Genomic DNA, 144179 nt, shown 5'->3' on the forward strand with positions numbered 1-144179 from the left:
ATATTGGGTAAACAAGATTGGTCAACAATTTGAGTAAATTTTGATTTAAACATCTGAAGTTATTTACTCTTCAATTTGGACTGATCAGATTGTCCAAAAATGGTTACCTTCTCCACTATATTTAGGTGAGTTACTCGTTACCCTTACCAGAGTAAACTCTGTGGGGTCCACTGTTATTTATTTATTTTATCCACTACATTCACTAACAGATAATTTAAGGTCTAAAGAACAAAAAGGAAGCATATCCAAAGCTCAAGTGGACCACACCACAGGAAATAGTGTGATTGAACCTCTACCATTTAAAATTTCTTGGAGGCCATAGTAGTTTTGGATCAAGCTGATGTTTGTGTTTTCTATTCATTCATGTATTTTTGATATTATGAACAACATTTAACCATTTTTTGATAATCTAATCAATTCAAATTGAAGAGTAAATAACTTCAGATGTTTAAATCAAATTTCACTGAAATTGTTGATCAATCTTAGTATGCCTAATATCTTTTCTCATATGTAACCTAATTGAGGCAAGTAACTAGTCAAATTGAGGGTATTGATCAGTAAAATAGAGTGAATGGACCAGACATGTAAAATGGGCAAAATATTCTCGTCAAAATTATGACCCAACTTACTAACCTCGTGAGAACCTAAGAGTTAATGTTAGTAAGTTTTGTGAGCCTCATCATCATATATGTCGAACATCAACACTGTGGATTTGATGTGTCCCCTTTAAGTTATGAGATATCTCAAAAATCATCTGTATACGAAACTCAAGTGGGCCATACCATCTAAAACTATGTGAAGACATCCTAAAAAATTATAAAAGCACTTGGTCGGGCCCACATGAGTTTTTGATGTGGCTGAAAATTGATCTGACCCCTCATCTAAGTGGGACACACATAATGAGTAGGTTGGATATGTGAATCACATTTAGGCAGACCCAATATATGATTTTTGTTTTTCCCCTTCATCTGGCCCTGCATGACATAACTAACTTATTGGATGTCAAATAAACAGTACAGTGGGCCTCAGGAGGATTTTAAGATTTTAACGATGGATATATAATAATTTTATAATTTATTATATATATGTATGTATGGGAAAAGGTTTCATATGGTCGAGCTGTGTGGGCCCCACCGTGATAGGTGTCAAACATCTACCCCATCAGTCAGATGCACCATTCGATGAGGGGCCTAGGGCTTAAAAATCAAGTCAATCCGTGACTTTTTTGGGCCACACCACACACAAAAGTTGAGAGGGGTTACCCTCCATTAAAATATTCATAATCATTTGTTGGACCCACCGAGATGTGGTTCACAAATCCAGCCCATCCATTATGTGTGTCCCACTTGGATGAGGAGTCAGACCAAGTTTCATATGCATCAAAATTACAGGTGGGCCCCACCAAGTGCTTTTATATGCTTTAGGCATTTCTTCACATGATTTTAGATGGTATGGCGCACCTAAGTTTAGTATACAGCTGATTTTTGGGATATCCCATAATTTAAAGGGGGCCCATCAAATGCATGGTGTTGATGGTCGACATGCATCACAGTGGGGCCCATTTAACTTTGATATCATTTAAACCATTCATACAACTCGGAGCTCGAGAAGCGTCAGCGCTCTCTCGACCCTGTCTCTCTCTCTCTAATCCTCTTCATCCCCCCTCTCTCTCTCATGCCCTAATCCTCTCCATCCTCTCTCTCTCTCTCTAATCCTCTCCATCCCCTCTCTCTCTCTCGCGTGCCCTAATCCTCTCCATCATCTCTCTCTCTCTCTCTCTCTCTCTCTCTCTCTCTCTCTCTCTTTGATCCAAAAAAGGGAGGGAACCGAAACGACGCCCTCCCCGCTCACGCTCGCCCTTCTCTCTCTCTCTGAGCTCGGTTGAAGACTCAATCACGAACGTGAGGTATCTCTCTCTTTCAATCTCTCTCAATCTTAATGTTGATTTAGGAATTTAGTAATTTGTGGATTCCCAATTTGATGTGGACCCCCATTTAGGGATTTGGGGATTTTATGGCTTACAGATTTGAATATGGACCCCAAATTGGAAAATTTTGGCAAACCCGTAACCTAAGGTTTTCTTTGTTCTAGCTCACGCGTTACAGGGGAGTCTCCACAAGAACTCAGTTTGATTGAGGTAAGTCCTTCCCCTCAGAACCGTAAACATTATCTCGATTGTTTTTGTTCTTGCTTTCATTTGAAAGCACATAGATCTTGTGCTTTCAATAGCTTCTAGCTACAAATGTTACTTGAATCTTGTTCAGTTTTGAGGTGGGGAGATGATTTTTTCTTTCTTTTTGATGTTGCTAGTCAGAATCCCTTTTGGAAATCGTTTTTTACTGTGTTCTATGTTGGAAGATGTTGTTGATGCATGTAAAATGTGGGATAATGATTGATGCCCACCAGTTGTTCGATGAAATGCATGAAAGGAACTTAGTTTCTTAGAACATCATTATAGGAGGGATGGTTTGAGTTATTTCATCTGATTTATGTCATTTTCTTTGGTTCTGAGTAGTTGTAATACTCCATATCTAATTAACAAGTTAGCTGAGTTTCTAAGCCTAGTTTATCCAGTGCAAACTGAATCAACCTTCACGGCAAGTTTCAAATAGACTTGGTAATTTTGTCGGCCATAAATCTGAGGTAAGTATTTTTAAGATATTTTGTGCATGATCATGTTGCCATGCACACACATGCAATGTGAATCTATCTGTGTGTGGCTTGCACATATATGTAAGTGTTTTAAAGATATTTGGTGCATGATCATGTTGTCAGGCCATCAACTTGTTCTTGACATTTTGTTTGCTTGAAGAATAAAACAACCTAATTTTTGGGACAGATCATCTACATGGTTAGATCCATCTGATGTATTTCTTGGATATTTCTCCAGATCCATTTGATGGATGTCTTGGATATTTCTTTAGCTCTGATAAAATGGCAAGGAATTAATGATTATCGATCTAAAGTGGTAATATAGATGAACAATGTGAAGGCAAACCCTAGGTCTGTGTGAGCTTATGAATAAGTTAAATAAGAGATGACATTAGCACACAGAAATATTAAAACAAGTTTCAACCATATGGAACTATTAATCATGCATTATGATACATTCCAAGTGATTTCTTCTTCTTCTTTGAATTTTGTATTCTAAGTTGTAATTTTTTATTTTATATATGTTAAATTCCTGTAGAATGGGGATTGTTTCTTGTGTGGATGGTCTGATGAATAGTCTGGAAGATTGGATCTCATTTGTTGGTCAATAGATTTATAGATGGAATATTCCATTGTAGGGAGTGCCTGATGAATAGTCTGGGAGATTGGTTCTCATCCATTAAAAAAAAAATTAGATGCCTAGCTTGTTTTTAAATGTATTAGCTTGAAATTGATGGAGCGGACCCGGATGTGCGTCGAAGCTATCCGGAAGTTGAGTGGGGGTCCCTGGAAGGTGGAAATCGCTGTTATGACCATGATGAAGCTGTCCATTTCCTATGGACAACATTGGAGTGGCCTGACCATTTAGACAGGCTGTGTCTATGTATTTGCCTGAAATTGACGAAGTAGACCCGGATATGCGTCAGAGCTATTCGAATGTTAAGCGGGGGTCCGTGGAAGGTGGGAACCGTTGTTATGACCATGATGAAGCTGTCCATTTCCTATGGAAAATATTGGAGTGGCCTGGCCATTTGGACATGTCGTGTTTATGTATTAGCTTGAAATTATTGGAGCAGACCCTAGTATAACCCTAAACCTAAACCTATACCTAAAACTAAACATCATGGTGGGGACAGTGCCCTCGACCGTTGATTCCTTCCTGGGACCTACCATGGTGGTTATTTGAGATCCAATCTATTGGTAAGTTCACACAGACTTAGCTTAAACTCAAACCTATAACATAAACCTAAACCTAAACCTAAACCTCTAACCTACACTTATAACCTAAACCTAAAACCTATAACCTTAACCTAAATGTAAAACCTAAACCTGTAAACCTATAACCAACAACATTAATATAAACTCACAACTTACAACATTAACCTAAACCTATTCTCTAATTCCAAAACCTATAACCTAAACCTAAACCTAAACCTTAACCTAAACCTAAACCGTAACCTATAACCTAAACTCAATTCCCTAAACCTTAACCTATAAACTAACCTAAATCTAAACCTATAACCTACGCTTATAACCTAAACCTAAACCTATAACATAAACCTAAACCTAAACTTAAAACCTAAATGTATTCTCAAATCCCTAAACTTAAACCTACACCTAATCCTAATCTCAACTCCCTATAGCTATAACCTGAACCTAAACCCAAAACCTAAACCTAAACCTAAAACCTAAATGTATTCTTAAATCCCTAAGCCTAAACCTACACCTAATCCTAATCTCAACTCCCTATAGCTATAACCTAAACCTAAACCTAAAACCTAAACCTAAACCTAAAAACTAAATGTATTCTCAAATCCCTAAACCTAAACCTACACCAAATCCTAATCTCAACTCCCTATAGCTATAACCTATTACCTATAACCTAAACCTATTACCTTAACCTAAACCTAAATCCTAAACCTAAACCTAAACCTAAAACCTAAATGTATTCTCAAACCCCTAAACCTAAACCTACACCTAATCCTAATCTCAACTCTTTAACCTAAACGTAAACTTGAAAACCCAAACCTAAACCCGATCCTGAACACGAACCCGATTTCCTAAACATAAACCTTAACTTATTCTCAATTCCCTATAGCTATAACCTAAACCTAAACCTAAACCTAAAACCTAAATGTATTCTCAAATCCCTAAACCTAAACCTACACCTAATCCTAATCTTAACTCCTTAACTTAAACCTAAACTTGAAAACCCAAACCTAAACCCGACCCTGAACCCGATTTCCTAAACCTATAACCTACACTTATAACCTAAACCTAAACCTAAAACCTAAAGCTGTAACCTTAACCTAAACATAAAACCTAAACCTAACCCTAAAACCTAAATGTATTCTCAAAATCCCTTAACCTAAACCTAAACCTAAACCTAAACCTACAACATTAAAATAAACTTATAACCTAAACCTACAACCTACAACCTACAACATTAAAATAAACTTATAACCTAAACCTACAACCTACAACCTACAACATTAACCTAAACCTATACTTATAACCTAAACCTATTCTCAAATCCCAAAACCTATAACCTAAATCTAAACCTATAACCTAAACCTTAACCTATAACATATAACTTATAACCTAAACCTACAAGCTATAACCTAAACTCAATTCCCTAAACCTTAACCTATAACCTAACTTAAACCTAAACCTATGACCTACAACCTAAACCTAAACCTAAAACCTAAACCTAAAACCTAAATGTATTCTCAAATCCGTAAACCTAAACCTACACCTAATCCTAATATTAACTCCCTAACCTAAACCTGAAAACCCAAACCTAAACCCGATCCCGAACCTGAATCTGAATCCCTAAACCCTTAGCCTAAACTTAAACCTATAACATAAACCTAAACCTATAACCTAAAACCTAAAACCTAAACCCAAACCTAAACTCGATCCTGAACTCGAACATGATTTTCTAAACCTAAACCTTAACCTATTCTCAATTCTCTAAAGCTATAACTTGTAACCTAAACCTAAACCTTAACCTAAACCTATAACCTAAACCTAAACCTAAACCTAACCCTTAACCTAAACCTAAACCTATAACCTTAACCTAAACCAAAACCTATGACCTAAACCTTAACCTATAACCTATAACCTAAACTTATAACCTATAACCTAACCTTAATCTTAATCGAAACCTAAAACATAAACCTTAACCTAAAACCTAAATTTAAACCTAAAACCTAAATGTATTCTCAAATCCCTAAACCTAAATCTACACCTAATCCTAATCTCAACACCCTAACCTAAACCTAAACCTAAACTTAAAAACCTAAACCTAAACCCGAACCCGATTTCCTAAACCTAAACCTTAACCTATTCTCAATTCCCTAAAGCTATAACCTATAACCTATAACCTAAACCTATAACCTAAACCTAAACCTTAACCTAAACCTAAACCTATAACCTTAACCTAAACCAAAACCTATAACCTAAACCTTAACCTATAACCTATAACCTATAACCTATAACCTGAACCTATAACCTATAACCTAACTTTAACCTAAACATAAAACCTATAACCTAAACCTATAACCTAAAACCTAAACCTAAATCTAAAACCTAAATGTATTCTCAAATCCCTAAACCTAAACCTACACCTAATCCTAATCTCAACTCCCTAACCTAAACTTGAAAACCCAAACCTAAACCCGATCCCGAACCCGAACCTGATTGATATAATAATGTAGCCCAATCACATGGCAACAAACCATAAAATCTTACTTTGTTGGCAAGCATACTCGAACTCAAGCATCACAATGCATCTATTTCCATCTTCACTATATATCTCTTATAGCATAAATTATTTGAGATTTGGATTTATCTCATTTTTAGAGTCATGTCCTAACACTATGATAATATTAATAGACAAGGTGGATTTGTCACCAATATTATTCCAAGACCCATATAACTTCTCCTTATAGAAAGTTGGGTAGGGCACATGCAGCTTGAATCCATCAAAGGAGATAAGGATTACCTCTCATATGTTCTCTCTCTTTTCATTTATTTTTTTCCATCGAATTATTTATTTTGTGGTGTCTGCTCAAATATACGTACAACATTTTATCATGTTAAAATAATTATAAGTGGCCTAATCTTACCTTTCTAAAAACAACTAACAGTAATTTCTACATGATGAGAAATCACCAAGTACCATTAGGCTCAACCCAAAAGATAAATCAGCATTTTCTTTCTTTTCTTTTCTTTTAACACACACTCATACACCAGAATCGCTTACGGCCATAATGGGTACTTGAACTCGTGACCTTGTATTGAAATTATTTTGAATCTACCATGAAGGCATGAGTAAGGACCTAGTTGTGTGTGCACAGTCGGCGATGTGTTCACCACACTGAATTTTGTTAGCCCCACGCTACAAAAAAATATACGTATTAGTGGCGTTTTTATCACAGGCGGCCATAACAAACCGCCACTCTAGATAGAATTCAGTGGCGCTTTCATGTGGCCGCCAGTGTACAGTGAAGCCACCACCCCTGATTCTAAATTAAAAAAAATCAAAAGTCTTTTTTACCCCACTTTCCCAAATCCCAATCGCAAATCAGGCCCTATCCCCAAATCCCAAATCACGCGCCCTATCCCCAAATCACCCCTCTTCTCTCCCGCCTCTTTAAAATGAGTTGCAAAAATAGATAGATGGGATGGATTTCTCAAAAACATTATCATATGCCAGTGACTATTTCAACAGTCACTACAAAAAATATAGTTATTAGGGGCGTTTTTATCACAGGCGGCCACAACAAATCGCCACTGTAGATGAAACCAGGGGCGTTTTTACGTGGACGCCCGTGTACAAAACGGGCCACCGCCGCTGATTTGAAATTAAAAAAAAAAACCCCAAAACGCGCGCCCAAATCCCAATCGCAAATCAGGCCCTATCCCCAAATCCCAAATCACGCGCCCTATCCCCAAATCACCCCTCTTCTCTCCCGCCTCTTCTCTCCCCAAACCGTTCTCCCCTCCTCTCCCGCCTATTCTCTCCCAAAACCCTTCTCCTCTCTTCTCTCTTCCGTACAATAACTGACCGAAAGTCTTTCTCTCTCTCTCTCTCCCCCTCTCTCTTTCCCTCTCCAACGTCTCTCGATCTCCATTTTCCACTTCGGCGTCTCTTGATCTGGCTTCCATTTCGGTTGCTGGTTGAAGATGCTGATCTCGCGGCCGTCGCCCTCCTTCTCGCTGGAACAACACGTCAAAGTCCGAGAAGGCCTGCAAGAGGAAGTACGCTAATCTCTCGGCCGTGCCCTCCTCGCCATAACACGCCCCTCTCTCTCTCTCTCTCTCTCTCTCTCTCTCTCTCTCTCAGGTCCAACTCATCCGATTCTGGAGCACCTAATCCACGGAAGGGTGTATGGAAGATTTCTAGAAGCCATAGCTGCTGCTGTCTAAACCATTGGAGCTGTCAACAGAGTACCGGTACATTGCTCTTTTTTTTTTTCCCCGCCATTTGATCTGTATCTATGCTTTGGAATGTATGGATAGGATTTCTTCTTTTTGTTCTTCTTGTTCTTCTTTTATTTATTAATTTATTTATTTGATGGGTCCTTTGAATTTTCTGTCTTGAGAAATGGGTTCTTGGCATTTTTGTTTTTGGGTCTGTTTTTTTGCTTGATTTTTTAAGAAGATCCAGTCCATTCCTTTCATTTTACTGCATATATGGCATGTGTTTGATGATTCGAACCGTTGGTTTATCGTGGACAAATGTGAATGGATCATAGGCTGAAAATTACACTGACCACACAATTCTAACCATGTGAAAAAGTAGTGTACAAAATTACTAAACTCTTGTTAGTGGTTAGGATTTTCTGATCAGGATGATGTTTGGTTAATGGTCCATTGGTGGACTTTAAGATGAATGAATGGCTTGGATTATCAATACATGTGCCAAATGTATGTAGGTGGATTGGGTCTTTTCCCTTCATTGAATATGCTATCTATTACTACTGTGACACAAGCACTACTGTGATGATAGAAAATCAGAAATCCAGAAAACAAGAATGCTCTGTCAGATGTTAATCCTCTGTGCTACTGGACATAGTTGTGATCCAAACCATTAAAATAATGATAGAAACTGTGGATGGCCCATCATATCAATGTCTAAAATATGTCTATCCTTACAAAAATTGAGACAGTCTAGATGGTGTGGCGTGCATGTGTTCTACAAAGTGTAAAGGAGCTCCATACAACGAACAAATGCCCATCATACAGAGGCCAGATAGGTCCAACAGATCTAATTTTACCTATTACTCCTCATCTAAGTTAGTGTCCAGAATAGGATGAGTTACTTCAACAGATTTGATTTTACCTAATTCTCCTCATCTGCTATTAAAGTCTTCATCAGCTCGCATATCTGATGAAGTAGAAGAGAAGGGTGAAGACCCTCCTGTCCCAGTCTCTTTCCGTTCCCATAGGGTCTTCAAGATTAAGGTCTTGAGCAGATTCATTACTTGAATGGTGTGCATCAAAGCTATCAGTGGATCGACCATCTGAGTCATGTTGGGAGCAAAGACCATGGCAATGTTTCTTGCATTCATCTTGTAAGCTTCTTCCCCTTTGATGACATCTGCCATAAGATCAACGGCCCAGTTGAGGAGTGCAACTTGAGTTGGGAGGAGCAGTTTCACAAGTTCCACACTCTCTTCCTCTGTTTTGCATTGCAGAACTTGTTTGGGGGAAAGGCCATCAAGTACTCGTGCAGGAAGCTGTCTGAACCAGGCCTTAATTAGACCTGCTAGGCAATGAACATCAATGTCATCAAGTACAATGCCCTTGTTCAGCTGGTCCCTCACATTTTCTTCCTTACTGTTCTCGGGATTAATCATGTAACAATGCTTTGTATACGGATTGGCAAGTTATTGCATTGTGACTTTGTTTTTGGTTGAGATAGTTTATGTTATTTTTTGTGCGTGTTGATATCATTGAGTTGGTAATAATACCATAGTGTATCCTGCAAGACCTTCATGAATTGTCTTGCAAATGTTGTTCATATGTTATTCTAATGTTAATGTGCATGCAGAGTCACAGACAACATATCTCCATTTATTTACTGCAATAGTTTGTAAATCCCTCATAACGATGCCATAAAAAGTAAAAAAGAAAAAGAAAAAAAATCCTTACACTTCATATAGGGGTGTAAATCCCTGATTGCAATAGTTTGACTCGTGGCTTGATTTTTACTTGCCTATGTTGCAAAAGTTGAATCCATTGAAGTGGGGAATGTGCTCTGTTACACTTAATATAGGGATGTTGTTGTGTGAAAAGTAGGTATATGATTCCATTCTATGAAATTTGGTGGCATATTTTATTTACTGTTGGATTTGACCGTGAGCAAGCAATCTCTTTCGGATTATTTTAATGTTCGTCGGGTGAAATAGCTTTCCATCATTTGACAAAGAATGCAAAAGGTTCCGAAGTCATTCATGGAAGTACATGTAAAACTATTAGCATTATGAGGATTAAATTGATTGCTCGGAAGGTGTGTGCTTTCTATGTGGAATCTCAGAATAGATGATCTTCAGTTTTTCATTTTTCCAATTCATAGTGTCGATTTCTTTGCATTCTCTGCAATTGCCAATGTATAATTTTACATCACAAGTGTTGAATGAACATTTCTCTATGGGGAAGGTGGATGAGTTGCATCCTGACTTGACAGTAGACCCTCTTGGAATCTTGCGTCCTGCAAAAAAATTAACTCATCAACTTCCATTGGTAAAACTTCAGCCTGCTGCCACTTCCCTTAAACCACCCAATTATTTTGCACAGGTCGTGACAATGTGTTTTTTACAGTTCAGTGCATACTCATCCTTTGCAAGGATGGTAGGAGTTGGAATTGGTTTGGAGCAACAAAGAAGGAGAATGGACCCCATGACTAATGAGCCGTAGTTCACAAACTGCACTGGAGATTTCATTGGCACAGTTGATTACATATTTTACACAGGTAAATTTCCTTGTTGCAAGATGACTTTGCCTGAGCTTTCTTTCCCTTTCTCTTGCCTTTAATATCTGTATTCTGTCATTTGTTATTTATATATATGGTTCAGATATTGATAAAAACTTCTACTAGTTGGAGCTTTGTGATCCAACACATATGGTGAGCACTGAAAGTTCAGCAAAGCCAGCAAGTTTACCGTGAATGATGGTCACAATTCAATTAAAATTTAGCACATGTGTAGAGAGCAATTCAATGGAAAAAAAATATGATCTTGGATGATTCAAAGTCAAAATGGTTTTATCTATGGATTAGTAGGAAAAAGAAATTAGGTTTCAAAAAAATTCATACAAATCCACATATAGAATTAGGTTGGGAAAGACACAAAAATCAACACCATTCGGGAGAAGAAATCTGATCACCTAGAAGAAGAATCTGGTTTTTGGTGACAGATTTAGCAACTTATACACAAGAAAATTAAACAACTTAGGATCTAGGTTGGGAAAATTTCACCAAGCTCTAATTTGAATTTGGAGATAAATTTTACATATAAGACAAATTCATCCAGCAACTCAGAATTTGATTCTGAAAGACCCGCACTAAGAAAAATCCAGCAGTATAGAAATCTTTTTTGAAAAATTGATGAAAAAACATCAATTTATAAACATAAAAAAGGCATGTTGCTGGCCAAAAATGGAATAAGTTGAATTATATAGGGAGACAAATTCACCAAACAGCTGGCCAAAGCCTAGTTTAAAAAATTAGGTTTAGGATGTCCATAAAGGGCCATAAAATATCATATTCTAATAACCTGAAATTCAAGTTGCTGTTGAGAACATAGAATGAACCAGTGTGCAACATGGTAGGTTCGTTGGGTCAGTATTATGGTGAAATTAGTGGAATTCTATGGTGGCCATTTGCAAATCAGGTGTGAGGAGACATCAAGAATCTTCAAGCAAGATGGTAGATGGATTCGAGTTTTTAAGTTTTTGAACCATGGATGAGCTGCTGCTGAAATTTCTTGGAGTGCGTTTGGATGGGCCGCAAACTAAAACTTACATTGAAATGATGTCCTAACTACCCGACTGGTGGGCATCTAATGGGCAACTAGAATGAAAAATAGTCAATTGTCCGAATCAAATAAATCCATCTAATGGGCAACACTATTGCTGAAGCTAGGGCCATGCTGGATGGTATCTTAATCTGTAGCGAGATGGGTTCACTACAAAAAATACATGTATTAGTGGCGCATTATAATATTTAGTTTTGTTGGGGCCTCTGTAAATGCCAACTTCTCATATTGCAGGTTTTCTCAAAATTTTCTGCAGCAACAGAACAACTGTTACCAACATCAACTGATAAACTCAGTACACATGAGGTTTTTTTTTTTTTCTTCTTCTTTTTAGTTCTCCTTTTGCTAAGCATAAGATTATCTCTTCTTATTAAAGAAGAGATAAGGCTTCTTAGATCATGAACATAGGATATGGAGGCATGTTTGTACCAGCATTTGTTCACTATGTACATCTCTAGCTACTTGCAAGTCTTGAAAAGTGTCTCATGCAATGTTTCTTCGTTGTTTTTCACAACTCACTTGAAAATTGTTCTTGTATGTAGATTGGCATACTGAAGGATCTCTCAATCTTAGATATGGGCACTAATGAACTTGGATTTGGGAAAGCTCATGACTTGAGTTTTCTTGACTCTTTGACTAATTGCAGTAGCTTACAAGAATGCCTTAATAAATAGTGCGTGGCATTTCAACTGTTTTACTTCTGTAATCACTTCCACTTCAAGAACTAATTATTTCAGTTTACTTCATTAGTACATACTGTGCCAGTTGTTAATCATATAGCCTCTATTGTTGACATCTGCTGTTAAATTTTAGTAATGGAAGTTCATTTTTTAATGTTCCAGAATATTACAAAAAGAACATTATTTAGCAGCTGAATCTAATATTATGCTTGTAATTGTTGCTCCTCATCATTGCAGGTTCTTATATGCAGAGATTGGATGTCTTCAGAACATTCACAATAGCCATAGATGCAGTGGATACGAACAATTGCAAGTTGATGATTCTACAAGCTTGTTTTTTCTCTCAGGGACAGATTTTCCTGGCCAAGGAAAATGCAAAATGAGACCGGGCTGGAAATTGCATCTATATATTACACAGATGCCATGCAACTCTTACCATTTTTTTCTTTAAATTATTATTGTGGTGGTCCTGTTAAATATATGAAGTTTTCAATTGTTTTCACCACTATGTCAAGGAGATTTTACTATTGTTTCTTATTAAAGTTGCTTATTTGTTGATACTGTTCTATACTTTTTCTTTTTCCTGCAATAGGTGGGGACGCATCAATGACTTCACCATTATCGTCGTTGAGTGATGAGCCCCAACCAAAAGAGAATTTTCTGTCCATGTTCTATGCGTGAGTGTCCAAAGTGTCTTTAAAGAATGTAGGCAATTGGAGTTAGTTTTTTTTACTATCGTAGTGAATTTCATTAGTTATAGGAAGCTCTTTTTTTAATGCCTCTATTTTTCTCTTTCACATCCTAAAAGAATTACTTTCTTGCTCCCTATTTCTTGGGTTAGATTAGAGGACTACTGGAAAGCCAGTTTCCTCTGCCTTGGAAGTACCTACCTTCATGCCTCCGATGAAAGCACATCATCTCAAAATTACAAAAGATTACAGTTCTATTTTTTTTTTTTTTTCCTCCGATGAATCTGTTTTGGAGCAGTTCCATACTTTGTTTCATTCTTTTTTTCAAAAATAAAAAATGCAGTTCATCTAAAAAAATCATGGTTCATAGTTCCATGTTCTGTTTCTTGGAAGAGAACAGTTCCATAGTTCATAATAGTCACTTCTTGGGCTGCAACGATCACATTTTGATTTTTGGAGCTTAGAGTTTGTTAAATCTTGCAAACACATGAAACATAAATGACTTTAGACAAAGTGCTATTGATGTCACTTTTCTTGAGGAAATGGAAAGAACTCCCAAACATTCCATTTCCTTTTCCACTAATTTCTGTGTGAACGCATTTCAATGAAATGATTCTTTTCTCAAAAGTCAAACTATGCTCCCAAATGGGGCCTTAACAAAAATTCAATCCACTTTGAAAACAAATCTGGATGCCTATACTCATAATAGCAACCTCATTATTGGTATTATAGTTGCATGATATTTTAAGTTCCAAATGAGTCTCATTACTAAACTTTTGTTGCAGTTGAACTAGCTTTGATTTTTTCACACACTGAAAAATATCCAGGTGAACCCACCACATCTGAATGTGAAAAGGTTGGTAACATCATCCTTTTTTTTTTTTTTTTGAGAGAGAGAGAGAGATAGAGATGGTTTCGTCATCCTTTCTATGTACTTTATTTCGCAAAAGTATGTTATTTCTATTTGTTGAACCGTGACAGTTTGATTGAGATAAAATATTTGTTTTCTTTGTTATGGCTCAAACAGTTACCATACAATTATAACATGGGTTTGCTGATCTTGTCCATTCTCGCTTTCTTTACATTCAAGTTTTTCATGTCAATTTGCTAATGTGCATGTAATGTTGGCATGATATGACTGTACGACATGCCATCTTTCTTGGGACTATTGCTAAGGTAAGTTTTAAGAGCTAGAAATGTTGAACAATATTCTCATGAATAGGATTGAGTGTTTTTTTAGCATTTAGCCAAAGTCTTTGCACCTTAAATATTTCGGTATTGTTATTGTTGTAAAAAAGATGGAATGAGGAGCAGATATGAAAGAGACAAGCCTATGTAACTTGGAAACATCGATGTTGGACATGCATACACACACATATCGAATGGTTATCATCATCAAACCAAAATGCTTCTTTGAAATCATAAGCGAGTCATAGTAGGGAAATTTCTATTGTGGATTTACAAGAAGGGAAATTTTACAACGATCAGAGGGTGAGAGCTCTTTTGGTCTTGCTTAAAGCCTTGAGCAACACCATCAGGTGGCTCACAGGAGAAATAACTTCCACTTTTTAGCTCTTTTTAGGATTTATGGAGATTTGGAAGGACCTCTTACATTCATTAGGAAGCCAATAGTCTAGTCATCAAATCAGCATTGGTTGCAGCCTTTCTACTCTCCAAAAACTTTGCTGTGTATGCCTGTTTTGTAATTTTTGTATGCAATATTTCCAGCTTGGTCTTTTGAGTTGCTATTTTGCATTAAATTCTAATAAAGTTTCACATGCTTAAATGGAAAAATACTACTCCATAGTGACAGTATACAACTCATTGATGTTTTTGGTATCTTTGATTCAGTTTCTTCAAAGGGAGATAATATTTAGCTTGTCCTCAATCTGTCTGTTGAGTTCATGATGTGAATTAATGTACTTTGGTCATGTACAATTCTTTACATTTGTATTCTTGTTGCGTTTTTTGATGCAGGAAATCCCATGTAAATGTTGGGACTAATGGACATGTCGATCATGGGAAAACTACACTCACAGCAGCCATTACAAAGGTTGATTCTAGTTGATGTATTTTATGCTTCCATATATTGATCTTAGCTAGCAGACCCCAATTAGCTGGGATAAGCTGTAGATGTTGTTGATGATGACATTGATCTTATTTGTCTCTCCCTAGATCTAGAGTTGATTTGTGTTTTCTAAGTTTATGATTGCGTTATCCCTGCAAGGAGCTTGTGCGACATTCTAATTTCTATGGGCTTTTTATAGGTATTGGCAAAAGAAGGTAAAGCTAAGGCTGTTGCCTTTGATGAGATTGATAAGACACCAGGGGAGAAAGCTCGAGGAATTACCATTGCAACGGTTAGGATGCCATTTTCTTTCTTGCATCATGCACATTATGTGTTGGGATATGTTTCTACCATAAGTGCATAGCATGTTTTAATGCTGTCTTTTATTGGCATTTTTTATGCTCAATAAATACTTATTTTAGAGATATTGGAAGCTTATTTTAGGTGACATGATTTGTAGGCCCATGTGGAATATGAGCCTGCTAAGCGGCACTATGCACATGTGGATTGCCCAGGACATGCGGACTATGTTGAAATTTTTGGAAGCGGTCTACATCTTAGTGTTAGTTGTTAATACTTGTAAAACCATGTTTTTTTTTTTTTTTTTTTTCTTGTAGAATTATATGTACGAATTTTGGCATGAAATTGCTTCGGCATATGCATTTTCTGGTGTTTTGATCAAAAATACTTTTACTGGCGTTGTGGCAACCTTTTGTAGCGCTTTTTCTATTTTTTTACTGGCGCTTTTTATAACTTTTAGCAGCGTTTATTACAAAATTTATCGGCATTTCTCATAACGTTTACCGCTGTTTTTACAGTTTTTAGCAGCGTTTCATATTAGCTTTTACCCAGCGTTCCTAATATCTTTTAGCAGCGTTTCTCTAGCTTTTAGCGGCGCTTTTATACTTTAAACTGACAGTCACCAGAAGCGCGGTAAAGGATAATAAACGCTGCTAAATTCCTATTTAGCGGTGGCCTTCAAAAACACCGTTAAAAAGGTTCAACCGCCGGTAAAACATACAGCAACGCCCCCCTTTAGTGGCACGTGTCCAACTGCTGGTAATTCTTATACCGGCGGTTTTAGGGACTTCTAGGGGCGGTTTTGGCTGCTGGTAAAGCCTGTTTTTCTTGTAGTACCACCAGGAAATAGGCTATGAATAATTTTTTGTATTTTATTTATGATGTTAAACTTATATATATTTATGTGTGGATAAATGTGACGTGGATAAGATTGTTTGTGTTTGGATGGATTTACGTAGTTTGGGTTTAGATGGATGTGAATGTGAATATGATGAAATATATTATATAACAGGTGTATATCAGGAAGAATATATTGTAACAGGTGTACATTGGAAAAAAAACACAAAAGAGACTTTTACCTACGAAATATTTTGTTGGTTAAAGTCCCATCTACGTTTTTTACCTACAAATATTTTCGTAGGTAAAGGTCATATAACAATTTTACTAATGGCTTCTTTCGTCGGGAAAAGTCCGAACCACATTTTTTACCTATGAATATTTATGTAGGTAAAAGTCTCCTCTATGTTTGACTCAAAATTGTTAAACTGTTTGCCTACGAATATTTCCGTAGGTAAAAGTCTCCGAATATTTTCATCGGTAAAAGTCACCTCTACGTTTTTTGAAAAGTGAAAAATATAACACTTTTATCAATGAAAAGTTTCGACGGTAAAAGTCCCATCCATGTTTTTTACCTACGAAGGTAAAAGTCTTCTCTATGTTTTTGCAAAAATTTACTAAGTGAAATATATAATACTTTTACCGATAAAACTTTTCGTTGGTAAAAGTGGTTTTCTGCTTTTTACCGACGAAAAGATTCGTTGGTAAAACTCTTACCGCCAAAATTTAATAATAGCATGAAAATTTTCTATCTTAAAAATTAAAATACTTTTACCGATGAAAATTTTCGTCAGTAAAAATATAATTACCGACAAAAAAATATTTCGTTGGTAAAAGTGCAGTTTTACCGACGAAAAAAAATTTTGTTGGTAAAAACATACTTTTACCGACAAAATTTTTTTCGTCCGTAAAAGTGCTATTTCTTGTAGTGACATGTTGATTGACATCCAGTCTGAGAACTACCTTGAGAATCCAACCAATGTATTTGACATTGTTCACATGCTGATTGGCATCCAAAACATTCCATCAAGGCTATGGGTTTAAAAGAGTAATATAGGTCATTGCTATAAACATAAACTATTGTGAATCGGAATGAATGCCAACTTTAACAAGCCAACCACAGACTTACAGTTAAGCCTGTTCAGATGTAATCCGCAGAGTTATCGTTGAGCTTTGGCAGTTTTTGGCTGTCCTCATCCAAGATAGCAGCATGCTCGATAAAATAAGGTTCTATTTTCCCTCTAACTTCTTCCGGCATTTGGGACAATCTTCTAGTCCGTTTATTTATCATCACCCAAACACTCCATTGTTACCATCAAACAAAAAAAAAAAACCCACAAAACACAACAAACTCCAATTAGCTACTGGCCATAAAACTGCAATTTGGATTTAAGCCAGGAAAAAAAAAAACAACTACAAAAATTAAAGAGTCATGGGAAGATCCAACAAATTATAAAAATCCAATAAGAAATTAGTGTTGTAGCATTGGAAATAGATCAATTGCTAAGAGAGAGAGAGAGAGAGAGAGAGAGAGAGAGAGAGAGAGAGCAAAGCATATAAGTATAAGACAGTAAAATGTGACTATGAAAACAAGTCATGAAAGTATCACAAGCTGATAACTATCAGATATTGACCCGCTATAGATTGACTTTGGTCAGCTAATGTAGATCTTGTCTAACAAATCACTTCAATCCCTTGAGCCAAAATCCGTTTATCTATATACTCCTAGTAGAAAGGGTATAGAAGCTAACTATCATATTGACAATAAGTAGGGTTTGCTGCCCACTCTTCAGCGGGAAAGGTTTGAGTTTGAAGACTGGATAAAATCAAATTTATGGTTGTCCAAAATCAACACTGAAACTCGTATTTGAGAAATCGTAGGTGTTTTTGCCAACTCTAATACTAGGAGGAAATAGAGGATAAAACCCTATCAAGAGATGAAGAAGAAGAGGAGAGGAGGAGAAGAAAAAGTAAAAAAAAGACAGAGAAAAAAAAGAGAAGTTTTGGGAAAAAAACTAAAGATGTTTCTACCCCCTTTCTAAAAGAAACTTTAGAAAATTACCAATAAGTCTCTAATTGTACCCATATTATAGCAAAACCCTTCTAACCACATATCTCAACATATATCAAGGAAGATTCACATCTATGCACAAACAGAAAACAAAACAAATGTTAGACAAATTATAGAAATGCTTTATACAGGTTTAGGTCAAACAATTTGAGAATAGGGCAGCAACATAACTATAGGTTCCTGAACACAATAAATATCCTCATGAGGCTAAACCTTTGTAACAATATTACAAATGACGCCAACTACTGCATTCATTAAAAAAAAAGAAAAATCATATAAAAAATCAAATGATGAAAGATAGACCATTCTTTTTGGAAAATCTAAATAAAGGCTGGCTAATATAAATGCTGGTCTAGAGGCATTTTGGGAAATAAATGATATTTTATGGTGTAGTGCCCTTTTTTTTTTCTTTTTTTTTTTTTTGAAATATATGTGTGAAATGCAGAATGGCAGTTTGAAATGCTAAATGAATATAAGGATCCAATCACTTGTGACGTAATTGCTACAAAGAAGATTTATATAGTCTAATGATCTTTGGTTTGTAAAAATCTATGGTCACTCGTCCACCTCACACATGGCACTCATGTAATGCCATCCGTACCATCCATAATTTAGGCACATGGTAGATGGAGCATGGTATGTTTAAGGAAATCTTAGCCATCCATTTAATGTCTATCAATTGGATGGTTAAAATAGTGAGTGGTCCATTTAAAATATAGTTCACATTGCCATACATGTATGTCATTTGTACTGTCAAAGTAATCAACATTTCAGAAGAGGCTGGTTCTACAACAGGTCTTTGTTTTATAAGCTTATTCTGTGACTTATTCTCCTCTCTGTAAACACAATAGGGAACAATGCAAAATCATGCCTAAAAAAAATCCTAAAAACACGTGATGTTGCCCACCTGAGTTTTGAAATAGTTGATTTTTGGGTGTTCCTTCATCTTGGTGGGGCAAGTTTGAAGAATGGATTGGATGGCATATACACACCACTACCACGCCATGCCCCTCAGCCCCACCTCCAACATCCTCCTCATATGCAGATGCAGCAGCCCCAACTTTATCCACATCCTCAGGCTCAGCTGCAAGCCCAGCCCCAGCCTCATAGCTAGTTGCCTCCACATTTACAGCCCCTGCTCGTGGGCTTGTACAAGCCCTTCTTTACCTGCAACCCATTTACAAAATCAACAACATACGTAGCCATCCTTGCCGAAGCATTTTATCAAACAGTTTTAACCACATAAACAAAACCCTAAATGGAGAAACGAGAGCAAAAATGGAGGAAATGCAACAAATAAGGTGATAAATTCCAAAATCATGACAGAAATATCCCATTTCTTCACTGATAATCAAGATCCTCGGTCTAGAATCGGAGAAGATTCGCAAAACATAAGGAAATCAATAAAAAGAAAAAGAGAAATCGCTCACCTTTCCAAGTCCGTTGAGAGAGAGAGAGAGAGAGAGAGAGAGAGAGAGAGGACCAATATTGATTTGGGCGCTCGGCTCTGTTTTGAGCGCGCGCCCAATTATTTTGGGCGTGGATTGGGTACCTACGTGGGGCCCACCATGATGTATATGGTTTATCCATGCCGTCCATTCATTTTTAGAAATATATTTAGGGAATGATCCCAAAAATGAGGTATATTAAAGGCCCAGGTGGACCACACCATTGGAATCATGTGTGATTTAATCTTAATTTTTCCTACCGTGTGGTCCACTTGAGCCTTCGATATACCTCAATTTATGGGATGATATACTAAAATTATATTTCAAAACAAATGGATGGATTAGATAGAACACATATATTGTGGTGGGCCTCAAAAAGTCCCTTACAGGACTGTCAATTTCTAGTGGTGTAGCTATCTTTTTGCTACGGATTTAATCCGTAGCAATATAGCTACGGTTTATATTCATAGCTAAAAACCTACATAGTCTGTATCCTTTGCTCATTTTTTTGATAGTGTGATGGTTCCCTAAGAGGCAGATTACGACTGACCGAAGCTTGTGAAGAGCGTGGATGGGATGATGTGGCTTGCGAAGGACACTTGACCTTGGCTAGATGGATCGGGGAATGTATACGATTGTTTAGGCCACCTAACAAAGGGTTTTTATATTTTACTAAGTTGTCTAGGTTTTGCCACATGCATAAACCTTCAAGTCTTCACTTCGTATGCTTTAGATCTTTGGGTCTTGATATCTTCAACTTGATTGGGGCTCATCTGAATTGAAGAAACTGACTTCACGCTAATTAATAAAGTAGTGCATTTACCAAAAGTACACATGACCTCTTGGAAAATTGCTCAAATTTCATCGATAGGTACAAACTCGTAGATAACGAGTGGTTGCGATCTCTATACAGGATACATGCTAAGTGGATCCCTATATTTGCGAGAGGCATTTTCCTTGCGAACATGACAACAAATCAGAGGAGTGACTGTGAAAAATCATATTTCAATGAGTATTTGGGACAAAAGACTGCACTCATTGATTTCATTAAACAATTTGATAATGGTCTATTAAAACGCCATGAAGCAAAGATAATGTCTGACTTCACTACAAAAAATTACCAACTAAACACGTTAATTAATGTCCATGCACATGGAGAAGTCCCTACAAAAAGTTTATATTAAAAAACATTTTAAGGCTTTGCAAAAATAATTGTTCCATAGTTCTACTTACCTGGTGTTGTTTTTCAGTGAAACCAATGATTTATTATTTACTATTTTTTTTTTTATTTTTTATTATTATTATTATTATTATTATTTATTTATTTATTTTGTACGAGATAAAAAACCTTGAGGTTCAAAACGACGCTCTAGTCGTGAAATATTTCAAGGATGATATTTATGCAAGATGTTCGATTTCAGGGGATACGTTTGTCGGCACTTAATTATAGTTTTTAGAACAATGGATATATTTCATTTACCTCCTCTGTATATTTTAAAGAGGATGATACGTGAACCAAGGTTGGGCATAAAATTCGTTGTCTCACCATCTGGCGAAGGCAATGGTGCGGAGGAAGACTCAAACATGCAACTTGACCAATTGATGGATCTATTGTTTCGTATACCACCGATGACACGTAGTAATAGGGAAGCAACACAAGCTGCTACGGAAGGGTTGAAAGAGTTGTTTGTGGTAGTGAAGCACGTTGTTGGTCGTCACAGTTGAGATGGCGTGCATCGACCAGTGGAAGGAGAAGAGTCTTGCCATGACGACGATGATGTTCTTAATCGTTTTAAATGTGCGATTAAGGATGAATTTCAGGACCCATAACTTGTAAAGACAAAGTTTCATGCTAGCAGTAAGAGATTAAAGCTGTGGAAGGAAAAAGTTAAAAGGAAATGGAAAGCGCAAACAGCATGGAAAAGGGTTATGCACTTAAGTAACTTGCCTTTCATTTTCATATATTAAAATGCTCTGAATGAATTTTTCTCTTAATATATACAAATCTCTATATCTATTAATCTTAATTAGTCTACTGGTTGGGACATTGTGGTGCGATCCATTGAATCTATTGTGCTTACTCTTTTTTTATTTTTTATTTTTTAAAATTTTAAAATTTTATTTTTTATAACACATTTTATTTATTTATTTTATTTTATTATTATTTTTTATTTTTTTTTGCAGTTAGCTGGTTAGTACACACATGCCAGTACACGCACTCCATGTTAGCCACCCCCACTAGGGATCGATACCAAGACCTCAAGTGTTGAAACGAGGTATGTCCACTCAGTCTGCCAGTTGAGCTATGGATCTGGGTGTAAGAGTTGCTTGTGGTAGTGAAGCAAGCACGTTGTTGGTCGTCGCAGTCGAGATGGTGTGCATCGGCCAGTGGAAGGAGAATTACCATAAGGAAAGTATTGATTTCATAACTTATTTTGTGATGAATGTGCAGAAAATCTAATGGACAAAATCAAAGCTCGTAAAGTTAGGGAGATAAATTGCATATGTAATGGAGCCAAATGCATGGTCCTCACATCCAAGACATGTGCCAATCCAGGGAGGTAATTTTATAAATGTCCTCTACATGTAAATTTGCGAAATTTTTATGAATTTTTATTAAGTTGAAAACATTCATACTACTCTTTTGATAATCATTGTAATATTTATTTGCATTGATAATAGAGTTGTTACTGGTTTTGTTGGTGTGATGAGTACGTTGCATACCAAGTACTTAAAGGGTCGAGAAATATAGATTTAGGCGTTGTTGGTGTGATGAGCACGCTGTTAATGCATGTTGATGAGAACCCATGGTCGGCTATCTCAAGCTGTCTCGTGAGGAAGATTGTCGTTCGCTCCCTCTCGTGATAGGTGTCACATTCAGAGCCTGGTCCCAAAGCGTGCATCGCATATCGATGGACCTGTATACCCTATAGTTACTGAATTTGTATATGTGCACCAACGGCCTACACGCCTCCCAAGAGTCATATATGCTAGGCCTCCTACCGCGAAAAACCACATAATATTGTCTTGTCATTGAAATCTGTTGGAAACATGAAACATGCATTTGGTTACATGGCATGCACCTGCAAATCAGTACATGGATTTTATTTTTATTTTGTGCATGAAATCTGGTGCGTTCATAAGTTGACTCCAACAGCTAGGAGTGGAATAGGCATATAGCTGAACCACTATATATCATAGTGCAATAGGCTGAATGATTCTTGTTTGTCATTTTTTCATTTTGCTAAAAAAATGTGGATGCCTATCTCTATTGTGGCTAACATGTTTAACAAAATGCACACATGATTTTTCGCTATAATTTTATTTTCGTCTTGAGCTGATACATTCATATCTTCATTAATTGTTTTACTTGCATAATTGGAGGTGTCTGAGTGCGATTAAAATTGAAATTTTAAAAAAGGTCCTATTCACCCCTCTCTAAGACTTAATCTTACTTTCTAGCTCCTATGTAACGACCTATGCTTCAGATTGGGATGAAATTGCCCAACTAAAGACTCGTACCTGCCCCATACTATAGGAGAGACCCTAATATGAACACACAAGACAAATAGATGGAGTAGATTTCTCAAAAACACCACAGTGGACCCCACACTAACTGTGCGTGTACACTAGCCGTGTGTGGCCATAGTGCACCAAACGTTAAGGTTCGGTCAAACCATGTTTGACCCGACCACGCTCGATAAAACCAACCTCCTTTCACCTTCCCACCAGCGAGCATTTTCAAAACATTGGCTATTCATACAGAACGGGACCCACTAACGAATAACGATGGGAGAATTGGAGTTGTCCACTAGGGCAATTACCCACTTCCGACAGGAAGTTTCCACACACTAACACTTCTTTGGCCAAAACACAAGATCGTACACCATCCCTCCTTCGTCTAAATCAAAAGGAACTCACACGGCTGATCATGTGGAAGCAAGGAGTTTCATGCACGATGAGGCCTCTGGAGATTCCGGATTTTCCCAACTAAGAAAAGAAATAAGGAACGAGGGAACATCGCTAACCAAGGCGCCAGATTGCATCCAGACCGTTAACCCCATAGCCTGGAGAGAAGAAAGCGACTGATCTACACCGTTTAAAGGATCCAATCAAACAAAAAATGGTTGGAACAAGATTCGCCATTAAAATAGGGCCTATCTTCTTGACCGCGCGTAAGGTCTGCATCCTAGACCGTACCATTCCATATGCTTTTGTTGTCCTTCCGGTTGAATTCCGGTAACCCTTAACTTATATCCAATGTTTGCGTGCGATCCTAAGCGAGTCCTGCATACCAAAGTCGGCTCGACTTGAAACTTGTACTCTAGTGACTGCGCCGTCGCCGCGGTACCAACGTCGCAATTCGCACACCGATTCGATACCCAGGCTAGAAGATGTGGGCCCGCGTTCATTCCGAAGAAACGCCGTGTGTTACGAATTTCGAGGGAATCTCTACAACATGTCCCATCAATCAATCAATCAAATCAAGTACACTCCATACCTCAAGTACAAGCAACCCATCCCTTCCCATTCCCAAAGTCAACTCTCTCTCTCTCTCTCTCTCTCTCTCTCTCCACCCATCCCTTTCTTACAATCCCATCACCCATCACCCATCATCACATCCCTTTTCACCCATCACTTCCACCCTCTCTCATTCCATCTCTTCACTCCCAAGCAACAAACATCCCACGTCCAAGCCTCCCTAAGCTCTCTTCCCAAAAAAATAACAAGTGTGGCCCACCCTCTCATCTCTCATCCCCACCATCAAAACTCCATCAACCACCATCAAAAGTGAAGGCAAGGAGCATAGGAGTCCAAGGGATCAAGGAGGAGTGCAATAGGTGGGTGATCCACCGTTAATTTCAAATTTTAAGGGCCCACTTGTTGTGGGACCCACTTGATGTATGTGTTGTAATCATGAGGGGCCCCTCCATCACTGTCTCTCTTGTCTCTCTCTCTCTCTCTCTCTCTCTCCTTATTTTTCTTTTTTTGATGATGTGGCCAAGTGGCCCACCTGGATGTACCCCACATGATGTATGTCTTATTCACACCATCTAGCCATGAGGTGGCCCACCTGAGAAGGGCCCACCTTAAGTATGCATTGCGCCCCAAACCGTCCAGCGTCCAGGGACGCTAGATGTGAAATGAAGACAAAAATATCATCTTGGTTCAAGCCTTGGGGTGGATAACTCATGTAGGCCCCACCTTAATGTATGTATTTAATCCAAACCATCCATTTTATTCCTCAGCTCATTTTAGGTGTTGGGCCAAAAAATGAAGCCAATCCGACTATTCGGTGGGCCATACCATAGAAAACAGTATTGTTACCATTGAAAGCCCACCTTGATGTTCTACTCACCAAAACATACTGGAATTGGGCTCTTTTGGATAGTATCGAGCTATGGAATCCAATGGGTGGAGTAGATCCTCTTGATGCGGGTCCCACATGGGAAAAACAGAGGAAAATGGGTTCCAATATATATATATATATATATATATATATATATATATTTATATATTTATATTTATATAAAACACACCTTGCAGTGCAGGGATAGAGGGTCCCAGCCATGGGCCCCACCATGTTGTGTTTTGAACATTAACACCGTGCATTTGATGGGTCCCCTTTACATATGGGGCGGCCCCAAAAATCAGCTGTATACATAACTCAAGTGGCCCACACGGCAGGAAACAGTGGCGATTGAGTGACTGCTAATGGAAACCTTTTTGGGTGTCCTAGAAGTTTGGATCATTATGAAATTTGTTTTCCTCTTCATCCAGGGTCTGTGTGACCTTATCAACAGTTTGGATGGCAGATAAAGATTATGGTGGGCCTCGCATGGGATCCACTGATGTAAGTGTTGTACCCACACCGTCCATGGGAGTGGGATGGCTGGTGTACCTCACTCCAGTTGCATAGCAGCTGCTGTAGTGGCGCCACTAAGTTCTATGGGTCCCATCTACTTCATCTATGCCCTCCATCTATGGGACCCAGCATGATGCATGTGTTGCATCCAAGCCATCCAACCATTATGAAAGCTCATTTTATGACATGAGCTAAAGAATGAGTCAGATCAATAGTTCAAGTGGAAGCGCCCCCCCCCCCATTGAAAAATGTGGACAGTGACATCCACCGTTCAAACTTCTAAGGGCAACATCAGTTTCCAATTAAGCTTATATTTTTGTTTTCACTGTAGCTTTCACTATGTTAACTTATGAATAGGTTGGATTTCAAATACATCATAGCGGGCCACATCGTGATGTGACCAGCCCTTTGATCAGGTGGACCACACCACAGAAATAGTGGAGGATTGAATTGCTATCATTGAAACCCATTTGGGTCATAGAAGTTCTGGATCAATGGGGAATTGTTCCCCCTCTTAATCCAGGTCTTTCGGATCTTATGATTAGATTGGTTGGAAAATAAACTTTATAGTGGGCCTTGTGAATTGTTTTAACAATGAAAATTATCTCCACTATTACTTGGGGTATGATCCAAATGATCCTTCAGTTTAACTCTTTTTGGGTATGTGATGAGGCCCATCTTGGTATATTTATGGCCCATTGTTGAGGCCCACCTTGATGTGTATAAGGCCTGTTGTTAAGGCCCACTTTGATATAAATGAGGCCCACATGATGCAGCCCATTTGATGTATTTGAGGCCCATAGGTCGAGGCCCAATGGGATGTACATTGATAAACCCATTGCAACGTGTGATTTCACCATGGGTTGTGTAATGATGTTTATGGTGGGTCATACCATGGGAGCAATGATGGTTTGGTGTCCACATTGTAAGAACAATGATGGTTAAATGTCCACATTATAACTCTCCCTAGGGCCCATTGATAGGCCCATAATTGTAGTGTGTAGGCTGTCTAAGCCCCTCTTCGTTATGAACAAGATCTATCACCACATAACATATTTAGTATAGTTCCATGATTCATGCCCATACACATCATATGTATGCTTGATATGAGGAATGACTGCTCATAGCATATGCCTTCGGGCAAATTGTTTATGGGCTCCCTAATAGGTGGAGTTGCCCTTCATGAGCGCGGTACACGCAGGATTGTTGCATGCCTAGTAGTATGATTCATACACTTCACATTTGTATGACTGATTTCTATATGCCCTAGCGACATCAGGGATATGACCTCCATAGGCACATCGTGGATGGCAGGTTTAGACACCGAAAATATTGTTACTAAGCATCGGGGTGCCATAGATGTCCATGGGTAAAAATTGCTAAACCCGATGGTACCAGAGGATGATCCAACTTCGAGACCGAGTGGATATATGAGCACACGAGGGCTGAATGCCAGGAGGCCGCGTCTCTCACTGTGTTGTTGTCGGTTGGAAAGGGGTGTGGTATTACTCGCCAGAGGGTAGGGGGCATTACTAGGCTGAGTTTGACCAGCTCATTAATGGGTCTGCTATCGACGTGCCAGATAGATATTGGCAGATTATTGGTAAGGCCGATAGTGAGGTTTCTTATGCTCACTTGGACTGCGCACCTGAGAAAGGGGCAGTGCTATTTGGAGTGTACCAAACCTCGGTGATTATCCAGAATGAGGACTATACTGATATTTGATGATCTAGTGATAAACTGCTTTGATATGTGGATTTAGATGAGGATTGGCATCCTTGAGTTGCATCTCACATCGCATGTTCTTGATATGGCCGATAGCATTGATATCTTACACCGTATAACCTTGGTACGGCTGATTGCATTCATGTACCCATCAGCATGATTCCGCATTACTTGGCATTGCATTCTGAGCACGTTCATACTACACATACACTTACACCACCCTTTAAGCTTTCTATAAACTTGTACACGATTGTTGCATGCAGGTGATGCCAGGACGCAGCCATAGCCTCACCGCAGTTGGAGTGTGTAGCCGAGCTTCTGAAGTTTCTGTTAGTCTCATTATCTTGTATTTTCCTTTCATACATATTGTACTCAAAGTTTTTTTTTTATCATAGTGGATTTTGTGATGGTGTTCTTGTGGTTATTGTTCATGGGTTATACTTATGGTTAAGCTCATTATGAATTAAATCATGTTTGAAATCCTTCTTATAGGATCCCAGGATCGGAACCTGGTGTATGAGTGCCAGGAGCCGTGAATGAGGTACTATGGAGGCTGTCAGTGCCGGATTTGGCGATTGGGAATTTTGTGAGCCCAGTTTTCGAGTTTGGGGCATGACATAAGTTGGTATTAGAGCATAACTTGCGGATAACCGAGAACAACATCACATGTTTAGTATGAGTTTAGGACGATTAGGTTCCAAGTGTGTAACCTTCTGATTAAGTTTTCTAACATGCATTTCTCAAGGTTGATTAGTGTCCTTATTCTTCTTATAGGACATGCTGCGAGAACAACATCCTGAGGATGTCGTTCCTCCATATGAGATCGGTGTGGATCCGACCGTACTTGTGAGTGCCTCCCAGTTACAGTAGATGTTACAGATTATGACGACTGCGCTTCAGGGACAGGGCAGGCGTGCGGTTATTTTTTCAGCCCAGGCAGAGTAGGAGCGAGCGAGCGCCCTTCTTCAAGAGTTCCGACAGCTCGATCCCCCGTGATTTCAAGGCGAGCCAGATCCGACTACAGCCGAGAGATGACACTCCGATGTGGAAAATTTTTTTGATACTATGGCTTGTACGACCCAGCAACGAGTCTGATTGGCTGTATTTCTTCTTAGGGAGAGGCCGAGCATTGGTGGACCTCGATTACCCATGTTGTAGGGCTTGATTATGTCTGGACATGGGAGGATTTTATTGATCGATTCGAGCAGTAGTATTTCCTCGACCACATTCGTCGTTAGAGAGCGCTAGAGTTCGAGACCTTGGTGGAGGAAGACATGTTTGTGGCATAGTACGTGACCCGTTCTGTGGCGCTATCGAGGTTTGCACCATATTTGGTTGATGATGAGGGGCGGAAGGCTTGTCGCTTCGAGAATGGCTTACATTATGCTCTTCGAGGATGTGTTATTGGGCATGAGCTCCCAACCTTTGAGGCGGTAGTACGGAGGGCCTAGATTTATGAGACTGAATGGGTTGGCTCATAGAGCGATCGAGATCAGAGGAGAGGCCAGAAGATGTAGGCCCCCTTTAGTAGCTCCCGACAGCATCGACGACCACAGAGGTATAAGAGCCATGTACCTATCAAAGCGCCAGTAGTACCAGTGGCACCTCCAGCGCCACCCTAGCAGTCATTTATAAGGACTTATTTTGGATATGGTGCGACAGGGCACCGTGTGTATGAGTGTCCCCACCCTCATCTACAGTAGTCAGGAGGACCACAGTAGCCTCCAACACAACAGTGACCATAGGAGCTTCCAGCACAGCAGCATCACAGCAGCAGCGACCCCATTAGTAGGGACAGCCGTTGAGGCCCCAGCAATAGCAAAGACAACAGTACTAGCTGTCGCAAAGGCAAAAGTAGCTCCACGGAACTTAGAAGGGACAGACACCTCCCCAGCCAGATCAGGCTAGGTTCTACGCGGCTCAATAGGACCCGTAGTCCTCCAGAGGAGTCATTGAGGGTATACTTCCAGTCTTTTCATGCATCACTGGGTATTATTTGATTCCGATGCTTCGCACTCATTCATGTCTCATGATTTTTACCGATCATTTGGATTGTTGACAGAGTCTGCTCCCGAGGGGTTGACTGTATCGATGATCTTGGGAAAAACTATAGTGTTGGGTTGTTTCTGTTCATCTTTCCCTATTCTGGTCGGTGATATCTTCCTGCCCATTAATTTATTTGTGCTGCCGATATTAGATTTCGACGTTATCTTGGGCATGGATTGGCTTGCCGAGTATCACGCCATCTTAGACTGTTTTGGGAGGACAGTCAGGTTCTGCATACTAGGCTTACCATAGTTTCATTTTGTTGCCGAGCCCAGAGGAGAGCTATTGTCTTGCTTGATGTCCTGCACAGTTAAGGAGCCCATTGCCTTGTATATCGATCAGTTGCCGGTTGTCTGTGACTTCCCCGACGTATTCTAGGAGATTTCGGGGTTGCCGCCTCGTCGGCATATTGAGTTCCAGATTGATCTTATGCCAGGTACCGCGCCTATCTTGAAGGCCTCATACCGTATGGCATTGATGGAGTTGCGTGAGCTGTAGGACAGTTGAAAGAGTTGCGTAAGTTGAGATTCATCCATCCGAGTAGTTCTCCATGGGGAGCGCGGGTACTCTTCATCAGGAAGAAGGATGGCTCGTTGAGGCTCTGTGTGGATTACTGCGAGCTTAACTAGGTCGCGATTCAGAACAAGTACCCACTCCTGAGGATAGATAATTTGTTTGATCAGCTGCAGGGTGCACAGTTCTTTTTAAAGACTGACCTGCGTTCCAGTTATCATCAGATTCAGGTCCGAGAGGAGGACATCTCGAAAAAGGCTTTCATGATGCGTTATGGTCATTTTGAGTTCTAGGTCATGTCCTTCAGACTGATCAATGCACCCGCGGTCTTTATGCAGTTAATGAACGAGGTCTTCTATCCATATCTCGATCAGTTTGTTGTGGTCTTCATTGACGACATTCTGATATATTCAAAGACCCGTGAGGATCATATGCAGCATCTGGAGATCGCATTGCAAACCCTCCATGCCGACCAGCTATATGCGAAGTTGGAGAAGTGCGAATTCTAGCAGGAGGAGGTGAGATTCCTCGGTTACGTGGTGACGAGGGAGGGTGTTGTTGTGGACCCCTCGAAGGTTGAGGCAGTGCGTTAGTGGGGCTAGCCCACTATTGTGTCCGAGATTCGCAGTTTTCTCGGTTTAGCTGGATATTATCGGCGTTTCATTGAGGGTTTCTCTCGTATTGTAGTCCCGTTGACCAGGTTAACTTGAAAGGTGCAGATTTTGTTTGGACTGACGCATGTGAGCAGGCATTTATGGACCTGAAGGACCATCTGACATTCGCCCATGTCCTCACCCTTCCCTCTGGGAGTGATGGATTTGTCGTATTTACCGATGCCTCACGTATTAGCTTAGGTGCTGTCTTGATGTAGCACGACAGGCCTATAACCTTCGCGTCTCGTCAACTCAAGGTCCATGAGCTGAACTACCGCACGCATGATTTAGAGCTGGCAGCAGTCGTCTTCATACTTAAGTTGTAGAGGCACTACCTTTATGGGGTTAGGATCAAGCTCTTTTCTGACCACATGAGCTTGAAGTACCTATTCTCTCAGTCCGAGCTGAACATGAGGCAGAAACACTGGATGGAGCTCCTGAAGGATTATGATTTTGATCTTCAGTACCACCCAGGCAAGGCGAATGTGGTGGCGGATGCCCTCAGCCGTCGGCCATGAGGTCTAGTGGCACATATAATGATTTAGGAGTGGAGGATGCTCGAGGATATAGCAGAGTACGACTTCGATTTTGGTCTGCAGTCTTCTATCGTTCAGCTATCGAGCCTGTCGATTCAACCCTCTCTTGTCGTAAGGGTGATCGAGGCTTAGCAGATAGACGAGTCGTTACAGGATTACCGAGTAGAGGCAGTATCTGAGAGTTAGATAGGTTGACAGATTAGTTCTGATGGTGGACTTCACTTCAGAGGCTGATTGTGTGTCCTGAATATTCTTGAGTTGTGCAGAGATCTTATGACCAAAGCACATCGATCGCGGTTTTCTATCCACCCTGGCTTGATGAAGATGTAACGTGATATGAGGAGACAGTATTTTTGGGCGGGGATGAAGCGCCAGATTGCTAGTTTTATGGCCGAGTGTGACACATGCCAGCGTGTCAAGGCTAATCATTAGAGACCCCTTGGTCCATTGCAGCCGTTGAGCGTCCTTATGTGGAAGTGCGAGCATGTATCTACTGATTTTATCATGAGATTACTAAGGACTCAGCGCGGTCATAACGCCATCTGGGTCATCATTGATCGTCTGACGAAGTCAGTATATTTTCTTATGATTTGTGCTACTTGGCCTTTAGACCAGCTTGTGAGATTATTTATCGAGGAGATTGTGAGGCTGCACGGCGTTCCAGTCTCGATCATTTCTGACCGGGACCTGAGGTTCACGTCTCAGTTTTGTGGGAGCTTTCAGAGAGCGATGGGTACTGATTTGCAGCTCAGCACCGCGTATCACCCATAGACCAATGGTCAGACCGAGAGGGTCAACCAGATCCTTGAGGATATGCTTCGGGCCTGTGCGATTAATTTTGGGGGTAGCTGAGATGAGCATCCGCAATTGGCTGAGTTCGCATACAATAACAACTACCAAGTGACCATTGGAATGACTCCTTTTGAGGTATTTTATGGCAGACCGTGCAAATCTCCGAGTAGTTGGACCGAGGTTAGAGAGAAGTGTCTCTTAGGTCCCGAGCTTGTGCAGTAGACGTCAAAGTCTATCGATATCATCAGGTAGAGGATGCGCACAACTCAGAGCCAGAAGAAGAGTTTTTCTGATCTTCGGTGTCATCTCTTGGAGTTTGCTATTGGGGACAGATTGTATCTTAAGGTCTCTCCCATGAAGGGCGTAGTTTGATTTAGAGCAAAGGGCAAGCTTGCCCCAAGATTTATAGGACCTTTCGAGATCATTAAGCGCATTAGTGCCGTGGCCTATCGGCTTGCCTTGCCATCTCAATTGTTTGGCGTCTACAACGTTTTTCATGTCTCTATGCTTAGGAAGTGTGTGTCAGACATCGTTCCTGTTATTAATTGACAGCCATTGGAGGTTCGTGAGAACACCTCCTTCATTGAGCAGCTAGTTTGTATCCTTAATCGGAAGGAGCAGGTCCTCCGGACCAAGGTCATTCCCTTAGTAAAAGTTCAGTGGGGTCACCATTCTATTGATGAGGCGTCTTGGGAGTATGAGGTCGAGATTTAAGAGCGCTATCTCCATCTCTTCGATGATTGATTATATGTTGTATCATGTATGTTATTTTTTATTTTATAAGGCGATGCCTTGTTTCCTCTTCTATTATGAGTTATATTTTCTTACAATGATTGTATAAATTTCGAGGATAAAATTTTTATTTAGAGGGGAGTGTTATAAGACCTGTATCCTATACTGTACCATTCCATATGCTTCCACGGTCCTTCTGGTTGAATTTCGGCAACCCCTGTATCCGATGTTTACGCACGATCTTAAGACGAGTCCTGCATACTAAAGTCAGCTCGAATCGAAACTTGTACCCTAACGACCATGCCGTTTTGCGCACCGATCCGATACCCGGACTAGAAGATGTGGGCCGGCGTTCATTCCGAAAAAACCCCGTGCATTGCGAATTTTGAGGGAATCTCTACAACATGTCCCATTAATCAATCAAGTTAAGTATACTTCATACCTTAAGCACAAGCAACCCATCCCTTCCCATTCCCAAAGTCAACTCTCTCTCTCTCTCTCTCTCTCTCTCTCCACTCATCCCTTTCTTACAACCCCATCACCTATCACCCATCACTTCCCACTCTCTCTCATTCCATCTCTTCACTCCCAAGCAACAAACATCCCATGTCCAAGCCTCCCCAAGCTCTCTTCCAAAAAAAACAACAAGTGTGGCCCACCCTCTCATCTCTCATCCCCACCATCAAAACTCCATCAACCACCATCAAAAGTGAAGGCAAGGAGCATAGGAGTCCAAGGGATCAAGGAGGAGTGCAATAGGTGGGTGATCCACCGTTAATTTTAAATTTTAAGGGCCCACTTGTTATGGGACCCACTTGATGTATGTGTTGTAATCATGAGGGGCCCATAGTGCAGGGCCCCTCCATCACCGTCTCTTCTCTCTCTCTCTCTCTCTCTCTCTCTCTCTCTCTCTTTCCTTGTTTTTCTTTTTTTGATGATAGGGCCGTGTGGCCCACCTGGATGTTCCCCACATGATGTATGTCTTATCCACACCATCTAGCCATAGGGTGGCCCACCTGAGCAGGGCTCACCTTAAGTATGCATTGCGCCCTAAACCGTCCAATTTCCAGGGACGCTAGACGTGAAATGAAGACAAAAATATCAGCTTGGTTCAAGCCTTGGGGTGGACCGCTCATGTAGGCCCCACCTTGATGTATGTATTTAATCCAAACTGTCCATTTTATTCCTCAGCTCATTTTAGGTGTTGAGCCGAAAAACGAAGCCAATCCAACTATCTGGTGGGCCATACCATAGAAAATAGTATTGTTACCGTTGAAAGCCCACCTTGATGTTCTACTCACCAAAACATACTGGATATTGGGCTCTTTTGGATGGTTTCGAGCCATGGAATCCAATGGGTGGAGTGGATCCTCCCGATGTGGGCCCTACATGTAGGAAAATGAGTTCCAACATATATATATATATATATATATATATATATATATATATATATATTGGGTATCAGTGCCTGCTGCCGCCGTTGACACTAGAGGATGCATCAACGTCCTGCTGCCGTGTGTAAACTGGGTGAGCAGCGACCGTGGGTCCCAGCCGTGGGCCCCACCATGTTGTGTGTTGAACATTAACATTGTGCATTTGATGGGTCCCCTTTACATATGGGGTGCTCCCAAAAATCAGTTGTATACATAACTCAAGTGGCCCACACGGCAGGAAACAGTGGCGAATTAGCATATGCCATTGGAACCCTTTTTGAGTGTCCCAGAAGTTTGGATCATTATGAAATTTGTTTTCCTCTTCATCCAGGGTCTATGTGACCTTATTAGTGGTTTGGATGGCAGATAAAAATTATGGTGGGCCCTGCATGGGATCCACTGATGTAAGTGTTGTACCCACACCGTCCATGGGAGTGGGATGGCTGGTGTACCTCACTCTAGCTGCATAGCAGCTGCTGTAATGGCACCACCAAGTTCTGTGGGTCCCATCTACTTCATTTACGTTGTCCATCTATGGGACCCAACATGATGCATGTGTTGCATCTAAGCCATCCAACCATTGTGAAAGCTCATTTTATGGCATGACCTAAAGAATGAGTCAGATCCATAGTTCAAGTGGACCCCCCCCCCCCCCATTGAAAAATGTGGACAGTGACGTCCACCGTTCAAACTTCTAAGGGTCACATCAGTTTCTAATTAAGCTTATATTTTTGTTTTCACTTCAGCTATCACTATATTAACTTATGAATAGGTTGGATTTCAAATACCTCATCGTGATGTGACCAACCCTTTGATTAGCTGGACCACATACACCACATAAATAGCGGAGGATTGAATGTCTATCATTGAAACCCATTTGGGTCACAGAAGTTCTGGATCAATGGGGAATTGTTCCCCCTCTTAATCCAGGTCTTTAGGATCTTATAATTAGATTGGTTGGAAAATAAACTTTATAGTGGGCCTCGTGAATTATTTTAACAGTGAAAATTATCTCCATTATTACTTGGGGTATGGTCCAAATGATCCTTCAGTATGACTCTTTTTAGGTATGTGATGAGGCCCATCTGAAATATTTATGGCCCATTGTTGAGGCCCACCTTGATATAAATGTGGCCCACGTGTGTGGCCCATTTGATGTATTTGAGGCCCATGGGTCGAGGCCCAATGGGATGTACATTGATAGACTCATTGCAACGTGTGATTTCACCATGGGTTGTGTAATGATGTTTATGGTGGGCCATGCCATGGGAGCAATGATGGTTTGATGTCCACATTGTAAGAACAATAATGGTTAAATGTCCGCATTATAACTCTCCCTAGGGCCCATTGATAGGCCCATAATTGTAGTGTGTAGGCCGTCTAAGCCCCTCTTCGTTACGAACAAGATCCATCACCACTTAACATGCTTAGTATAGTTCTACGATTCATTCCCATATGCATCATATGTATGCTTGATATGAGGAATGACTGATTATAGCATATGCCTTCAGGCAGATTGTTTACGGGCTCCCTGATAGGCGGAGTTGCCCTTCATGAGTGCGCGGTACATGTAGAATTGTTGCATGATTGGTAGTGTGATTCATGCACTTCACATTTGTATAACTGATTTCTATATGCCCTAGCAACATCAGGGCTATGACCTTTACAGGCACATCATGAATGACAGGTTTGGACACCGAAAATATTGTTACTAAGCATCGGGCGCCATAGATGTCCCTGAATGAAAATCCCTAAACTCGATAGTACTAGAGGATGACTCCAATGTCGAGACCGAGTGGATATATAAGTGCACAAGGGCTAAATACTAGGAGGCCGCGTCTCCTAATATGTCGTGGTCAGTTGGAAGGGGTGTGGCCTTACTCGCTCGAGGGTAAGGGGCATTACTAGGCTGAGTTTGACCAGCTCGTGAATGGATCCGCTATTGACATGTCGGATAGATATTAGTTGATTATTGACCAGGTGGATAGTGAGGTTTCTTACGCACACTTGGACTGCGCGCCTGGGAAAGGGGCATTGTCATTTGGAGTGTACCAAACCCCGGTGATTATCCGAAATGAGAACTGTACTGATATTTGATGATCTAGTGATGAGCTACTTTGATATATGGATTTGGATAAGGATTGGCATGCTTGAGTTGTATCTCGCATCACATGGTCTTAATATGGCAGATAGCATTCATATCTTACACCGCATAGCCTTAGTATGGCTGATTGCATTCATGTACCCATCAGCATGATTCCACATTACTCTGGCATTGCATTTTGAGCACGTTCATATTACGTACACACTTACACCACCCTCTAAGCTTTTTATAAGCTTATGCATGATTGATGTGTGTAGGTTGATGAGGGTCGAATATTGCATATCAGACCCTAATTATTGCCTGATTTTACGTACATGATAACGTTTAACGGAATATTTTAATTATATTTTTGTTACAGGATGAAATCAGGAGCGTTAATGGAAAAAGAGTATTACAAGCATGGATTTGACACTCCAAAGTCACTAGAGCCAGAGACGCACTCCAGAGAACTAAGACTGAAGAATTTACATGCCAGGGACCCGAGGAAATCAAGCCGTTCACGTTAAAAAGGCCCGAAAATGGTCCAGAATGCAAGATCACATGGTTCTCACCATCCAATTGGCTCGAAACTCCATATATGGCCTGGAGGCCATAAATAAACCGTACATATTAAATTTCAACCATTGGATATCTCGAGAAGTGGGCCAACGGACAGATCAGCCCATTAATCTTCAATTTTAGGCCTACCTACAATCTCGATATACTTCAAAATTGACCCAGACGGTTTAAATAAGGTGAGAAACAGGATGGATGGATTGGATTTCTCTAAAGAATCACAGTGGACCCCATATGTATAATGTGTGTACATAGTGCACATGTGTACTACCCGAGCACCGAACGCACCTAAGTCGGTCAGCGCTGACCCGACTCCTTTTCAAAAACGAAAATTTCCGTTTCAGCGTGGACAAAAATCCATTTTTACGGACCGCTGTGGGCCGTAGCATGTACGTCCGATCCAAGCCGTTCATCGTGTAGAAGGGTTTAATATCTACAAAACCATGTTTACGATTTGTGCCCATACGTGCACACGTGTGAGCTACGAGGTCACATCGGGTTACCCGTAACGTCAAAAAGATCTCGACGATTCCTTCTTCCGGGCCGCGTCAATGGACGTCAAAACCATCCATATTTGAACGAAATCTCGTCCTCTATCCAATGTACGGGATGATTTTTCCGAAAATGCTTATGTGGGGCCCACCTGCAAAAATGTAGAATAAGCTCAGTATACAGCTGTCCGATTTTTGCAGCAGTTGTGGCCCACCTCTACGGTTCGTATGAACAATCCAAGCCGTCCATCATGAAGATGACTTGGAAACGTCCTAAGGGACGGTCTTTATTTGGAAACCGAGCAAGGAAAGATGGGATGTTATGCATCTGAACTTGGCTGCGTAAAGAAGTTCCGCACGCTGGTGCGTAAAGATCTCTCCACCGCCTACATTGCTATAAGAAAGAGGAAACAAGGGCTCGTTTGGGGGAGAAAAAAAGGCTAGAAATCGAGAGTTTTGAGAAATCAAGAGAAAGACAAGCGAAAGAGAAGAGAAAGAGAAGAAAAGAGAAGAAAAGAGAAGAAAGAGTTTAGAAGGATGTTTTCATTCCATCATTGTTATTTTTCTTACTTTTTAACTGATCACATGGATAGCTAAATCCCTTAGCTAGGGCTGAGATGAAGCCTCCAACTTGAATAGTCCTTGTTTGTTGATTTAATCCTAATTTAATTGATTTGTTTCTTTCTCTAGTATGCTTAATTGAAAGTTTTGTGCTTCTCCATTCTAAGAGCTTAACCAAAGTCTAGTTATGGATGTTGTTTGGAACATTATCTAGGTGCTTGTGTCTGACCATGAACAGGTTCCTATAGAGGAAGAAACAGGAATTTACATCTCTTCATGCCTGACCATAGATGGAAAGATGTGATCCATATGCTTTAAGGAATTATACATTCTGTGTGCCCGACCAAGGACATAGAATGCGCTTTATTTATTTTGATATCAATCTGGATTAGGGTGAATCAACAGGTAAAACAAGGTTTATGATAATTAGGGGTGGATTCGAAAGTCCTTGTCTTCTCTTTGATTGAATTTTCCTTATTGCTCTTGGCTATTTTTCCATTGATTTTTATTTAGTTTATTCAATTACTATCTCAAATATTTGTTGGATTAGGTAAGAAGAGTCTTTAATTTTGAATTGTGACAACCAGTCCTCGTGGGAACGATCTCGTAATATGTACCATATTTACATCTGATTCGTATACTTGCGAGTTTAAAATCATTTAAATCAGGTTGGTTTAAATAAAACATCAAGTTTTTGGCGTCGTTGCCGGGGACTGTTTCGGTCCAATTGGATTTAGGATTCTCTCTTATCATAATTCATAGTCTTAGGTTTTTTACTAACTTTAGGTTAAATTTTTTTAGAAACTAACCTATTTCCTGTTTTGTAGGGACTTGACATAAACTACTAATTTGGTAATCTCTTTCCAAATTTTCTATTTTTTTTCTAATTTCTATTTTTAGAATTAAGGTTTTATTTTTTTTTAGAAAGTTTCTATTTCTAGACTATTTTATTTTTTTATTTTTAGAAATTTCCTATTTTCTAATTCTAGATTCTGATTCTTCTTTCAAGTAACTTTCTATTTTCTAGTTTTAAAATTTTTTTTTTCCTTTTTAGAAACTAACTTAGCTTTTATTTCTAAGATTACAAACTTTCTTTTTTAGAAATTAACCGTTGCTTAGGATTTTTTCTAGCATTATTTTAGGAAATTTAATTTATTTTTGTTTTCTTTTTGTTTACAGGAATTGAGGAAGGAAGCTGCTAAATAACATTGTCTTCAAAAGGAGGAGCTCTCAAATCTTCAGACATTCATCATCTCCTTTTCTCGGGTTCTTCCTTCCAATTCTCGTTTACATAGCTTTCTCTTGTTTTTAGGAATTCATAACTTTTTCCTTTAGTTTTATTCATCTTAGGTTGCATCTTAGTTTAGTTTTCTTTCTTATATTGATAACATAGTTTATGCTAGGACGTAGATCTCTGAACATAGAACTAGCACATTTTGATCCTGAAATAGAAAAAACCTTTCATAGAAGATTTAGAAACATCCTGTTTGAAATGGCGGAAGAGAATGGAACTAAAGCTCTTAGAGATTATTCAGCTCCTGTCCAATTCAATGCGCCTTCATGTATAGTGTTGCCTGCCACCACAGCAGCACACTTTGAACTTAAACCTGGGGTCATACAACTGTTGCCATCCTTTTATGGTTCAGATAAGGAGGATCCATATCATCATGTGAAAGAATTCTTAGACATTTGCTCCACCTTTAAGTTCCAAAACTTTTCAGACGATTCGATCCGTTTGCACCTTTTTCCTTTTTCTTTGAAGGATAAGGCGAAAGCATGGTTGAATTCTCTAGGAGTTGGATCTATCACTACATGGGACCAACTGTCTAAGAAGTTCTTAAACAAGTTCTTCCCAGTTCACAAAACTAATGCTCTCCGTAGAGAAATTACGAATTTCACACAAAAAGAGGGTGAGCACTTTCATGAATGTTGGGAAAGATGGAAGGACTTACTTCTTAAATGCCCACACCATGGTTTTGAAAAGTGGCAACAAGTTCAATACTTTTATGACGGTCTGACACCCCAAAATCGTCGCATGGTTGACGCCACCAGTGGAGGGTCATTCATGACCAAAAGTGATGTTGAAGCGTGGAATTTCTTTGAGACCTTGTGTGAAAATTCCCAGCAATGGGACTACTCAAATAGAGGTGAAAGGAGTCCCCAACCACAGAAGAAAGGTGGTATATATGAGGTAGGAGTCACGCCAGATCTTTATGCCAAAATTGATAGCCTGACAAAGAAAGTGGATGCTTTAATGTTAAATAATGGACCTCCACAAACAACTCAAGTCGAGTCATGTGCCATATGTTCTAGTCCCGCCCATCCTACGCCGTCTTGTCCATCTAGTTCAGTATTTTCAGAATTTCTCCCTGAACAAGTACATGCTATGAACACCTTTCGGAGACTTGGGAATGATCCTTACTCAGACACCTACAACCCAGGGTGGGCTAAACATCCAAATTTCTCTTGGGCAAAAGGACCACAACAAGGAGGACCATCTGGAAATCCTCCTATGCAACCTTACTCCCAAGTTGGCAGTCAACAACCTCAGCAGTTCTCACAGTATCAACAAGTGCCTCCACAATCTAGGAAACCATCTCTTGAGGACACACTCAATCTTTTTATGCAGAGTTCACTTCAATTTCAAAAAGACACCCAACATACCTTACTAGCTAACCAGCAGAGTTTACATGCAAATGCGCAATCCATTGTCAAGCTGGAAGTACAGTTGGGTCAACTTGCCGTCACATTGAGTGAGAGAGAGAAGGGCAAGTTCCCTAGTCAACCTGTGGTAAATCCAAAAGGACAGTATGAGATTGACTCTAATTCAAACCAAGAACAATATCATGAGCAAGCCAAATCAATCATTACCCTTAGGTCCGGTAAACAGATCGAGAACAAAGTAGAGATGCCTAGGGAAGAATCAAAGTCCAATGCGGAAGATCAAAATGAAATGGAGAGACATACTAGTGCATCCAAAGTCCAACAACACTCTGACTCTCCAGGAACCACTCATGTGCCATCTTATGTGCCTAAAGCACCTTTTCCTCAACGTCTGGCACCGGTTAAGAAAGGAAACAACTTTAATGAGATATTGGACATGTTTAAGCAAGTGCAAATCAACATTCCGTTGCTTGATGCTATCAAACAAGTTCCTGCTTACGCTAAGTTTCTTAAAGATTTATGCACTCAAAAGCATAAGATGAATGTTCATAAGAAGGTCTTCCTTGCAGAGCAACTCAGCTCCATGATTCAATACAACACCCCTCCTAAATTTAGGGATCCAGGAGCTCCTACCATTTCTTGCGTCATAGGAGATCATAAGATTGAGAAGGCATTGCTTGATTTAGGGGCGAGTGTCAATTTGTTACCATATTCTGTGTATGAGCAGCTAGGACTTGGTGAGCTGAAATCAACCAAAATAACACTCCAACTAGCTGATAGATCTGTCAAGGTGTCACGTGGTATTATTAAAGATGTGCTGATCCAGGTTGATAAGTTTTATTTTCCAGTGGATTTCATTGTTCTAGATACTCAGCCTGTCCAGAATCCTACAAGTCAAATCCCAGTTATCTTAGGACGTCCATTCTTGGCCACATCCAATACAATCATAAATTGCAGGAATGGAATTATGAAGTTGTCCTTTGGTAACATGAAGATCAAGCTCAACGTTTTCAATGCTATGTCAGACTCGGATGATATATTTGAAGTGAACATGATTGAGAGTCTAGTGCATGACTCTTTCCTTGAATCTTCCGATGACGCTCTTGAGACTTGTTTAGCACATTTTGGCAGAGATTTTGACATAGAAAGTTCCATCTAAGAAGTCAATGCATTGCTTGACTCTAATCCAGAAATGAATACAACAAAATGGAAAGCTAGAGTGGAACCTCTTCCACCATCTGAGTCTAAACTGGTCCCATCTATTGAGAAACCACCCAAAGTCGACCTTAAACAATTACCTGAAACTCTCAAGTATGCATTTTTAGGACCTTCTGCAACCCTGCCTGTCATCATAGCTGCTAACCTTGATAAAGAACAGGAGGGTAAGTTGCTTAATGTTATTAGAGAACATAAGGCAGCTATTGGGTGGACAATAGCGGACATAAAGGGAATAAGCCCCACGGTGTGTATGCATCGTATTTATCTTGAAGAAAACGCAAAAACATTGCGTGAAATGCAAAGGAGGCTTAACCCAAACATGAAAGAGGTCGTTCGGGCTGAGGTGATAAAATTGTTAGATGTTGGTATCATTTACCCCATTTCTGATAGCACATGGGTCAGTCCAGTTCAAGTTGTTCCTAAAATGTCTGGGATTACGGTGAAAAAGAATGAGGATAATGAGTTAGTGCCGACTCGCATGACTACGGGTTGGCGAGTTTGTATTGATTACCGTAAACTGAACCTGGTCACAAGGAAGGATCACTTTTCTCTTCCTTTCATAGACCAGATGCTTAAGAGATTGGCAGGGCATAGCTATTATTGTTTCCTAGATGGTTATTCCGGATATAATCAGATTCCCATTGCTCCCGAAGATCAAGAGAAAACCACATTTACATGTCCTTTTGGCACATATGCCTATCGGCGTATGCCATTTGGATTGTGTAATGCGCCTGCGACCTTCCAACGATGCATGATGAGTATTTTTTCAGACATGGTTGACCGTTTCCTTGAGATTTTCATGGATGATTTTTCAATTTTTGGCTCTTCATTTGATGAATGTTTATACCATCTATCTCTTATCTTGGAAAGATGTGAAAAAACGAACCTGGTATTGAATTGGGAAAAATGTCATTTTATGGTTCAAAAAGGGATTGTACTTGGGCATGTTATTTCAAGTAAAGGCATTGAAGTTGATAAAGCCAAGATTGATTTAATTTCTAGTCTTCCTCCACTCAGAACGGTTAAGGAGATTAGATCATTCTTAGGGCATGCGGTATTCTACAGGAGATTCATTAAGGATTTTAGCAAAATTTCTCGACCCTTATGCAATTTACTAGCTAAAGATGTTGCTTTTGTCCTTAATGATGAGTGTCGGCAAGCTTTTAATAAGTTGAAGCATTTACTGACTTCTGCTCCAATCATCCAACCACCTGATTGGAGTTTACCTTTTGAGCTTATGTGTGATGCTTCTGATTATGCTGTTGGAGCCGTCCTAGGACAAAGATTGAACAAAATGCCTCATGTCATTTATTATGCCAGTAGGACTCTAAATGATGCACAGCTCAACTACTCTACCACTGAAAAAGAATTGTTGGCGGTGGTATTTGCTCTAGACAAATTCAGGTCGTATCTCATAGGATCAAAGGTTATAGTGTTCTCAGATCATGCAGCATTGAAATATCTTCTTTCTAAAAAAGACGCTAAACCTATATTGATTCGGTGGATTCTCTTGCTACAAGAATTCGATATTGAAATTCGGGATAAAAAGGGTTCCGAAAATGTGGTAGCCGACCATTTGTCTAGACTTGTCTTAGAGTCCACAGTGGATCCTTTGCCAATGAATGAGTCTTTCCCTGATGAACAACTTCTAACTATTTCTCAATTACCTTGATACGCGGACATTGTAAACTATCTTGTTACAGGTCAACTTCCTTCTCATTGGACTAAACAAGATAAATCCAAATTTCTTGCTGAGGTTAAACATTTCTTTTGGGATGACCCATACTTATTCAAAATTTATCCTGATCAGATTATTAGGAGATGTGTGCCTGAGAGTGAGTTTCATAGTATAATCTCCTTTTGTCATGATCATGCCTGTGGTGGTCATTTTGGTTCAAAGAAAACAGCTGCGAAAGTCTTACAAAGTGGATTTTATTGGCCTACACTGTTTCGAGACACCCATGCCTTTTGTTCAACATGTGATAAATGCCAACGTACGGGTAATATTTCCCACAGGAACATGATGCCACTTACCAATATTCTCATTGTTGAAATATTTGATGTTTGGGGTATTGACTTCATGGGCCCATTTCCCCCGTCATTTGGTTATGTGTATATCCTTGTGGTCGTCGACTATGTCTCTAAATGGATTGAAGCAGTGCCATGTAAAACGAATGATAAAAGAAAATATCTTTTCTCGTTTTGGCACTCCTCGAGCAATTATAAGTGATGGGGGTACTCATTTTTGCAACAAACCGTTTGAATCTTTAATGAAAAAATATTCCATCACTCATAAAGTTGCAACGCCATATCATCCACAAACAAGTGGTCAAGTTGAGGTGTCAAATCGGGAGATTAAACAAATTTTAGAGAAAACGGTTCACCCCGATCGTAAGGATTGGTCGCAACGGTTAAATGATGCTCTTTGGGCATATCGTACGGCTTTCAAAACCCCGATTGGAATGTCTCCGTACAGGCTTGTCTTTGGGAAAGCCTGTCACTTACCTGTGGAATTAGAACATCATGCTTATTGGGCCATCAAAACTTTTAATTTTGATTTAAACAAGGCTGGATTACACCGTAAACTTCAACTCAATGAGTTAAGAGGAAATTCGACATGAGGCATATGAGAATGCAAAAATTTATAAAGAGCAGACAAAAATCTTCCATGACAAGTCGATTCTTCGCAAAACATTTGAACCGAACCAGAAAGTATTATTGTACAATTCCAGGCTACGCCTCTTTCCTGGAAAATTACGTTCGCGGTGGTATGGTCTTTATCGAGTGGTAAAAGTATTTCCTCATGGAGCAGTTGAGATTCAAAATCTAACAAACGGGAATATCTTCAAAGTAAATGGTCAACAGCTGAAACCATATTTAAATGATTTGGTGAACAAAGATGTGGAGGAAATTTATTTGGCGGACCCAGGTTATCAAGATTGATTAATTCATGGTCCATTCTTGTCTGGCTGAAGACGTTAAACTTAGCGCTCCTGGGAGGCAACCCATCTTTTCATTCCATTTTATTTTCCTAGTCAGTTCAATGTTTGTGGGTACCATTACTGCAAACCCTCACGAGACTACAACTCGTCTACTAGGGGCAACCTAGGGGTTTAAAGGCTTGTTGCATACGCTAAATGCAATCGAGAGCACCTGCGAAAGTGGTATAGGTAGGATTTTCTTTTTGCATTTTTATCATTTTGTTTTTGTTGATTTCTCTCTTATGCTGACTCGCTCTTACATGGATATTTTTTAGAAAGCTTCTAGATTCTTTCATATATGTACTATTTGTCCATCACTCCTCTTTTATTTTCGTTGTCCCATGTGTATTGCATGCTTATTTCTTTTACATTGAGGACAATGTAGATTTTAGGTTGGGGGTGGGCGATTAGATTACCTCATCAGTATTTTTTTTAGTCTTGAGCACAAATTGTTAAAATTTTTAAATTTTTCTGGAATTTCTTATGCATTTGAAGTGATTGTGAAGGATAAGGGTGATTTTAACATTGCAAGGTACAGAATGTCGGTAATTTATAACTCTTGGATTCAGCCATCCGTTAGATTTCGCAGTTAAGTTTAAATTGTTAACCCATGATTAGAACTTTTAAACATTGATTAAGCCATGATCTCACATATCACATCTCGGTTGCATATTAAGGTTCCGTTTCAACATTGAATGATTAACTTGGTAATCACTAAGCATGAAAGGAACCAGCTTGAAATTTTTAGCTTCAGTCTATAACTAAGAATTGAGAGAAAGCGTAAGTCATATAATCTTCACCATAGGTTTGCTCCCTATAGGTGTAGATTCGATTCCCTATGGTTGTCATTTGAAAAAATTAGGCGACAAGTTTTCGCCATAGGTTTGCTCCCTATAGGTGAGGACTTGATTCCCCTCCTTGGCGTTACTATTCATAAAAAAAATCAAAGGCTGATAAAATGAAAAGTTAATCTGTAAGGCAAGTGTTGGTTTCAGTTGTCATGCATTCCGTTATTAATTACCAATGATATCATGAAATTGACAATTGGATCTCTTAATGATAGTAAGCCGAGATTACACTATACGCTCGTGGAACTCAATGTTTAGAATATTCTAATTAATGGATTAATATTTTGAAATTGATTATGAAGTTTATCGTGAGCTTGATTCCAGAAAGGAAAAAATTCTGTGCACCGTTCATGAATCTTAAGATTCTCGCGCCTCGACGTTCTATTCACAAGTCACTCGGGTTCTCAGGAATTGTCTTTTATTTCTAAAATTATTTTTTGCATGTTTTGCTCGGGACTAGCAAAATGCTGGTTGGGGGTTGTGATGAGGGTCGAATATTGCATATCAGACCCTAATTATTGCCTGATTTTACGTACATGATAACGTTTAACGGAATATTTTAATTATATTTTTGTTACGGGATGAAATCAGGAGCGTTAATGGAAAAAGAGTATTACAAGCATGGATTTGACACTCCAAAGTCACCAGAGCCAGAGACGCACTCCAGAGAACTAAGACTGAAGAATTTACATGCCAGGGACCCGAGGAAATCAAGCCGTTCACGTTAAAAAGGCCCGAAAATGGTCCAGAATGCAAGATCACATGGTTCTCACCATCCAATTGGCTCGAAACTCCATATATGGCCTGGAGGCCATAAATAAACCGTACATATTAAATTTCAACCATTGGATATCTCGAGAAGTGGGCCAAAGGACAGATCAGCCCATTAATCTTCAATTTTAGGCCCACCTACAATCTCGATATACTTCAAAATTGACCCAGACGGTTTAAATAAGGTGAGAAACAGGATGGATGGATTGGATTTCTCTAAAGAATCACAGTGGACCCCATATGTATAATGTGTGTACATAGTGCACATGTGTACTACCCGAGCACCGAACGCACCTAAGTCGGTCAGCAGCGCTGACCCGACTCCCTTTTCAAAAACGAAAATTTCCGTTTCAGCGCGTGTAACGGACGGAAAATCCGTTTTTACGGACCGCTGTGGGCCCCACCTGTAGCACGTTAGTCTGATCCAAGCCGTTCATCGTGTAGAAGGGTTCAATATCTACAAAACCATGTTTACAGTTTGTGCCCATACGTGCACACGTGTGAGCTACAGAGGTCACAATCGGGTTGCCCTGTAACGTTCAAAAAGATCTCAGCACGATTCCTTCTCTGGGCCGCGTCAATGGACGTTCAAAACCATCCATATTTGAACGAAATCTCGTCCTCTATCCAATGTACAGGATGGATTTTCCCGAAAATGCTTATGTGGGGCCCACCGAGCATCACAGCGGAAGAACTCCGCATGCCCTGTTTTCGCACGCCGGACGCTGTCCGATTTTTGCAGCAGTTGTGGCCCACCTCTACGGTTCGTATGAACAATCCAAGCCGTCCATCATGAAGATGACTTGGAAACGTCCTAAGGGACGGTCTTTATTTGGAAACCGAGCAAGGAAAGATGGGATGTTATGCATCTGAACTTGGCTGCGTAAAGAAGTTCCGCACGCTGGTGCGTAAAGATCTCTCCACCGCCTACATTGCTATAAGAAAGAGGAAACAAGGGCTCGTTTGGGGGAGAAAAAAAGGCTAGAAATCGAGAGTTTTGAGAAATCAAGAGAAAGACAAGCGAAAGAGAAGAGAAAGAGAAGAAAAGAGAAGAAAGAGTTTAGAAGGATGTTTTCATTCCATCATTGTTATTTTTCTTACTTTTTAACTGATCACATGGATAGCTAAATCCCTTAGCTAGGGTTGAGATGAAGCCTCCAACTTGAATAGTCCTTGTTTGTTGATTTAATCCTAATTTAATTGATTTGTTTCTTTCTCTAGTATGCTTAATTGAAAGTTTTGTGCTTCTCCATTCTAGGAGCTTAACCAAAGTCTAGTTATGGATGTTGTTTGGAACATTATCTAGGTGCTTGTGTCTGACCATGAACAGGTTCCTATAGAAGAAGAAACAGGAATTTACATCTCTTCATGCCTGACCATGGATGGAAAGATGTGATCCATATGCTTAAGGAATTATACATTCTGTGTGCCCGACCAAGGACATAGAATGCGCTTTATTTATTTTGATATCAATCTGGATTAGGGTGAATCAACAGGTAAAACAAGGTTTATGATAATTAGGGGTGGATTCGAAAGTCCTCGTCTTCTCTTTGATTGAATTTTCCTTATTGCTCTTGGCTATTTTTCCATTGATTTTTATTTAGTTTATTCAATTACTATCTCAAATATTTGTTGGATTAGTTAAGAAGAGTCTTTAATTTTGAATTGTGACAACCAGTCCTCGTGGGAACGATCTCGTAATACGTACCATATTTACATCTGATTCGTATACTTGCGAGTTTAAAATCATTTAAATCAGGTTGGTTTAAATAAAACATCATAGGTGATGCCAGGACGCAGTCATAACCTCTCCGCAGTTAGAGTGTATAGCTAAGCTTCTGGAGTTTCTGTTATTCTCATTATCTTGTATTTCCCTTTCATACACATTGTACTCAAAGTTTTTGATCATAGTGGATTTTGTGATGGTGTTTTGTGGCTATTGTTCGTAGGTTATGCTTATGGTTAAGCTCATTAAGAATCAAATCATGTTTAAAATCCTCCTTATAGGATCCCAGGATCGGAACCTGGTGTGCCAGGAGCCGAGATGGGGTGCTATGGAGGCTGTCAATGTCGGATTCGGCGATCGAAAATTTTGTGAGCTCGGTTTTCGAGTTTGGGGCGTGACAGAGGGTAGAACTGTGAATGTTGTCCCAATGCTATCTTGGCAAATCAACTGTCGATCTGATGACCCCCAAGGTGGACTACAACTTTCAAAAACAAACACCAAAGACGATTAAACGGATCCGATGACAATAACACGGACAGACTTTGCACAAGACGTGATCATATAAATTAGCCAAGTGTTGGAGCATGAAATTTGATTAGAAAGGAATTAAAGAAGAGAAGAAACTGCAGTAAGATGCAGAAGAATCAAGTTGTGTGGATTCTAAGTTATGCTGGTAAGGAGTTGTGCGAGACCGTGCAAGTCATCATAGTTGTGCTAACCCGCACTACTTTCCTCAGTGATGGTCGGATAAAAGATGCAAAGTGGGGTCCATAACACATGATTTGAGGGCCGACACGTGTGGAAGGCTATAAATACCCCGTACCCCCTCATTTGAAAGATTCAGATTTTTCAGAAGATCAGTACCTCTAACAGGTATTAGAGAGAGAAGTGAGAGAAAGAAGAAGGCACAACCGTTGTGAGTTGCGTGGGCCCACGCAACTCATGGAGGAGCGGCGCGGATCCCTACGAAGTCGTATTATACTCATTTTTCTGGAATGTCTCAAGTTGCTCTAAATGCTTCAAGGGTTTTTCAGGACTCCTTTACTACATTAATGAAGGAAAATGTGTGAGTGGAGAAGATCTGTACAACTCATCTCCTACAGAGATATGATTGATATGAGCCGGAATGCCGTCGAAATTCATATTTGAATACATTCAACAATTGTATTTTTTAATCATAAAAAATTCTATCCTGGAATCAAAGGATCAAAAGGATGTAATGAATTCAGAATGAATAAATTTGATGATTATTCTCTTTATTCTTTCTCTTTGTTATTATTGAATAAGATAGTTCCCCGAATTAAATACTTTTCGTTTCTGGTCAAAACACCAAGCAAAACAGTTTTTGCGTAAGATGTTATCGTACAAAGTCAGCCAAACAAACCAGTTTACGTAGGTTTATGCATAAAGTTTCTAAAGCCTCCTAAGCGGCATATAAGACTCTCGGCTGAGAGCAACACACGACATAAAAGGGGAGAGAAAGAAAGGAAGAAAACGAGAGAAGGAAAGAGAAATAAATAGAGAGAGGAAGAGAAATTCATAGCAGGGAGAAAAGATAAGTCAAACAACTCACTAAGTAGCGAGTTAAAACATTAGGTATACCCACGCCCAACCTTCTCCCTCTTATACTTTGTTTCTCCTTCCTCTCCCAATGTTTCGATATAGGAATCGAGCCAAGAAGACCAGCTAGTTTAAATCTAATCATCCAAATTCTTAAATACTAGATTAAGGGCCAAATCCTTCAACGCATACCCATGTTCAAGGAAGGAACAACACTAGAGGTAAGGGAATCCTTTAAGCTCACAGTAAATATAAGTTTATTATATCCTCTACTACCTTTTACATGTTTTCACAATATTATGATTCTTTTCCTGCAATTGTTAATTTTTCGCTAACAATTATTTATCCTTCAGGAATTACGATATGATGTTTATTTATGAGTGATCTTCATTATTTTTATGTGTTATGTGGGGTGATGGATATAAACCTTGCCCCTGCCTTTACCAACTTTGTTGAGTTAGCCCTTGCTACTCTCCTTTTATTGAGATGGCCATTGCCACTCTCCTCTTTGTTGAGTTATCCATTGTTACTCTTCTCTTTATTGAGTTGGCTATTGCCACTGTCCTCTTTGTTGGGTTGGCCATTGCTACTCCCCTCTTTGTTGAGTTAGCCATTGCTACTCTCCTCTTTATTTTGTTAGCCTTGTGCTATCTACCTTTATGGCTTGGGCATGTGTTTTGATATTCCAAAAACCTAATGATTTAGTTTACGTTCCCTTTATTGTAAGTGATGTGTTAAAGGTATCACAACTAGTGATTCAAATATTTTATCATGGACGTAATGCGCTCTGGGTAAAGACTCTCTTGGTTGACACGTAATTCCATGGGTTTGAGTAGTGGTACATAAATCAATGTAAGTAATTCGCAATGCGTGCTACATCACTTTCGGGATTGGATGTCACAAATAGTTGCTCTATGAACAAACTGTGTAACGTAATTCATCCAACTCATGTGTTGTGCCGCCTTGAGGTGTTCACGTAAATCCACGGTAGCATTGGATATGCCAGTGAATCTCTACAGTTATGGGATGTGGGGCGAGTCGGGTTTCTTATAAATTGTATTCCACATTATGATGTTCATTATGTATGATGAGCCACACACACTTTACTAGGCATGCATTCATGTAGATTGTTTGAGCATACTGATACTTCTTGTAGTAGTGGGGTACAGACGTATGAGAACCCATACCTTTATCAATATCTTAAATTACTATTAATCTTAAAGGATATAATTCTGCTACGTAACTCAGATATTGTAATAAGCTCCCATTGAGAGATCATTTGGCAAATTTATTTAATTATGGAATGATAAATACAGTTGATTTTATTCTTATGGATGATTACCTTTACGAATGTAACTAGATGTGATCTAGATGAGAGGAAAATCAAGGCGAGACCTTGAGCCATCCAAATTCTTACATTATTAACACTCAATTTTCTCGGGCATGAGTGTAAACTCTAGTCATGAAAATTCGGGATGTTACATCCTAAGGTAGAGATTATTGAACTTAGAATGCAATTTCAATTGGTATCAGAGTGATTTCCTCTAGAAGGGCTTAACAACGCAGAGGGAGATCATAGTTAGAGTTTGAAAATATGCCTAAGATTAAGGGGACTTCGGTTTCTAGACCATCATTTTTTATAGATCTAATTATGCATATTAGAAAGCAACAATGCAAATCTTTCTTAAATCCTTAGAACATGTTGTTTGGGAGATTATTGAAAATGAGTGGCATGTACCAATGGAACAAATAGTATCTAATGATAGTGTTACCACCATAAGACCCAAAGCACAATATTTTTTGATAGATTATGATAAAACAAGGTTTAGTTGTGATGAAAAAGCGCTAAATGAAATTTATTGTGAAATCTCTCAAGAATAGTCAAATGCATATGTATGTGTGAAACTGCAAGACAAGCATGGCATTTGTTGGAAACCACCTATGAAGGGACTAACATAGTTAAGTGCTAGAAACTCCAGCTCTTTATGACCCAATTTGAGAATATTAAGATGGAGGAGCATGAGTCCTTCATGGAGTTTTATATAAAACTGAATGACATATGTAACTCCATGAAGGGGGTTATTCGAGAAGGTTCTGATACTACGCATTTGTAGAAAAATTCTGAGATCGTTACTGAAATGATTCAGCTCCTAAGTAGCAACAATAGATGAATGTAAAAACATTGATGAAATGAAAGTATAAGAATTGCTAGGTTTTCTATAAACCTATGAACTACATTTTAAGACTCCCACTAAGTCCAAAAATATTGTCTTGAAAATACCTTAGAAGAAATAAGAATCTAAGAAAGACAATGATGATGAGGAGAATGAAGAAGAAATGACACTATTGGCTAAGAAATTTAGAAAATTCTTTAATAAGATAAAGGAAAGAATCTCTACAAAAAGAGAAAGAAATATGACTCAAAGCACTTGACAGATAAATCTCCTAGAAAGTCAAAAGATCCACAATTTTATAATTGTAGAGGCTATAGTCATCTTGTCTCTGAATATCCTACAAAAAACAAATCAAAAGGAAAGGTAATGGCTGCCATATGGGATGATTTTGAGGATTCATATTCAGACTCAGATGAATCCTAAGGTGATGAAGACCAAGGCTCATTAAAAATGCTTATTGCCTCCACTATCATAACTCTCCCAGAATCAAAGGACATGGGAGACAATGACGACCATGAGAAATAAGAGAAAGATGAGACATCCTGTAAGACCCGTATCCTAGCACGTACTGTTTCGTAGGCTTTCGCGGTACTCCCGGTCAAATTTCGGTGACTCACGACGCGTAATTAGTAGTGGCGCGTGATCCTGAGTTGTATCCCGTATTTTAGAGTCGGTTCGACCTGAGACTTGTAACCTAGCTACCGCGCCGTCGCCGCGGTTCCAATGTCGCATCTCGCGTGCCGAGGTGATACTTAGGCCAGAAGATGTGGGCCCACGTTCAGTTCGAGGAAAACATCGCACTGTTGCAATACCCAAGGGAACATCACATCAAATCCCATCAATCTCATCAATCAATTACACATCATCTCACATGTCAAAGTACAACACTATCCCCAAGCAACCCCAAAATCAAACTCTCTCTTACACAAAGTACACCCACCACATCACTCACCCATCTCTCTTTCAACCTCTCTCTCCCTCATTTTCTCCAAGCAACCGTCCATGGCTTCCATGGGAGAGAAACTAGTGTGGCTCACCTTCCTACCTTCCATCTCCACCATCCAAGTCCGATCTCAACCATTAAAGTCCACCCATTTGAGCTCTAGCCTGCATTGGCGGAAGAATGAAGAAGAGATCTTACGGTGGGTGCTTCTCTCTCTCTCTCTAATTTTATGGCCCACCTCAATGTATGTTTCACATCCACGCTGTCCACCAAATAGGGCCACCACTGTCCAGCAGTAGTACTTGTTGCCCATCCTTGATCGCACCCTGGATGAAAAGAAAATACAAATATCAGCTTGGTCTTACAAGCTGGTGGGTCTCACAGGTTCGGACCCATCTTAATGTACGTGGTGTTCCCACACTGTCCATCCATATGTGAGTCCCAGCAGGTGTGCACCCCACCATGATGCATGGTTTCATCCAGCCGTCCATTGGCTAGGGACGGTGGAGCCCACATGTTAGATGTGGGGTATGTTCACCGCCCAGCAGCAGGCGCTGCTAGAGGGAAAACGTAAATATCAGCTTAATTCCAAAAGGGAGTGCGTCTCACTCGTGTGGGCCATACCTTGGTGTGTGCATCTGATCCACACCGTCCACCCTTCTTCTCAGCTCATTTTAGGCGTTGAGCCGAAAAATGAAGCCAATCCAAATTTCTAACGGGCTATAATATAAAAAACAGTGGTTTTGGGCGATTTAAACTAAGCCCACTGTGATGCTTTTATATACCGAAAATATTGCATAGTGGACTCATTATACCTGTAACGAGTTGGGGAGACTAATAGGCGGTGTGGATCTTCTTGATGTGGGCCTCATCTAAGAAATACTACACACAAAAAAATGAGTCCAGATCCTCTGTTACCTGGTCAACAGAGATTTCCTGATACCCTAATTCTCATTGGTCCAAGTCACCACTCACTAAAAAAATAAAAAATAATAATAAAAGGCTTCGGACGCCAAACCATTAGGGTAACAGGAAATCCCTGTTGACCAGATAACAGAGGATCCCGACTCAAAAAAATAAATTGATAACTGACGCTGCTGCTGCCAGCGTCCAGAGGACGCTACAGCCAGCAGCATCCGCTGCTTAGTTTGGGCGCTGGGTCAGTGGCCCCCATCATAGGCCCCACCTTGAGGCGCACTGAACATCAACACCGTTCATTTGATGGATCCCCTTTAACTATGGGGATATCTCCAAAATCAGCCATAAATGGGAACTCAGGTGGTCCACACAACCTAGCAGTAGGGGATTGAACGTCTACCATTGAAGCCCCTTTGGGTCACATAAATTTTGGATCTATATGGAATTTGTTTTTCCTCTTAATTCAGGTCTTTATGACCTTATGAACTGATTGGATGGAAATTAAACCTTATGGTGGGCCCCACGTGGGACCCACCTCTGTCTAGTGGATTGGCTGGTCCACCACGCACCGGCTAGATAGTTATGTATTGATGTCAGTAGGTCCCTGGGACCCTGATTATGATGTGTATATCCCCCATCCATGGCAGATGGGACCCACCTTGATGTATGTTTTTTTGTCCCCACACCATTCATCTATTGTATATCCAGACCATCCATCTGATGGAGGGTGGCCTAGCACACTTAGTTGGCTGAATGTGAAGACGTCTGCAAGTCCAGTAGGTCCCATGCATGATGTATGTGTTGTTAGTATGCACCGTCCAGTTGTTTGGATAGTGGATACCACCATGATATTTATGTTTTATCCTCACCGTCCATCTGAACACTGGACGATATCTAATATTATATATTATAAATAATATATACATGATATAATATAATATATATTAAATATTATAATTGGTGGGCTCCTCATGGGACCCACCTTGATGTATGAAGTTTTCCACTCAGCTGGGACGGGCAGGAGCTTTGAATACCCACCTGATGTATGGGACCCATCTTGATGCAATTATTCTAAATATGCACCGTCCATCTGGACGGTGCTATGCAGCACACACGCACCAGGCGTGTGGTTTTCTTCCACGCCAACCATTTACATGGGACACCGTGATGTATTTGCCTTATACCATCATCGTCCATCAGGGGCGGTGGGCCAGCAACAATGGCTGATAGCTGCTGTACACGTTAGCAGGGTCTATGGGCCGCCACCATGAGGTACCGTTATATCCTAACCGTCCATTATCTAGATGTTGACGTCAGCAAGCTTCGTGGACCCCAGTGTAATATATGTTTCGAATCCCACCGTCCATCCTATTCCAACTCGTGTGGGGCACACCCCACACGTGCTGTACGCGTGGGATGGAATCCACCTTGATATATTTGTAGCCCACTTGAGGCCCATTAGTGTGACCCAATGATGTATCCCACTTGATGTGTATAAGGCCCATTAGTGCGGCCCATTGATGAAGCCCACTTGATGCATGTAAGGCCCATGTGTAGGGCTCACCTATTGTGGATTTAAGGCCCATAGGCGGGGTCCATTGTGACGTATTCATGGCCTATGGGCAAGGCCCATTGTGATGTATTCGAGGCCCATGGTTGAGGCCCAATGCAAGGTATGTATGGCCGTTGCGTTGTGTGTGGATCCTTTGTATGGGTCACTCCTTGGGAGCAATGTTGGTTGAATGTCCACCTTGATAGGTAATGTCAGTTAGAGGTCCTCATTGTGACATTCCCTTAGGCCTTGTTAGGTCATTCTTGTCGTGACCGATTTACCAATTCTGAGTATCGATCAATTTTGATTATCTTGACCGATTGATCAATTAGCGATTGAGGCCGGATATCGTGACCGATTTGCTGATTTTGAGTATCGATCGATTTTGATTATCATGACCGATTGACCGATTAGCGAACGACGCCGGATATCGTGACCGATTTACCGATTTTGAGTATTGATCGATTTTGATTATCGTGACCGATTAACCGATTAGCGATCAAGGCCGATTTTCGTGACCAGTTTGCCAATTCTGAGTATCGATCGATTTTGATTATTGTGACTGATTGACCGATTAGGGATCAAGGCCGGATATCGTGACCGATTTATCAATTTTGAGTATTGATCGATTTTGATTATCATGACCGATTGACCGATTAGTGATTGAGGCCGGATATTGTGATCGATTTGTCGATTCTGAGTATCGATCGATTTTGATTATCGTGACCGATTGACCGATTGGCGATCGAGGCCGGATATCGTGACCGATTGGCTGATTTTGAGTATTGATCGATTCTGATTATCATGACCGATTGACCGATCAGCGATTGAGGCCAGATATCATGACCGATTTGCCAATTTTGAGTATAGATCGATTTTGATTATCGTGACCGATTGACCGATTAGTGATCGAGGCCGGATATTGTGACCGATTTGCCGATTTTGAGTATTGATCGATTTTGATTATCGTGACTGATTAACTGATAATCGATCAAGGTTATCATGACCGATTTGTCGATTCTGAGTATCGATCGATTTTGATTATCGTGACTGATTGACCGATTAGCGATCGAGGCCGGATATCGTGACCGATTTGCCGATTTTGAGTATTGATCGATTTTGATTATCGTGACCGATTGACCGATTAGCGATTGAGGCCGGATATCGTGACCGATTTGCTAATTCTGAGTATCGATCGATTTTGATTATCGTGACCGATTGACCGATTAGCGATCGAGACCGGATATCATGACCGATTTACTGATTCTGAGTATCGATCGATTTTGATTTTCGTGACCGATTTGCCGGTTATCGTGACTGATTGCCGATTCCGATCGAGGCTGATTGTCGAGGCCGAGTATCGAAGCCGATTTCAATTTGTCGAGGCCGATTATATAAGCCAATTCCGATTGTTGAGCCCAATTTCGATTGTCAGGGCCGATTTCGATTGCCAAGGCCGATGTCGAGACTTATGTGATATACATGAGGCCTATGTGATGAGGCCTATTGTGGTGCATTTGAGGGCTAGGCGATGGAGCCCATTGTGATGTATATTAGGCCTATGTGAGAGGCCTATCATGATGTGTATTAAGGTCTTGAGTGAGGCCATGGATCTACTATATGTTAGACTCTATGTGGTCCATTCCTTGGGGGCAATGTTGGTTAAATGTCCACATTGTCGAGGCCGATTATGAGTATATGATAGCATTGTTGGTTATTGATATCGATTATGAGTACATGATAGCATAGCATCATGATACATGCCCATGCGCATAATCTGCATGTTTGTTATGAGATGTGGTTGATCATTGCATATGTCATTGAGCATGTTGTTATGAGACTCTTTGATAGGCCAAGGCTATCTCACATGAGTGCATGGTATGCGCATGATTGATGCATGACTAGATTGTATGACTCATGCATCTTGCATTGTGTGTTGTGATTACTATACGCCCTAGCGATATTAGGGGCGTAAACTCTACAGATATTCCGTGGATGACCAGATGGGACACCGAAAATCTGTTCTACATGCGGTGCTATAGATATCCCTGGGTAAAAGTCCCTAAACCCTCTTAGTTCCAGAGGTTGCTCCAACGTCTAAACCGAGTGGATGCATGAGCGCATGAGGGCTGTATACCATTAGGCCGCATCTCCCACTGTGTTGTGGTCGGTTGGAAGGGGGTACGGCCTTACCTGCCCGAGAGGAGGGAGCAATGCTAGGCTGAGTCTGACCAGCTCATGGAATGGGTCCACTATCAACGAGTCGAGCCCGATATTGGCAGGCGGATAGTGAGGTCTCTTTCACTCACTTTGTTGCACGCGATGGAGCGGTAACCTGGTTTGGAGTGTAATAGACTCCGGTGATTTCCCAGAGAGGAACTGTACTGATATATGGACTTATTGAGTAAGAGTTGCATACTCATACATTCATTTCATTCACTATCCACTCGGGCTGGTGGTGCGCAACTAATTGTTGTGTACCTTCGCATGGCCATGATTTCGGTTGGGCGTGTGACTAACCTGAGATCAGGAGTTTACCACATTGAGTCTGACTATCCAAATTTAGGTATGGGACTGGTTTGGATATAAGTCCCTTGTAATGGACCCCATAGCCTGCGATACTACGTACTATCATCCCGACTTCACACTCCGGCATGGTCATTCCATTCGCATCGCATATTGCATTACATTCGCGGCATATGGCATTTTGGGTTACCGTGTTCTGCATTTATATGGTTTAGATATGGCATCTGATATTTGACTCTTTATTACTCATTTTTATTGTTGAAATGTATCGCGTATTCTGATATCGTTCCTCATTTATACAGTTAATCTGTATCGTGTATTCTGATATTGTTCCTCAATTATATAGTTGATCTGTATTGCGTATTCTGATATTGCTTGACTCATGGATTTGTTAGTATTTTCGCTTACTCTGATAGCATATGATACATGACGTTGTGCCTGTTTTGACATTATATGATTATGACATTGTGTTGAACACTTGGTACTTACCTTGCGCACACACTTACACCACCCTCTAAGCTTTCTATAAGCTTATGCACGATAGATGCATGCAGGTGATGTTAGGTTGTAGCAGTGTTGAGCTTGGAGCATGCAGCGGTCTTCTAGAAATTGATTTTCAATTTATGCATTTCCCTTTCGGCATTGTACTCAAACGATTATATTAGTGGATATGTGACGATGATGTTGCCTTTGTGAATTTGGTAATCTTGTGGTTATGCTTATTATGAGTTAAATGTACATTGGAAAATCCTCCTTGTAGGATCCCAAGATCGGAATCTGGCGTATGGACGCTAGGAGCCGAGAATAGGGTACTACGGAGGCTGTTGGAACCGGATTCGGCGATTGGGATTCCAGTGAATCCAATTTCTGGGTTTGAGGTGTGACACATCCTCATATGATGAAGAGGAAGAAGAGGAAGAAGATGAAAAAGATGGAAATGACTGTCCACAAAAAGCCTATGACTAGTTGTATATTGAAAGCTTAAAAGTCCTCAAGAAGCTTAGTCATGGTAAGACTGAAAACAAACAATTAGCTAATGAAGTAGAAGAAGAAAAAGGTGAGAATAGAAAGTTGTTTCAGGTCAGTGAAAGCCTTGAAGAAAAATCAGAAATATAAAGCATTAAAATAAAAAATAGAAATAACTCTAAAGAAAAATGTAAAACTTGAGACTAAAATGAAAAAAATTTAAATCTATTAAACATGGTCTAAAAATAGAACTTAACAAATTGAAGTCTCATGATATAACATAAACTACAAGTTTATCCAAGGTGAAGAAATTTTTTTAAAAATTACTAGGAATGGGTAAGAGGTTGGGGATAAGAGCTGTGAGATCCGACCCGAGTCCGCATGTGTGCATGCATGTGTGAGAGTATGCATTTTGTTTATTTTGGTCCCGTGGTCCAACCGGTCAAATTCCGACAATCCGCGACCATTGGATAGTGTTTGCGGTCATCCTTGAGTTCGGTCACATAGACTCGACTCGAATTGACCTGAGACCTATGCCATTGCGACCACATCATCCCTGCGGTTCCAACGCTGTGTCTTGTGCATAAATCCAACATGTCCATCAAAAGTTGTGGCCCACACCATTTTAGACCCTTAATCATGATATGGGGCCCACTTTACCCATGTGCACGTTTTTCATGAGTGGGTCCCACCAAGCTCCCTTATCTAGACAACCTACCTACCCTACCCTAGCACCTATCATACCTACCCCTAGCCTAGGTAGTAGGCTACCTTATCTATAAACCCATCCCCCCCCCCCCCCCCATGTGCTATGATTACAACCCTCTTCCCTAGCCTAGAAAACAAATGATTGCTTTGCTATACCCCTTTCTCTCCCTTCTCGCTCCTTCTCATTCTCTCATTTCTCTCCTTCCATGGTGGAGACGTCCCCACCTTCCCTCATTTCCAGCAACTCTTTCTCCTATCTTCCCCTCATTCCTACCCTCAAACCCCCATCTACACCATTAAAACATCTCCCTTGAAGCATATAAGCTAGCACTTAGAGTTGGAGCTTGTCCATTGGAGGTGGGGTGCTTCAGGAAGACTCTCCTCCCTTTCTTCCTCTTGTCTTCCTTTCTGTACATGAATGAAAGCATGTAGGACCCACCAATCCATGGTGGAGGTCCTACATGACTTATAGATTCAAGGCCATGGGCCTGGAGCATGCATATCTTCTTCTATGGTAAGCCATTCTCCATGGACCCACCATGAGGCATTTTCTTAGATCTAACCTTTCATAGGTCATTTAGACCTTTGCATGCATGGTGGGGATGATATCCCTACCTCAGCACCTCTTTTTAATTATAAATGGCATGCATGTAAGCCACCAATATAGTGGATAGTGTGGATTGAAGGTGGAAGGTTTATAGTGTCGGAACCTTCCACCATGGCCGTGATCTTTCTCCCTTTCTCTTCATTTTGTTGCTGGAAATTTCTGGCCCACTGATGTGTTCTGCAACACTCAGTTCCATCAGAAAATGGGACATCCAGGCCCACCTTGCTGGACGTCCAGGCCTACCATGACATGCATGGGTTGGGTGGTCTCCAAACATGGATTTTCTTAAAGTTTTTGGTGTGCTGATGGATTTGAAATCTTGATGACCCATCTAGGTGGACCACACTTGATGGATTAGGGTACAAAACCCTTTGGATAATCTCTATGGACTGAAATATGGACAGCATATGTTGCTGTCAAGATTTCAGGCCTATCTATAGAATGATTTTGAGTAATTGTTTGTGACTGTTTGTATGTCTTTTTCTCTCAAATTTCTTTGAGGGTTTTTTAGAGTGTGGACCCCAATTTGATGTGCATTGGGGCCCACATCATTTCCCCCATGTTTGAGGCCTAGGGGATGGGCCAAAGTAAGCTAACTGTCCAGAAATTTTTGGACAATCCAACAACATTGCATGTTAGAAATGCTCATTTTCCATCTTGATTTGGGAGTAAGTGGACCACTCCAGTGGACCTCACTTGCTGTTCATATGTGGGGTCATCAAACCCACCAATTTTCCAGTAATTTGGGCAAGTATAGGCCCATCCCATATCGTGCCAAAGATGGGACAGCAGTATTTTCTGCACTTGCAGATTTTCTGGATATTCATTGCTGACCATAATTTGTATGAATTAAATAAAATACTTATACTACCTCAAAAATTATAAAATTTTTCATAGAGGTGTCCCACCTATGTTAGGACTTACCTGCAAAATTTTAGGGCGAATGGACCCCATTTGGGCATCCAAAAAGGTGGGCTAACATAGTGCGTTGCCAGAAATTTCTGTTGTGCAGTCCAGTAGCATAGTTCCATAAAAATAAAATTATAAAAATATTTTCTCAGAAGGTGAGCCATATTTCTCACCTTGTTTTAGGCTTAATGAGGGACTTTGGGCCCAAATTTCAGGAATTTTGGAGGCCCAGAACCTACCCATTTGGATGACCCAAATTCAGGACGGTGGACAGCTATTTTTCCAGCAACATTCCACCCTAGATAGGTTAGAATTCTGAAATTTATTAAAATACTTTTGGATGTCTAAAAATTATGAAAAGTTATAAAGAGGTGGACCACCCATGGTGGGACCCACCTCCAAATTTTGGGGCCAATGGACCCCTGTATACACCGTGGCAAGGGCCGGACTGGCCCACCACATTGGGACGTCCAGGTCAGTCCGATTTTCTGGACAGACTGTTTTATTTAAATTAATTAAAATATTTTTAGGTGTCCAAAAATTTTGAAATTTTGTAGAGGTGTGACCCACTTATGGACGTGTCACCCAGTAAAAATTTAGAGTGATCGGGCCCTTGTTCTGGTGTTGGTGCGGCCTGGAGTGGCCCATCAGGCAGGGACGCCTAGGCTGGGGTGTCCAACCTTGGCTGGCCCTCCAGCCTACCTTGTGGGCCCACCTAGATGTGTTGTATATCCCACCATATTGTGAGGATTTTGTAGGGAAAATTCATGCCTTTACACCCTTAATTTTGGGTTTAATTAATGCATCATTGAGGCCCACCTTGGTTGGGCTATATGGGTACTTATATGTAACCAGATTTTTGGGCTCCTTGTAAGCCCAACTGGGTTGGAACCCTTTTAATAGGCCCAGTGGATTCTTGGGTTGTATTCTCCATGGTATTCTGTTGGGCTAGTGGGCTAGAATGTATGAGTGGTTGGGGCCTTGGTTGCTCACCAAAACAACTAAATTCTTGGACTAGGTTGTAAGGCCCAACTTGCTTATCTTGAATATGATTCTCACCCATGTGTTGGAGTAATGGGTTGCCCACTATGCCCACCACAATGTATGGAATTGGTGGCCCTTATATTTAGGCCCTAACCCTCCTTACGAGCCCATATTATTGCCTGTGGATTTGGCTATATATTGACCCTATTGGACTTATGAATTATGTATAGCCTTAGGCCACTTTATCGAGGCCCAACATGTGATGTATCTATATGTATATACTTGCCCATCTCTTTCTTATGGTAATGCTCGGGCCACGGGCCTTGATCCTTGGCAGATTATTATTAGGCCGCCTTCAGGGAACAATGGTGGTTGAATGCCCACCTTAATATGCCCCTATAGGCCCTTGTTAGGCCCATTCTTGCTTCTATGGGTGGTTAAAGGTCCACCATAAACCATTGCTAGGCCCATTCTTATTATTTAGGCCCATGCCATTATCTATCTAGTCTCGTGTGCTACCCCAAGCTATTAGGCCCCCACTTGAGGTTGCATTCCTTTTGGGAAACGGTCTAAGAACCTAGACCCCACTGGTTAGGAGGGGAGAACATCTTCATCGCATGGCATTTCTTATTCATCTTCATGGCCCACTCCTATATGCATCATATGCACGCTTGGCTGAGATGTGATTGGTCATGGTTATGTCATTGGGCAAGATATTGTGAGGGATGGAGTTTTTCCCTCTTGAGCACATTGGATGTTTGGGTATGATGCATGGTTGTTTGTTTGATTCATGTATTTGATATTGCATAGTATGATCGACATTTGCCCTCACTTCATCAAGGCCTTGCCTCCACAGGGATATTCGTGGATGGCTGGACGTGTGGACACTAGAAATGATGTTTAAGCATACCGGGTGCATAGGATGCCCACGGTGAAATTCTCAAAACTTCCATGGTACAAGGATCAGCTCCAATGCCGTGATCAGGTGGAAACATGAGCGCACGAGGGCCTTACACCTGTAGGCCGCGACTCTCACTGTTGTATAGTCAGTTGGACAGGGATGTGGCCTTATTCGCCTTTGAGGGAGGAAATTATTAGGATGAGTCTGAATAGCTCATGAAATGGGTCTGCTACCGTCAAGCCTTGTTGGTGATTGGCTGTCCATAGGTAGATAGTGAGGTCTCTTACGCTCGTTTGACTGTACAGGTCTATAGAGTGGTAGTCATTCAGTAGTGTAATGGACCCCGGTGATTTCCTTATGACTGGAAATGTATTTGACATGTGGATTGGATATGAGCACTGGCATTACTTTGCATCGCATTTGCATTTGGCTATATAAGTCCCTTCATGCATTGCCTTGGTATGGCGCCCAGTACTCATTGCATGGTATTCATAATAAGCCTTGGTAAGGCTACTGATTTTCTCATTGAGCATGTTTCCCTCCTTATACCTCCTACTATTTAGGTTTAGGAAATCGGGTTCGGGTTACAGGTTTAGGTTTAGGTTAGGTTATAGGTTAAGGTTTAGGAAATTGAGTTTAGGTTATAGGTTTAGGTTTAGGTTTAGGTTTAGGTTATAGATTTTGGGATTTGAGAATATGCTTAGGTTAAGGTTATAAGTTTAGGTTTAGGAAATGGGGTTCAGGTTCGGGATCAGGTTTAGGTTTGGGTATTCAAGTTTAGGTTTAGGTTTAGGTTAGGAAGTTGAGATTAGGATTAGGTGTAGGTTTAGGTTTAGGGATTTGAGAATATGTTAAGGTTTAGGTTTAGGAAATCGGGTTCAGGTTATAGGTTTAGGTTTAGGTTAGGTTATAGGTTAAGGTTTCAGAAATTGAGTTTAGGTTATAGGTTTAGGTTATAAGTTAAGGTTATAGGTTAAGGTTATAGGTTTAGGTTTAGGTTAAAGTTATAAGTTTAGGTTTAGGTTAAGGTTATAAGTTTAGGTTTAAGAAATCGGGTTCGGGTTCGGGATCAGGTTTAGGTTTGGGTTTTCAAGTTTATGTTTAGGTTTAGGTTAGGGAGTTGAGATTAGGATTAGATGTAGATTTAGGTTTAGGGATTTGAGATTATGTTAAGGTTTAGGTTTACGAAATCGGGTTCGGGTTTAAGATTGGGTTTACGTTTGGGTTTTAGGTTTAGGTTTAGGCTATAGGTTATAAGTGTAGGTATAGGTTTAGCTTTTAGGTTTAGGTTATAGGTTATAGGTTTAGGTTAAGGTTTAGGTTTAGGTTATAGGTTTTGGAATTTGAGAATAGGTTTAGGTTGTAAGTATACGTTTAGGTTATAAGAATAGATTTAGGTTATAAGTATAGGTTTAGGTTTAGGTTTTATGTTTAGGTTAAGGTTATAGGTTTAGGTTTAGGTTTAGGCTATAAGTGTAGGTTATAGGTTTAGTTTTAGGTTATGTTATAGGTTAAGGTTTAGGGAATTGGGTTTTCAAGTTTATGTTTAGGTTTTTGTTAGGGAGTTGAGATTAGGATTAGGTGTAGGTTTAGGTTTAGGGATTTGACAATACATTAAGGTTTAGGCTTCGGAAATCGGGTTCAAGATCGGGTTTACGTTTGGGTTTTAGGTTTATGTTTAGGTTATAGGTTATAAGTGTAGGTTTAGGTTTAGGTTTTAGGTTTAAGTTATAGTTTATAGCATTAGGTTATAGGTTTATGTTTAGGTTAAGTTTTAGGTTTAGGGTATATAGGTTTTACGATTTAAGAATAGGTTTAGGTTATAAGAATAGGTTTAGGTTATAAGTATAGGTTTAGGTTTAGGTTAAGGTTTAGGGAATTGAGTTTAGGTTATAGGTTATAGGTTTAGGTTTAGGTTTAGGTTATAGGTTTTGGGATTTGAGAACAGGTTTAGGTTATAAGTATAGGTTTAGGTTTAGGGAATTGAGTTTAGGTTATAGGTTATAGGTTTTTGGTTAAGGTTTAGGTTATAGTTATAAGTTTTGGAATTTGAGAATAGATTTAGGTTAGGTTATAGGTTAAGGTTTAGGAAATTGCATTTTGGTTATAGGTTCAGGTTATAGGTTATAGGTTTAGGTTAAGGTTTAGGTTATAGATTTTGGGATTTGAGAATAGGTTTAGGTTATAAGTATAAGTTTAGGTTAGGTTGTAGGTTAGAGTTTAGGGAATTGAGTTTAGGTTATAGGTTTAGGTTTTAGGTTATAGGTTTAGGTTGTAGTTATAGGTTTCGGGATTTGTGAATAGGTTTAGGTTATAGGTTAATGGTGTGGTCTCGGCAAATATAGATATAAACACGGCCTGTCCAAATGGCCAGGCCACTCCAATGTTGTCCATAGGAAATGGATAGCTCCATCATGGTCATAACAGCAATTCCCACCTTCCAGGGACCCCCGCTCAACATCCAGATAGCTCCGACGCACATTCGGGTCTGCTCATTTAAATAAAATGGATTATCAAGATCATTTAAATAAAATCAGGTCCAATCAACAATCTGACCTCGAGGATTCTGTTAGCATTATTGACGGCATCTCGAACCTTGTTTAAATCCAGGTTGCAATTTGTGGCCACTGATGCTATTTGTCTTTTTATGAAGTTGGCAACAATTTCTGCATCAAACCCGGCAAAAGCAGCCCTAATGATAAATAACATATCTACATCATACCTAAAATTCCCATCCATTAGTTGTGTGTGTGAGCATATATATATATATACATACCTTTAAATGGCCATCTTCTTCAATAAGATCGTCATCATCAACCCTCAATAAGGTGACACCTCTGGCACACGCAGAGCTTGCACCGCCGCTCACTCTAGAATGAGTACATTTTAAAGAGAAAGAGAAATGGCGGCGAGGGGACTTTTGGCCTTCTCGAGGAAGAGAAATTAGTGCAGTGATTTGATTTGCCCGACGAGTCGTGAGATTTCAGTCGACGCCGGTTTCCTGCTAAATGTAAATCAAATAGAAAATTTCTACAGAAACAATGGTTTCCCATGCAAGTAAAACACATTATAAAAGAATGTGACTTACATGAATTCCAACTTTTTCAACTTTGAAATTGAAAATGGTATATCCCCATAGATGTCGTTGAAAGACCAATCCTGAGGGCAACACCCACAAACCCACTCATAAAATGTTAGCAACAAAAATAACGCCAAAGAATCCATAACTTACAAGAAAATCACCCATCTACTAACATTAGAGAAAACAATGAATTTATATATAAATGTTATCAACCAAATTGAGAGATAGAAGACACGTACATGGAGAGTAGGCATTTCAGATCTCCAATTGCACCAGAAATATTATTGTATGGAGAAAATAAAACTTCAACATCAAGTCATACATGAATTCAAAATAAAGTAATGGCATACCAAGAAGGAAACATTTGAAATATGGAAAACTATTGTTCTTTAGCTAACACACCAAATTCCCAATTTAAACATAAGGCACAATACCAAATTGAAGAATAACTGAAGTATTGTATTGCTAAACAGATCAATACATTTTATTTTTAAAGAACTATCAATGCGAGAAATCTCTACTTGAACACAATGCCCAAACCTTTCAAAGTCTTATGCAACTTTCATCATTTTATTAAATCAAAGTCAAAGAAATAAACTACATCATGTTCAATGTGAGAGATTGGACATACCAGAAAAGCTTGATAAACTAGAATTTTATGCTACACAATCCATTTAAGGACAATGTGAAAAACATAATACTAGTTTACTAGATAACATCTCCTAGTTTGATATGGAAGTAGCTAGATTACAGACATTTGGAATGATAACAGTCAAACTTTTTAGTAAAAAATTGAAGATTGGCAGTACCAAAATGATCATCTCTCATTTCATCAGATAGTTGCCTTTCTTGTCCTCAAGTTACTAGTAATTTGGTAGGGAGTTTCTCGTACCTGACTGTTAGCTTAACTTCAGTAAGCCCCTTCAATGCAGCACAAAAAACTGATCTGATAGTTGATTATCTATTAAAAAAAAAAGGACACTAGAAAAAAACAAAGACAAGCTGAGAAACATCATGGTGCTTAGAGAAAAAAGGCACCAAAGCGATAATGCTGATTAAACCAACTAGACATACCCACATACAGGCAAATATTAATTTGAACCACAAATAAGACATGAAACTCAGTCGGGGGCATGTTTTTGGATTGAATAATTCTAGCACTGGGGTAAATTCAAACTAATGTAGAAAAAGAAAAAGAAAAAGAAATCAATAACTAAAATTGCCACTTTTTAAGTTATACCCCTCAGAGCTGTTGTTACATTTCTCATGACAGAGCACAGTTCTGACGCTTGGTGGCACCTCAGCTTTTTCAATGCCAGGACTTCTTTCTTTCCTTTTTCTTATTTCTTAGTTTATTATTTTTCCCCCCTAACTTGGGATTTCCATATGTAATATATACAGAAGAAAAGTTGCTTCTAGCCAACTTTCAGACAAAAATCTATTGCAAACTCACTACTGTCGCGTTCATTAGCTAATTCGCGTCCATAGACACTCGCTATTTTCAAATTTCACACGTCCACTTCATTCCCCCACTCTCCCTCGAGAGTAAAAAAAGAGTAAAAAAAGAGTAAAAAAGAAGGAAAAAAAATCTCTTTTATGTTTTTTCAATCCATCTTCCATTTTCTTCTTAACAAGAAAATCCATATTTACTAATATTCCCATTTTTCTATTTTTCAAAAGAATGAGTTCAGACTTCGAAAGCGTCGGCTTCAGCACTCATACTTTTAGCCCAGACCCTAACCAAGAAGGACTCCAAAATTACCTAGTACTCATAAACATTCATTGCAAGCATTTTCTGTCTATGTGCATGATGACCATACTGTTACGATCAATCCTCTTATGACGACAAAAATGAGTTTTCTCATCCGCAATAGCATGATATAGGAATCGGATATACGCCTTACCTGCTTCTAATGAAATTCCACTTTTCAATGTTCTTAAAAGCTAGAGACAATTCACACTGAGTACAACACTAGCCTTTCTCATGGTTTACCTGAAGTTATACTAATAGTTAATGTTGCAAAATTTAAAAAGATGATGATGATGCATACTCACAGAACATGAAGGAGAGATGTATGGACATCACCACCATGTGTTCACAAGTTCACCCTTTGCTTTTGTAAATGAATAATTAACAAATAAAAATAAAAATAAATAAAATTTGTTGAGTCCCATTTAACCAGCAAATGTGTGACATTTGTAGCATTTGTTGTCTAAAATGTAGCTACCATTAAAACATGAGCTAGAATTCAAATAGTACACAATTCTTAATGTCTGGTTCTCATCCACCATATGGCATAAATGCATGGCAAGTTGGCAACCCAGACAATACAAATTACCCTAAAAAACAAAGAGTATACAAAATAACAAATTGAGGCCCCATTGTTGAATGTAACCCAAATCCAGCTAAAGTGTAGACCATCACACCATATGCAAATGACATTAGGAAAGGAATTACATAAACAACATACAGATAGCCACAACAACAAGGAATTGCTTGTTCAGATTGCATACCAATTACTGAATGTATGTAGCCTGCCAAGAAGGTGGCTTTCAGCCCTCCAGCTAAAGTGTAGACCGTCACACCAAGAGGTATTAGAAAGCTCGCGCCATAGATATTCACGCTAGTGAGTGGGTTTATGACAGAAGAAACACCAAGAAGTAGCATGGTTGTTACAATAATGCTTGTTAAGTAGAATCCAAGAAAGGCGATGTGTGCAGTAGTAACCACCAAGAAGTGGCATGGTTGTTACAATAATGTTCGTCAAGAAGTAGAATCCAAGAAAGGCGATGTGTGTAGTCACTACAACAAATGCGACTTTTAGCGGCGCTCACAAACGCCGCTATAAGTCCCAAAAAGCACCGGTGATTCTATTATTGGCACTAGTCAAGCGCCAATAAATGGCTATGTCGCTAAAAGTATTGGCAGCGCTAGGGAACTTCTATCGGCGCCTTTCTGAGCGCCGATAATTGTATGTTTTTCCGACGCGAAAAAGCGCCCGTAAAAATCACATAGAGCGCCGGTAAAAATGGTTTGTGGACACTTTTTCTTGCAAAAAAGCACCGTAAGATTTCTACACAAGCGCCGGGAGAAGCCTTTGTATGAATTTGAAAGGCCCTAGCATCCACTAATTTTTTTTTTTATTATATATAATTCAATCAAAACCTGTATTTTTTAAATATTTGAAACATAAAAATGATGCAATACAAATAAAACTGAATATTAAACAAAATTTATATTACCACACAATAAGAAAAAATATATTACAATAAATGGTCTTAAATGTAAATAAATAAATAAAAACAAATCCTCTATGGTCTACTCCTAGCACGAGTGGCGTCAAAAGGCTGAATGTTCCCAGTGAGAAAAGAATACCAAACATAACAGAAAGAAAAAAGATAGAAAACTTGGAAAACTACTCCTTACAGTGAACTATTAATTTATCTGGAATTGTTCTAACAAGTTGGTCAGCTGCAAATTTCCAATCAGCAATATGCCAGGACTACAACACTTCTTGTTTGAATATCAAACCTTTCAAATTTTCTATTGAACAACTTGTCAGCCCATCTGTCTCTGCTAATTCTGAATTATCTCTCTTTGTTCACAAAAAGAGTAGGCTGTTATTACAGAAAAAATATGGCTCAGCTAGATGCAATGTTAGTGATGATATACATGGATCAAGAAGGAAAACTTGCACTTACATATCTTATCAAATTCTGTGAAGGATCGTCCCTGAAACATAAAATTTCAAAAATTCAGTCATATGATCTGAAAGTTTCAGATTTTAACATGGGTAACATACATATGAAAATGCTGAAAATTTCAACATAAAGCAATTAGAGATTACACTGTCAACAGAATTTTGGATCAACCCACTTCTCAACCTGTAAAAATGCTGAAACATAATTCAATTGAAACCTGTATTTTTTTTTAATATTTGAAACATAAAAAATGTTGCAATACAATTTAAACTAAATATTAAACAAAATCTATATTACTTCACAATAAAAAATATTTATAATATTTTTAATAATAAATTGAAAATGGTCTTAAATAATTTTATATAAAAAAAAAATCCTCTATATGGTACTCCCAACGCGAGTAGCGTCAAAAAAATCCTCTGAAGATAGGAACCCTTGATACTTGATTAAATACAGCAATGGAAACTCCTACGGCAGCAAGCTCCACTTGACCTGCAAAACAAAACAAAACGGCAAGGATACATGACTTACTCTTCCAGGAGTGGTGGTACTGAGGGCCCAATTGATGTTTGCATCAAAATACCCTTGTGGCCAGCCGCTAAAATGCATTTGCCTCACTGTAACAATGTTTGAAGTTCCAAATGTAAATTGAACAGCTAACCACAAGAAACATTTTGAAAATGAGAATAGAAAATCACTGGGGAGGGTGTTTTATCTACTAAATGTGTGCAAGTGAAATCCCATCCTGTTCCTGCCATCAAGGGGCTCTACTTCAATGGCAAGGTATGAATCAACATCATCAGCAGTAACCAGATAGTCAGGTTGCTTCGCTCCTGTTGCCAGAAATATTTTTATAAACTGGATATTCAAGAAAAGTCAGCAATGATAGAAGACTAGAAATAAGATCCATTACCAACTATGTAATTCACAGACACATCTTCCAAAAAGCGTACCCACTGGCAGTGCAAAAATAAGAACTGTCAGTTATAATGGAAAGTGAAATAAGAAAAAAGTCAGCAATGATAGAAGACTATAAATAAGGAAGAACATCCTGCTCCCATGACCAAAACAGTCAGCTAACACACCTTAGTGCTTAAATAACCAGACTCACCAGAAGAGATCACCACCAATAGCAACCCCAGTGAGATTATGACAACAACTGCTCCCATGGTCTTGTCTTCAATTCCACTTTCTGAGCCTGAAAATTTTACAAATTTAGATTACCAAAATAATGTTCAAAATAATAAATAAATGCATAGTAGAATCTGAGACATGCACACCCAAAGCAACCTATACCATGCCCCCCACAAACACCACAATTTTGGCACTGCTTATTTTGTGAGACCAACCTTAGGAGGGTCACAGCCAAATAATGTAACAATTGAACGACATGAATCATCAATCAATGAACTGAAAATGGAATAAGAAACTGGAAAGAAAAAGCAATAGCATTTGGAATGAAACCAAGTAAAAACAGAACAAAAACTCCCAACTTCCAGAGAAAAAATCTAACCCATAAACAATGCACATTTCTAGTGATCATGTACTTTCACAAGAACCATAGTTGGGTGAATTCCGCTCATCTGGACATCTCTTTTTTCTTGGTCAAAACTAAGAAGGAAATTTTATTAACTAGGATAAGTGTGCATGCACATAGCTATCAATTCCTAAGTGGGGTGTGGCTAACAGTGGGGTGTGTGTGTACCAACACGCTAACTACTGCCATTTTTATTTATATACTAGTGTTCAGAAAAGTAGGAAGCGATTTCCTCACATTTGAAGCACTTGAGTTGAGAAACAAAACATTAGAATTAACAATTTGCTTGGTAGCAGGAGATAACAATTAATTGGGGTTGCCTACATGAATCTGTCCCACCATTTTATTCTATCCCAACAATGTTCCAAACATCTCGTCTCTACACTACTTGGTTTGGCCCATATGCTGCTGTAAACATCCACTAGAATCCTGTCAGCATATCCTTTAACTCCACTGAGACAACTCCCCTCCCCACCAATCCTCCTTCACCCAAACATTAGAGTCTCACTCCACCACAACCCCTCTCTTAGACCATACACTGATCTGCTCCTTCTACCCTTCCTCTCCCCACCCAAGAGGCCTCCAGAGTCCTTTATAATATTATCCACACATGAAAACTTATGCACATGTACAAGTGAAGAGGAAAGAAAGAAGAAAACAATATCATTTGTTTCATTAGGATAAAAGCTTTCTTTGGTCCACAAGAACAAATCTGAAAAAGCACTTACATGACCCGAGAAGACAATATCGACACCATATTGATACAAGAGTGCTTCCATTTCCTGCCTCATGCATTCAAATTCCTGATAGTGTGATGAATAGCTATTGTACCAAGGAGGATGCCATGCAGCCACCACCCATGGGGTCACTTTGCGGTCCACTCGAAGTAAATCTATTAGCATCTACAACAACTCTGAATTTAATTACACTCTAATATTTAAAAAATAATAATATTAAAATAAAAAAAATAATCAAAGAAAACCATTCCAAAAGATCAAAGCATTACCTCATATATTGTTGGGGTAAATGAAAACCCACGCCTTATTTCTCTGCATAGACAAAGAAACAAGGTTCAAAAACTGAATCTCTAGACAAACCAATGAAAAAGTGAAAATTTGAATTAAATATGCAAGCAGAAATTACACAAGTACCATTGATTTGGGTGGCAAGTTATACTTGAATTTTGCCCTAACAATTCCCCTATTTCCATGGATTCTGACATACAAATTCTACCTATAGCTTCAACTGATTGCAATAGAAAACATAATGTCCCATTCGCAGTCTGACATACAAATTATGCCCTTCGAAGAAAAAAAGGTTTGCATCCATACAAAAATGCCACTAAATAGCATTACAATATCCAATTTCAAGATTTATATTTTCAGTAAGCAAGTGATATTGAGAAAAAATGTTTACCTGAGAATCCATCGCTAGCCTTGGCAGGTCCTTTAGTATCACCCTATCAAAAGTTACACTTATAGAATTATATATCAAAAGTATATTCCGTTGTTCCAGATGGCGACAGCTAATCACCAAAAATTTGAGAATTTTTTCTCCAACAAACAATTTTTGGAAACATTTTACCTTTGAAAACCTTAAATCTGTTGTGCCAAACTGCACCAACCGAGAACACAGAACTGGATTTTTGACATGTAGCAGACCAACATCAGTTTTTGGCCTAGGGCATGTGCAAAGTGTACACTACCTGATGAATGAGCTGGATTTTTGACATGAAAACCATCCAATGGACAGAACAATGGTTCACTCATGTGTGGATGAATCCATTTCTGGACACATTTTGGTCCCCAGAGAGCAATCAACATACACAGATTAACCTTGGGACAATCTGTTCAATGGTAACTAGTAACAAATTATTATACTAGCCATTGCAATTCAATCCAAACTTCAACATGGCCATGGTATATTGAAAGCGGATATGAAAATTAAACTTAAGTTATTTTCTGACTTCTGAATTGCATATACCTTCCCAAGTATTGATAACTAGGCTCCAAATTGCAATTGCAGTGACTTTAAAAAAATAAAATGTAATTACAATTTGGTCATGAAAGAACATATCCAATAGTTATTGCAATTCAATTCAATAACACATCCAAATGCACCCTTGGTGATTTTTATCACCTCATTCATGAAAATATAACCATAGTTAGAGGCCATGAGCCGATAGTCATGTGCCAATGCAAAAATGCAGCCTGTGCCAACTGCATGTCCTCTGTTTGGACAGTCACCTTGTATTAGAAACTAATTCCAAGATTATGAAAAAAATGCAATCACTTGAACTTGGAAACATGTTAGAATTGGAGTTAGCTAGAGATAACAATTGTAATTTATCTCCTTTGTAGAAATTCACCGAATTACTGCAATGGTTGGGACACATAAGGTCAAGATCTTGCTTACAAGCCTCTGAAACATTAGCAAGTATTCCTGACCAATGAAAAACAGAATCAATGTCCATAACCAACTATTTATGGGTTCCTGAACATCATTCATTGGTTTCATGGCTTAAACCATTCAACCAAGACAGATCATCATCCATTGCTTTTTCCGCATTTCAAGAAGTTGGAGAGAGTAGAAGGTAAATCACTTTTCTTATTACCAGCAGAGTTCTCTCCCTTTGATCTTCTCTCTTCAACTATAGCTTTCACTGTAGAAGATATTCTTGCTCTAGCCTGCATACACACACACAGAGTCAGTCAAAAGTTCTGGTTAGAAAGTAAAAGGAGCAAATATCTAATTTGAAATGACACCAATGGTGGTAGTTCACTAACAGTCTCAAAATGGTGGTGATCCATGCACCCTGCACATGTGATGCATGTATCAGAATCAGGATATTTCAAATTAAGTGGCACTTTTTGGGATAGACAACAACCTCAATATCAGACTGATCTGATGGTTAGGATCATTTGGGCAGCATCATTTTGGACTCTCAATCAACCATAATATGCCCATGGATTTCCTTACATATATGCCTAGTGTGGATAATTCACCACCCTTCAAAAATGGTGGTAAACTACAACCTTAGTCTTTTCAAATGATAAAGGAAAATGGAAGAGAGATGTTTACAACCCTGTGCCTCTCTTGTAAACACCCCATCATTCTATTTATTGATAGTAGAGTAGTGCACTATAGGTACTGTAATAATACCAAAACTAGAAGAAAATGGTGTGTGCATCAAAAAGATGGGTGTAAATGACACTTACCTAAGAAAATGGTATCTATGCATGAAAAGGGTCTGAAATATTTCTACTGAAATATGATTGGAAGTACCTGAACAGCTCTTGCATACGGAGTGCCTAGAATATATAATGGAAAGGAGATGAGTCCTTTCATGAAAGTGAGGAAATCCTCCAGTACACACACACACACACACACACACACACACACACACACACACACACATATATATGTGTGTGTGTGTGTGTGTGTTTGTGTGTGTGTGTTCGTGTTTCTCTCTCTCTCTCTCTCTCTCTCTCTCTCTCTCTCTCTCTCTCTCTCTCTATATATATATATATATATAACAAGAAAGACTCAATAAATGCTAACCCAGCTGCACCACCCACATTGGAAGCACAAAAAAAAAAAGCTTAAAACTAGGGAATAAGAAAAAATTACCTTAGCAGTGGCGGTCATGTAATTGTTTGTTTCCCAAGATCAATCTACACAGAGATACTGGCTTATGACAGATCTATACTTGAGCCCTCCAGTGCCTTGTTAAAACAGTCAATAACCTGCTCCAAATCATGTAATTGGACCGTAAGTTTGAAGTTCAAATAAGATATCAACGAAAGGCTCAAAAAGAAAAAAGCACATAGAAAATGGAACAAGCTAGTAGTTAATATCATTAAACCCACCAACACATGAAGCACAATCCCCAGCACCAGGAGAAGCAAGTGGACTGTCAAAATGACCATTTACTAAAACTGATGGATCAGTATCCTTTGACTCTGTTGATGAGATCCTGTAATTTAACTGCAAGTTATTCATAGCATTTTTGAAACAAATCCAACAAGAAAATTTATTAAGTGCTAGATATAGTACATAATAAAATTGTTACATGGTATAGGTTTTATGAAATTGGAAGGGAAATTTTTGCCAAATGCAGCATATGCAAAAATATGACAGAAAAAACATGTCAATTTCAGCACAATTTTTTTATTTTTTATTTTGAATGTTTCAAGTAAAAACTACAAAATTGATTATCAATAACATGTTATGTATGAGACATCTATTTCCGCATACACATCAATATCCATATCTGTGTGGGGCATCATAATAAAAAAATCTGTTCCTTCGGCTTCTAGAACATGCAATTAAATCGTGTGAACGAATCTACAATGGAGAAAATGGAAGATGTTTATATTAGAACTACCTCTCTGAAAGCTCTCGACTCCGATTGGCAGCAGCAATGACTGCATTCATCAAAGTTCCACAAAATCCGCTGTTCTCCAACTCACGAACACCAGCAATGGTAGTTCCTGCAAGTGATGCAACATCATCTTTGAGTTGTCCTGGGTGCTTTCCTGAATTGATAGCCATAGCAGTTGCTCCCAAAATTGTTTGGGAAGCTAGCTTCAATGCAAGATCTCGTGGAAGACCAGCAGCAACTCCTCCATCAGCCATAGCCTCTGTTGCTAGAAATATGTATGCTGGTCCACTGTCACTCAAGCCTGTGACTACGTCAAAGAATTTTTCGTCAACTCTCCATATCTTGCCAATTGCTCCAAAAATACACTACAAGTTTTTCAACTTCTTTTGTTATTATTCGACCATGGCCCCATTCCTGCAAATCTTTTAATTTTGTTCCTGCAGCAATGGACATGAGAAGTTTCTTCCTTGAAAGTAGTGGCTTCAACTCCAAAACCACCTCCTTTACAACTTGAGGTTTTACAGAGAGAATGATCATTTTTTTCTTATTCAGTCCACTTCCATTGATACCACACAATGCCAAGACAGTCTCCTTTACCTCCAACCCAACAAAAACATGCGCAGTCCAAAGAACGAGCAAGAAAAGTAGGGCCATGGAGGGGCAGTTTCTAAGCAAACAACTATGCACAAAGCACCCACAAACATGAAAGGTAATGCTCAAGTAGTTGGCTGCATAAAATAGAAAAGAAACCCACTATACATGATTACTAACATGACTCACATGCCTAACAAGGTCAACAACTTAATACAACTGTTACTGAATGCGTTATGATAGTTAATGAATGTGACATGGGCCTAACTTGGACCCTCTTAGATGGGTTCTTATAGTCTAAAACATAAAGGAGATTTTTTGCTTTTGTTATTAAGGGAAAATAATTAATGGAACAGAGGATAATTTCAGTTCTGATGTACATGCCTAAATCATACACCACAACAGCCATGAGATCATTTGATCAGAAATATAACTGCGGATATCAATATTTGTTATATGTTTCCATCAACACAAAAATGTTTATATGGATCTATACATTGTCATAGGAGATCTGATTTCAAGAGACAAGCATAAGCAAATGTGACCACCACTGAGATAGACCAACCTGAGACGAAAGCTTTGCATTCATAAAAGGGCAACAAAGAACCTTCAAACACCCAATCAATCTAATCAATACCCACTCAAAGCCCCAATCTAATTCCATTTTTTTTAAAAAGACAGAAATATGAATATTCAAAAGAGAAAAAAAGAAGATAATCGGTCTTGCATACCTAAAATGGTTTTTCCCCTCCTACAACAAAAAGCCATCAGAGGAGAGACATGATTTAAAGGCAATTTATTAAAAATAATAATTAATAATATTCACGTCCTCTTTTCAATTTTTTGTTTTTTAAAAAATCATTTTGGGTTTAGATTCGTATCCAAATGCAACTGGACCTCAATCTGATTCCCTTAGGTCTGAATATGGGTCACCTACTTTGGGTATCCATAATCACAGTGCCCATTGACAGCCCTACATAGCTTTCTCCAGACCAAACACACGAACGCAATATTTTTGGTTTTATAAATAACACTCTAGAGGTTAACTATTTGCCCTTCTAAATTTCTAATACTCTTTAAAGGCATTCTAGATTGTATCTTTTAGCACCTTACCTCTTCGATTGGTTGTGTTGATTGGTTCCTTTGAACCAGATGCTACCAAAAGATATGCATGCTCCGAAAAGAAAAATTGGACCAAGCCTTGGATCTCTCATTCAATCATACATATCGGAAGTTATGCTCTGAATCATTTGTTTCAATCCCTTGCTTGAAGACAGGATGCCTTGGGCACCCTTTCACCAGATTGGATCAGCATCCTCTGGACTAAGCTCCAGAGTCTTTGCTATCTACATGAACAAAAACATATCAATTAGCACATCTTGCAGATAGTAGGGGAAGGAAAAACAGAAGCATCACAGAGAATTTCGGATAGAGTGCATCAGATTTGCTGAAGCAACAGTTGAAATATCTTTGAGTCTTACAACTCCTAAAACTATCATAATGCAAACACCCCAAAAACGAACCGTGCAAGAAGTGATCTGAAGGATGATGACACGAATTAAACAAGCATGAAGTGAACAATTAATTTCAAAACAGCAGTGTAAACAATTTAATTTACTTGTAGGATAAATTTTGATCTTAAAAGCATGCTCATGTTTATGAATGTTACTTACAAAAAAGGCCCTAGAGTCTCCATCCTTGATTATCCGTGAAATCCACTGAATTATCTGCCAGTAAAATCGAGAAACAAAATGATCCATCAGAAAAACATAGTAAGTAATAAAGGGGAAAGTTACTGCATATAATTTATTTTTTTGTATGAAATATAGAATTGAGGCCATTTACATATTCTTCAGAGCATTGAATTTGATAACACAAAATTCCAAAACGGAAGTGTATTGTCCCATGCATATACCTTTTCGTAGACATCACTAATGGAGATGCGCTCCTTTCCGGGCATACTTAGAATTTCTAAGAACGATATGTAAACTTGCTAATCATGCTGGAACCGAGTCTACAAAAATAAATGATAAAAGTCAAATCATAAGAATCCCACAAAGAAACTAGTGCCATTGAAATTGCAGGCCTTTTCATAATCATAATTGATGATGTGTCAGATTATATGACCAAATCATGGTTTTTGGGGCTTCCGAAACATGCTCACAGTTGATGTCTGGGTCAGAATGGAAAACAGAACCTGCATTGAGCGGGCTGCTTTTTCCCAACTTCAGCCCAAATTCCAAATTTAGAAAGAATTGTAAATCGACTAAAATCAGAAATTGAATTCCAGCAAAATAGTACTACCAAGAACCCTTTGAAGCTAGAATATCTGCCTCAACATCTCTTCAATTTTAACACATTTATGATCATAATATCTAAACCAGAACATGGATAAATTAAACTAAAAGAACAACGGGTGGTTTAAACAATTTTGGTACCAAAAATAATCTAATTAAAATACACCACATCAACATAGAGTACGATAATCAGGCATAGGGCATAGAAACAAAACAAAATAACGGTTTACTATAGCAACGCATCAAATCCTAAAAGCAGTTGTTGGAGGCTGTCAAACCAGATAACACATTCCAATGAAAAATTACAGAACAGAACTCACATTTTCATGCGCACAATCACATTTTGACGTAATCATAAAAGGATACAAGAATACCATGTAGTTTTGAAAGAAAAAAAATGCATACCTCTCCAGCTTTAACTGTTATAACATGAGGTGTAAATCCAACACCTGCGGATCCTGCAGATCTGGTCTGTAAAAGACAGAGAGAGAGAGAGAGAGAGAGAGAGAGAGACCCTAGAGGAATAGAGGTGGATTGAGAAAGGGGAAACAAAGAGAGGCGGTCGATTGAGAGAGGGAAAAGAAGAAATAGAGAGAAGGTCGATTAAGAAAGGGATAGTAGAGGTGGATATGGCGAGGGCTGTCGCTGCATCTAAAGGGGGAGAGAGAGAGAGAGAGAGAGAGAGAGTCGCAACGTTGAGAGAGTTAGAGAGAGAGCATCGGGGCAGTGAGAGGGAGAGAGTTAGAGAGAGAGCATCGGGGGCAGTGAGAGGGAGAGAGTCGGGAGAGGGTAGAACATGAGGGTTAGGGCTTTTGGGAGGGTATTTATACCTGATCGTTAACCGTCGCCCGATCTTAGTTAGCACCGATAGATGAGTGACACACAGCGTCGACTAAGCCGACTTTTGTTGTAGTGAGTAGTCCCCAATCTGTGGGAAATCATATTACAATTATTGTGCAACAAACATCTTAGAGAACTAGGAACATCTATATGTACATGATATATAAGGTTTGATCAAAGTAGATGAATAAAAAGCCTGTTAGTTTGCAATAGCTTGAATGGCCATAAGGCAACCCACTATAAAGTATGGTTTTTTTCAGAATGAACTTAGCGGGCTTGGAGCAGTTCACAGAGTAGTGTTAGATGCCATTTGAAGATCGATGTCTTTGTCACAAAACAGGATAGGAAAAAAAGTAAACTTGCCATCAGGGGAAGGAGGAAAGCTGATGTTTGGTTGGGCAGCCAATCATTTAAGTTTTGCTCTTAGCTACTATCTCATACTCTTAGATCGAGCTCTCATAGGTAGACACTTGTATCGTTCTCGTAGTCTGCATTCTCTTTTGCTCTTAGATACTATCTCATATTTTGAAAACCTGAGAACTCTTGACTCCACTCGATGTTCAACTGGGTTGGGTTAAATGAATACTTGACTAGATTGGACTTGATATTTAATAATTTTAAATTAAAAAATTTAGAGATTCGGTAGATATTTGCTATTGTTAAGCAATATAAAATCCAAACAATTTGATTGTGGCCTCGTAAATAAATGGTTAAGAAGAAAAATACACCAATTGTACAAATTTATAGTTGTTATCTATAAAGAGATTACAGCTAAAAGCTTCTTTGAGTAATTTCATCGAACATGTGAGCTACTATTTCTTTGATCATCAGTCATCATCTGTATGGATTGCTTAATCTGCTTTTTTATTATAAATGAATATGGCCATCCATTTTTTTATGCTCCGAATCGGATGGTAACAACCATTTAAGATTAATGGAGTTTTCAAGATGGCCATTGAAGAGTAATGTAATACCCATCCTTAGAGCCAGAACATTACTGTACAATCGGAAGGTGGAATCCAAACAAACCCAAGCAGACTGCAAAACCATAAAAAATGGTGGAATCCAAACAAACCCAAATTGAATATAGAACCAAAAGAGAAAGCTCTGCTCTGGTTGTAGAAGCACAAAATAGAAGAGTAGTGAGTAGATTAACTTAGCAATAAAGCCTCTGCTTCCTACACTATAACTGAATTAAAAAAATATTAAAAAAATATAAAAAAAAAAAAACCCAAGACTAGAGGTCCGTATTAACATACCTTTGCGGTAAAAAACAGGAGCCATTTGAGGTGAGGGATTAGGAGCAAGGATTTGTGAATCCATGGATTTAAAATCTCCCACGTTTGTTTTTTGTTGGGGATTCGCCAAATTTATACGTCCATAAACCCATGGATATGAGGCAAATCCAAATCCAAAAAACCCATGGAATCAACAACGATGCTGATCTTTTTGGGCTTGGGCAATTTTTCGGAACGGGAATCCCCAAATCCCTAAATCCCTAAATCCCCAAATCCATAAATCCCTAAATCCCTAAATCCCCAAATCCCCAAATCGGTATTGAGATTGAGAAAGATTGAGAGAGAGAGAGAGAAAGATAGATACCTCACGGTCCCCAAATCCCTACCCCTCATGGCGTGGGTAGGGCGTTCGGCAGTGGTCTGCCCGAGAGAGTTCAGAGAGAGAGAGAGAGAGGAAGAGAGATACAGAGAGACAGAGGAGGGAGAGGATGCGAGAGAGAGCTCGAGGTGGGTGGAGAGATCAGAGAGAGGAAGAGAGAGACAACGAGAGAGAGAGGTGTAAGAGAGAGAACCTGCGAGTGGGTTTCTCGCTGGCTAGGATATCTCTTAGATTATATTCATTTTTACGTACGGATGGATGAGAATGCCTCGCGGTCCATCTATTTTCTGTGGGCCCCACTATGATGTATTTGTTATATCCACACCATCCATCCATTTTGAGATATCATTTTAAGTCATGAGCCGGAGAATGAGGCAGATATAAATATGTATTGGACCCCACCAAAGAAAATAGAGGGGAGAGTGATTCCCACCGTTGAACCTATCTTAAGGCTCATCGTAAAATTTATTTGAAATCCAACCCATTTATAAGTTAAAAAATATATGAAATAAAGGAAAACACAAATATCATCTTCATATAAAATTTTTGTGGCCTTTCAAAGTTTTTAATGGTGGGCGTCACTGCACCACTGTTTTCTATGTTGGGGTTCACTGGAGGTTTGGATTTAAATCGTTCTTTGGATATTACCCTAAAATAAACTATACGCAAGGCCAAAAATACCTAGGTAAAGAGGAAAAAAAATTCATATTGATCTAAAACTTCTATGACCCCTAAAAGGGCTTCAATGGTAGAGGTTCAATCCCCCATTGCTTTTTGTAGTGTAGTCCACTTGATGGTTAGATCTATTTTATTTTTCGTCTCAAAACTTAACACGAGCTTGCCAAATGGATGGACGGTTTGGATATAACAAATAACTCATTATTAGATCCATGGAACTTGTTAACGTCAATACACCAGCTATATAGCTGACGTGTGGTACACCTGCAGCTAATCTGCTTTAGCATACTTAGTAAACTCTATGGGGCCCACCGTCATCATGCATTGTATCAACTCAGTCCATCCATTTTATCATATAAATTTAGTCCTTTAACTCAAAGATTAAGCATGTCCAAAGCTTAAGCGGACCACACCATTGGAAACAGTGTGAAATGAATTTTACCGTTGAAAAGTTCTTGGGCTCAACCCCTAAAATGATCTGAAAAAATGGATGAACAACATGGATAAACCATGTGAATTCAAAGTTGGCCCAACAGAATTTACTCAGTACCATAAAAGCTTATTTAATAACTCAGTACGCAATCCAATTTCGAGAGAGAGCTGACGCTCCTTGAGCTCATAGTAGTAGGAATGGCTCAAAGTAGTGGCCTTAACAATAATGATGTATTTATCATATCTACACCCTTCGTCAATTTTGAGAGACCATTTTAGATCACCATACAAAATACAAATAATTTAAAATGCTCCAGTGGACCATATCACAAATAACAGTAGGACAATGATTCTCACCGTTGAAACATTCACAATAATCAAATCGATCTTTTGATATGATTCATTTTTTGGATAATTTTATAAAATGATCTCGAAAAATGGATGAACGGTGTGGTTTATCCCAAATTTTTGGTAAATCCAAAACTCAAGTGAACCATGCCACATAAAATAGTGTGGAATAATATTTTCCACTGTTGATACCTTCCTTGGGCCCATAGTAATGTTTATTTGTCATCCAACATGTTCATAATATAAAAAAGATATGAATGAAGGGAAAACACAAACATCAGCTCGATCCAAAACTTCTATGAATGTTATTTTTAATGGTGGATGTTCAACCCCCACTTTGTAGTCCACTTAAGCCTGGGACCCGCCCCATTTTTGTAATATTTTTAATTCATTTTTTATTATTTTCTTTCCCCATAAATCTATTTCAATATAAAAAGTAAAAAAGAAAAAGAAAAACTTTATTTTTTAAGGTGAGAATTTTTGTGAAGAAAGTAATCAAAAAGCATAAAAGATTTACCCAGAATATTTAGAAAGTACAAGAGATCATGGTGAGAGAAGAATACTAGAAAATAGTAATAAAAGAAATCGTATAAAAAATGTTCAAGGCTATTATCATCTCAAAAATTTGAAGAAAAGAAGTCGTATAAAAAATGTTCACGGCCATTTTCGTCTCAAAATTTTTTTTTTTTTTAAAAAAAGAAATCGTATAAAAAATGTTCAAGGCCATGTTCTTCTCAAAATTTTGAAAAAAAGAAATCGTATAGAAAATGTTCAAGGGCATTTTTGTCTCAAAATTTTGAAAAAAAGAAATCGTATAAAAAATGTTCAAGGCCATTTTCGTCTCAAAATTTTGAAAAGGTGTTCTATTTGTACGGAAGAAAAAACCGAATACTTAGAGCCTTTACTTGGCAGCAGACGGATGAATACAAAAAAGACAATCTAGTAATAAATTCTATTAAGGAAGAAAAAGGCTCAATTAATAAACATCTAAGATAGTTAATCATAGAAATGTTAGTTAAAGGTCAATCAATGGTCGATTCCACAAGATTAAATTTCTCACATCAGCTTGATCCAAAACTTCTGTGAATGTTATTTTTAATGGCGGACGTTCAATCCCCACTTTTTAGTCCACTTAAGCCTTCGACCCGCCCCATTTTCTAGTTAATACCTTAAAATGATTCGAGAAAAGTGTTGAACAATACGGAGAAAGTCAATCCATGACTTGGGTGGGGCCAAGAGCTTAAAAATAAAGTCAATCCATGACTTGGGTGGGCCACACCATATAATATAGTGGAGATCAAGTTTTCTTAAAACATTCATAATCATATATTAGGCCTACCTAAATGTGATTCACATATCCAACCCACTCATTATGTGTGTCCCACCTGGTGAGTGGTCAGACCAATTTTCAACCGCATCCAAAACTCATGTGGGCCCCACCATGTGCTTATATATTTTTTAGGATGTCTTCACATAGTTTTAGATGGTATGGCTCATATGAGTTTCGTATATAGATGATTTTTGAGATATCTCATAACCTAAAGGGGACACATCAAATCCATGGTGTTGATGTTTGACACAAATCATGATGGGCCCCACAGAACTTACATCAATTCTTAGGTTCTCACGAGGTCACTAAGTTGGGTCACAATTTTGACCAAAATATTTGGCCCATTTTACATGTCTGATCCGTTCACTCTATTTTACTGATCAATACCCTCAATTTGAGTAGTTACTCGCCTCAATCAGTTTACATATGAGAAAGATATTAGGCATACAAGATTCATCACATAATTTCAGTGAAATTTGATTTAAACATCTGAAGTTATTTATTCTTCAACCTGAATTGATTAGATTGTCCAAAAATGTTTAAAGGTTCAATTAGTGGATGTGCCTAATAATTTAGTAATTTTATTTTTCATAGATATAATTTAGTAATTTTATTTTTCACAGATAAATTTTAATTTCTATTTAAAAATAACAAATTTTTTTCAAAATGCATATATTTTTACTCTTTTAACAAAACATCATTTTTATTATAAAATATTTCAAAAAAAAATTTGTATTACAAATTTAAAATTTTTATTTTTAAATTCTCAAAAAATTTCTCATATTTTAATTTTTCCTCAAAAATTTTAAAATGCCGATTTTTTTTTCTTCAAAAGCATAATTTTGTTCTCAAAATTTTTCTCAAACTTTCTTAAAATTTTTATCCTTATCAATATTCTTTTTCATGTAACATTACAAATCATTTAAATATTACCTTTTAATTATATTAAAAAAATTTCCACTCATATGATATAAAAACTATATACATATACACACACATTTTTACCAACCTTTTTTTTTAAATTAAAACATTTTTACATTATTACCGACGGTTTTCAGCCGTCGGGAAAAATATTTAGGAAAAAGACTTTTACCGATGAACATTTTTGATGGTAAAAGTCTCACCGCCAAAATTTCAACACAGTGCGAAACCTTTTCTAGAAAAATTCGAAAACCCTTTACCGACGAAAACTTTTGTAGCGAAAAATATTATTGCCGACAGTTTTAGTTCGTCGGTAAAAGTCAGGGCGAAGTAAATAAAACTACTTTTGGCACCGAACATTTTCATCGCTAAAAATATTATTGGCGACGGTTTTGGTTCATCGGTAAAAGTCAGGGCGAAATTAAATTACAACGCTTTTGACGACGAACATTTTCGTTGCTAAAAATATTATTAGCAACAGTTTTTGTTCATCAATAAAAGTTAGGACGAGAATTTACGGAGATAAATTACAACACTTTTGGCGATGGTTTTTATTCGTCGGTAAAAGTCAGGGAGAAATTTTCCTTGTTAAAGTTTACAACACTTTTGGCGACGACCCTTTTCGTCGCTAAAACTATTATTGGCGATGGTTTTGTTTCGTCGGTAAAAGGGAGGGCGAAAATTTTCTAATATAAAATTACAACACTTTTGGCGATGAATATTTCCGTCGCTAAAAATATTATTGGCAACGGTTTTGGTTCATCAGTAAAAGTCGAGGCAAAAATTTTCTAATATAAAATTACAACACTTTTGGCGACGAACATTTTCGTCGTTAAAAATATTATTGGTGACGGTTTTAGTTCGTCAGTAAAAGTCAGGGCAAATTTTTCCAAGTAAAAATTTACAACACTTTTGGCGACGAACATTTTCGTCGTTAAAAATATTATTGGCGATGGTTTTGGTTCGTCGGTAAAAGTCAGGGCGAAAATTTTCTAAAATAAAATTACAACACTTTTGACGACGAACATTTTCATCGCTAAAAATATTATTTGCGATGGTTTTGGTTTGTCGGTAAAAGTCAGGGCGAAACTTTTCTAATATAAAATTACAACACTTTTGGCGATGAAAATTTTCGTCGCTAAAGGTGGCGTTTAGCTAGAAAATTAATTTCGTCGCTAAAAGAAAATATCTCGATTTTTTTTTTGTTTTTTCAAAAATTCAAAACACCCTTTAGCGACGAAAATTTTTGTCGCTAAAACTCTTAGCAAGAGAATTTTCACAATAGCGGGAGAATTACATTTACCAATGAAAATTTTGGTCGGTAAAAGTGACTTTTAGCTACGAATTTGCAATTTCATCGCTAAAAGTAAACTTTTAGCGATGAAAATTATTTTCATTGCTAAAGTCATTTTTAGCGAAGGAAAAAAGTTTCATCGCTAAAAACCCTCTTTCTTATAGTGTCAGTCTGATAAGAAATGTCAATCTCCTAAAAGAAGTTCTCCCCTGAGAGATGAGTCCAAGAAAGAAACTCTCTATCTAAAATACAATTCAGGCCCAAAGAAAGTTGTATCAAAATGGGCTGTGAAGAAAAAATAAACTATTTAGTAATTCATACAACTTTCAAGGCTCGTAGTAATGCTAGATGGTATTTGGATAGTAGTTTCTCTAAACACATGATAAGTGATAGGATCCAATTTTGTCATTACAATGATTTTGATGGTGGTTCGGTCACTTTTGGAGATGATAACACCGCTCAGATTGTCAAGCAAGTGATCAAGCCTAAATAGTGCATATTTATCATATCAATTACATTAGTTTTTATACATTCAAGTGCTAAGTTGATTTACTAACATAAGTTTTGTACATGCGAGGAAATTCGAAAGACAAAGATGAAATCGTTCTTAAAAGGAGGATTAAAAGCTTAAAGACTAATCAAGTGAAAAGTTGGATGTTTGGAGGGTAGTATTGAATAATTCATATGCCAAAGATCTAAGAAAATAAAGTACAGAGGATGGAGATGGGACGAAAAAATCACATAACCTGATAACATAAATAATAGATTGTTCAGTCCAACCCGAGATTAGTTCAATTCGCTTGAAAGTACCCAGAAGAGTCTATCAAGAAATTGTGATTTTCAGACCTAATTTGGCTACAACCGAACTTAATTCAGCTTAATATTTTGGTGTGACCGAATGAGGGTTTGTTCAGACATGCGGGAGACAGAGACTTCAGATGAATTTTAAGAAAATTTGGCTTTAACTAAGAGACAAATTCGGTGCGACCGAAGGTTATCATCGGTGCGACCGAAGCATAACAAAGTGTGAAAATTTGAAATGGGTCCAAAGTTGATGCGAATTTGGTCTATTTAAGGAGGTGTTGTAAGCTATTTAGATACAAATTAATTAGGGTTTAAGAGAGACCAAGGGGTAACAGAGGTTCATCAGAATTGTCCTTCCTCCTTAATCCTTTGATTTTAGTTTGTTTTTCTAGTTTTTCTTTTGTTTTTGTTTAAAATGTTATTTAAGTTTGTCTAATTACTTAACTAAGGTTAATGGGTAAACCTTTTGATGAATATTTGATCTTTAATTCATTTTCAATGAAATTTTTAGGTTATCTATGTTGAATTGTGATTGGATATGATTGAATTCTTAGATTGGGGAAGGAATCAATTTGTAAAGTCGATGATCTATTGTCACCTTCGGTCAAATTGGATTCTTTGAATTCCCTGCGATGTGATTACCTAAGTTTTCATGAGAGATCAAGCCTATCATGATTCTAATCTATGTTTGATGTTTATGAATAATAATATTATTTTATCTTCTGATTATAATGAATTGGAATCCAGTTCTAATTGAGTGATCAACTCAAGAAGGCAAATTAAGTTAAAATTCCATTAATTGGGGATTCCTAGATCTTTGGCCATTTTTATTAATTGTTTTAAACCCTTCTACTTTGTTAAATAAAAAACTTAGACAAAATCAATTACTTTTAAGTGTGTTCTCACCAACGTTCATGTGGATCGATCTCGTTCTCACCAAGTTATTATTCCATCGTATCCCTACACTTAGGGTTGTCGACCCTTGGGTTCAATCAATTTTTTAGCGCCATTTCTAGAAACAATTGTGCTAAGAATACCTAGATTTAGATTAGGTCTTGTTTCTAGCTCTAACTTAGGAATTACTTTTTAGTGCTTTGATTTTTTAATTACTAGGTTAGGTTTTCACAGAATTTTTAGAACACTAATAGTTTTCCATGTTCAGATTTACAAAATTCTCTAGCCTTAATTCTTCTAAATTTGTAATCTTTATACCCATTCTTCTAATTACTTTTTATATCTCTAAATTCCTTTCTAATTGCCTAAGAATAGTTTTTTTCTTTTTCTTTTTTTTGGTTTTACAATATGATTCAATTCTTAGAATTAGAACTTATTTTTTCGCCCTTAGTTCATGCCCTAGTAGGTAAGGGACCATACATTGTGACTTCTAGGCAAAAGATGTTTACTTGATGGGGTTTTCATCCACCATCGAGTTAAAAAATATCTGAGTACACTTTAATCATCTCAATCCATGGCCACCAGTGCTCCAAACATGCCTGAGCAAAGGCCACACTTTGATGAGAATATGCTTGAAACTGAACAAAGTTTTGATGAGATTATTTTAGGAATACGCCATCAGATAGGACATCACGTGATGAGAACAAGACATATTACATTCCCCCGGTTAGAACTTTAAGTGATTACCTACAATAATTAAACAATCTTGCATGGTTTTTCTGGTTAATATAGGTAATTTGGATTTCAAACCAGGAGTGATCCAACTCTTTCCCAAATTCCATGGACTTGACTCAAAAAGTCCATATGTACCTCTCAAGGAATTCAATGAGATTGTAGGAACCTTGCATTACAACATCTCTTAAGACGTCATTATTTCCCTTCTCTCTAACTCAGAGAGCCAAGTCATGGCTCCATTCACTAAGACCGTGCTTAATAGGCACATGGGTTGAGATGACCCAAAAGTTCCTTAAAAAGTTCTTTCCAGTTCATGAAACCAATACATTAAGGCGCACCATCATGATTTTCTCCTAAAGGGAATTCTTTCAATGTTGGGAGAGATTCAATGAACTTTTTCTCGCATACCCACACCATGGTTATGAAATTTGGCAAGTAATCAGTTTCTTCTATAATATACTCAAGTAGAATATGCACCAATTTATTGAGATGATGTGCAATGCTAAGTTCATGACTAAGGATTTAGAAGAGGCATGTGATTACCTTGATAAGTTGGCTAAGAATGCACAATCATGGGACACAATCAACAAATCAAGTAATTCCAATTCTGCTCCTAAAGAGAAAGGGGGAATATATGCCATCAAGGAGGAGGATGATGTGAATGCCAAGATTGGAGTTCTCACTCAAAAAGTTGAGGCCATGAAACTAAGGTGGATGTGATCCAACCCACCAATGCAATTATTGAGAGTGCTTATGGCATATGTGAGAGTGAGGCACACCTTACAATGGATTGTCCTATAATCCTAGCTTTTCATAATATGTTACAAGCTTAAGTAAATGGCATGAATGCCTATCAACACCCATTTAATGCATCAAATTCTAACAGATATAATCCTAACTAATGCATGAAGCCCACCCCAAGGACCTCCCTTGCGCCTTAAACCACATCACAAGTACAACTACAAAAGATGACCCTTGAGGACACGTTAGAAGCATTCATACAAGGGCAAATGCAATTCAATCAGACCACCATGCAGGCCATAAATGATTTCAAAAGTTTAGTTTGAAGGATTGAATTACACTTGACTATTAGGGAGAAAGGAACCTTTTCGGCCCAACCCTAACCTAACCTAAAAGGATAATACAAAGTGAGTAATTTGAATCCTCTTAACCCACATGTGGAACAAGCCAAGTCAATCATCACTCTTAGAACTGGAAAGAAAATTGACAAAACTATCCCAATGAAGGTCGACATGCTTAAGGATTTAGAAAAATCCAAGGATAATGTGGACCAAGCCGTGCTACGCATGACAAAGAGCCGGTGTATGACTGCCAGTGCATGACTACATATGCCTATGGCTTTGTTTTCTCAAAGCCTAGTCTCATCAAAACGCCCATCTAAGAATCAGAACATCTTTGAGATTTTCTAATGGGTCAAAATGAACATTCCCTTGCTTGATGCAATTAAGAAAATTCTATTCTATGCCAAGTTTCTTAAGGACCTTTCACGATTAAACATAAATTCAATGTGTAAAAGAAAGCTTTTTTTCGGAACAAGTGAGTGGATTATTTTTAAAAAAATGCTCCCTAAGATATAAAGACTCAGCTAGCCTTGCAACGTCATATATCATAGGGAAATTTTGAAATGAACAAGCCTTGCTAGACTTGGGGGCAAGCGTTAACCTCATCCCTTACTCAGTGTACAAACAATTAGGGCTTAGTGAATTAAAACCCACCAAGACGACCCTATAAGTTACCAACCGATCTAGTTGTATACTGAGAGGGGTGGTTAAGGACATGCTAGTCCAAGTTGATAAGTTCTACTACCCAGTAGACTTTATTGTCTTGGACACAGCTGGTTATAAGTGCTAGCTTTCAAATTCTTGTCATCCTAGGACTCCCATTCCTGGCCACTTTAAATACAATAATCAACTGTTGGAATGCAGTGATGAAGATGTCATTTAGGAGGATGACATTGAAGGTGAACGTGTTTAATCTCTACAAATAACCAAGGGATGTAGATGAGATCCACGAGGTAAATATGATCGACACGCTCGTAGATGAGGAGCTTATATTGACTACAATCCTCAACCCCTTAGAAGCTTGTATTGCTCACTTTATGAATTATGATGATCACATGATATTGGATATAATGAATGCTTTGTTAGATTCTGAGCTAGTACTTGAAACTAACCGATGGAGGCCATGCTTTTAAAAATTGTTCCTCATGGACTCAAAGCCTTTACCGTCTAGCATCAAGCCACCAAAGCTTGACATAAAACCATTGCTAGCCAAGCTAAAATATATTTATTTGGGTAAAAAAGATACATATCTAGTCGTGATTTTTCCCATTTGAATGTTGCTGATTACAACCAAACATGAGGGATTTGGGAAAGATGGAGGTGTTGAAACTATCAGATATGGGTATCATCTACCCTATATTCGATAGTCAATGGTTGAATCCAACTAAGGTGGTGCCCAAAAAGTCTAGAATTATCATTGTAGCTAATGCTAACAATGAACTCATGCCAACTAAAGTTACCACTAGTTGGAGAATGTGTATTGATTATATAAAGTTGAATACCGTCATAAGGAAAGACCACTTTTCCGTACCTTTTGTTGATCAAATTTTAGAGAGATTGGTCGGTCATTCATACTATTGCTTCCTAGACGGGTACTTGGGCTACAATCAAATTGAGATAACCCCTGAAGACCAGGAGACACTACAAGAAAACTACAATCACATGCCCCTTTGACACATTTGCTTACCAAAGGATATTATTTAGACAATGTAATGCTCCTGCGACATTCCAGAGATGCATGCCCAATATTTTTTCAGATATGATTGAGCATTTTTTAGAAGTGTTCATGGACTACTTTTTTTTGAAGTACTTTTGATAAGTGCTTCAAGCAGTACTTGAATATGGTTTTGACAAGGTGTGAAGAGAAAAACCTATTTTGAATTGGGAAACGAGTCACTTCATGATTCAAAAGGAAATTTGAAAGATGAGCTATCGATGTCCTAGAGGGGCCAGTATTTGCTCAACCAAAAAGAATATAAGGATTTAATGTATTTAAGGAAATGAAAACCCTAATGCTACAAATTCAATTTTCTTGATTTCTTAAGTGGAGTATAAATTACTCTCTATAATGTATTTGAGATCAGCTTGAGAAAGGGAATTGAATAAGCTAAAATGAATTTTATAAATACCACACAACTAACTTGATGAGGACTTGAGCTTCTCTCTTACTTATAGACGATTGTTGAGTGAATTTCATTGTAGTTTAGAATGAGAGAAGGTTCACATGAAGTATTTGGTCGATCATTCCATATCCATTCTTGCTTTATCATAATTTTGATTTTTAATTTAGTCAAGTTCTAAATAAAGTTCAACCATATTAACCAATATATGTTCTTCTTCCCCTGACTATGGTATTACCAGCCTTAATCGAGTTGGAGAGTACTTCATCTGAGATTCATCCCATGCAGTGGCTAACTATCTTCTCTTTGCTGCATGTTGCATTTGCCAGCATCGGTGCTAATAATTTGATGTTTTTGCCTCCAGATGTGCTTCGGTCTGTTTGACCATAGGCTTAGGCCTCATACTTGTTTTTCTATCCTTTTGCTCAGTAGCTTAAACCATTCGAATTCGAAGAACATTATTTTTTATCATGGTTAAACCAACCTTTAAGGATTAATGGTTGTCATATTGATCTTCACATTAGATGAAAATGGATTAGTATCAATCAACATCAACTCTTTTTCTTTTGAAGGAAACTTTAGCAACTCTTGATTGATGTTGTCTTGAATAACATTCCTCAAACAACACATTTGTTAGTGAAATATAGCCGAATTCCATGCCATTTACAGTAATTAATTTTCTTCAATTCCTCGACAGTTAGAATCTTATGGTTAATAGGAATTTTAATAAAATTTTCATCTAACATGATATCAAAGATTTCGTCATCACAAATAATATCAAAGGTGTATGTTCTTTGAACTTTTTCATTAGAAGATATTGATGGCTCTATTTTAACTAATACCAAGCATATGAATGGCTATTTAGATACTACTTTAGCTTTTATAACATTATAATTAGGGTCATAATAATATATTCTTATTGACGAATTCTTTCGTCGCATTGACTCTTAGAGCAAAGCCTCATACTGAGACACTTCTGTAGTTAAATCATAGAAATATATGAATTTCATCCAAATAAACTTCTCAAGCTAACTAAATAAATTTTACTTCGATCATAACTACCTTGCATTGGATTTTTACACTCTTAAACCGAGCAATATAATTTTCGACTGATTCTCCTACCAATTGCCGAAGACGAAAAGATTGGCCATAGAAATTTATGCCTTTATTGAAGAATTGAGCATGAAACTTTTCTTCTATTTCTTGCCAATTCTGTATGAAATTTGGTAACAAATTGGAATACCAAGTGAAAGCTACTCCAGTAAGTGAATGACCAAATTGTTGTAATTTATAATATTCCTTATTAGCCAACTCTCCAAATTGTATGGTAAAACGACTTGTGTTATACCGTCGATGGATCTATATCACCTGTAAACAATGTAAAGTTAGGTCAATAATTCCTCAACAATGGATATTTCCAGTTGATCTACTTAGGATATAGCTTAAGATAAACTTAAGTAGTAGATTAGTTGAGAACTTGGCCTATACTTCCTAAACTAATTGAACAATTTAATTAGCTTCTAATATTATTTTATAGCAAATAGAGGTATTTCTTGACTAACCTGATATTGTTTTTTATTACAAGGTTAATTTCTAGGCACAAGTTGCCCCTTAGGTATCCTTTGATTCTTAGCTTTAAGGATTAAGTTCATATTCTCATGTTCATGATGCTTGAAATCTACTAGTGGTGGTGAATTTCGCACGTTTTGGACAAGAATATGTTCAAGACATCTAAAATCCACCGATATCAGTGAATTTCGACATCCTGGATTGGAAGAGATAAGAATAGGTAGTGTATTTTATTGTAAAGGAAGTGTCTATAGCACTGGCTGGGCTAGTAGTATAGGGGTTAAATTCCTAATAGAACAAGTATTGTTTTGTTGCTGAGGTGCAATGGGTACTCTTTCGATAAACAAAGCCACCAACCAATTTATGCTCTCGGTATGGCCGGCCATACACCTATTAAAGGCTTCAATTTGAGCTTGTGAGTGTTCAGCCTGAACTCGCAACAATTCTATGATGTGCTAAATGCCCCTTTTGCACATTAAATATCCCGACTGACATAATCTCAAGAATTTCAACTTAAGATGACAAGGGTTTGTCTAGGCTTGGTGGAATAGGCATATGTGAGACTTGAACTTAGTTCCCATGTGTGTGTGTGTGGGTGTGAGTATGCATCTCGTTCATTTTGGTCTCGCAGTCTTACCGGTCGAATCTCGGCAACCCACAACCCTTGGATAGTGTTTGCGGTCATCCTTGAGTCCAGTGATGTTGACCCGACTTGGATCAACCTGAGACCTATACTATATGTTCGCATTCTCGTTGTGGTTCCAACAATGCATCTTGTGCATTCATCCGACTTATAGATCAAAAGTAATGAGCATTTCATCATGTAGCCCACTTTTTGAACAAAAAAAACATATGGACCACTTTCATGACACAACTTCCCATGCACACCATACACACGCACACTATACAATTGCATGGAATTGACACCACCCATTCTAGACACCACCCAAACCTAGTCTAAGTATAGCAACTTTGTTATTGTCAACATAGGCCATCATTTGCTTTCTTACAAAATAATCATTACCTCCCTACAAATCCTCACTTTCTCTCTTCTCATTCTCTCATTTCCTCTCACATTTATAAATCCTCCAGCTCCTTCTTCCCTCTTTTCCAACCCATTTTCTTCCCATCTCCCCTCCATCTCACTATCATAAACCCATCTTGGCCATAGAATCACAACCCTTAGAGCTTGAGGTTCTTAGTGATGGTAGAAGCTTGAAGATCCAAGAGGTGTCTTGCTGATTTATTTTTCACTTTTAATCCTTATATTTCTTCTTGTGTGGATCATATGGGACCTACTAATCCATAGTAGTGATCCCATTTGACCCATGGATGTGGCCCTTGGGCCTATCCTACATGCATGTCACGATACATGATGGGGCCATTCTCCATGGACCCCATCATGATGTATTTCATGATCATCTCCATCTTAAGGTCATATAGACCTTAAAGACCATGTTAGGATGACGTCTCAACCATCTATTGTAAATATAAACCATGCATGGGATAGTTTTATGGTTGCATGTATAATCAGGGTAGTGGTATGGGTGTGATTGAATCTTGGGAGGGCCCATTAGTGGCAGGGCCCTACCCCCATGGCCGATCCTTCATTTTTCTGATATTAGTATTCTGATCATGTATGTGTGGCCCACCTTATGGACCAATCAAAAATTCAGACCATCCATGGAGGTTGGACATCCATGGTGGTCCATCCTTAGACATGTGGCCCCAAATCCACTTAAATGGGGCACATGTAAGGGGTTTATGATGATGAGGAAGGTGTGGATATTTTTGGGACCCACTGTGGTGATCCACAACATGATTTTAATGGGTTAAATCCCTTCTTATATGGTGTTTATATTCAATTTCTTTCATGTACAGGTTGCTGTTCAAATCTGTCTGAACAGATTTTGGGCCAACTTGGGGCTAGGATTTGGGGCTTTGGGTGGGGAATTGTATAATAAGTGAAATATGATTTTTAAATATGGGTATGCCACCTATAAACATGCCAATTCCAACCCCAATTGACCTCATTTAAGTCCCCAAAAGGATGGGCCAATATGGGAATTTGCTGAAATTTCTGCTGTAATTCCAGTAAGGTTGCAATTTGGAAATATAAAATTATAAAATAGTTTCTGATCAAGTGGACCCCTATGGTGGTACCCCCCTTCTACTACATATATGAGAGAATGTTTAAATTTAATTTTCCCAATTTTTGGACATCCAGGGCCCAATCCATTGGTTGCTCAATCATGGTCTATCCAAAATTCTGCACTTAGCAGAATTTCTGGACAATCTGTAATTTCGAATTTAATTAAAATATTTTTGGGTATCTAAAAATTATGAAAATTCACATAAAGGTAGTCCACCCATTGTGGGACCCTCCTACAAAAGTTTGGGACCAATGGGCACCTGTGCACATTGGGGCACGGGCTGGACTGGCCCACTACATTGGGATGTTCAGATTAGGTAGTATCTTAGGACAGATTGTTTTCTTAAAATAAATTAAACTATTTGTAGTTGTCCAAAATCATAAATTTTTGTAGGGGTGTGGTCTACCCTTTTTAATACCCACCTACAAATTTTTGGGGCCAATGGAACCCTGTGCACATAGTGCCAAGGGTTGGACCGGTCCACCACGTTGGGACGTCCAGAACAACCAGATTTTCTGGATAGACTATTTCATTTAAAGAAATTAAAATACTTTTGAGTATTAAAAAAAATCATAAAATTTTGTGAAGTCTGACCCACCTATGGAAGTACCAACCTGCAAAATTTCAAGGCCAATGGGCCTCTGTACCATCCGTGGTGTGGCCTGGAGTGGCCTACTAGTTTGGGACACCCAGGCTGGGGTATCCAGCCTTGGCTGGCCGTTCAGGCCACTTTGTGGGCCCACCTTAATGAATTGCATATCCCACCATTCATCCATGTGGGGTCCATAGGGGACTTGAACATTCTCCCCTTTATTAGCATTCAATTAGGGCCCTTTGGTTGAGTTTTTAGGCTATATACCCAGGCCCATAAAGCTATCTATGCATGGGATGTCCCTGCCTTGTGCTACTAGGCCTGCATTCCAATGGCATGACCCACTTGAATATGTGTTGTATATCTCCCTCTCATCTGGTGGGACCCACAGTGTTATGTGTGGGCCATCAGGGATCAAATATTCTATAAAATGACTTTTATTGTTGGATTCCAACCAACCCAGAAAATAGGTGGGTTGGAATCTGGCAAAGGGCCTAATATTGTTACCCATAAGAGTTTATTCTGGGGCAGCATGGCCCACCAAATTTGAGGGTGGATTAATCTATTATTTTTCCATTCTTCCTTTAGTATTTTTAGGTTTAATTAGGGCCCATCTGAGGCCCACCCAAGTTGGGTTTTATGTGGATCATTGTATGTGGTTAATTGCTTGTTTCTTAGGCCTTTTGGATTGGGACTTTCTAGATAGGTCCATTGACCTTTGGACCTATACTCTTCTACCTATTTTGATAGGTTTGTGGGCTATAATATGCAAGTAGTTGGAACCCTTGGTTGCCCACCAAATTAACCTTGTACTTGGGCTAAGATGAGAGGCCCAACTCACTTGTGTTAAGTGTGAAATTTGCCCATATGGTTAGACTACTGGGTTGCCCATTAGGCCCACCATGATGAGTGGATTTATGACCCTTATGGTTGGGCCCAAACCTTGCTTAAGGGCTTACCATGCTACTTAAGTATTGGGCTTAGTGTATAGCCCACTAGGCTATGGATTGCTTAGGCCTTGGGCCTTATTTCATTCTCGAGTAGTGGCGAGCTACCTCTTGGAAACCAGTTGAGGTTAGATGTCCTCCTGAGTGATCCTAAGGTAGGCCCATAGGTTTCTCTATGGATGGTTAAAGGTCCACTATAAACCCTAGGCTCTTTATTTAAGGCTAAATATGGATGTATGTGGAGCCTACCTCAATATATGTTGGTCCAGGTCATTCAAGCCTTAGATCGCTTGATCATGGAAGCACTCTCTGCCTTGGGTTACTGCTGGACTCACAATCTATTAGCAGGCCCACTTGATCTTTTCATGATATATACATACTCTCCATCTGGTGGGATCCCCCAGTGAGTATAATTGACCTTCATGAGATTATTTCCACATATTTAACTAATTTCTGGACCTTAGCAGATTCAAGAAGTCAAACGGGCCAAAAGTTTATCAAAGGGCCTTAAATGTAACATTTTATGGTTAAAACTTTATTTGGCTATGGGGCCCACCATATTGAGAACTTGTGTACGTATTGTATGCTTATGTTTTCTTATAATCTTTGGACTTAATCAGTGCATTCTTTTGGGTCACCTTTAGTGATAAAATGAGGACCCCATCTTAGTTTAGATTTTTGGGGCATTTCATGTGCCCAAAGTGGGTTGGGACATCCCAGCTTGGCTCAGCCATATATTGGGCCAACTTCCACCATTTTGATGGACTTGTGGACTGAGATAAGGATAGTATTGGGCCCTTGGTTACCCACTTAAATTGCTAGTTATTGGGCTAATGTAGTGGGGTACATTTCATCCAAACTTAAACTTATTTTTAGCCCGTATATTATTCATGCGGGCTGCCTACCAAGTCCAACTTAATACATGGATTCTATGGCCATTGGGAATTGACCCTTGGGCCTTAATTCCCTTCTAGAGCCCATGTTGTTAAAAGTAGTATTATATCTTTTATGGCCTATTATGAGGAATATATGCATATGGTTACCTTTATTTTTATCTTAAATGTAGGCCTTTGGCCTTCTATCCATATAGTTCATGGTTGATATGCCTTTTTGGGGAATAGTTGTTAAATGTCCCCATTATAGTCCCTCTAGGGCTGGTTGTATTTAAGAGTGATTGGATACTCATCTTAGACTCTTGCTAGGCTCATTTCTATATTACTTAGACCTGTAGCTTTTATACTTAGTCTCGTGGGCTACCCCAGGTAAATGGGCCCCCATTAGAAGTTGGATTCCTTAAGGATATTGTCTAAGTACCTAGTCTTGGTTCCTTCTTGGATAGGAGGAATGTAATATACATTGTATATCGCCATATAGTGTGATTAAATTCATCCTCATGACCCATGTACATCATTGTATGCTTGGTGGACACTATGTGTGTGTGTGGTCATATTGTGCCATTGGGCATTGCATGTTACCTTCCCTAAGGGACATGGTATCTCCTCTTAAGCACGTTGGATGCTTGTTGAGGGTCAAATATTGCATATCAGACCCAGTTATTACCTAGATTTATGAACATGGTACCGTTTAATAACCCATTTTAATCATGTTTATGTTGCAAGGGTGTATTCACGAGCCTGGACTGGGAAAAGATACTAAAAGCATGTATTTAACAGTCTGAAGTCACCAAGGCAAGCGACAGACCCTAGGAGACCAAGATCGACAGAATTACACGCCAGGGATCCACGAAAATCGAGAAACTAAAGCTCAAGCGGCCTGAAAGTCAGCCAGAATGCAAGATCACGGGGTTCCCACCATCCGTTCAGTTCAAAACTTCATATATGGCCTGCAGACCCTAAATAAACCGTACATGTCAAATTTCAGTAGTTGGATCATCATGGAAGTGGTCCAATGGTCAGATCAGCCCATGAATGTGTGATTTGGGGCCAACCTGAGATCTGGATATGCTTCAAAGTTGGTCTCGCCCCATTTTATGAGGTGACACAACAGATGGTCGGAGTAGATTTCTCGGAATCATCACCGTAGACCCACCTGTGTTGAGTGTACATCGTGCACTATTGCACCAGCCATGCATGGTAACGGAGCTTCAGTCAAGCTAATCCTTGACCGAAGTTTTCTTCCTTCTTCAAGACAGTACGCAGGCCGTCCGCTGGGAAGTTTTGTGGCCCACTTACATCCATCATACGGGAGATCTGGACCGTCCATCAGAACTCTATAGGTCCACTAACCGAGACCTAGGTGGAAGCTTTTCAAGAAGCAGCGAGGATCTAATTTCACCTATCCGAACGCAAGACGGATGACAGAGCAGAAAGTCTGGTGGACCGCATCAAAAGCAACCCAAAAGCATCCATTTCTAACCGAAATTCTGAGAGGAATCCGGTGGACGGAGTGGATTTCTCAAAACAAAATCGTAGTGGTCCCCACCATCAGAACAGTGTAAGAGGCGTTCGTAGGCCCCTATTTCGCGCGTCCGCGAGTTCCGGATGTTCCGGAATCATGTGGGCCACTATCTTTGATCGGATGGATGATCCAAACCATCCATCGTGTAGCTCGTTAAAATATTCCCCAAGGGACGTTGCTTCTTTGCAAAGAAAGCAAAGGAAGTGGGAGTGTCGGTGCTGTTTCTGTGGCTGTGTAAACAGTTTCTGCGACGCAGTTATAGTTGCTGGTTGTGAAGTTCTCCTGACGGACTCCAGTAGTGTCGGTTCTCTAATTCGACCTCTCCACCGCCCTTTGAAGGATATAAAGAGAGACGAAAGGAGGACGTGGAGGGGGAGCTTAGCTTTTTGCTGGACGTCGGGGAGGGAGAAAGAGAAACAGGGAAGGAACGTAGGGAGGAAAAGAAAAGAAAAAAAGGTTTTTTCTTTTGGACAAGAGTCTGCTGGATCGAGAAAAAGCTGAGGAGTGCTCGGTGGCTGGAGAGAGAGCTGCACGGGAACAGAGGGAGAGAGGTTGGCTGCTGGACGTGGGAGAAAGAAAAAAAAAGAACAGAAGAAAAGAAAAGAAAAACATGGAAGGAGTAGGGCGGGGCGCAAGCAGAGGCTGACCTGGTTCTTCTTCTTCTTCTTCTTCTTCTTTTTAATTGGAGCTTAGCCCATTCATGGGTGGCTAAACCTCTTAGCTAGGGCTAAGAGGTGAAGCCTGTAGCGAGATGGGAGATTCTACTTTGAGCCTTTAAAGTTCATAAACTGAATTTGATTTAGTTGATTATTAAAGAAATATTTTTTTCTTAGTCTTTAATGGTCTATTGTGACTGAAATTACAATGGGTTTGCAATGGCTTTGAATATTTCTTTCCCATTTTTATGTTTATGAAGTCAGGAAGCCCTGTTGTTCATCATTGTTCCATGGGCATGGTAGGATGACAGTACCCTTCCTGATCTTCATACATTGTTGGTTGGTTGGTAATTAGTTTAATTCTGTTGTTTACTTTGTCTCCTGGGCATGGTTTGGTGATGGAATCCATTCTAATTCATATACCTTTCATCTCTTGAAAACTATATCAAAGGAAGTCTAGTTGAAACTCCATGATTTTCGAAGCAGGCATAAGATCTCCCTGATCTCTACAAGTGGATCCTCTGAATCCCTAGTTTCTTTCCTCTGAATTCCTTGAAGTTTTAGATAATTATTCCACAATTATTCCTTAAAATTCTATTTGGTTAGATCACATCTTAGTCTAGTTCTAGTTCCACTTGGTTTCAAATAACGTACAGGTATCAGTCCTTGTGGATTCGACCTCGATCTTACCGAGTTTATTACTACATCACAACCCTGCACTTGGGGTGTGAACAAGTTTTTGGCGCCGTTGTCGGGGACTGACGGTTACGATTCTCTGAAATTAATTGGTTTTAGGATTAGTTTAAGATTAGAATTTTACTAACCTTAGTTTTTTTTTTTAATTTTTAGTTCAAAACTAACTTGTTTCCTGTTTTGTAGGATCCCGACGTAAACTTCTGAATTGGTAATTCCTTTCTAATTTATCTATTTTTCCTATTTTTAGAATTAAGGTTTAAATCTTAGAAATTTTCTAACCCTAGTATTTCTCTATTTGTAGGAAATAGTTTATTTTTAGAAACTTTCCTCTTTTGTTTTTAGAAACTAGGTTAGTTATTTCCCTTTTTAGAGATTAACCCTCTATTTTTCTTTTCTAGCAACTTTCTAATTCTAACTCTTTTAGAATCTAATTTTGTTTCCTAATTTTCTACTCATAGAATTTTTGTTTAGAAACTAACTTTCCTATTGTGTAGGCCTTTAAGATAGAAATTTATAATTCGGTAAGTTCTTTCTCTCCACTTTCTATTTTTCATATCTCTTTTTAATTTACTTTCTAGTTTAGGACTTTCTTCCTTTTTAATGATTTTCTAATTCTAGACATTCTCTTTCGAACTGACTTGTTTGTTTTCTTTTACAGGTCCTTAACTTAGGGGCTTCAATTTGGTAATTTCTTTTCAACTCTCCTTCTCTTTCGTTCTAGATTTTCTTTTCCTTTCTTAGGATTAGGTTTTGAATTTAATTGAGGGCTGTGAGTGTTTCATGCCCAAGTGGGCCCGTGACAACACTCGACGTCTCTTGACTGAAGGAGGATTGGTTGAAGGGTTGACTATCCATCGCAGGACTAGACACCACTCGAAATCCCCTGAGTTAATTGAAGTTATGGCTGAAGACCAACCTCCTCTACTTCCACCCAGGGTGGAGGATACCCAAGCTGAGAATGAAGTGCAACAGGCACCCCCGCCTCGTACTTTACGAGATTATCTACAACCGGCGGGAGTGAGTAGCCCTCATGCATGATTTTCCCTGAAAACACATGACAAATGGACATCAAGCCAGGAGTTATCCAACTCCTTCCCAAATTCCATGGACTTGAATCAGAAAGTCCATATTTACATTTGAAAGAGTTCGATGAGATTATAGCTGCATTATGTTTTCCTAATGTATCTGAGGATACAATCAGGCTGAAACTCTTTCCTTTTTCCTTAAAAGAGAAATCTAAGACGTGGTTACATTCACTGCGTCCTAGATCTATTGGCACATGAAACGACATACAGAGAGAATTTATAAAAAAATTCTTCCCACATCATAAAATGATTACCCTCGGAAAAGCAATCATGAACTTTGCCCAAAAGGAAGATGAAACATTCTTCCAATGTTGGGAAAGGTTCAAAGATTTGGTCAGTTCATGCCCACAACACGGATTTGAAACGTGGCACATTACAAATTTTTTCTACGATGGACTGACATCTTCCATGCGCCAAATGGTCGAGACAATGTGTAATGGAGAGTTCATTAATAAAGATGTCGACGAGGTATGGGACTACCTAGACAGTCTGGCTGAAAAAACACAATCTTGGGACTATTACCCAAAATCAAACACCACGTCTAGGCCAACTCAATTAAAGGAGAAAGGTGGATTACATCTTTTGAAAGAAGAGGATGATCTCAAGTGTAAAGTAACTACGCTCATTAGGAAAGTTGAGGCCATGGAAGGAAAGAAGGATAAGGTTAATGAAATTGTTTGCAGCATCTGTGATTGCAACATTCATACAACTGAAAATTGTCCTACAATACCCGCCTTTCGAGGAGTGTTGAATGAACAAGCTAATGCTGTAAACAACTATCAAAGACATTTTATTGGACCTAACTCCGATACATACAATCCTAGTTGGAAAAATCATCCAAACTTTAGTTGGAGGAATGGACAAACAGCTACTCCTCGAAGTTTCTTCAATCAAAATCCAAATCAAGCGAAACCGGTTCAAAATTCCATACAAGAGCTGGCTCAGGCAATGCGGGGAATTACAGATTTTATGCAAAAGATAGATTCTCGTATGACGGTTATAGAAAAGAGGATGCTTCCTGCACAACCTCTCCCCAATCCTAAACCGCAGTACGAGATCAATGATCGCAGCTCTTCAAATCAGATGGGGCATGCTAAATCCATCACCACTTTTAGGAGTGGAAAGATCATTGACAAAACTCTTCCGGTTAGGCCCGAAAAGCCTCAAGAACCAGAAGAGAACAACAATGATGGATCTAGTGATGCCCCACAAAAATTAGAACCGAAACTTCTCGAGAGGCCAGTTGCTCCATTCTCCCAACGGTTGGTTTCACCAAAACCTCTCCCTAACTCTCAGGATATTCTAGAGGTGTTGAAACAAGTGAAAGTCAACATTCCTCTACTTGATGTCGTGAAACAGATACCTTCATATGCCAAATTCCTGAAAGACTTATGCACGACTAAACGACGATAAAGTATTTAAAAGAAAATCTTCTTGATTGAGAAAGTGAGTGCCATCCTGAAGCAAGACGTGCCGTAGAAATTCAAGGATCCCAGTAGCCCAACCATATCATGTGTAATTGGGAACCATCGAATTGATCACGCACTTCTTGACTTAGGAGCGAGCGTCAATCTGATTCCCTACTCGGTATACAAACAGTTAGGTTTGGGTGAATTAAAACCCACCCTAACCACACTACAACTTGCTGATCGCTCTGTTCGTGTACCAAGAGGGATAATCGAGGATGTGTTGGTTCAAGTTGATAGATTTTACTACCCTGTAGATTTTATCATCCTGGACATCGAACCCATCAATAACATAAGCACTCAGATCCCCGTCATTCTTGGCCGCCCATTCCTTGCCACTTCAAATGCAATTATCAATTGTAGGAATGGTGTCATGACTATGTCTTTTGGGAATATGACATTGGAGTCAAACATCTTTTTCAATAACGGCAGAAACTTAGAGGAGGATGACGATTTCCATGACATTAACATGATTGACTCTTTCGTGGAAGATACGACACCTCAAACCTTATCCTCTGACTCTCTAGAGACGTGCCTGGCCCACTCCCATGATTTTGATGATGACATGATTAGGGAGACGTGTGCCTTGCTTGATACTGCACCGGTACTTGAAGTTAACCGGTGGAGGTCACAATTTGAAGAATTGCCATAAACTGATGTAGTGAATCTACCGTCTAACCTCAAGCCGCCGAAGCTTGACTTAAAATCTTTACCCTCTGATTTGAAATATGCCTATTTAGGTCAAGATGAGACGTACCCGGTGGTGATCTCTGCTCACCTAGAGAAAGAACAGGAGAGTATGCTCATTTCTACTCTCATTGAGCACAAAGGAGCCCTGGGATGGACGATAGCGGACCTCAAGGGAATCGATCCCTCAATTTGTACTCACCACTTATATCTGGAGGATAATGCAAAAATCGCTCGGCAACCATAACGTAGACTAAATCCAAACATGAAAGAAGTAGTTAAGGCCGAGGTTCTTAAACTATTGGACGTGGGTATCATATACCCTATATCCGATAGTCAATGGGTGAGTCCAACTCAAGTGGTCCCTAAGAAGTCTGGAATCACTATCGTGGCTAATGCTAATAATGAACTCGTGCCAACTAGAGTCACTACTGGTTGGAGAATGTGCATTGACTACAGAAAGTTGAATACCGTCACGAGGAAAGACCACTTTCCTTTACCATTCATTGATCAGATCCTGGAAAGGTTAGCTGGTCATTCCTATTACAGTTTCCTTGACGGGTATTCGGGCTATAACCAGATAGAGATAGCTCCTGAAGACCAGGAAAAGACCACATTTACATGTCCCTATGGCACCTTTGCTTATCGAAGGATGCCATTCAGACTATGTAATGCCCCTGCCACCTTTCAGCGATGTATGCTTAGTATCTTTTCTGATATGGTGGGGCAATATCTCGAGGTCTACATGGATGATTTCTCTATTTATGGTCCATCTTTCAGCAAGTGCTTGGAAAGTCTTAAATGTGTGCTGAAAAGATATGAAGAAAAGAACTTGGTACTTAATTGGGAGAAGTGCCATTTTATGGTTCAGAAGGGAATTGTCCTTGGGCATATCATCTCGTCCAAGGGAATCGAGGTAGATAAGGCAAAATAGATCTTATCTTTGACCTACCTCCACCCAAGAATATCAGAGACGTGCGATCCTTCTTAAGACACACAAGATTTTACAGGCGATTCATAAAGGACTTTAGTCTCCTCTCTCGTCCCTTATGTAATCTTCTTCAAAAGGATGCTCCGTACGAGTGGACTGAGAAATGCTAGGAAGCTTTCACCAAGCTTAAGGGCACGTTAACCACTGCACCTATCATGCAGCCACCCGACTGGAGCCTTCCTTTTGAGCTTATGTGCGACGCTTCTGATTATGCTCTTGGGGCGGTCCTAGGCCAGAGAAAAGATAAGAGGCCCTACGTCATTCATTACACAAGTAGAACTTTAAATTCTGCCCAAGTGAATTACTTGACTACGGAAAAGGAACTCTTAGCTGTAGTGTTCGCCTTGGACAAATTTAGGTCCTACTTGATCGGATCCAAGATCATTATCTACATAGATCATGCGGCACTGAAATATCTTCTTTCTAAGAATGATTCTAAGCCCCGCTTGATACGATGGATCCTTCTACTCTAAGAATTTGATTTGAAAATTAAAGATAAAAAGGGAGTAGAAAACGTTGTGGCCGATCACCTTTCTCGCCTTCATACCTCTGATTCCCTTGAGACGACTCATATCAACGACATGTTCCCTGATGAACAACTGTTCAGAGTCTCCCATTCACCTTGGTTTGCTGATATTGCTAATTATCTTGCTACAGGTGCCATACCAACACAGTGGACTGCGCAAGATAAGAAGAAATTTTTCACCGAGGTGCGCAACTTTTTTTGGGATGATCCTTATTTATTAAAATATTGCCCAGACCAAATTCTAAGGAGATGTGTACCAGACGATGAGCATCAGAGCGTCATCTCCTTCTGTCACTCACAGGCCTGTGGTGGTCACTTTTCTGCTAAAAAGACCACGGCCAAGATTCTGTAGTGTGGCTTTTACTGGCCCACTATGTTTAGGGACACTCATGAGTTTTGCAAAGCTTGTGAGCGTTGTCAGAAATTGGGAGCATTGTCACGTCGAAATATGATGCCTTTGAATCCCATCCTTATTATTGAAGCATTTGATTACTGGGGCATCGATTTCATGGGACCATTCCCCCAATCGTTTGGAAATCTGTATATTTTGCTCACCGTGGATTATGTCACCAAATGGGTCGAAGCAATTTCGTGTCGAACTAATGATCATCGCACGATCATTAAATTCCTAAAAAAAAACATCCTTTCTCGATTTGGAACACCTCGAGCCATCATTAGTGATGGGGGCTCACACTTTTGTAATAGACCATTCGAGAGCTTAATGAAGAAATACGGTATCTCTCATAAGGTGAGCACCCCATACCATCCACAGACAAGTGGACAAGCTGAGATTTCCAATAGGGAGATTAAACACATTTTGGAGAAAACGGTTAACCCAAATCGTAAGGATTGGTTAATCCGATTGACCGATGCCTTATGGGCATACCGTACTGCCTTTAAAACCCCTATTGGAATGTCTCCCTTTAGACTTGTCTATGGGAAAGCTTGTCACTTGCCTGTGGAATTGGAACATAAAGCGTACTGGGCGATCAAAAATCTAAATTTCAATCTGGACAACGCTGGCTCGCTACGCAAACTTCAATTGAATGAACTTGAGGAAATCCGGAATGATGCATACGATAATTCGAGAATTTACAAGGACAAGATGAAAGCATTTCATGACCAACACATTTTGTAAAAATCATTCATGCCTAGTCAAAAGGTCATTTTGTACAATTCTCGATTACATCTCTTTCTGGGTAAGCTTCGATCTCGTTGGACCGACCCTTACATTGTTGTTACTGTTTTTCCTCATGGGGCCGTTGAGATAAGAGACCCCGACAATGGCAAGGAGTTTAAAGTCAATGGACATCGATTGAAACCATTTGTCGAGGAATTTGATTCAGAGGACATGTCCATGCCCCTGACTACTCCTGTTTACCAGGATTGATCTCCTAGTCTGATGGAGGTACGGGTAAGTTTTTCGCTTTCATAGGACTAGGGTAGTTGCTTTATTTGTCTGGCTGAAGATGGTAAACTTAGCACTCCTGGGAGGCAACCCAGCTCTTCATTTCATTAGTTAGTTCAATATTTGTGGGTAACATTATTGCAAACCCTCATGAGACTACAACTCGTCCACTAAGATCAACCTAGGGGTTTAAAGGCTTGTTGCATATGCTAAATGCAATCGAGCGCACCTGCGAAAGTGGTATAGTAGGATTTTGTCTTTACTTTTGTTGGTTTCTCTCTTATACTGACCCCCTTTTACGTAAATATCTATGGAAAGCCTCTTGATTCTTTTGTTCAGGTATTATCTTCCCATCACTTCTCATTTACTTATTTTGTCCCATATGCATTGCATACTTATTTCTTTTACATTGAGGACAATGTAGATTTTAGGTTGGGGGTGGGAGATTAGGTTTCCTAATCAGTATTTTCTTAGTCTTGAGCAGAAATTGTGAAAATTTTTAAATTTTTCTAGAATTTCATATGAATTCAAAGCGATTTTGACGGCCATCTTGGATTTAGAATTACAAGATAAGTGATGTTGGAATTGGTGACTCTTGGATTCAACTATTTGTTAGATTTCACAGTTAAGTTAGAACGATTAATCCATGATTAGAAGTTTTAAACATTGATTGAGTCATAATTTTACATGTCACATCTCGCTTACACATTAAGGTTTCATTCGATATTGAAGGATTAATTTGGTGATCACTAAACTTGAAAGGAACCAACCTGAGAAATTGAAAAGATTGGGCGAATGGTTTTCACCATAGGTTTGCTCCCTACGGGTGAAGGTTTGATTCCCCAAGGTTGACATTCAAAAAAAACTTTTTGGCAACTGGTCTTTACCATAGGTTTACTCCCTATAGGTGTAGATTCAATTCTCCTCCTTGACTGTATTTTTAAAAAGTTGACATAGTGTGAAATTCATCAAAAGCTGGAAGAATGAATCAACCTTTGGTTTAGGTGTTGGTTATCATGAATTCTATTGTGGTTACCAATGATATCCTGAAATAGAGGAGTGAAATTTAATGGTGTTAAGCTGAGATTACACTATACACTCATGAAACTCAATATTTAGAATCATTCTAATTAATGGATTAATATTTGAGCTTGATTATGAAGTTTGCTGTGAACTTGATTTCAGGAGAAAGTAATGCCAACATTCATGAATCTGAGAATTCTCATATCTGGATTATTCTGCAAAAATCACTCAAGTTTATGGAAATTGTTCTGTAATTCTCAACTTACTCTTCGCATATCTTGCTCGGGACTAGCAAGATGCTGGTTGGGGGTTGTGTTGAGGGTCAAATATTGCATATCAGACCCAGTTATTACCTAGATTTATGAACATGGTACCGTTTAATAACCCATTTTAATCATGTTTATGTTGCAAGGGTGTATTCACGAGCCTGGACTAGGAAAGGATACTAAAAGCATGTATTTAACAGTCTGAAGTCACCAAGGCAAGCGACGGACCCTAGGAGACCAAGATCGACAGAATTACACGCCAGGGATCCACGAAAATCGAGAAACTAAAGCTTAAGCGGCCTGAAAGTCAGCCAGAATGCAAGATCACGGGGTTCCCACCATCCGTTCAGTTCAAAACTTCATATATGGCCTGCAGACCCTAAATAAACCGTACACGTCAAATTTCAGTAGTTGGATCGTCATGGAAGTGGTCCAATGGTCAGATCAGCCCATGAATGTGTGATTTGGGGCCCACCTGAGATCTGGATACGCTTCAAAGTTGGTCTCGCCCCATTTTATGAGCTGACACAACAGATGGTCGGAGTAGATTTCTCGGAATCATCACCGTAGACCCCACCTGTGTTGAGTGTACATCGTGCACTATTGCACCAGCCGTGCACGGTAACGGAGCTTCGGTCAAGCCAATCCCTGACCGAAGTTTTCTTCCTTCTTCAAGACAGTACGCAGGCCGTCCGCTGGGAAGTTTTGTGGCCCACTTGCATTCATCATACGGGAGATCTGGACCGTCCATCAGAACTCTACAGGTCCACTAACCGAGACCTAGGTGGAAGCTTTTCAAGAAGCAGCGAGGATCTAATTTCACCTATCCGAATGCAAGACGGACGGCAGAGCAGAAAGTCTGGTGAACCGCATCAAAAGCAACCCAAAAGCATCCATTTCTAATCGAAATTCTGAGAGGAATCCGGTGGACAGAGTGGATTTCTCAAAACAAAATCGTAGTGGTCCCCACCATCAGAACAACGTAAGAGGCGTTCGCAGGCCCCTGTTTCGCGCGTTCGCGAGTTCCGGATGTTCCGGAATCATGTGGGGCACTATCTTTGATCGGATGGACGATCCAAACCGTCCATCGTGTAGCTCATCAAAATATTCCCCAAGGGACATTGCTTCTTTACAAAGAAAGCAAAGGAAGTGGGAGTGTCGGTGCTGTTTCTGTGGCTGTGTAAATAGTTTCCGCGACGCAGTTATAGTTGCTGGCTGCGAAGTTCTCCTGACGGACTCCAACAGCGTCGGTTCTCTAATTCGACCTCTCCACCGCCCTTTGAAGGATATAAAGAGAGACGAAAGGAGGACGTGGAGGGGAAGCTTAGCTTTTTGTTGGACGTCAGGGAGGGAGAAAGAGAAATAGGGAAGGAACGTGGGGAGGAAAAGAAAAGAAAAAAAGGTTTTTTCTTTTGGACAGGAGTCTGCTGGATCGAGAAAAAGCTGAGGAGTGCTCAGTGGCTGGAGAGAGAGCTGCACGGGAACAGAGGGAGAGAGGTTGGCTGCTGGACGTGGGAGAAAGAAAAAAAAGAACAGAAGAAAAGAAAAGAAAAGAAAAACATGGAAGGAGTAGGGCGGGGCGCGAGCAGAGGCTGACCTGGTTCTTCTTCTTCTTTTTAATTGGAACTTAGCCCATTCATGGGTGGCTAAACCTCTTAGCTAGGGCTAAGAGGCGAAGCCTGTAGCGAGATGGGAGATTCTACTTTGAGCCTTTAAAGTTCATAAACTGAATTTGATTTAGTTGATTATTAAAGGAATATTTTTTTCTTAGTCTTTAATGGTCTATTGTGACTGAAATTACAATGGGTTTGCAATGGCTTTGAATATTTCTTTCCCATTTTTATGTTTATGAAGTCAGGAAGCCCTGTTGTTCATCATTGTTCCATGGGCATGGTAGGATGACAGTACCCTTCCTGATCTTCATACATTGTTGGTTGGTTGGTAATTAGTTTAATTCTGTTGTTTACTTTGTCTCCTGGGCATGGTTTGGTGATGGAATCCATTCTAATTCATATACCTTTCATCTCTTGAAAACTATATCAAAGGAAGTCTAGTTGAAACTCCATGATTTTCGAAGCAGGCATAAGATCTCCCTGATCTCTACAAGTGGATCCTCTGAATCCCTAGTTTCTTTCCTCTGAATTCCTTGAAGTTTTAGATAATTATTCCACAATTATTTCTTAAAATTCTATTTAGTTAGATCACATCTTAGTCTAGTTCTAGTTCCACTTGGTTTCAGTTTACGTACAGGTATCACTCCCTATGGATTCGACCTCGGTCTTACCGAGTTTATTACTACATCACAACCCTGCACTTGGGGTGTGAACAATGCTTGGAATTGATGCATGGTTGATTGTGTAATTCATGTATCTAGCATTGCATAGCATATGAGCATTATCGCCCTTGCTTCATCAGGGCTATAGCGTCCACAGATACATCCTGGATGGCCATGTTTGGACATTAGAAATGTTACTTAAGCATATAGGGTGCATAGGATGCCCATGGGTGAAATTCTCAAGACTTCCATGGTACCAAGGATCTACTCCAACGCCGTGACCGGATGGAATATATGAGCCCACGAGGGCCTTATACCGTTAAGCCACGACTCCCACTGTCGTGTAGTCAGTTGGATAGGGGTGTGGCCTTACTCGCCTGATGTAAAGAGGCATTACTAGGCTGAGTCTGATCAGCTTGTAAATGGGTCCATTACCTTCATGTCTTGGTGGTGATTGGCTGTCCACAGGCAGGGTGGTGAGGTCTCTTACACTCGTTTGACTGTGCGAGGTATGTATAGCGGCAGTCATCCGGCAATATAATAGACCCCGGTGATTTCCTTATGATAGAAATGTACTTGATATGGGGATTGGATATGAGTACTGGCATTACTTCGCATTGCATTTGCATCAGTTGTATAAGCCTCATATTGCATCACCTTGGCATGACGCCCAGTACCTATTGCATTACAGTACTCATTGCATTATATAGCCTTAGTATGGCTTCTTGCATTATTATACTGCCTTGGTATAGCTTCTTGCATTCATGACAGCCTTGGTAAGGTTGGTGGTGTTAGCTTTGATCATGTTTCCTTCCTGTATCTCCTCCTATTCTTCTGTGTACCATTGTCACACACTTTCACCACCTTCTAAGCTTTTATAAGCTTACGCATGATTGATGCGTGTAGGAGATCCTAGGCAGGCGTCATAGAGGTAGAGCATGGAGTAGAGTTAAGCTTGAGGACCCTAGTGTTGCAGACCTTCCTTTCCTTTTTCTATCATCTTATGTATGCCCTTTTGGACCTTATGGATACTTGTAAAAGTTCAAATATACATAGTGGATTTGTGATGTGTCTTTGTTATTCTCATATTTACTTGTTGTGATCTTGGGTATGCTCGTATTGAAAATTATTATATTGTTATGGAAATCCTCCTTGTAAGATTCCAAGATTGGAACCTGCCTCAGGTGCCGAGAATGGGGTACTGTGGAGGCTGTTGCGACCAGAACTAGCCATCGGGTTCCTTGTGAGTCAGGTTACTGAGTCTGGGGCGTGACAGGACTTGGTATCAGAGCATAACAAGTAATTTTGGAATAACTTAGGATAGTATCACATATCTGCTGCAAGCTTAGAACAAGTGGTGTCCCAAGTGCGTTTTCCTTGTTCCGTTTAAGCCTTCATGGATTCTAATTCCTAGGTGTCCATCACCTTTGTTCTTTTTGTAAACTATGCCGTCTAGTCGAGGTGCCCATGATTGTTATGCGCATAGTCGTGGTGCCCATGGACATGGTTCTCATTCCAGTCCAGTGATCCGAGTGACTTTTTCTCCACCATCTGAGATTCCTGTTTCCCCTCTGGAGCCTGCCGTACCTATTCCTGAGGCTCCCGCTGTACCTATGCCTCCATCAGAGGCCAATGCTACCCCCGCTTATCTAATAATTCCTGTAGGAGTAAAGCATATCCAGTAGTTGATACAGGTTATCATTGATGTTCTTCAGACCCGTCAACCCATTCTTGAGACGCCTAGACAGACAGCAGGAGTGTGCAAGCCTCCTTTTATGAGATTCGACTTCGCAGCCAGCCCCGATGACGGTGTATTTACTTCAGGGAGAAGGCCGAAAGAGGAAGGTGCATTCCAGTGGCTACTATCACCGTCAGTATCGTTGACGTATGAGACGTTTAGGGTTTTGACTGCCAGTGGCACAGCTAGTGCCATCTACCCAGTTAGCTTCATCATCGGTGTAGCTAGTAGCCCCTTCTTCTAGACCATTCGTCGGAGTTTGCTTCAATTGTGGGCAGATGGGATACTGTAGGCGTGAGTGTCCCCATTAGCAAGATGGACCTCCGCAGCGACCGTAATAACAGCAGAGACAGCAGATGCAGAGGAGACAGACACCTTCCCAGCCACCTCAGGCTGGATTTTATGTGACTCAGTAGGACCCTTAGTTATTAGGGGAGTCGTTATGGGTATTCTCCTTGTCTCCATATGTAAGTTTTGTGTTTTGATGCTTTGCACCCTTTTTGCATCTAAGGGCTTTTATTCACTCAGATTGCTATTAGAGTCTGTCGTAAGGGATTGTCAGTATCAACATTTTTGGGAAGATTGTTATGTTAGGCTGATGATATTATCATATTCCATTTTGGTTGGTGAGATGTTCCCGCCCATTGATTATTTATATTGCCCATGTCGAGCTTGTTTTGTTGTCAAGGTTGTATTTCTAGTTAGGGATGATATGTTAGATTGCTAATTTTGTGCCCGAGTGTGACACTTTCTAGTGTGTCTAGGCCGATCACCAAATACCCCCTGGTCCCTTGCAGCCATTGAGCGTTCCAGAGTGAAAGTGGGAGCACGTATCGATGGACTTTATCGTAGGCTTATCGAAGACTCAGCGTGGTCACGATACCATCTGGGTTATCGTCGATCGTATGACGAAAGCAGCTCATTTCATTTCAGTACGTGCTTCTTGGTCGATGGACCAGCTTGCAATGGTGTTTATTGAGGATATAGCGAGACTGCATGGCGTCCCAGTTTCGATCGTTTCAGACCGAGACTCCATATTTATGTCTCAGTTTTAGAGGAGTTTCCAGCAGGTGCTGGGGGTCACTTTGCATCTCAGCACCACTTATCATCTGCAGACAGATGGGCAGACCAAAAGGGTCAACCAGATCCTTGAGGATATGCTCAGAGCTTGTGTGATCGACTTTGCGAGCAGTTGGGATGAGCATATATGCCTCGCTGAGTTCGCATACAATAACAGCTATCAGGCGACTATTAGCATGACTCTTTTTGAGGTACTTTATAACAGACCATGCAGATCTCCTAGCTGTTGGACCAAGATTGGAGAGCATTGTCTCTTAGGTCCCGAACTTGTGCAACAGATGTCAGAGGTTATTGATGTTATCAGGCAGAGGATGCGCACAGCTCAGAGTCGGCAAAAGAGTTTTGCTGATTATCGGCGTCGACCCCTTGAGTTCATAATTGGGGATATGGTATATCTCAAGGTCTCGCCTGTGATGGGCATGGTTCGCTTTGGTGTAAAGGGCAAGCTTACCCTGAGATTTATTGGACCTTTTGAGATTTCCGAGCCTGTGGGCATTGTGGCCTATAAGCTTGCCTTACCTCCTAAGTTGTCCACGATCCATGACGTATTTTATGTTTTTATGTTGCGAAAATGTGAGTCAGACACTATTCTCGTGATTGATTGGCAGCCACTCGAGGTCCGTGAGGATGCTTCTTACATTGAGTAGCTGATTCGTATTCTCAATCAGAAGGAGCAGGTCCTCAGGACCAAGGTTATTCCCTTGGTGAAAGTGCAATGGGGTCATCATTTGGGGGCCTAGGCATCTTGAGAACATGAGGCCTAGAATAGAGAGCATTATCCCCATTTATTCGATGATTGATTGATTGTATTACTTGTATTGCTTTCTCTTGTGATTGATGATTGAGATATATATATATATATGATGATGTTTGTGCATATTGTTGTTCTGGTTTTGTTAATTTTGAGGATAAAATTTCTTTATTGGTGGGGAGGATTATGAGACCCGACCCTAGTTCCCATGTGTGTGTGGGGGTGTGAGTATGCATCTCATTTATTTTGGTCCCGCGGTCTTACCAGTCGAATCCCAACGACCCACAACTCTTGGATAGTATTTGCGGTCATCCTTGAGTTTGGTCATGTTGTCCCAACTCGGATCGACCCGAGACCTATGCCATCATGTTTGCATCGTCATTGCGGTTCCAATGATGCGTCTTGTGCGTTCATCTGACTTATGGGTCAAAAGTTATGAGCATTTCATCATGTGGCCCACTTTTTGTACAAAAAAACATATGGACCACTTCCATGACACAACTTACCATGCACACCACACACATACTATACAATTGCATAGAATTGACACCACCTAAACCTAGTCTAAGTATAACAACTTTGTTATTGTCAACATAGGCCATCATTTACTTTCTTACAACATAATCATTACCTCCCTACAAATCCTCTCTCTCACTCTCTCTCTCTCTCTCTCTCTCTTTCTTCCCATTCTCTCATTTCCTCTCCCATTTGCAAAACCTCCAGCTCCATCTTCCCTCTTTTCCAGCCCATTTTCTTCCCATCTCCCCTCCATCTCACCATCATAAACCCATCTTGGCCATAGAATCATAACCCTTAGAGCTTGAGGTTCTTAGTGATGGTAGAAGCTTGAAGATCCAAGAGGCGGGTGACTATTAGTCTTGCTGATTTATTTTTCACTTTTAATCTTCATATTTCTTCTTGTGTGGACCATATGGGACCCACCAATCCATGGTGGGGATCCCATTTGACCCCATGGATGTGGCCCTTGGGCCCATCTTACATGCATGTCATGATACATGATGGGGCCATTCTCCATGGACCCCATCATGATGTATTTCATGATCATCTCCATCTTAAGGTCATCTAAACCTTAAAGATCATGTTGGGATCACATCTCAACCATCTATTGTATATATAAACCATGTATGTGATAGTTATATGGTTGCATGTGTAATTAAGGTAGTTATATGGGTGTGATTGAATCTTGGGAGGGGCCATTAGTGGCGGGGCCCTACCCCCATGACCGATCCTTCATTTTTTTGATGTTAGCATTTTGATCATGCACGTGTGGCCCACCTTGTGGACCAATCAAAAATCCAGACCATCCATGGAGGTTGGAAATCCATGGTGGTCCATCCTTAGACATGTAGCCCTAAATCCACTTAAATGGGGCACATGCAAGGGGTTTTTGATGATGAGGAAGGTCTGTATATTTGTAGGGCCCACTAGGGTGGTCCACAACATGATTTTTTTGGGTTAAATCCCTTCTTATATGATGTTTATATTCAATTTCTTTCAAGTACAAGTTGCTGTCCAAATCTGTCTGAACAGATTTTGGGCCAACTTGGGGCTTTTAGTAGGGAATTGTATACTAAGTGAAATATAATTTTTGAAGATGGGTAGCCCACCTATAAGCATGCGAAATTCCAGCCCCAATTGACCACATTTGAGTCCCCAAAAGGATGGGCCAATACGGGTATTTGCTGAAATTTCTGCTGTAATTCCAACAAGGTTGCAATTTGGAGATGTAAAATTATAAAATAGTTTCTAACCAGGTAGTTCACTTTGGTGGACCCCATCTTGTACTACATATATTAAAAAAGGTTTTAATTTAATTTTCCCAATTTTTGGACATCCAGGGCCCACCCCATTGGGTGCTCAATCATGGTCTATCCAAAATTCTGCACCTAGCAAAATTTCTGAACAGTTTGTAATTCCCAATTTAATCAAAATAGTTCCAGGTATTTAAAAATTATGAAATTTTACATAGAAGTGGTCCACCAATGGTAGGATCCACAGACAATGTTTTGGGACCAATGGGAACCTGTGCACATTGGTGCACGGGCTGGACCGGCCCACTACATTGGGATGTTCAGATTAGGCAGTATCTCAGGATAGATTATTTTCTTAAAATGAATTAAAATATTTGTAGTCTTCCAAAAAATCCAAATTTTTTTGTGGGTGTGGTCCACCCATGGTAGGACCCACCTACCAATTTTTGGGACTAATGGACCCCTGTGCACATAACCAGATTTGGGACGTCCAGAACAACCAGATTTTCTGGACAGACTATTTTATTTAAATAAATTAAAATACTTTTGAGTATAAAAAAATCATCAAATTTTGTAGAAGTGTGGCCCCCCCATGGAAGTAACAACTTGCAAAATTTGAAGGCCAATGGGCCTTTATACCATCTGTGGTGTGGTCTAGAGTGGCCCACCAGTTTGGGATGCACAGGCTGGGACGTCCAGCCTTGGCTAGCCAGTCAGGCCACTTTGTGAGCCCACTTGAATGTATTGTATATCCCATCATTCATCCATGTTGGGTCCATAGGGGACTTGAACATTCTCCCCTTCAGTAGCATTCAACTGGGGCCCTTTGGATGAGTTTTTGGGCTATATACCAAGGCCCCATAAAGTTATCTATGCATGGGATGTCCTTGCATTGGGTTGTTGGGCCTGCATTCCAACGCTGTGACCCACTTGAATATATGTTGTATATCTCCCTCTCATCTGGTGGGACCCACAGTGTTATGTGTGGGCCATCAGGGATCAAATATTCAATAAAATGACTTTTATTGTTGGATTCCAACCAACCCAGAAAATAGGTGGGCTGGATTCTGGCAAAGGGCCTAATATTGTTACCCATAAGAGTTTATTCTGGGGCAGCATGGTGCACCAGATTTGAGGGTAGATTAATCTGTTATTTTTCCATTCTTCCTTCAATATTTTTGGGTTTAATTAGGGCCCATCTAAGGCCCACCCAAGTTGGGTTTTATGTGGATCATTGTATGTGGTTAATTGCTTGTTCCATAGGCCTTTTGGATTGGGACTTTCTAGATAGGCCCATTGACCTTTGGGCCTATACTCTTCTACCTATTATGATGGGTTTGTGGGCCGTAATATGCAAGTAGTTGGGCCCTTGGTTGCCTTCCAAATTAACCCTGTACTTGGGTTAAGATGAGAGGCCCAACTCACTTGTGTTAAGTGTGAAATTTGCCCACATGGTTGAACTATTTGGTTGCCCATTAGGCCCACCATGATGAGTGGATTTATGACCCTTATGGTTGGGCTCAAACCTTGCTTAAGGGTCCACCATGCTAACAAAGTATTGGGCTTAGTGTATGACCCACTAGGCCATGGATTGCTTAGGCCTTGAGCCGTATTTCATGCTCGAGTAGTGGCGGGATACCTCTTGGAAACCAGTTGAGGTTGGGTGTCCTCCTGGATGATCCTAAGGTAGGCCCATGGCTTTCTCTATGGATGGTTAAAGGCCCACCATAGACCCTATGCCATTTATTTAAGGCTAAATATGGATGTATGTGGAGCCTACCTCAACGTATGTTGGTCCAGGCCATTCAAGCCTTAGATCGCCCAATCATGGAAACACTCTCTGCCTTGGGTTGCTGCTGGACTCACAATCTAGTAGTAGGCCCACTTGATCTTTTCATGATATATACATACTCTCCATCTGGTGGGATCCCCTAGTGAGTATAGTTGGCCTTCATGAGATTATTTCCACATCGAGATCCATAGTCCATTTCGGATCTAGAAAGTCAAATGGGCCAAAAGTTTATCAAAGGACTTTAATTGTACAATTTTGTGGTTAAAACTTTATTTGGCTGTGGGGCCCACCATATTGAAAACTTGTGTACGTGTTACATGCTTATGTTTTCTTATAATCTTTGAACTTAATCAGTGTGTTCTTTTGGGTCACCTTTAGTGACCACATGAGTACCCCATCTTAGATCAGATTTTTGGTGCATCCCATGGGCCCGGAGTGGGTTGGGACATCCCACCTTGGCCCAACAATATATTGGGCCGACTTCCACCATTTTGATGGACTTGTGGGCTGAGATAATGATAGTATTGGGCCGGTGGTTACCCACTTAAATTGCTAGTTATTGAGCTGATGTAGTGGGGCCCATTTTATCAAAACTTAAACTTATTTTTGGGCCATATATTGTGTATGCGGGCTGCCCACCAACTCCAACTTAATGCATGGATTCTATGACCATTGGGAATTGAGTCTTGGGCCTTAATTCCTCTCTTGGAGCCCATATTGTTAAAAGTGGTATTATATCTTTTATGGCTTATTATGAGGAATATATGTATGTAGTTACCTTTATTTTTATTTTAAATGTAGGCCTTAGGCCTTCTATCCATATAGTTCATGGTTGATATGCCTTTTTGGGGAATGGTGGTTAAATGTCCCCATTATGGATCCCTCTAGGGCCGGTTGTAGTTAAAAATGATTGGATCCTTATCTTAGACTCTTGTTAGGCTCATTTCTATATTACTTAGACCCGTAGCTTTTATACTTAGTCTCGTGGGCTACCCCAAGTAAATGGGCCCCCATTAAAAGTTGGATTCCTTAAGGATATTGTCTAAGTACTTAGTCTTGGTTCCTTCTTGGATAGGAGAAATATAATATATGTTGTATATTGCCATATAATGTGATTAAATTCATCCTCATGACCCACACACATCATTGTATGCTTGGTGGACACTATGTGTGTGTGGTCATATTGTTCCATTGGGCATTGCATGTTACCTTTCCCGAGGGACATAGTATCCCCTCTTGAGCACGTTGGATGCTTGGAATTGATACATGGTTGATTGTGTGATTCATGCATCTAGTGTTGCATAGCATATGAGCATTATCGCCCTTGCTTTATCAGGGTTGTAGCCTCCACAGATACATCGTGGATTGTCATGTTTAGACAGCAGAAATGTGACTTGAGCTTATAGGGTGCATAGGATGCTCATGGGTAAAAATTTCAAAACTTCCATGGTACAGAAGATCTGCTCCAACGTCGTGACCGGGTGGAATATATGAGCGCATGAGGGCCTTATACTGTTAAGCCGCGACTCCCACTCTCGTGTAGTCGATTAGATAGGGGTGTGGTCTTACACGCTTGATGTAAGGAGGCATTACTACGCTGACTTTAACCAGCTCGTAAATGGGTCCGCTACCTTCAGGCCTTACTGATGATTGGCTGTCCGCAGGCAGGGTGATGAGGTCTCTTACGCTCGTTTGATTATGTGGGATCTGTAGAGTGGTAGTCATCCAGTAGTGTAAATGGACCCTGGTGATTTCCTTATGATGGAAATGTGCTTGATATGTGGATTGGATATGAGCACTGGCATTACTTCGCATTGCATTTGCATCGGTTGTATAAGCCTCATATTGCATTACCTTGGCATGAAATCCAGTACCCATTGCATTACAGTACCCATTGCATTATATAGCCTTAGTATGGCTTCCTGCATTATTGTACTGCCTTGGTATATCTTCTTGCGTTCATGATAGCCTTGGTAAGGCTGGTGGTGTTGGCTTTGATTATGTTTCCTTCCTGTATCTCCTACTATTCTTCTGTGTACCATTGTCACATACTTTCACCATCTTCTAAGCTTCTATAAGCTTATGCATGATTGATACGTGCAGGAGATCCTAGGCAGGCGTCGTAGAGGCAGAGTGTAGAGTAGAGTTGAGCTTGAGGACCCCAGTGTTGCAGACCTTCCTTTCCTTTTTCTATCATCTTATGTATGTCCTTTTGGACCTTATGGATACTTGTAAAAGTTCAAATTCATAGTGGATTTGTGATGTGTGTATTTGTTATTCTCATATTTACTTGTTGTGATCTTGGGTATGCTCATATTAGAAATGATTATATTATTATGAAAATCCTCCTTGTATGATCCCAGGATCGGAACTTGCCTCAGGAGCCGAGAATGGGGTACTACGGAGGCTGTTGTGAACAGAACCGGCCATCAGGTTCCTTGTGAGTCAGATTACCAAATTTGGGGCGTGACAGCATATGACTAGGTGGTTAATTTACTTGCCCAGGCACTTGTTGAACTTACAACTCTTCCTCATGAGCAAGAGGCTCATTTGCTAGAACAACATTACTAGCAGCTACTGAAGCATTACTTGCTTAACCACTTGCAGAATTCTATAATGATTAAGCGATAGTCAGAGTGTGGGGTTGTTCCTCTGAAGATGGTTTGAGCTTTGCCTTTCACAAGAAATTACTTTCAATATACTAATGCAAATCAAACAAAAGGAAAAAAAAATCACAAGAAATTTCATTCAAGAATGCGTCTCTTGAAAGAACTGCATGATATTGGATAAAGGACAAATACAACGTATGAGCATAGATTTGGATTACAAGTAAAAGACGATAGCTAAGAATTACTGCTACTTGATTATTGATAGTCCTGGGATAACTAAGATAAAAGGTAAATTTTATTTGATTGTTGGATTGTATTGGTTTGTTTTTTCTTTTATGTCTGCGGTGTATATTTTCTTTGCTATATACAGAGCTCTACTATATAGCTTATTCTTCCAAATACTTCTTTCATTACTTTAGCAGTTACATTAGTTGAAGAGTCTTTCTCTAAATTCTTCTTTTATTACATTTTCCTTTTGTGATTATTCTTCTTTTGTTGGTCAAGTTGTATGTTTCTTGGTTGCTTTTGGTGTAAAAATAAATTTATGTAGGTTATGATTCTATAAAAATTAAAAAAAAAAACATTCCAAATATCTTAAAGGTCTTTTCATTTACATCTTATTTCTCGTCAAATGTCACATGTCACACTCCATATTAGCTTTTTTAGTAATATCAAAATATAAGGTATAATATTAAGAAAAGCAATCATTTATAATTGTAAGCCTTTCACGATGGCTTCTAACAAATAAATGGATCAAATAATCAATTTGTCTTACTTTTGCCTAGATGATCTTAAACATAGATAGCCATAAGAAGTTTTCAATGATAATCGTTTCTACCTTATCTATCTATTCCATGAGCTAGCTCATATGGACGGGGTAGAGGTCAGACGCACTCCAGGGTGGGCCTTGACAGAGCTTTTTTTTTTTTTCATATGCTCCTTTCGGATGTGGCCAATTAGTGTAGCCCTTATCGTGGGGCCCACCTTGATATGTGTATTGTATATCCACACCGTCCATATGTTTTAACAGCTCATTTTAGTGCATATATATATATTAAATAATTAAATAATTAAATAATTAATTAATTTACTTATCTATTCCACAAGCTAGCTCATATGGACGGGGTAGAGGTCAGACGCACTTTAGGGTGGGCCTCGACAGAGCTTTTTTTTTTCTTCATATGCTCCCTGCAGAGGTGGCCAATTAGGTGTAGCCCTTACCGTGGGGCCCACCTTGATGTGTGTATTGTATATCCACACCGTCCATATGTTTTAACAGCTCATTTTAGTGCATGATCCAAAGATATAAGTAGATCCATGTCTCGGATGGACCACACCATAGGAAACAGTGGTGTTTCAACACCCACCATTAAAGCTTTTGTAGGGTCCACCGTAATATTTATTTTCCATCCAACCTTTTGATAAGGTCAAAAAAGACATGGATGAAGGGTAAAAAACAAATATCAGATTGATCCAAAATTTTTGTGGGCCCATAAGAAGTTTTTAATGATCAAACACCACTGTTTCCTGTGGTGTGGTCCACCTGAGTTTTGGATCTTCTTGTTATTTTTCTTAAAGCCATAAAATAATCTAGTCAAACGAATGGACAACATGGATAATACATCAAGGTGGGTTCTACAGTTAGGGCCGCACCTAATCCAGTCTATCCTACAACATTTTTTGTAGGGAAATTCAGATTCGAAGAAAAGAAAACACCTTGTCAATGTTCAAAGTCATTCTCGCAGTTTCCTCACGTCCACAAATTTCTACCTCCCTTACATGGATTCCTCTACAAGACATTCATTCGGGCTATTTTTCTTTTGGGGTAACCAGCTTAGGCACTCAAGGGTCTCTGGTCATGGATGCGTCATTCATATTGCGAGCTGCCCGTGGTCTCAATGTAACGCGCAACCAAGATAGTGATTACGAGTGCATCGAAGTGACTAAGGTAAACTCTTTGGGTTACTTCCATAATGATTATCCGAGTAACTTCTCCCTCCCTAGGCTGTTTATGCAAATCTACATGGTGACCATTATCACACAGGCAGTCCGCTTCTTCATGACGCCTCTCAAACAACCCAAAATTGTTTCAGATATTATTGTATGATTCTTCTCCTTCTTTTTCACATTCTACTTGCTAGATTTCTTAAATAGTAAGTTATTCATCTACCATATATGTCGAGTTGGTGATGTGGATTGTCCATCATGAGGGGCCACACTTTAATGTAGGCCATCCATCATGTGAGGCACAGTCCATCCATTATCTAAGCCACCTTGATGTGGACCATTCATTATATGGGGGCACCACCTTCAATATCAGTCGTTCATCATGTAAGCCCACCTTTGATGTCCTTCATCCATCATGTGAGTCCCTCCTTTGATGTGGATTGTCCAATAAGTAGGGTTCACTTAACATGGATGGTCCATCATGCTAAGCCACACTTTGATGTGGGTCATCCATCATGTGGGACCCACCTTTGGTGTGAACCGTACATTATATGGGCCCACCTTGATCTGGACCATCCATCATGTGGGGGCACCTTCAATATGGATCATTCCTCATGTGGGCCCACCTTTGATGTACACCACCCATCATATGGGTCCCACCTTTGCTATGGATAATCCATCATTTGGGCCCCACTTGATGTGGATAGTCTATAATGTGAGGCCACATTTTGATGTGGGCCATCCATCGTGTGGATATGATCTTTTACTATGGACCATCCATCATTTGGTCCCAACCTTCAATATGGATCATTCATCATGTCGGTCCACCTTGAGGTCAACCTTCCATCATGTGGTCCAACCTTCAATGTCCACCATCCATCATATGGGTCTCACCTTTAATGTGGACCGTCCATTGGATAGGGCCCCATATGCAAGGCCACTGCTTATCCAAGTTTATGAAAATAGAACAAAAAGAAGAGCTTTGACCCTCGCCAATTCAAATACAAGAAACCTTTTCAACTCATTGTTACCTATCAATCTTTGGTTCGACATGGAGGCCCATCACATCTTAGTATAGTTTAGCCTCTCCTCTTTTGTCTAGCACCATACTATAGCAAGTTGGATTGATTAGCATAACTTAGTTTAGTTTCTTCACTTCTGCCCAACACATCGCTAAAGCAAGTCTGATCTTGTCTAGTTAGTATATTCACGACTCCATCGTTGAATCCTCCGAATCTTTAATTAGTGATTTCCTTAATCAGAGCTATTCATCTACCATATATGTCGAGTTGGTTCAACTTGAACCTTATCCGACTGAGATTGTTCTAATTGTTGATGGGTCACAGTTGTGTATGGACAATATACAAAGTCAGACTGATCAAACAGTTTCAATTATTTGTTTGAATTTGAACCATTGACAATGTTATTATGAATCATTCATTTTTATGAACTCCCATTAGATGGATAGGATTTCTTGATCAATGTGATTTATGAGACATGCTTTATATATAATGAATCCATGATGTGGAAGTCCAGATCATAGTTAGATGTATCATCTGATGACAGTAGGTAGGCAAGGCAATAAGGAGATGTTTCTATAATATGGCCTCGAACCATATCGTTGGTGAACAAGTCCAAGATTTTTTGGTCCTTAAACGTGCATCAAAATGGAAGTGATCAAGCCTTTACTAATCTTGTCTTTATGATGATCCATGCCATTTTATTAAGGTGGTCTCATCGTCGGGCCCAACATGTTGGGAAGAAGTAAATTCGTTGTTGAGAATGTGTTTGTCTTAAGGGGCATGTATGTACTCCACACTTTTGAGAGCATTGGGACAATGTATTACCTTTTCTTCTAAGGATTGAAGATGGATGTGATGCTTATTCGTAAATCTCGTATAAGGGAAATGGTGATCTCCTTATGTGGTATGATCCTTCCTTACTTTACAGTGACGTTCGTCTATAAAAGTCTAACCAAAGTGCAAGGAAGCAGTCATCAAGGGCAGTTCCTTCATTTCCTGTCTTCATCAATTGTGCTCTCATCTTTCCCCATTATTCATCGAATCCTCGAAGAGCTCAACCTACTCAATTCAGAGCTTGGACGACTCACCTTGTCCACATCGCTGATCAATGATGTTGTAGGATGGATTGGGGTCATTGTCTTCAAAACATGGAAAACCATGGGTCGTAGTAAAAAATGAGAAAAGCATATTTATTGATGGAAAATCCAACACATTTTTTTACTTGAGTTCCATGCTTACACTAGTCCTATTCATCACATTCGTTATCCGGCCAGTTTCATTATGGATCAACCGCCAAACACCTCAAGGGAGACCAGTGGACTGGAGGTACGTCTTTGTCAGTCAATTCATGGTCCTGGTCATCGGGTTCTTTAGCGAATCAATCGACGTGATGATGAATAATGGACCTTTGATTATGGGGCTGGCGATGCCAGACGGGCCGCTGCTAGCATCGACCATTGTGGATAAGACGGAGGATATAAGTCAAATATTTATGTCTCTCTTTTATGCCTCCATGGGTATGAAGGTGGATATTTTTTAGACCGATAATATAGTTTCTTGGGGGTCACTGCAAGCTTCAGTCATTGCTAGATATCTTTCAAAACTAGTTGGGACCACGGTGCTTGCTCCCTTCTTCAAGATCCCTCTCTATGATGCAATCGTGTTGGGTTTCATCTTGAACTTCTGCGGCTTCATTGAGGCACTCACGTATGTTAGTTGGTTTAATTACAAGGTAAAATTTCTTCATCTATTTTTAGCAATTTTCCTTCTCTTTTCTCTTCCTTGAAAGCAACATTTTCAAATGCTAGCTACCTGCATGCCTTGACTTGCAAAGCTATTTAGTTTCTTTTAATAAATGAAATTTAAATTTAAAAAAAAAGATTTTGGCTAAAGCCATAATCACTCTAAATAGTAGTTACTACTCTTAACTACCTGTAAGCATACTTTTAAAAACTAGCTTAACCCAATTCGACTCAACTTGACTATATTTCAATTAGATTTGGGAAAAATTGGATTCAGTCACGACTTGGTGAAAACTAAAGAGAGACACCATAAAATTGGATTCGAGTTGGCAAAACTTGAAATTATTTGTATATTTGTTTTAGATTTTACGTATTGAATATACCTTCAATGTGGACTACCCACCTTGCAAGGCCCACTGGGCTAAGGCCTACCTTGGATGTGGGTCATCCATCATGCGGGCCCACCTTTAATGTGGACTATCCATTATGCAAGGCTCAACTTCAAAGTGGGTCGTCCATCAAGCAGGCTCACCTTAGATGTGGGTAATATATTATTAGGACCCGCATTGATATGGGTCATTTATCATGTGGGGCCTGCCATAGTGTCATGTTCATCATGTGGGGTTAACTCTTAATATCCACCGCCCATCATGTGGATCCCACCTTTGATGTGGACCGTCCATTATTCGGGGCACACCTTTGATTTGGGTTGTCCATCTTGAGGGACTCACCTTGGATGTGGGTCATTCATCATTGGCACTCTTGTTATAGATCGTCCATTATATGAGGCCCACTTTCAATGTCCATGCCCATTATGTGAACCCACATTTGATGTGGACTGTCCATCATGTGGGCTCCACCTTCGATGTCGCCATCCATCTTGTAGGGCATGCCTTGGATGTAGGCCATTCATCATTAAGAGCTGAACTTTGATGTCGACCATCCATTATATGGGGCCCACCTTCAATGTCATTGTCCATCATGTGGCACCACCTTCAATATCCATTGCCTCTCATGTGGATCCCACTTTTGATATGGATCACCCATCATGTGGGCCCCACCTTCAATTTGGGTTGTCCACCGTAAGGGGCCCATTTTAGATTGGGTCATTCATTATTAGGAGCATACCTTTCATGTGGATAATCCATTATGCGGGTTCACCTTGATATGGGTCATACATAATGTGCGTCTCACCTTTGATGTAGACCATCCATTAAGTGGGCCCTACCTTTCATGTGGGTCTTCCTTTGATATGGGCCATCCATCACATCAAGAGAGAGACAGAGAAGTAGAAAAGTTAAAAAAACAAAAAAACAAAAAAACAAAAAACAAAAAAAAAAAAACTCATGGAGATAAGTAATTTTCATCATTCAATTTACGTTTATAATGTTGCTCACCAAACTAATTTTACTTAAAAGAAATAACTTATTAACTTACATTAGGACCTTACTATATACTTATAAAGTCAAGAAAAGGTTGGTTTAGACTTCAGGTGGTCCAACTTAGCTAAGCATAAATTAAGAAATTAAACTAATCAAGGAAAATTCACACTAAGGCTTCGAAGCCAAAATTGGTCAAATCACATAAACTATAAAAGATATGCCAATTAAGCAACTAGTTTATTAAAGATAGTTTACTTTTGTGTGCTTACAAGTTAAGTACCTAGCATACAATCTAATTCAAGCATTCATAAGATTTAACTAATCAATCATATAAGTATGAATATAATTATGTTTAATTAATCACAAACATAAGCACATATAGTGATTCAGTTTCTCTACTTTACTCCTAGCAGACGCACTTTCCTTGAGTGTATTGGTATTCACTATCGAAGGTTTTAAATCAGATTCACCTCTAACTTTTATAAGCACATACTCCCGTCGAAAGCACACATAAGGACTTACCATGTATACACTAGTGTCAGTGGCTTACATAAGGACTTATCATATATACACCAATGTTGGTGGCCTACACAAGGACTTACTCACATACACACTCATGTAGGTGGTCTACATAAGGACATAAACATGTACACTCTCATGTCGGAGGTGATACATTCCCACACAAGAACCTATACGCATTTTGGTTACAAACTTTACACTCAATCCTACAAAAGGAATAAGTGTAAATAGACTCTACAATTGACAATTGTCAGATTGAGCCCCATTGTAGTGTCTCGCTTGAGTTGTTTTTTTAAAACTCTTACATGTTTGAATCCGCCCCTCAAATACTCCCCCGATTGTTAACAGGGATGCTTCAGCTCTTACGATCAATTGCCTTTTATATGACGCTCTAAAAGGTGGCTAAGGTGATAGCAAGTTGGTTGAATCTCCTACAGCTTATGAAAATGTTGTAATATTAGAGGATTCACCTAGATGGGTGTTCTAGAGAGTTTAGATAAGGATTATACCTATAAGGTTGAGTCTAATTTCTACAATAAGGTGGAGATTAAGTTCATTTTCAAGAGGAGCTTGGAATGCTCATTCAAGTGATAAATTACAAGGAAGTTAAATTAGATCTCATGGGTTTAAAGGCTTAGAATGAGGGATATGAGTTGAGAAACACCTAAGCTCTAATGAAACCAAAAATCATCAAAATGTCCAAGAATATAATGCCCTATATAAAAGAACCAAGCTTAATAGTAAAAAAGGGTAGAAAACATCTCTTCAATCAATCGATCAAGTGATGCCTTCAATTAATCTAACTCTCCTTCAATGGCATCGAAAGTTCCCTCAATGGATCGAGAAACTCCAGATGTTAAGTGAATTTGTTGCCGGACATTTTTTGCCATCTCCGATCAATCAAGCCCAGAGTTTTAATTGATTAAAGAGAGCTTTGATTGATCGAAGCGTGCGCTCGATAGGCATTAACAATCTGTCGATGGGATCGAGCTTTGCTAAAAAATTATTTTTTTGGGCTAAAATGTTTAGAGTAGTTTTGCACCTCTTTTAATTTTACCTATCATATTCCAATTGAGCTTTTAAGGCTATGTGATGATCAATCAAGGTTTACCTATTAAGGATAGTATCATCTAAAGGCTAACGTCGTTTTGGGTCTAAAGTTTAGGGTCACCAAGGCACCTCATTTACATGTTTTTCATTCCTTAATGCTCCACATCCACTTATATCTTTGGTCTTCAGCTTCCAAGGGCTCACTAACTCCTTGAAATGGACTCATGTGATTGACAAACAAGGTGTACAAATAAGTCTCAGCATCTAGGGTTAGGGTTTTACGTTTATGTTCTCCACAAAAGAAGAGATTATACACATCTGAGGTTAAAGAGACAGTAGTCGCAACTGTCCGCCTAGACAAGCTCTCTGCTTTGTCATGGCCCTCTCATTTTTATGATTTTCTCCCATTTCTAGGGTTAGGGTTAGGGTTTTTCTTTCGAATTTCATCAGAGTAAGAGAGAGAGGTAGAGATGGCGGTGAAGGCTAAGGCATCGAAAATGAACAAGAAGGAATTGTACAATGTGAAGCTCTGCCAGCTCTTGGATTAATATAGTCAGGTACTGATCGTCACATCCGACGACGTGGGGTCCAATCAGCTCCAGAACAGCAGAAAGGGTTTACGTGGTGATTTAATCGTTTTGATGGGGAAGAACACGATGATGAAGCGGTCCATCAAGTTGCATTCCGATAAGACCGGGAACAAGGCCTATGTAAATCTCCTACCGTTGCTTGTTGGCAACATGGGGCTGATTTTCACAAAGGGTGATTTGAAGGAAGTAAGCGAAGAGGTTACTAAATACAAGGTTGGGGATCCTGCCTGTGTTGGACTTGTTGCTTCCATCGATGTCATTTTTCCACTTGGAAACACAGGGTTGGACCCATCTCAGACTTCGTTCTTCCAGGTGCTCAACATTCCTACCAAAATTAACAAGGGTACCGTTGAAATCATCACCCTGGTCGAGCTGATCAGAAAGGGGGAAAAGGTGGGATCTTTTGAGGCTGCCTTGCTTGCGAAGCTTGGGATTAGGCCTTTCTCGTATGGCCTTGTCATCTTGTCTATGGATGATAATGGCTCTATTTTTAGCCCGGAAGTGCTGGACATCACAGAGGATGATCTGATTGAGAAATTTGCGACTAGTATTTCCATGGTGACAGCATTGGCTCTGGCCATTTCTTACCTAACTCTGGCATCCACCCCCCACATGTTTGCAAATGCCTACAAGAATGCTCTCGCCATTGCACTGGCGACCGAGTATTCATTCCCATAGGGAGAGAAAGTGACGGAATATTTGAAGGATCCAAGTAAGTTTGCAGTTATTGTGCCAGTTTTTGCTGGAGAAGCCGCTGCTCCAGCTGTAGCTTGTGCTGCAGAAGAAGAGAAGAAAGACGAGCCTGTAGAGGAATCAAATGACGATATGGGATTTAGTCACTTTGACTAAGAGCCTTGTTAGATTTTGAGGTTACAATGCTTGAGTTCTATTTTGATACATTTTAGTTCACTTTTGGTTTCTGTTAGTTTTCATGGGTTGGATTGCAATTTCATTATTAGTTATATTTTGCTGAACATGTGCTGTTTTAAAGCGGATAGGTTGTTGAGTTGTTAAATCTTTGAATACTCTTAATAGAAGAATCTTCTCTTTAAGTGTATATCTATATATATATCTTCTTTTTAAGTGTGTATATATATATATATATATATATATATATATATATATATATATATATATATAAAGGTGTAAACGTTGCATTAAGGTATGACATACGACTGTGACACACGTAATAAATCAATATGTTCAATAAATAGCATTTTCACAAGTTCAACACAAAAATAAATTATGCCTACCCTCACATTCATTCTACAAACAATACATCAAAGGATGGAAATTTAATCAGCAACTAAACATAATTGTATTACAACGTCCACAAATAGTAAATAAAGAGATGATAACACATACTAATAAAATTAGAAATCATGGAACTACATCATCAAGTGAAAAGACAACATCTTACGTTAAACAAAATTAAAATCATCACATTTACCAAAATCAAGTAAGAAGGCGTGATATTTAAGCTTCGCTAATGATATAAATGTAGGATGCTCAAGTTGGGAAGATCACCTACCTGATGTATGTGAGGAGATCTGATGTGTAGCTGGATTCTATGTGAATTAGTTTTAGGGCTCCGCTAGATTCAAACACAAATTGACTCAATTGAACCAAACACACTAGGTGCGCTTCTGCAATGATTTCTACATAACCCTGATGTGGTTTCAGATTAGTGTAATAATGTGTCATGATCCTAAGATCATCGGTTCCTTATACAAAAATCAGCAAGGCAAGTTGGCAGACCCATTGAGCTGACTCAGTGAGTCACCCTGGTTGGTAAATAAGGAGAGGAGGCAATAATACAGATTAAAAGGGTTATAGGGAAATAACTGAGCTGCAGTGCACCTGGTGTCGGATACAACAAACACTGACTCATTTCAGTACTTAAAAGGCAGAATAGTAAGTGACTTGATTTTGGTTTTTCTCTATCGGTATCTCTGTTAGACCTTGATCTTTCTCTCTATGTTCTTTCTAGAGATCTCTAAAGTGATGCAAGTCATGAGTTAGGGTTTTTAAAAGAGTTCCAAAGTCAAGTTACCGTGCGGTAGTATTTGCATGTGAAAAGTCTTTAGGCAATGGGTTTGTAAAGCCGGTTACGATGGTTTCCATGAGTTGCACACTGTTGTGGATTTGATCAATGACTGTTGATCACATAGAGATCAGGTAGGCCTCACATGTCAATTTGGATCTAAAGACAAGTTTTTTAAACCACTTGAATGGAGGTGGGTTCTTTAATGCAGATTGAGAAGGTGATCATGACATATTCATTCCCGATGTAAGTTCTTCTAATTTGTTTCTATTGGATGGTACATATGGGTCCCACGGAGCTTGTGGGCCCATAAAATCAAAGGTTCGTATTAGTTTTCCTAATGGGTTTGGAGATTCTAGGATTTGGTTATCGTAAGCTCAAGAAATCGCAACAAGGGAAATAATAAGGTTTAACGGAAGCTTTCGATTATTTTTCGATGACAGACCACGTTAGAGAAATGTGGGCCATTAGATGGTGAGGATACCTAAAAGATTGGATGATTGGGATTGACCGAAGCGATTTCACAAGAATCGTCAATGCAGCAGTGTTGTCTCTAGCGAGGAAAACAAGAAAACATCCTGCTTTGGCAGGTTCTTCCGAATGCTAGAGAGTAAGGCAGGGTCCATCGTGATTTCTAATGAGAGATTCATGTCGTTCATTAGTTTCATTAGGGTAGGTTGCGGGAGAGCTTCAAAAACAAGAAAGATCGGCGAACAAGGCGGGCCGCACTAGAAGGTTAAGGCAGCAATGACTACAGTTGAGAGTTTTTCACAGGTTTAGATTTGAAAAATAGGCTGGATGAAGCTGAGGGTCCCTTCATGATGAGTGGTTAGGATCGATGGTTGGTGCGAGCTCTTTGGTGCAAACCAAATGTAACGACCTTGGAATTTTTGTGCTAATCTTTCCTTAAGTAGTTGTTTTGGGGTAATTAGCGCTTTACTCGATTACTTTTGAAATCCGCATCAATCACTTTAAATTGTATCTGCATGGCTCTAAACGTGTAGATTAGTGAGCGCTACGTTACTCTGAAATCTGGGATCCATCGCTAAATCCAGTTGTTCTGGAGAATTTTTGGAAGATCTGGATCGGACCTGGACCGCGCGTCGAAAGTCCGATGGCGATGATCTTAGGCTGTTGCGGTCACCGAGTTGGGCTTGATCTTCACCTCGAAAATCAAGTCGATCCGATGTTCTGGGTCAATTTGATTGAGCTCGGAGTGAAGAGTGTGAGAACGGTTGGAATTTATTAAGCTTTTATTGAAATTTGAGTCGTGTCGCTTGCGCGACGATTTTAAGCATTCTGACCGTTGGATTCTGACCCAATTTCACCCTCTGATCAGGATAGTTGGCCCAGGCATATCCTAGTGCTTGTGGACCTGATCGAGATTCCGTGACCGTTGATTTGAGTGTGGTCCGCCACGGCTGATCTGAAGAGCCGGTCGGTATGAAAACTCAGCTTGACCTAGATCCATGGTCAAGGAGCTTAAGTTAGACCTTTCGTGGTTATAGGCCCACCAGAAGTGCTTCGTTGGATCGAGAAAGGCTTACTTTGGTTATAACCTAAGTATACCTTGACCCTGGGGTTATTTTCGTCAAATAAAGGCCTATTTATAGTCCTTAAACCCTAGCTCTCTTTTCCATACGATTTTCTCTAACCCTAGCTTGGAAAGAGAGTGGAAAAGAGAGAGAAAGTGAGAGAGATAAATTGGTGAATCATCTTGGATTCTTCTTTGTTCATCTTCATCTTTGAACCTTCGCTTTGAATCGTTCTCCCGACGATTCTGAGTTCTTTTGGGGTAAGTTAACCTAACCCTAACCTGTGTTAGAGCTTAGACTAGACTTGGTGTTGTTGTATCTCATTTCTATCCTTATTTTAGGATATTCTAGCGCCGTTGACGAAGACAACTTGTCTAAATCAGCTCGGCGGTTCTTTCTTCGCTTAAGGTGAGGACTTTAAGTGTATAGGTTATGGTTTTCAAGGCTTTCAATCCCAGTTAGTGATTTATTCTTGTTATGGATGAGATTTCACATGTCAAATGTTATGTTTACATTGCTTTCCTGATATGCATGTGCTATATTGAGATTTGTGTACTCTATGTGTATTTATAAAGTACCGTATACGTATAAAATACGCACTTGTGTTTGCCATGATTATTTGTCCTATATGTATGCTAGATGCATGTATGACGACTCCTTGGTAAAAGGAATTGTCTAAGTGCATGTATTCCAACATACGCCATGTATGTTGTTCCTTGTATGCTAAGTGTTGGTAGAAATGCATGAATGATTTAAGTGTAACTGATTACACTAATTGTGGGCGTTGAGAAGTGATTCTCAATACTCCTATTGATGCGCATGATTTCCTTTATGCAGTTACATTCCAAGTTATTTAAATTCAAGCACTACCTATGCTTACATTTATGTTAAGTTAATATTCTTCAGATGCGTATGTACCATGATTTGAGTTGTTGTTCCATTACTGTTTTACATTCCATATGAATATCTGTAGTAGGGTAAAGTGTTTGGGACTATGCCTTAGTCCAGGAAATCGGTAATTGACCCTATATACGTGGTTGAGATTGCTTTCGCCATGTAGGACGTATTAGACGAACCCGAGTCGTATTGGAGTTGTCGGCAGTGGTTTGGCCACGCGGAGTGTTTGCGCACTCTATGTTGTTCAATTCAACGTGCGCTCGTGCTAGTCGAGTTCGTCAAGTAACCCGATTGTCCGATGTATGTTAACCATGTATGGACGCTATTGCTTGAATCTACGGTACCGAACTTACCAATGACATCCTAATAACCATGGTACCTGATCCGCTAAGACTCATGAGCCGGACATGGTAGTATGGGACACCGTGGTCGAGCTGTCGGCCTACGCTGGGGTGACGAGCCTCCCCGTAGTGACCAGTGAGCAACTAAACTCGTGAGCCGATTATGGTGGTATGGGACACTATATTCGTGCTGTCGGCCTACATTGATTGGTGACGAGCCCTTTGTAGTGACCTCGAGCATACCTGGATACCTCAAGGAGGTGACGAGCCAAATTGTGGTAGGAAAGGCATGAAAGGCGTGCATTGATTGGTGACGAGCCCTTTGCTACGACCTCAAATGTATGATCGTATGATATGTCTAGGATTGACGACCCTAGTATGGATTACTGTTTGGATGGTGATATGGGGAAGGCATCTTAGCTTCCCAATCCTGTTGTGTGAAACGGACTAATAACAACTTGGTAACCATATCCATGCACCGCATTTGCATGTGCTTTGTAGACGTGGTGCACTTTGAGGCGATGTCATGCGTAACGTAAGATGAAGGCGCTGAGGGTGTACGCGTGAGGGCACGCATCATATTGCATTCATCCTTGCATTAACAAGAGTACTTAGGATTTATTTAATTGTTCTGCTTTATCATTACTGTTTGATTGAACTGATAACATGTTAACCAGTGTCTTATTGTTCCACTGAGTTGATCACTCACTCCCATGTTTCTGGGGCGGTGTTACACACCCACCAGACTCTGTCTTAGGCCCTGATGTTGCAGATGTGGATGCGATGTCTGAGGCAGAGCGGGAGCTGGATGACGACGAGGCTGCCTTCTCCTATATGCAGTTTTCAGACGGGTTCTAGCGAGCCTCGGTCTGTTGCGCGAGATCTCTGGGATTGTATTTTTGGAACTGAAGCGATGTAATTGATACTTATAATTTTGTTAAATAACACTTCCATACGATCTGGCTTGTATATGTAATTCAGGGATTTACACTTGTACACATATTTTGCTATAAGTCTTCCGCTTGCTTTATTCACTTATCCCTGAATCATATCTGTGTTTTGGCTTAATCTATTCCATGTTTTATGCACTAATACAGTCAACATACATCTCTCATTAATTATGTTGCATAAGTGATGTTTTGGAACTCGGGAGCTGAGTTATGCTCGACACCCGAATTTCATGGCGTTACACCAAAACAGAAGAAGGAGACGAGAGGTAGGAGTCAAGTTCGGTTTTGAGTTAGCAGTAGTTAAAGCAATGCTGGTTGCTTATATACACACATACATACCCCCCTCCACACACACACACACACACACACACACACATAGATGAGGTAGTTATGTAGGGTCCAGTAAAACAATCGAGCAAAATTTTCTCCATCCAATTCTTTTCTCAGGTCAAGTAGGGATATGGGTTCCAAACCGAGGTAGATCCAAAACTTAAACAGGCCACACGATAGAGAATAACAATGGAGGGTCGTCAGCCCTTGGAACTTTTTAGGGCATCGTGATGAATGATTTTGTTCATAATGGAATAATCGGATAGCTAAAGAGGTTCATATAGAAAGATTTCAATGGTTTATATTGGTAATAATCAAAATATACGGAGGCTCGAATGCATCCCAAGGGTGTACATGAGCATGTAATGAGATTGGGTGCGCTAGAACATGATCTCAACGATTAAATAGGTTTAAACATGAGTACTAGATGAAATGAATGTGTTAGATTTATGAATAGACATGTCCACAAACGGATGTGATAATTTCAAAGTTGGTTTATCGTGATCAAGTGGTCTGATGGTGAAGTAGACGATTGGATGTCTAAACCTCATGATGGATAGGATTTTCAACAATTGGTCAGATGAGTAATTGAGTATGCAATGATATAACGGGTCTCAAAGGTTTTGATGAGGTGTGAAGGAGTCTAAGGCCCCGTTTGTTAAATCTGAAGTCTAAAGCCTAAACTGAAATCTGAAGCTGAATCTGAAATCTAAAGCTTGAATCTAAAATTTGAAGTTAAAAAACTTGTTTGGTAATTATGGCTGAAGTCTGAAAATCAAGTACTGAATTTGAAACAACCTGTTTGTTAACAAACGTATGAATTGTCTGAAATATATTGATTTGACACATTTGCCCCTTTCTCTTATTTGGAAATATTTTACATTATAAAGAAATTATTTTCTATTAAATGAAAATAAAATTATTCTATTTAATTCAAATAAACTATAAAATACTTAATAGAAAATTAAAATGATGTGTAAAAAATGAATGAACTGAATGGATGAAACACATACATCATGAGGCCTCACAGCACTGACCATCACCCACCAGGCTGGTGGCGGGGGGAGTAGCCAATCCGTTAATACGTGGATATGTGTCGTGCGAAGATGCTCTTCGCTTGTATGAAGGTTTCAAAGGGGATTAAAGTTACATGGGCCCTACAATAATGTATTTATTATATCCGCCGGTTCATAAAATTTTCAAGATTATTTTAGAGCATTGTCCAAAAAATTAATCATATCCAAAACTCAAATGGACCACAACAAAAATAGCAGTGGGATAATGATTTTCATCGTTAAAAAACTCGCAGGGCCCACTATAACATTTATTTCCATCTAATGTATTCATAAGGTCAAAAATATCTAGATGAAGAGGAAAACCAAATTTCATATTGATCCGAAACTTCTATGACCCCAAAAGGGTTTCAACGGTACATGTTCAATCTCCTACTGCTTTTTGCAGTGTGGTCCAGTTTATCTTTATATATGTCTTATTTTTCAGCTCAAGTCCTACGACTAGTTCGTAAAATGGATGGACGGTTTAGATATAACAAATACATCATGATGGGACCCACAGAACTTGTTTACGTCAATACACCATGCATGATGTTCCTGCGCTTGGAACTTAGGTGAGGCCTAATGCGATGTTTGTGAGAAATCCACTCCATTTATCTGTTTGTGAGTTCATTTTAGAACATAAAGACAAAATGAACCGTATCTGATACTCAGGTGAGACAAAAATGCGAGTATTAAACGTCAACGGTTGAAATATTTGTGTGGCCACAAAAGCTTTGAATCAGGATAATATTTTTGTTTTCATTTCATTCCAGTATGAATGACATTATAAACGGTATAGATGGCATATAAACATCACTGTTGATGCTAGGAACGTTTCAACAACAAGAATTTCCCTGTACACGTTTTCCTTTATCGCAGCCCACTTGAGTCTTGGATCCTTCTCAATTTTTCTCTCAAGTCCTAAAATGATCTCAAAAAATGGATGGACGAGGTGGATTTCTCACATACATCACGGTAGGACCCACCTAAGTTTCCAGCGCAGGAACTTCCCGCGAAAGCCTTTAGCAGGAAATCCGCGTCAGCCTGACTCGAGACGGATTGGCTACTCCCTGGGCGGTGCTCTGTTAGCCCCTGTATGATGTATGAGTTTCATCCATTCCTTTCATCCATTTTTACTGATCATTCTAGTGCTTCTTCCCAAAAATTATAGGAAAATAAATCTCAGATGGACCACACCATAGGAAAACAATAATGATTGGATAGGCATCATTAAAATCCTCCTAAGGCCCAATGTACTGTTTATTTGACATCCAATATTTTAATTAGGTCATACAGGCCCAGATGAAGGGGAAAAACAAAGATCAGCTTGATCCAAAACTTTTATGGTCCCCAAAAGGTTTTTAATGGTCGACGCTATTCAACACTGTTTCCTGTAATGTGGCCCACTTAAGATTTTGATATATCTAGTTTTTTTTTCCTATTCCATGAAATGATCTAAAAAAATATATGGATGGCATGGATGAAACACATACATCATGGTAGGGCCCACAGAGCAGCGACCATCAGCCACTGGCCGGTGGCAGTGGGAGTAGCCAGTCCATTCCCGTAACGGAATAGGATTTTCGGCGAAAGTCTTTGGCAGGAAGTTCCCGCGCTGGGAATGCATGTGGGGGCCATCGTGATGTTTATGAGAAATCTAGCCCGTCCATCCGTTTTTCTAGCTCATTTTAGTATGTGTGACTGAAAATTAGGAGGATATAAGACTCAAGTGGGCCATACGAGATGAAACAGTGGGAAAGGAATGTCCACCGCTGAAACCTTCCTAGGCTCCACCTTGATGTTTATATTCCATCCAAGCCGTTTATAAGGTCATTTTCACTGGGATGAAGTGAAAATATCAAAAATTAGACTGAGATAAAACCTTCGTGGCCATATAAATGTTTCAACGGTGGTCACTAAATCTCCACTGTTTCCTCTCGTGTGGTCGATTTGAGTTTTGAATATACCTTATTTTTGGCTGCATATCCTAAAATGATCTTTAAAATTGGATGGACGGTGTGGCTTTCTCAAAAACATCTCAATGGGCCCCATCCAGATTACCTAAGCAGGAGCTTTCTGCAAAGGCTTTCGCAGGAAATCCGCGTTCGTGTTTAATGACGACGCGGATTGCGTACTAGTGTACTACCCCCGCCCGTACCTGGCTCCAAACGGGCAGTTCTGTGGGCGGGCCCACCGTGATATATATGTACATCCAAACTGTCAATCCCTTTTCTCACATTATTTTAAGGCATGAACATAAAAATGAGGTAGATCCAACCCTCAAGTGGACCACACCAAATAATAATCTTGGTTGCATTAAAATGCACCAGTTGCATTAAATGCAAGAGTCATCTGTGATGTGGTCCATTTGATAGTTGGATTTGACTCATTTTTGTTTTGGTGCTTTTAAATAATATGAGAAAAGGGATAGACGGTTTGGATGTACAGATACATCACGGTGGGCCCACCCACAGAACTGCCCGTTCGAAGCTAGGGACGGGCCGGGGGGTAGTACGCAATCTGCGTCCCAACGGTTCAAAGAGATCAAAGTTACATGGGCCACTGTGATGTTTTTTTTACCATCCAACCTATTCATTAGGTCATGTAGACATGGATGAAGTGAAAACACAAATATCAGCTTGATCTGAAACTTCTCCAACTCTCAAGAAGTTTTTAACGGTGGACGTCCAATTCCCACCTTATGGTCCAATTAATCATTGAACTTGCTTCTTTTATTGGATCACATGTTAAATTATCTGAAAAAGTTGATGGACAATGTGGATCAAACACATAAATCATGGTGGGGCATAAAGAAGTTTCAGTTGATTTTGTATTGCGCAAACAATTGAAAAGAAAAACTTTACGTAGTAACTTGAAAAGGGGTACTTTTGGAAGGAAAAAAATTTTGTTTAATGAAAAATCACAGAGCGCATTCCGCGTTCACCATTAAGCCAGACTCCTATCACTGAAAGAATTCAGTGAAAAACCACTTAGCGCTTTTCGTCTTCCACGTTAACAACGCATTAACAAACACCACTAAACGCGGAAAATTTCTCCATTCCGCGTTAAGTGCAAAAATTCAGCGTTAACAAACACGGCCTAAGTGTACGTTCGTTAGTACAAGTTTAGGTGTTATTCTCTTAATTGCATGGTTCAAATAGGGATGTACATGAGGGTAAGTACTCATGAACACACGCGAGCGTGAAAATTTTTGGAGTATTACATAGAGCGTGGAGAAGTGATGCATGATTTTTATCTTCTCATATAGCTTCTAAATTGCTACATTCTTAAGTGGTATACCATTGTCAATGATGATCTTTTGAGGAACATCATGGCAGTAGATGATCTTGTGACCAATTAAATTAGTGATGTCTCTGTCACATGCTTTAGAGGCAAGGCCTCTGTCCACTTCAAGAAGTAATTATAATTAGTATCAACTACCATGTACTAATAACCATGTTATAATATTGGGTTAATAGAATGTGGATGACAGCTCTAGGAATGATTAGAGGTAACAATTTTGATGCAGAGTGGGTCGCGGACACTTTCATGTCCAAGATGGATCAGAGAAGGCCCGATCAAAGGCAGAAGTCATCAAGACCGTCAGAACCTTAAAACAGGCATATCTCGCAAATCGAAATGAGTTACTCAACGTACCATATAGAATAATTATGAATTTTAGGGAGGTTTAATTATAGTTTGCTTCTAATTTCTCTACTATTGCTTGGTATCCCTATTTAAAGGGTTGTGAACTCGTTTATTTAAGCAACAATTAAATTTCGAATTTATTAGAATTTATTTCTATTTTCTTGTTTTTTTCTTTGTAGATTCGAGAAGTTTCTGTGAAGAGTTCAGAGAGGCTCCGTGGATTCAGAGTAGTTACCCTTGAGGAAGACAGTGATCGACCTCATCATGTTCATCCCGGCGTCAATTCATAATGTAGAGTGGGTCGCAGACACTTTCATGTCCAAGATGGATCAGAGAAGGCCTGATCAGAGGTAGAAGTCATCAAGACCGTCAGAACCTTAAAACAGGCATATCTCGCAAACTAAAATGAGTTACTCGATGTACCATATATGATTTTAGGGTAGAACGAGCTACTTTAGCTAACCAACCTGACTATGTCAGGTTACCCATGCCGAATTTTTGAGATTCCATCATAGGACTCTTCTAAAGTTGAGGAACAATCTCTCACAACTGAACATGCTTTTGTTAAATGATATGAGGAAATAAGAAATATATATATGCATTAGGTGAAAAGAAAAAATATATGGAGCCTATGATCACCCAGGAGATTTGAAACCAGTGTTGTAGGAGTTCAAGGCGATTGTGCTCGATGAACTCCTTGATAAATTATCTCCCATATAAGATATAAAAAATCACATTGACCTTGTCATAGGGATAAGTTTGCCTAATTGCCCACATTATCAGAAGAAATGTGAGATCTTAAAGGCAGAAGTAAAGGAACTGGTTCATACTAACTAAGTTAAGGAGAGCATGAGTACATGTATTGTGTTAACTCAAGAGTCTAATGCCAAGTACAAGAAAATGGCTAATAAACATTGGAATCAAAAGTTATCTCAGAATCATGAGGCAAGTTTCTTGAGTAACTCGATGACGAGTTTTTTTCAAGTGGAGGGGTCTGATATAAAACCTATCACAGATACATTCCTAGCATGGTTGGGCTAAAAGAAGGTGTATCGGAAATTGATCACAACTTTTAATTCGGGTATCGTTACGGCGTACTAGATCGAGTATTAGGAACTGAAGCGGCACGAGAACTCGAGGATGAGTTCTTTTGAAGTGGAGGGGACTGATGTAGAGTGGGTCACGGACACTTTCATGTCCAAGATGGATCAAAGAAGGCCCGATCAAATGCAGAAGTAATCAAGACTATCAGAACATTAAAACAAGCATATCTCGCAAACCTAATTTTGGAGTAGAATGAGCTACTTTAGCCAACCAACCCGTCTATGCTGGGTTACCCATGCCGAATTTGCAAGATTTCATCATATTGATGGCTGAATTCCATGTTTAGTTCCGTTTTTACTATAAATAATAAGTTTTAGTTTGATTACAGCTCTTTATCCGTTGGGCTTTAGGAGTTGTGTCTAACATGAAAAGTGCTTACAATAATTAGGAGAATAACGTGGTTAAGCCACATAGGACACTTACTATAAAAGTAAAATTTACTATTTATAATAGGTTACAAATTTTAGAGAGTTTTAGTTGTAGTTTGCTTCTGATTTCTCTCATATTGCTTGGTATCCCTATTTAAAGGGTTGTGAACTCATTTATTTCAATTAATGAATTAAATTTCGAATTTATTAGAATTTATTTCTATTTTCTTTCTTTCCTTCCTTGTGGATTCGAAAAGTCTCTGTGAGGAGTCCAGAGAGGCTCCATAGATTTGAAGTATTTATCCTTGAGGAAGACAGTGATCAACCTCATCACGTTCATCCCTACATCAAATTTGGCGAAGATCCTTCGAGAAAATATAGATGGCATTTATATGAATTTGGCATTGGTGAAAATATTTCACAAAGATCACGACATAACGATCATCGTAGATTAGTAGTATCCCATGCATCTGACCTGGTGATATAAACTAGGGCCAACCTGCTGGCCACTACATTCTCTCAAATGTCCTTCATGTAGGGCATATCCGGACTACCACTTGTCAAAGCAGTATGGGTGAATATCAACATAAGTGCGTAATAGAGAATATTATTATGAATAACAAAGTGATTAGTTTGTCACTGAATCCCTGTCATCTATCTGAGATCATTAAGGAGACACTGTACTTGCTGTAATCGATGAAAGGTTGTCATTAGTCATTGATCTCTATCTCGAGGCAAGAAATTGTTCTTGTTGAGAGGACTTTACTAGCCGTACAAAAGGTTGATAAGAATCATCACTCCTCAATCTTAGCTTTGGGGAAGTGCATGTAGTCCATGCTTATGATGTAGTCTATGTTTATGTTGTCGCAAGATTCACCAATGCATTACATTGATATTATCGCCCCAAGATACAAGCTAGATGTGGATGTCTCGAAATGATTTGATAAGCCATTTCAATTATTTGTAATAGGGAATGAGTTTAACCTGAGTACCACGTTATCTATCGAGAGCTTCTTAATAATCAGTCTAGAATAGTTAAAAACTCATATGGCACATACTTTTATCACCTGGGAAATCTCAAGGTCAATAATGAATGCATAGTACTCTGCCTTACGTGCTAAAAAAAAGTTTTATCAAATGACCATGAGTTGGGTTTGGATCTTTTTAGCATGGATGCAACACATATTCAAAGCCTGACCCATTGAGGGAATTAATCAGGTCCAGTGATGAAATGTAGACCTGATCATGAAGGGCCCATTTGGATACCACCAAATAAGCAGTAGCTTTTTTTTTTTTTTTTTTTTTTAAAATGTTAATAAGCTACATTTAAAACAAATAAAAAATAAAAAATAGTTTGGTTATTAAGGGGGGCATTTGGATATCATAAGTTACTTAAGCTACATATGCCTTAAGTAGCTTATATTGATAATTACTTATTAAAATAAAGTGATTGAATACTTTAACTTAAAAGCTATTTTTAATTGATCATAAACCAAACTTACTTATCTCAAATAAATTACTTATCTACTGCTGTAGCTGTAAAAAGGAAACTTTTTTTGGTGGTATCTAAATGGACCCTAAACTTAAGTAACTTATTATACAAAGTAAATTATTTATATCTTTTTAAAGATTTTTTTTCCTTTTTTTCCTTTTCAAGTATCAATAAGTAACTTAACCCATGATCACTGTGAGCAGTGGGCGTGGACTCCAACTTCCAAATTGATGAATGTCTGCCTGATGAATGGATGTGCCATATTGGGAAATCCACGACCTGTTCTTTTTGAAAAATCCACATTATCATCATTTGATTCATCTTAGTTTAGGGGGTGGGCCCAAATAAGAGGTAGATCCAATACTCAAATGGGTCCCAGGACTTGTAACATTGGTATTTGGTGCCCGTTGAAGCTACGTCCAATGACGTGTGGCCCACCATGATGTTCTAAGAAATCCACCCCATCCATCAGTTTTTTCATTTCATTTCAATTAGTGGGTCTAAATATAATGAAGATCCAAGACTCAAGTAGACCACGCAGCATGAAACTATATTATCAACCCTCACTCTTAGAAGGGAGGAGTTCAAAAAACCGGAGTGTCCCACTTAATGTTTTTGAGAAATCCACCTTGTCCACCATTTTCTTCAACTGATTTTAGGACGTGGATCCATATGAGGCAGATCCAACACTCAAATGGGCCACACTACTTGAAACAATGATATTGAACCTCCATTGTTGAAATAGTCATGAGGCCCACATTGATTTTTTGAAATATCCATGTGTCTACCAGTTTCTTCATATGATCTTATGGGGTGGGAATGACCTTATGGCCAAATTGGATGGCATATAATCAGCATGACCCTAGAAGATTTCAATAGTGGTCGTTCGATCTCCACTTTACCTTCAATGTGGCCTACTTGAGCTTTGGATCTGCTTCATTTCTGGGCCCACCTCATAACATGATCTAGTAAAATGGATGGACAAGGTGGATTTTTAAGAAGCATCACAGGGGGCCGTAGGTACATGGATTTGGCTTTGCCCAGCAACCCACATCCAGCGTGGGAGAGAGGGAGAAGATTAGATCAGGCAGGGTATCAGCAAAGTCAGTCACGCTGTGACCGTGGACCCAAACTTGATGTATGTTGTCCATCCATTTTCCCAGCTCATCATGAGCACAAAAATGAAGCAGATTCAAATATCAGGTGGTCCATACCATAAGCAAAAACATGGCGATTGAACACCCACCGTTGAAAACTTCCTAGGGCCATGAAAGTTTTAGATCAAGCTGATATTTGTGTTTTCCCTTCATCCTAGTCAATATGACCTTATCAACAGGTTGGATGGAAAATAAACACTATTATGAGTATAAGGAAGTTTTTCAATGGTGGGCGTTCATCATTACGGTTCCTGTGATGTAGTCCACCTAAGACTTGGACCTGTTTTATTTCTGGGCCAATACCCTAAAATGAGCCGATAAAGTGAATGGCCTGAGTTGATATGTACATATGTTAAGTTGGCCCCACACTCTGGGCATCACTCGTGAACTTTTTTGGCCATGTGTTTTTTTGAAAACATACCGGCAAACATGCTTATCTGCTTATTAAGTAGGAGCTAATTAAGATCAGCTCCTTGGGGCGTAGCTCAGGTGGATCCATGAATGTAGGGCCTAATATGATATTTGTGACTTACAGCCACGTCATCCATCCATTTTTACAGCTCATTTTATGACATAATCCCAAAAATGAAACAGATCCAAATCTAAGGTGGACTACACATAGGAACGGTGGTTATTGACCATTAATAACTTCTTGTGGGTGACTAAAGTTTTGGATCAAGCCGATATTTTTATGGTCCCTACATCCTGGTCTCTATGACCTAATCAACAGGTTGGATGGAAAATAAGCATTCCAATATCCCCAAGATGTTTTTAATGGTGAGTATTCAATCATCATTGTTTCTATGGTGTCATCAACCCAATATTTGGATCTACCTCATTTTTTGTATGATGCCTAAAATTAGCTATCAAAATGGATGAAAGGAATGGATATAAGGCACATCCATCAAGGTAGGCCCCACCATCATGATCTACCAAAGCTGCCGCCTTGAGTAACTTACCATCCAAACAGTCAATTTTTTTATTTTATTTATTTATTATTATTATTATTTTTTATTTTTTTAACACACTCTACTGTTAGCCACCCCCACTAGGGAATTGACACCAA

General features: G+C 39.4%; 4 long non-coding RNA genes, 2 other non-coding genes and 2 pseudogenes across 9 annotated transcripts; 2 read left to right on the top strand and 6 right to left on the bottom strand.

Moving 5' to 3' along the window:
- The first annotated feature begins 7719 nt into the window (after positions 1-7719).
- Positions 7720-15592, top strand: LOC131253440 (uncharacterized). Of its 4 annotated transcripts, none has more exons than XR_009175176.1 (8): positions 7720-8106; positions 10292-10404; positions 10483-10633; positions 11931-12002; positions 12239-12369; positions 12614-13053; positions 15043-15118; positions 15333-15592. It is a non-coding gene; the product is annotated as an uncharacterized LOC131253440 (long non-coding RNA). The 4 variants fall into 4 exon arrangements; XR_009175175.1 differs by having other exon boundaries at positions 10321-10404; XR_009175178.1 differs by lacking the exon at positions 10292-10404 and having other exon boundaries at positions 7720-8112.
- Positions 15593-39666: 24074 nt separating this feature from the next.
- On the bottom strand, positions 39667-39773 carry LOC131254684 (small nucleolar RNA R71). The gene has a single exon (XR_009175805.1). It is a non-coding gene; the product is annotated as a small nucleolar RNA R71 (small nucleolar RNA).
- Positions 39774-69750: 29977 nt separating this feature from the next.
- On the bottom strand, positions 69751-70706 carry LOC131253443 (uncharacterized). The gene is made up of 3 exons (XR_009175179.1): positions 70648-70706; positions 70450-70492; positions 69751-70369 (listed from the first exon to the last, which is right to left on the bottom strand). It is a non-coding gene; the product is annotated as an uncharacterized LOC131253443 (long non-coding RNA).
- Positions 70707-72986: 2280 nt separating this feature from the next.
- Positions 72987-73533, bottom strand: LOC131253445 (uncharacterized). Its single transcript, XR_009175181.1, has 3 exons — positions 73442-73533; positions 73213-73303; positions 72987-73101 (listed from the first exon to the last, which is right to left on the bottom strand). It is a non-coding gene; the product is annotated as an uncharacterized LOC131253445 (long non-coding RNA).
- Positions 73534-75360: 1827 nt separating this feature from the next.
- Positions 75361-76157, bottom strand: LOC131253441 (pyrroline-5-carboxylate reductase-like; annotated as a pseudogene).
- Positions 76158-77962: 1805 nt separating this feature from the next.
- Positions 77963-78850, bottom strand: LOC131253444 (uncharacterized). Its single transcript, XR_009175180.1, has 2 exons — positions 78720-78850; positions 77963-78062 (listed from the first exon to the last, which is right to left on the bottom strand). It is a non-coding gene; the product is annotated as an uncharacterized LOC131253444 (long non-coding RNA).
- Positions 78851-101808: 22958 nt separating this feature from the next.
- Positions 101809-101915, bottom strand: LOC131254678 (small nucleolar RNA R71). Its single transcript, XR_009175799.1, has one exon. It is a non-coding gene; the product is annotated as a small nucleolar RNA R71 (small nucleolar RNA).
- A 25948-nt stretch (positions 101916-127863) lies between these two features.
- On the top strand, positions 127864-129182 carry LOC131253446 (large ribosomal subunit protein uL10-like; annotated as a pseudogene).
- Positions 129183-144179: the final 14997 nt, after the last annotated feature.

Source organism: Magnolia sinica, chromosome 8 (genome assembly GCF_029962835.1).
Source record: "Magnolia sinica isolate HGM2019 chromosome 8, MsV1, whole genome shotgun sequence".
Taxonomy (NCBI): domain Eukaryota; kingdom Viridiplantae; phylum Streptophyta; class Magnoliopsida; order Magnoliales; family Magnoliaceae; genus Magnolia; species Magnolia sinica.